This window comes from Heterocephalus glaber, unplaced genomic scaffold (assembly GCF_053883595.1).
Source record: "Heterocephalus glaber isolate CG9 unplaced genomic scaffold, H.glaber_assembly_v1.0 deba00001594, whole genome shotgun sequence".
NCBI lineage: Eukaryota > Metazoa > Chordata > Mammalia > Rodentia > Bathyergidae > Heterocephalus > Heterocephalus glaber.
Window position 1 is genome coordinate 5,694,195 of NW_028258369.1, and position 126,589 is coordinate 5,820,783.

The following is a 126,589-nucleotide window of genomic DNA, read 5'->3' on the forward strand; positions in this document are numbered from 1 at the left end:
AATCTTGATCCGCTGTGTCCGTGACAATTGAGAGTCCCTGCTTAAGCTTGAATAAATGACCCTCGTGTGCTTACATCGGAAACGGCCTCCTGGTGGTCTTTTGGACTTCGTAATCTGGGCACAACATTTGGGGGCTCGTCCGGGATCCCAAGACCCTCAGGATCCCCATACCGGAGGGTCAACGCCGGCTGGTGAGTGTGTTTTTTGTGTTTGTAAAGTCTGGGCCCATTTTCTGGGAAGGTCGGCAGACGGTCTAGGCGGACGCGCTGCGAAGGCTGCTGACCCGGGATCCTGGAAGACGTTCCAGATTCCGCTGGTGGGGACGGAGTGCCCCATGAGTACGAGTCTGTGAGACTCCTGGGGGGACGGTGCGGGTCGCTCTTGTGGTACGGCGTGAGGCCGTCGTCCCATTTTCATTGCCTCCGATCGGGCGGAGGACGGTTTTGTGTTGCCTTGTGCTTTTCTGTTGTGTTTGTTTGTCTGTTTATTGTGTTGACTTGGACTGAAACATGGGACAGACTGTGACTACCCCTCTTTCCCTCATGAAGGACCATTTCAAAGAAGTCAGGGAACGCGCTCATAACCTAAGTTTAGAAATTAAAAAGACTAAGTTCATCACCCTCTGTAGCTCAGAATGGCCCGCCCTTGGGGTAGGATGGCCCCCTGAGGGAACTTTTGATTTACAGGTTGTACGCAGAGTTCGTAAGGCCATCCTTCATCCTGACCAGGTTCCCTACATTGCCATTTGGGAATGTCTAATCTATAACCCATCCCCATGGGTTAAGCTCTTTTTGCCTCCACAGAAACAGCAGCCAAAGGTAATCCTGACAGCCTGTGAAAAGACCCCCAAAGGGTGTGACAACAAAAAGCAAACTGAGACCAAGCCGACCACTCTGCTTTACCCAGTTCTTCAAGGAGGAACAGATGAAGATCTCCTCTTTCCCCCTCCCTACCACCCACACCCCACTCCTCCACTCCCGCTGGCGGGGATGGAGGAAAGAGGGCCGGTGGTGGCCAAGGCAGAGGCGCCTGCCCTAGCGGGCGCCACTGGAGGAGACAGCCCCGCCCAAAACACCTGTAACACCCATAATCGCTGCCCGGCCTCACTGGCAGGGCGGACAGATTCCACTGTCCTCCCATTAAGGGTGGCTGGACCCCCTGATGAGCAGGCCCACTTGGGACTTCAACACAGCAGAAGGTAAGGAGAGGCTCCGGGTCTATTGCCAGGCTCTGCTGGGAGGTCTCAAAGTGGCGACACAGAAGCCCACCAATTTGGCTAAGGTAGGGGATGTACAACAAAAACTAGATGAAAGCCCTGCTGCTTTCTTAGAGAGAATTCAGGAAGCCTTCTGTAGGTATACTCCTATGGACCCAGAAGCAATTGAGACAAAGGCAGCTGTAATAATACATTTTGTCAACCAGGCGGCGCCAGACATTAAGAGAAAGTTACAGAAAGTAGATAGGTTAGGAGAGAAAAGTATTCAGGACTTAGTGACAGTGACAGAGAAAGTGTATAACAATAGAGAAACCGCAGAGGAGAAACGGAAAAAAGCTGATGACCGCCAGACCCGAAACTTAGCTCGGATCCTTCTGGCTGCCACTTCGGGTGAACAAAAGGAATGTGAACGTAGACTAAGAAAGATTGCGATGGAAGGAAAAAGCAAGGGGAGACACAGAGAGCGTCCCCAGTTAGGAAAAAATCAATGTGCTCATTGCAAAGAGAAAGGCCACTGGGCCAAGGATTGTCCCAAAAAGAAACAGCAGGAAGGTCGCCCCAAGGCTCCTATCCTGGTGGTGGATGAACTGAGTGATTAGGGGGGACAGGGTTCAGCACCCCTCCCCGAGCCCAGGGTAACCCTAAAAGTGGAGGGGAAACCTGTCGAGTTCCTAGTGGATACGGGAGCTCAACATTCAGTCCTACTTGAACCATATGGCCATGTTTCTGAAAAAACCTCCTGGATTCAAGGAGCCACAGGCATGAAAAAGTATTCATGGACTACCTGAAGAACAGTGGACTTGAGAGTGGGCTGGGTAACCCACTCATTCATGATTATACCAGACTGCCCCTATCCCTTATTTGGAAGAGACTTGCTCACTAAATTAAGAGCCCAAATTCATTTTCAGCCCAGAGGCACAGAGGTCCTTAATCAGGAGGGAAAGCCCATCCAGGTGTTAACCATAAGCTTAAAAGATAAATATCTGCTACATCAGAAAGGGGCCCCTCCTGATCCTGACATGGAACAATGGCTCCCCATGTTCCCCCAAGCATGGGCAGAAACCGGGGGAATGCGACTGGCTGCTCACAGAGCACCAGTGTTTGTAGAGATGAAACCGGAAGCAGACCCTGTGTGGGTCCGCCAATACCCTATGCCCCTAGAGGCCCATAAGGAAATAACTCCACACATCAGAAGGTTGCTTGCTCAGGGGATTCTAAGGCCTTGTCAATCAGCCTAGAACACCCCCTTGTTGCCGGTGTGGAAACCCCACTTGGATGACTATCAACCAGTACAGGACCTCCGTGAGCCTTCTGCTGGCACCCAAAAGCCAACACATCTTCACATTTGAATGAAGCGATCCTGAACAGGACATCAACAGACAGCTGACCTGGACCCGACTTCCTCAAGGATTTAAAAACTCGCCCACCATTTTTGACGAAGCCCTGCATGAGGACTTGGGCTGGACAGAGGCTTTCCCCACCAAGCACGAAACGGCACAGACTGTGGCCAAAAAGCTTTTAGAAGACATCCTACCAAGGTATGGTTTCCCAGTAATGCTAGGGACAGACAATGGACCCGCCTTTGTTTTCAAGGTGAGTCAAAGCTTAGCGCAGGTACTGGGGCAGATTGGGAATTACATTATACATACAGACCCCAGAGTTCAGGACAGATAGAGAGAATGAACAGGACCCCAAAAGAGACCTTAACTAAATTAACCTTAGAGACTGGCGGTGACTGGGTGACTCTCCTTCCCTTTGCCCTCTATAGGGTACGCAATTCACCCTATAAGATGGGACTAACTCCCTTTGAGATTATGTTTAGAATTCCCCCTCCCATTGTTCCCAACCTTCAATCGAATGTGCTTGTTGAATTTGATGACCAAAAATTGCTACTTTCTTTAAAAGCCTCCAATGTGTACATGAGGACATCTGGCCTAAATTAAAAGCCCTGTACGAGACTGGGTCTTCGTCTGGAGACATCGACAAAAAGACCTTGAGCCTCATTAGAAAGGACCCTATGTCACAGTCCTGACCACGCCCACTGCTCTCAAGGTCGACGAGATTGCCTCGTGGGTGCACTACACCCACGTCCGCCCCGCTGATCCACACGCCATCCTAGAAGACTTCATCCCATCATGACAGGTGTCCAAAGAACACGACAACCCTCTCAAACTCAAGCTGCGTCTTCGACGGTCATGATTGTGGTAACTGTACTTTTAACACCAATATTAGGAGGACTCTGCGTCGCCTTAGGTAAAGAGTGTTGTTTCTATGTAGATCAATCAGAGGTGGTCAAAAAATCTACGGCCAAAGTTAAAAAAGACATCACCAAACAAAAACGAGAGAGAGAACAAGCTCAAAATTGGTTCGAATCCTGGTTTAATTCCTAGGCTCCTTGCTTATTCTGTTACTACTGTTAACCTTTGGACCTTGTATACTCAATAGACTAGTTTCATTCATCAGAGAACGAATTAATGCTGTACAGTTGATGGTACTCAGGTCTCAATACCAGCCAATTCCCACTGACCTGATAAAATTAACCCCCAGAGGCCCATGATTGGCCCTCCATAGCATCATGAGAAGGGGGGAATGTGAGACCAAAAGTGATTCCATTTTGCTAATGTGAGACCAGAATGACTCCATTTTGTCCAAAATGGAGCAGTCTTCTTTGTTCTTTCAAATTAATGATTAAATGTGCTTAATCTGGGACAAAAGACATGATCTGTAACTCAAGATTCCTAAGCTCATTACTCAGCCATCTGTTTGCCCTAGAAACAAGTGTCCCGGGCCCACTATCTATAGGACAATCTGTTAACATGCTGACTATCCACACAGGGTGGTCGTGACCATTAGTCAGGATGTCTGCTGACCATCAGTACGTGACAGTAGACCACTAACCTTTGTCCCCATTTTTCTTGTAAAAACCTATATGTAATCCCCTTCAACCCCCAATGAGCCTAGCCAATCAAAATTCTACACTTCATACTTGCTAAATGTTAACCAATCATATGGCTGCTAATGACTGAAGCTTGCTGTAATCTCAATAAAAACCCTGCTAATTTGGAACTCGGGGCTCTCAATCTTGATCTGCTGTGTCGGTGACAATTGAGAGTCCCTGCTTAAGCTTGAATAAATGACCCTCGTGTGCTTACATCGGAAACGGCCTCCTGGTGGTCTTTTGGACTTCGTAATCTGGGCACAACAAAATAGGCTAAACAAATGATTTTACCCTAAAATTTATGTAGCATTGCTCCTGACACAAAATGTTTTGCGGTCTCATTTATTCATTTAATAATCTTTTTTGTGTATGTGTGGTACTGGGGATTGAACTCAGGGCCTTCACATTGAGCCTACCTCTCTGGGCATTTTTATGTTTTATTCTGAGACAGTGTTTTACCGAGTTGCCCAGGATGCCCTCAAACCTTGACCCTTTTGTCTCAGTCTCCCAAGCAGCTGGGATTACACACGTGTACTACCACACTCAGAATAACAATCATTTTAAAGCCACTTCAATGTACCAGGAGCTATGCTAGGGATGGAGGAAATTATTTCACCTCAGTCCAGAATCCAGCTTTCAGTCACTTAGATTCAGAAAATCATATTGTTCCTATATTCAGAGGTGATCAGGCTTTTGATGACAGATTACCACTCATTAACTGCAACTAAAATTACAAAAAGATACCAATTTATTCATTTCTACAGTGATTTAGAATACCTCTAGCCAGCCCTGCCTCTAACATTTGTGGCAGCACAGCAAGAGTATATATATTCTGTCTTCATAACTCAGCAAATAAACCTTATAGATGAACTAAGAGGCCATGTGGCTTGGAGTGCCTTGCTGGAAAGATAGGGAAGGAGGAGTCAGAATCCCTTCCCTGTCCCATACCACAGGGTGGAGCCAACCTAGATATACAGGTTTTGTGGCTAGGGATGTGTAACTGCTACAAGGAGCTTACCCTGTGTAGGATGGCCTTGGGGAAGAGGCCAAGTAGGGCCTGGAAGTAAAACTCAGAACATTTGGGCAGAGAACTCCAGAGTGTTCTAGATGGGATCTCCAGACGTCTGCCCCAACCCCTTGGCCCCATGGACTCCTCACAGGACAAGAGCCAACCAAGTCCCTCCAATGTGGTGCTCATGGCCATGATCCAGGAAACTCCTTGCCTACTAGTAAGGAACTGGGAAGGCAAACAATATACTACTGGGAAATTAGTGAAAAAAAGAGAGTGGTTCGTCAACTGGGGAAGTGAGACCTAGTTCATCATCCCTTCTGGCATAGAATATCCCCTGGCCTGAGAAAGGATACTTGTCCTTTGAATTCAGGTGTGTATCTGCTTTGACAGGGCTCACACAATTTGTGTCCCCAACAAGTGCCTTACCTCTGAGGGCCAGGGGCTGCAAAGGCTCCCTGCAGACTGGGAGAATACATGAGGCTCACCACGTGGGACTATTCGGCCCAGAGTGGGGAAACTTCCTAAAAGTCACACAAGGTGCCACACAGGGTGGCTGGGATCTGTTGCCCATCTGTTCCCAACTAGTCTGTGTACCTGGGCAATTAATTACCACTTCTGGGACAACTCTCAGAGCTCTGGCGCACCCCTTGTGAGGGACCACTAGTGTGTGTGTGTTCGTGTGTGTGTGTGTGTGTGTGTGTGTGTGCTACTGGTGATTGAACCCAGGGCCCTAGCACTGAGCTACATCTCCAGCTTCTTTTTTTGCTCTGTTTTGTTTTTCTTTCTTTGTTTTCTTTTGTTTTCAGACAGTCTGGCTATGTAGTTGAGGCTGGCCTTGAACTCACTATGTAGCCCAGACTGGCCTTGACCTCTAGGTGATCCTCCAGCCTCAGCTTACCAGGTGCTGGGATTATAGGTATGTGCCACCACACCTGGCTTTCAACCCTTTAAAAAAATACTTATTTATTTGTTTTTATTTTGAGACAGGGTCTTGCTAAGTCATTGAGATGTCCAGGCTGGACTCAAACCTGCAATCCTCCTGCTTCAGTCGCCCAGAGCCCTGGGATTACAGGTGTGCACCACCAACACCTGGCATTCCATTTGGAATTTTCAATATGAATCCCTGAGACCATTTTAGTTCATGAGACACTCAAAAATAGAGAAGACCCCAGAAGCCCACCAATAACTGTTCAGATAATAGACACTTTCATTAATTCAAGGGTAAACTGCTTAATTTACTGACCCAACTAGTTTTATGGTAAAAATAGTGTGTAGTTTTATTGGGAGCCCTGCTCCTGTTCTATTTGCTTTATAGTCATAATGAATCAAAACCTTTCTCTCACCTTTCTCATGTTCATGAGAAATAATCATCTACTCTAAACAGGAATTAGCAGAGGGAATAGATTGGCAGTGATTCTTTTGGATACAAGACAAGAGAGTTGGAAATATAATCAAATGCACTATTATGCTAAGAGATGACAAGAGGCAATTTCAAAGCAGGCCTCTCTTTTGAACGTTTGGGGCTCAATGACACAAGAGTGATATTTCCATTACTGAGAAGAGCAAACCAATGCAAATACCATTAGCCCTCTATATCCACTGGTTCTGCATCCGGGGATTCAACCAGCCATGGAGGGAAAATGTGTCTAGGCCTACAATGGTTGCATCCGTACTTAATATGTACACGCTTTTTTCTTGTCATTATTCCCTAAACAATACAGTATAACAGCTATTTACACAGCAACTACCTTGTGTTAGGCATTATAATTCACCTAGACATGATTAAGTAGGAGGATGCATATAGGTTATGTGCAAATACTACACCATTTTACATAAGGGACTTGGGCCAGTTGTGCATTTTGGTATTTGAGGGAGGTCCTGAAGCCAATCCCATACAGATGCTGAGGAACTACCTAGAAGTGAATGGTTCTTCCTGACAGCTGAAGCAGGCTTCAGTTAGTTTCAGAGAAACTTTTCCAGTTGATTTGTCTGTACACAGAGTTGGGGTATCATTTCAATGGAGCCAGTGAGTCATTATGGGAGAAATAATGTGCTTAAGACTTGGAGGTTTTTTTGTGTTTGTGTTTTTGTTTGTGACAGGATCTTGCTAAGTTGCCCAGACTGGGCTTGAACGTGCAATCCTCCTGCCTTAGCCTCCCAGAGTACTGAGATTACTGGTGAACATCACCATGTTTGGCTACTTTTTTTCCTTTTTTTAGCTCACGATTTAGAACCGATACTTAAGTGTGGACCTCTGGGGGCCAATCCCATCTTCTTTCAGGGGATGATCTGTTGGGGGTAAGAACGGGGATGAGAAGGGACAGGAGGGGAGAAGGAAGAAATGCTGGCTTGAATGTGAAAAGTGGGTGAGAGCTATAGTGAACTGTGAGGAGAAATCCCATATAAATATTTCCTTGGACTTCTTAGATGATTTTAGATTCAAGTTTCATGATATTTTCTCTTTTTTACCCTCTAAACTATTCCCCTGTGGGAATTCTCTCCAAACGATCCTTGTATTACTTGGAAAAATAAGCACATCAGTCCAAGTTCAGCCAGAAAAGTGCTATGAGCTGAGGAGGAAGGGATTTATCATAGGAATTAATCCTTGAACCATTGGGAGAGGGGTCGCGAGTGCAGGCCCAGGAGGGACTTGGAGGATGGGAGAAGCCACCCACCTGTAGTCCGACAAGCACATCAAGCTGCCCAAATGGAATAGGAAGCCAGTGGGGAAACCTAAGAGGAGCTGCTCTGACCTCTGAGGGCCTCCAGCCAAGTGCGTAGGATGGGCCTGGGACTGCTGCTGGTCAAGAGGTTCAGCAGCTGGAAAGAAGATCTGGACACTGAGTGAAAGAGTGAGGGGAATCTGGGCCCCATCACCTCGACCTGTTTATCACCTCACCTTATTCCAACAGTCTTCAGGAAGTAATGATGCCTGCTTCATTCTCTCCTTCCAGATCTTGCATAAATTCCTCTTTTGGCCAACTCTAACAGAACATTATGGGAAAGGGATCCTGCAAAATGTGACTGCAGCTTCCCAAATTGGCACACTACTCACCACCACACTAGGAAACTCATGGCAAATGCATTGACAGACCTCCTCTAGCAATTGGCTTGGCACCTGGACTGGGTAGATGCCAGATGAATGGATGGACAGGAAGGCCAAAGAGTAGCACCCTTCAACCCTTCAACCGATGAGAGCACATTTTACAGTCCTGGAGATTATAATATAGGAGGAAGCCACTAAGAGTTTTTCTGCTGGGATGGAACTGAAGAAATATTTACTTGGCTAAGGTTAAATTTAGGTGGGCAGCTGTCTTCATTCTGAACTGAAGTAACAGCAACCAAAATTCCCATAGCATTTTGGTGCAGTCACATTTTAAAAGAATCTTTTTCTCAGAAAGAGCACATGCATATTTAAAGAGTTCTTTTCACACATAGTTATCTGAGGGGATATTACCTTAGTACAAATTACGAAGACATCACATTGTTAAAAATCCAGAAATTCATTATCAGTGGTGCTTAGAAGAGCTTCTTGGAAGGGATAAAATGCTTATTAAACTCAAAGTACCTTTGAGTGATTTATTTTCTCTATATTTATTTTCTTATTTAAATAAAGTGCTGAGTTGTGTATTAACACTTCAAGGTTTTGACTACTTTTTATCTTGGAAAAAAAGAGACAGAAAATGTTTGTCATTCCAGAAGCATAATCAATTGAGCCAGCACACAATGACACAGTTAATTCACCAATGGAATTTGTTGCCATAGCTCCAGCGTGGGACAGGGTAGATTAAACAATGGCCTTTTTCAAAACTGCAGCTTTCACCACAACCTTCCTGTGCCCACACAACAGGCCACCATAGTGCCAGTCGGGAGCACAGCAATTGTCAGTGAACAACAGCCCAGAGGGGACAAGAGAAGCCTTGTGGTAAATAAAACAAGAGCACTGAGCAACTTGAATCTCTGCTTATTCAGTAACTGGACACTCCTAGTTCCTCTTGGCTTGTCTTCAAGAGCTGGGCATGGAGAGCTGACTTGACCTTTAGGTAAGTGCCCCTGGTAAGTTCAGAGCAGCAAAAATTTAATTTTGTGACTAAAAAGAACTTGAAAGGGAAGAGGATCCTAGAGCAGAGGGAAAAAAGGTCAGGAGCAGACATGGTGGGCCATCAGGAATGCACCACGAAAGAGGATACCAGGGACGATTGCTCTCCTAAATTCTGGCACAAGGTAATATACATCCTTCCTTATTGATTTTTGCCATTTTGAATATCAAATTTGGTTCAAAAAGTAAAGACCTATGTATCTGTGAGTGTGATGGAGCTGTGTTAACTAATAGAGTCAACACAAAAAATGGGAATATTATTCTCTCCATCTTAAGGTGATAAAAAAGAAAAACAAAATGTGCTAATATTACTTTATCCCCTAATGGAATATGTAAGCTCCCTGAACAGAGTTAGTCAACAGGAGTAAACTCACATTTAAAAAAAAGAAAAAGAAAAGATAAAGTCTGGGGCTCGGGGTGTAGCTCAGTAGTAGAGCATATGTTTAGCATACATAAGGCCCTGGGTTCAGTAGCTAGCACCAAACAACAACAAAAACTAAAACAGCAATAAAAAGCATAGTCAAATCAATATGAGGAAATTAGGTAGTTCAAGGCAAAAACTGGTATCACGGGAAGATGAGGGCATTGGTGAAATGTTTTAACAAGATGTTCATTATCCTGTAAAATGACAAATGTCACAGAATCCTGATTGTAACATCCACTTCTAAATTCCACGCTATGCAACTTTTGGATAAATTAGACCATTTTATGTGGCACCCAGAGGAACGTGCATTTGAGGGGAAGCCTTGCCAAACAAAATGCATTCTAGATGGAGAAAGTTTAGGCAATGGAACGAAGTGCTAAGAAAGACTCCAGATGATGTGAAGAAGAGATCCAGAGGCAGCTTTCCCAGCAATGATGTGATTTCTCTGCTTAACAGTGAAACAACTTTCATTTCCCTAACCAGAAAGGGGTTTCTCAGGCCTCAGGACACTCACTAGTCCTGCTCTTCCTGTCTCAGCCCTCATGCATGACCTTCGCATGTCCCTTGGGATCAACGTGGATGGCTGACTTATGCACCATGTGCTTCTAAAAGTAGTCTGAGTCCACATCCAGTGGACAATTAATCTACATGAGAGATAGGTCATTTCCCTCAATCAGTCCTTTTCCTGGTTACATCTACATTATCTCAAATGTGGAGAGAGTTTTGCATATTGAAACCTCACGAGTTTTACCCCTAATTAGAATTATAGGAGGCTTTCACTTCTCATTCCAAAAGTAGATTTGCAATGGTATCCAAACAACTAAATTTGGTTCGTGACTGGTGCAGATATGGAAAGTTGAGATGATCTTTCCAGATTTAAGTCATATAGAATTAAATCTGTGCAAATATCACTCCATACTCCCATATCTTTTGTGAATTGAAAAACAAAGACCTCCAAATTCATGGTCACCCAATAGCATCACTTATCATCATAATAAGGGCTGGCATAATAAGGGTGGCAGGCCCTGTGCTAAGTACTTTTTATGCCTTATTTCATGTGATTATGCTCACCAAAAGGGCTAAGTTCCTAACCACTCACATATTTTGCTAATTTGTGCCTCAGTTCCTCTCAGTTAAGTGGAATGGGTTTATTTAAACTCCTTGGACAATTAAAATGAGTTACATTATTAATTGTAACAATAATAAAGTGATTGCATTACCATTTTAATCACAGTTTTCAGTTCTCAATGTACAGTACTTTTCTCACACAGGCTACCCCAACCTCTGTAAATTTAATTTTATGACTGCCAGCCTTTTTGTGAACCATACATTAGTATCCTAAGCTGACACATGACCTATGGCATTGTTAATGGTGCTGCTTATCAGCCAATAGTTACAAGTATAAATAAGTATTGTATCTGAATGCTGGGAGTTTAATAACATTTTAGAGATATCTGAGAATGGAAAATTTCTTTTAAGTTGGGGTTGGTTATATTTTACATATTTAATTTTGCTTTTTGGTTGGCATGTATTTGAAAATAGGAGACTGCCCAAATATTAATTATCCTAACTCCTCTTACCCCAAATATTGTGAGGTATATTACTTATACTTTCATTTTCAAGTGAGAAAATTGGAGTTCCCAGAACTTAGGTAAATTGTCCAAGGTAGTAAGAGTAGAGCTGGAATTTAGGTTCCTAGAAGCCAATTTCACTTTTTCTTTAAACCCACACTGTGAAGCCTGGTGTGGTGGTGTATGCTGAGAATCCCAGCACTCTGGGAGGCTGAGGTAGGGGGATTCCAAGTTTGACCCCAACCTGGGCAACTTAGTGAGACCCTCTCTCAAAATTTAAAAATAAATAAATAAAATAAGGGCTGGGTATGTAGCTCAGTGCAAAGGCCCTGGATTCAATCCCAGTACCGCAAAAATCAAATGAACAAATGTACAAACAAAAAACACCTTATGTGATCAAATAAGGTAGCACTAGCCATATATGTCTATATAATACAATTTAAAATTTAATTCCTCAGTCACACCACATTTCATGTGCTCAGCAGCTACCTGTGGCTAGTGACTACTTTATTTGGGACAGTGCAACTATGGAATATTTCATAATCACAAAAGTTCTATTAAATAATACTGCTTTAAACCATAATGTCTCTTTTAGATATGTTGACGCATGTCCTCAAAATATACTGTAGTTCTTTGCAAGTAATATGGATTTAAGTTTTTACATTAAAATCTCATTCATTTGAAATCTCCTCATTTGCATAGTACCAAGTTAACTTTGATCTGTAGATTAATAACATAGATAAGAGTCAAGGAGACTGTTAAATGCACTTCAGAGACCAAAGATTTTTAAGCACCATCAAATAACTCCAGAAGCACTCACTTAAATGCAAGCAATTGATATGATAATTACACATCGTTTTTATTTATTCATTAAAACAGGGATCCCATGAGGTGCTGTTGTAGGAAATAATGTAGTTAGCCTAGTTATTTCTAGTAACCCTTTAGCTATTTCTAAATTCTATGTAAAATCATTTTATACCAGTGATTCACCTTCTCCTCTTCCTTTGGATCACATGGTAAATTGGTAGTTTAAAGTACTTTTTCCCAATGAAATTTTGAGTAGCCAAAGATCTGTTTCCATGGTGAGCTTCTTCCACTATATCTTCTTCTGCCACATGATTCCCTGGAAGGGGTGCTCCTGTGGACCCAGCATACAGCCTGGCACATAGTAGAACTTGGATAAATATGTGTCGATTGATTGGAGGAGACAATCATTTTAAGATATCACTCACTGAAGCAGACTCTGATTTTCTGCAGAGAATACATGGATCAAATGGAAAACTGTCTCCTGGTTTATTTCTTCCTGGTTTACCAGTCTTGCTGCCAAGTCTTCAGGGTGAGGTAGTGCTTCCTGTTTTGAGAAAGAGTTGACTTCTGAGGATTCGGATTGGCTGGAAGGGAAAGTGCAATTTGGTTTGCGGATTTGGAAACGAAATCTTCCAACTCCTTTGAAAGGGAGAGTTGGGTAGCAAACATGTTGCCTTCCCAAAGCTCCAGTCATTAGTAAGTCCATCAGTCCTAAAATATTATGTTTTCGCGCTTTTTTTTTTTTTTTGGTACCTGGATCGAATTCAGGACCTTGTGCTTGCCAGGCAGGCTAAGGAATCACTGAGCTAAATCCCTGGCCCAAATCCTAAAATATTATGTTGAGCACATCTGCTAGTGCTGTCCTGATTCTATGTAATAAATAGAATGGAAGAGAATTTCAAGTTGCTTATGAAGAAGAATGGTACTTGCTTTTTTTTCCCCTCCAGTACTGGGGATCAAACCCAGGTAGGGCCTCACACATGCTGGCCAAGCACTCTTATCACTGAGCTACATCTCCAGATGAATACTCATATTTCTAAGTCCTTAGCTGAGGTGGTTTCTTACAGCCTGCTAAGACCGGCAGTACCAAGCATTAATGCCCTTCTAGCAAAAATAAAACCCAATTCCTCAATTTAGCAATAAATTTCAAAGATCATGATTTGTTGCTTCCTTGTCTTCCTCAAGGAAAATTTCTTGCTTACAGGCCATAAGCAAAGAAAAAAAAATTAATAGAAACCATGTAAATGTGCATTAATATTTAGTGTTTATTTGGAAAGGATTAAACAATTTAGAACCCTCCAGATATATGGAGATTAGATAACTGAGCATTTTTAGAGCCACCTAAAGAAAAAGTAGATATTTACATCTTTACTTTTTGTTCCAAAACATCAATTAGACTTTCTTTCCTCTCGTCTCTAATTCCTGCAGATGAACCCTAATATTGTAGGAACAGGTTTGCATTTGCATGGACTTCAGCTAACTCAGCATAGTCTCTGGGACCTTTGGATCCAAGGGCCACACATCCTCTTAACTCAATTAGCAGATATAAAATCACTGCCATAGGTTGCGTAGCTGATACTTCTCCCTCTGAATTTTTTTTTTTTGACCAGGGATCGAACTCAGGACCTTGCGCTTGTGGGGCAGGGTGCCACTGAGCTAAATCCCCAGCCCCTCCTTCTGAATATTGACAGGAAAGCAAAAGCTGATGCAGAATCTGATTTGCTACAGTACACTAATCTCCCTAGGCACTGTAAATTTCCAACCACTGTGGTGTTCTAAGAAAAGCTCTGGCTGGGCTTGGGATTTAGCTAAGTGGTTTCGCCGCCTGCTGCGCAAGCACAAGGACCTGAGTTTGATCCCCCGTACCAAAAAAAAAAAAAAAGAAAAAAGAAAGAAAAGCTCTGGTAATCCCTCATTCCCTAACTCCTCCCTGGCTCTAGGTCATGGCCCAATTAGCATGGAAAGGCTATGGAGTGGGAGGCTCACCTAGTCTGGGTGAAGCCTGGCACTTCCTGAGTTTTCCGACTCCTGGGAGTTAGGGAGTCAAAAGAAGTTTTGCTGGTTTCTCTCATTTTTGCCCTTTATTCCCAAGAACATGGAGTCAGCTTTCAAATACCGTTGGGTGAAAAAAATGGTGGAACTAGCATAAAATTAATTTTGCCTAATTCTCACAGTGAGGCCTCAAAGTGGGAAAATACACTTTTTTTTATGTCCATCCTGTCCTAGGTATCAGAACATTTAAAAAATTCTCTTTGTTCTTTCATAAACGACAAATTTCATTCTCTTACTTTCTCTCTGACACACACACACACACTCACACATACACACACACACACACACACACACACACACACAGAGGACGTAAGGAATTTTAAAAAGTGGAAAGTATTACCCAGAACAAAAAGATTGTCTGTTTCAAATTTGTCTTCCCTAGTTACATTGATTTAGGTCATCAATAAAAGCATGGAGGAATTTAAACAATAATTTCTTTTGAAAATAAAGATGAACAATGTTAGAAATTTTAACAGTACCATCGTATTTACCAAGAAATAAACTAATCTTTTGTTTTGTTTTGGCATTGGGGTTGAAGCCAAGGCTTCACGCATGTTAAGCATGTGATCTACCACTAAGCTATATCCCCAGTCTTCAAAATCAATCTTTGAGAGTTTCCTGTACATATATATTCTTGGTCTATACATTCTTTTTTTTTTTTTTGGTACTGGGGATCGAACTTGAGACCTTGCCCTTGTGAGGCAGGCAGGTCTATACATTCTTAAGAGTGGAAATTATCTCATTCATCTTGTAGGAGGCATGATTGAAAATACAGTAAGTACTTAAATTTAAAAAATGTAGTACAGTAAAAAAATGTATTACACTGAAAGATGCATTGCCATGCTTCAGACACACTCATCCCATCATTCTTGCCACATTCTGGAAGTCCTTTTTCATGTCTTTAGTTACATGTCATGTCTGCCTCAATGTCCTGAATTGATTCAAAACATTTACTTTTCTTGGTCATTTTGACTTTGGGGGAAAATCATGGACAAGGACACATGGTAATGTTCTTATGAGCCTGCCTTTCCATTGGATGGCACACAGCAGCATCATTTACCATGTTTTTGATCACACTTTATAAAGACACTCATGAAAGAGGACTTCCAGAACTGTTTCAGAAAGTGCCAAGAATGGCAGGATAAGTGTGTTTGGAGTGAGGAAGAATATTTTGAGGGAGATTAATGCCCATGTGTCTTTTATTGTAATAAATTTTTTAAAATTTAAACATTTACTATATATTTCCATTATACCTTGTATGCATGGCTCCCGGTGGTGCTTAGTATTTGTTGAATGAGTAAAAGGAATTTAAATTATCGTGTATTCTATATCTTTCTTGGCCACGAAAAGTTTGCCCATCCAGAGTCCTCTCCAGATCATCCAGGACAATGAATGGGTTTCAACCTCCTTGGAGGCGTGATTCAATGTTAGGTGAACCAACTTTAACTTGACCTCAGACTGCATCTTGATTGACCTTACCGTTAACACCAGTAACAAAGATATTGTAATCACTATTTACGAGCTCTTCCCCTACTACCCCCTCAGACTCCTAGGGCTGCTAGTTGTCTGAAGACCATGTATGATTGGCTTAGAGATGCCACAGGTGGCAGGGTCACCCTTTTAAAACTCTTCCTCAGGGCCGGGGATTTAGCTCAGTGGTTTCGCTGCCTGCTGCGCAAGCGCAAGGACCCGAGTTCGATCCCCGGTACCCCCAAAAATTAAATAAATAAATTAATTAAACTCTTCCTCAGCTTCCCCAGAGGGGCAAGAGCTGGACCCTTCTCCAAGAGAGACTCGTACATATAACTGTCTCATAAATTAGTCTCATGTGGCTGCTACAACTTTCTGTAGGATGGCAATTGAGGAACTTACTTAAATATCACAAAAGAATTGAAGATTTTAACAATGGAGAATTAATACAAGTTTTGTAAGATTTTCTCCATTCTACAAGGTAGGTGGAGAGAGTTATAAACACCAGGAAGTGTAGTAGAATTCTTCCTCTACACACTCTATACAATGGAGCCTAATAGTTCTGTTCATTGAAAAATAAAATGGTCATAATGGAGACTCATTTAAAAATGATAAATACATACCTTAAATGTCTTATTTAAATATAAAGTATATTATTAATTTGCCAATCTTTTAATTGGGCCATTGATATTATTGTCTTTTTTCATTGGGCAGAAACATGCACATTGCCTATTATTTGTGTTACATTTATTCTAATTGGAATGAAAACTTAATATACTTTCAAAATACTCTGAGTACAGAATCCAAGATTTTTTGTGTGATTTTTATCCCCTAGCTTTTATAGTCATCTTGTCCTCAACAAGCAATTAATTCACATAGCCCTAAAAGTCACATAACCATATCTTGTCTTTCCAAAACAACTTAGTTTGTTAAAAACAACTCTTTTTGCATCATTTTATCAGTTTACACAATATTCAATTAAACTACATAATTACAATCACAAGAACAATGGGCAGAAACAAGTTTGAGGAAAACTCAGTTAATACTTGGAAAATATACAACTTAAATCGTGGGAGCAAAAGTACCCAGGAATTCTCTAGAGTAGCTTACCCACTAGCTGGAAGCTTTCGGAGTCTTAAGACTCTTCAAGGAAATGATTAATTCTGCAGGTTAGTTATCTTGGAGGTTGATTAAAGGGATCACTGCTGTTCTTCTTTGGACATAAAATGTTAATTTAAAAGCAACCAGGAGAAGGAAATCTTTTGTGTTTGTTTTTGATGCCTCAGGTCTACCCTGTAACCCTTAGCAGTCACTCCTCTCACCCCTCCCATGCCCCCAGCACCGGGTAAGCCACTAATCTCCTTTCTGTTATATGGATTTGCCTATTCTGGATATGTAGAAATCGAGGGGAAACCTTACAAATTAAACTTTCTAGACTTAACCCACTTTTTCAGCTCTTAATTAACCTTCATTCACTTTTCCCCATGTCTCAGTCCACAAATATCCCCAATTCCTATCCTCAGGGAGGCAGATTTGAGACTTGGATCTCCCATCTTTTCACATTTGACACTTTGTGAATAAAGTTTCTCTTTTGCAAAAGTTGTCATTTCAATGATTGGCATACCTCATGGTGGGCAAAATCACCTGGTTTGGTACAGTTTCCTAAAGTGGGAGTATATGGTATGTAGTCTGGTGTGGCTTCTTTCACTTAGTATATGTTTTCAAGATTCAGCCATGCTGTAACACATATCAGTACTTCATTCCTTTTTGTGGCAGAATAATATTCGATTGTATGAATGTATCACAATTTGTTTCTCCCTTCATTGACAGACATGTGGGTTGTTTCTACTTTTTGGTTATTGCAAATAATGCTATTATGACTTTCATGTACAAGTTTTTTAATGGATCTATGTCTTCAATGCTCTTAGTATATACCTAGGAATGGAATTTTTAGGCCAAATGGTAACTATTTTTAACTTTTTGAGGAAGGGCCTGTTTTCCAAAGAGGTTGTGCTGTTTTATATTTCCACAAGCAATGTATGAGGGTCCAAGTTTCTTCATATCCTCATCAATACTTATTTTACAGGTTTTAAAAAATTACCATTTTGACCATCCTAGTGGGTATGGAATGGTTTCTCACTGTGGTTTTGATTTGCATTTCTCTAATGACTAACGATGAATATTTTTCATGTGCTTATTGCCCATTTATACATCTTCTTTGGAGAAATATCTACTCAAATTCTTTGACCATTTTAAATGGTTTTATCTCAAAGATACATCTTTAGCTGGGTATGGTGGAACATGTCTGTAGCCCTAGCACTCGGGAGGCTGAGATAGGAGGATCACCACAAATTCAAGGGCAGCCTGAGCTACATAGTAAGTTTAAGGCCATAATAAACTATAGAGCAAGACCCTATCTAAAAAACAATGAACAAACAAAAAATCCATCTTTGCTCAGAAACAGGGTTTCTCTACCCTGTTGATAGGGGTTTTCCTATCTTATTGACATTTTGAAGTGGATAATTCCTTGATCTGGGGAGCTATCCTAAGCATTGGAAGATGTTCAGCAGCATCTCTGGATTCTACTTACCAGATGCCAGTAGCATCCCCCATGTGGCAATCAAAAGTATGTCTATGGTCCTGGGGATTTAGCTCAGTGGCACTGCGCCTGCCTTGCAAGTGCAAGAAAGGCAAAGTTAATCACCCTGGAAAAGCTTCCTCTTAGCCCAGGGTTTCTCAATCTTGCTATAACCAATATTTTGGACTAAGATAATTCATTATTGTTACATCCATTGCTGATATTTAGAAGTATCCCTAGTCTCTAACCATTAGAAACCAGTAGTACCCTTCCTCTGCCAAGTTGTAACAACCAAAAATGTCTCCAGACATTGTTAAATGTCCCCTGTGGAGCAAAATCGCCCCTTGTTGAGAACTCCCGAATTAACTACTATTTCCTTCTTACTCCCTACCCCCTGGAGCCTTCCAGAGTTTGCTGTTTTAAACCCTCAGAACAAAAATATTTCATATCACGGCCTTCTACACTTTCCAGGCAATTATTTGAAAAGAAATTAATAGGATCAAAATTATTTGACCCTGAGGCTGGAGATTTAGCTCAGTGGTGCCGCTCCTGCCTCGCAAGTGCAAGGAAGGTCCTGAGTTCAATCTCTGGTACGGAAAACACAAAAATTACTTGTCCTAATAACAAGAAGAGCTCTTTGAATTTTGTATTTAAAAGTAGGAGACAAACAGAGCAAAGGAAGATCTAATAAAGGCATTTATTTAAGACACCCTGCTAAATACTTCACTTATATTTAATCCTCACAAAACCTTCAGGGGCACTAATAACCTTATTTTATTGTTGAGGAAACTGGGGCTTAAAGAAATCAAGAGATTTGTTCAAGAACACAGAGTTTATAATTTAGTAGTGCAATCAGAAGTCTGACAGAAACATTTGTGCACTTACATATATTGCCTGAGTGTATGCACTTGAGTGTCAGATACCTAAAAAGGCGAGGTGACTGGTTTTTATCTTTTTAAAAATATAACTTTTCTTGTGGGGAGTTTAAAACTTGCTTCACCTAGAGCTTCTCAGTCTCCACATTATTGGCATTTGGGGCAGGATAATGGTTTGTTGTGCACGACAAGCACATACACTAGACCAGGCTAGGCCAAGGTCTAACCGTTCAACAGATAAAAATGTCCCTTTTAGACTCAGTTTATTACTTACGTAGACAGCCAAAGTAACAGTAGCTAGTGTTGCCAGCTCCTCACGGCCACATGCCACACACTGACAAAGGTACCGCTGAAAGAAAATGGGCCAGATGACCTTGATTTCCATTGTTGAGGAAGCCACTGCACACCGCAACTAAGTGTTTTTCTATCTACAGCTCTATTCAGAGAGGGACAGGGCAGGAAGCCCCATATCACAGAACGGAACAGGTGATTAGAAAGCACCTGGAGAGCATCTCGGGGGAGATAAGGAAGCGAATGGGAAACAGGCTTAAAGCAACTCCTCACAGGCCTCCCCTCCTCTCCTGTGCAGGAGGACAAGGTCTTCTCCAATGCTTCATGAGCTGAGATATGCTATCCAAGGTCATCAGCGTGCTGGGCAGGGCCATTTTCCCCTGGAGGCGGACAGTGCGTGGCAGGATGTTTATTAGTCTCCGTGGCTTTCCCTCACTAGATTCCTGTAGCACCACCTCCAAGTTGTAACAAACAAAATTTATCTTGGAGCAAAATTGTGCTAGTAGCACACTAGCACGATGATCTAGAGCTCTATCCATTCCTCACATCCAAGCAACATATTTTATATGTAAATATTTTAATATATATATTTATAAAATAAAGTTTTGAAAACACAAATGCAATACCATTACTATACCCGAAAATTGACAATTTCTTCATAGCATTCAGAAATTGTTCAACTTTCTAATTGTCTAATGTTAGCATTTTTTACAGTGTTTTGAATTGGGGTCCTAATAATAGTCTACACAGCGTGAGTGATTGATGTCTTTTAGACTTCACTTAATCCATAGGTCTCTTGTAATTTTTTGCTTGAAGAAATAAAGTTTGTCATACAGAGTTTCCCACGATCTAGATTTTGCTGGTTGTATCCCTGTGGTGTTAACATATTCATTTATCTCTTCTGTATTTCCTATAAATTGGTCTTAGATCAAGAGGTGTGATCGAAGTCAGGTTCTCTTTACTTGAAAGACTGTTTCATAGGTGGTGCAGGAGTACAGAATTATCTGGGGTTATCTGTCTTTCTGTCATGTTATCAGTAGTTAATGCTCAGCATTCATTAGGGGCTAGGAAGCAGTGATAATTCATTACCTCCATCGCTTTCTTTGTTATTCATTCTAAGATGACACACTCCCCCTCACTATTTGGGCCCCCAGAAAGATAGTTTTGCACCCAAAAAGAAAGCACAGAAAAGGCAAGGTGAATACATGGATGTTTCTCTGTAGTTCCAAGTTTTCAAAATAATACATTTGCTCTCTACTACCCTCCATTGCAAACAATGGAAGGTTTAGGTGTTTTCCCCTAATAGTACTATGAACTCATGGATTTAAAAATGTTTTATTTATGAAATTCCAGCATTAAGAAATGAACAAAAGATTAGAACTGAATACCTTCAGTGCTTGCTTTGTGCCCATTGACCATATAACTAGAACTGTCTGCGTTATCTATGCAGCATGGGTTTTTATTATTTTTACTGAAAGATTCTCTTTTTGGTAATGACAAATTGTTTTTAAAGACCTGGTTTCTTCAATATACCCTTAAAGGTGCTTTTTTTTTTTTTTTTTTTTTTTTGGTACCGGGGATTGAACTTGGGACCTTGTGCTTGCAAAGCAAGCGGCAGAACCACTGAGCTAAATCCCCAGCCCAGGTTTTTATTTTTTGTTTTTTTGGTACTAAGGATCGAACTCGGGTCCTTGCGCTTGTGAGGAGGTGGTGGAACCACTGAGCTAAATCCCCGGCCCTACCCTTAAAGGTTTTTAAATTGTTTCATATCTGGTCAAGTTGAGATTTTTAAGAACTTAATTTCTAATTTGTAATAAAAGTTTACAACTTGATTAAAAAAAGTCAAGAAACTGCAAGCCCCTGTTAATAAAGGTCTTAAATAATTGTCAAAAAATTAAACATATTTGATTGGTTTCAATCCATTGTAGTTCTTACCCTTATTGATGCTTAAGCTTTCCATCTTTGGCTGGCAGGAGTCTTTTCAAGTAGGCTCTTAAATTCTTTTGACAATTGCTAACATTTAAAAAGATTTATAGAATTTGCATATATTCATATGAATATTGTTTTTTGTTTCCCCCCCCCATTAACTTTATTGGTACATTTTAGGTATACAATACAGTTACATTCATCATTGGGATCTTGTACCATTACTTGAGTCTCTTGGTTCTTATTTTTTTTCCCCTTCCCTTGCCCTCCCTTCACCCCCTCCACCCTTCCCTATTTGCAAAGACCTTGTTTCCATTTTTTTCCTCGTCTCATATTTTTTCCTTTCCCTTTTTTCCCTTCCCCTACCCCTCCCAATTCCTCTGCTCTTTTAGACCTTTTCTTCCTGTTACACAATATCAGTTATACATTTTTTAAAATTACAATATTAAGATCTAGGAGACATTACCACAGATTTTACAGAATTTAAAAGGATATAGAAAGCATATTACAAAAATCTGTTTTGAAATAAATTTGACAACTTCTAAGAAGTACCTTGGAAGACAAATTAATGAAACTAACTCTGGAGGAAAGATAAAATTTGAATAGCACCTATTAAAGAAAGTATATTCCTAGCTTGAAAACCTACCTATATGACAACAGCAGGCTCATAAACATTTTAACTGATAAATTATATCAAACAATTAAAGCAGAAAAAAGGAACACTTCTCCCCTCATTTTAGGAACTCAACATTGTGCTAATCCTAAAACTGGATAAAGATAATAGAAGAAAAAAGTATGAACATAGATAGAAATTTATTTAACAAAACAAACTGTTAGAAGTCAGATCTGGCAGGATGTAGAAAGTGGTTTTGTTATAGGGATGGCAGTGTTGGTTCAGCATTGGAAGATCCACCCCCAAAAGTCATCATTTTAACAGAGGAAAGGAGAAAGCCATATGATCCTGTCACTAGTTGGGAGAAAGAGTAATGGACTAAATTCTACAGCTGTTCATGGTAAAAGCTATCAGGAGACTAGAAGTAGAACAGAACCTTCTTAACAGATCAAAGACATGTACTCCATACTTCCAACAAAAACTCCTTCTGTGAATGGAGACTATACAATGCTTTCTCCCTAAAGTGGGGAACAAGGGCATATATGTCTACTCTTCATCTGTCCATTAGACTTTGAAACATAGGTCTAAACCAAAATAGTCTGGAAATAAAATGACACAACTAGGATAGGATTGGCACGGCAGAAGCAAAATCTTTATATGTAGATGGAATGATCATCTACAGAGAAAATACTAAGAAATCTCTAGGAGCCCCTAGAACTTGTACTTGAATTTAGCAGGATTAGAAAACACAAGGTATGTATAAAAATTCAGGTCTGTGTATACTTGCTATAAATGAAGAACTGGATATTGAAATTTAAAAGTTATGTAGGAGTACAAAGGACCCAGAAAAGCCAAAAACAAAAACAAAAACAGTGTTGGAAGACATTTAGCACCCAATTTCAAGACTTCTTCTAAAGCTACAGTAATCGAGGCAGTGTTGGTGTAAGGAAAGACATATAGATCATTTGAATGAAACAGAGAATCTAGAAATAGAACCACTCATATATGGTCCACTGAGTTTTGAAAGATTATTTAACATTAGCATTTTATAGAATATAAACTCCATTCAAGAGCCGAGGAAGAGATAGTGTCTTCAGCAAATGGCACTAGAACACCTGGTATCCGTATATAAAAAATTAACCTCAACCCTTTTTTTCCATGCATGAAAATAACTTGAAGTGATCTATGAACCTAAATAAGAAAGCCTAAAAGTGTAAAACTTTAAGAAGAAATTATAAGGGAAAATATTTATGAATTCAGGGTAGGCAAGAACTACCTAGGATACAAAAACCATGATGTATAAAAGAAAAAAAATTGATGAGATTCCATCAAAATTTAGAACTTTAAATGACATCATTAAAATGAAAAGTAGTCCTTAAACAGACCATATTTACAATGCATGTAACCTATGACCAGAATATATAAAGAATTCTTAGAGCTCATTAATAGACAACCCAATTAAAATGTAGACATAAGAAGATGATAAATAGCCAGTATAGCACAAGGAATGGTGTGCAATTCTAGAATCAGAAAAATACTAATCAGCACAATAATAAGATTGAATTATACACTCATTAGGGAGATGAAGTCAAAAGTTTTAAAAGCCTTGTCATGACTTTTTCTTTTTGTTGGATTCCCTCACTTTGCGTTTAATTTGTCACTCCCAATGGATTCATTCTGCTGGGTTTCCTGGGGTTGTGATCCTCATTGTCTTTTCCTAGGGTATTGTCTAAAATTTTTTGGAGTGCCAGTTTGGTATTCATGAAGTTCCTGAGGTGCTCTTTATCATGAAAGTATCTTATTTCTCCATCAATTTTGAAAGATAGTTTTGCAGGGTACATCAATCTGGGTAGGAGGCTGTTTTTCTTTAGGGCTTGAAATACATCACTCCAAGCTCTTCTTGCCTTGAGGGTTTGTGTTGAGAAGTCTGCTGTGATTCTGATGGGCTTTCCTTTGTATGTGAGTTGTTTCTTTTCTCTCACTGCTTGTAGAATTTTATTCTTCTGTTGGATTTCTGGAATCCTAACTATTATATGCCTATGTGTAGATTTTTTTTTGATTAAGGTTAGCTGGAGTCCTACATGCCTCACTTATCTGTATGTCAAGTTCTTTTCCCCTCCTTGGGAAGTTTTCTGGCATCACTTCTGTGAGGAGTTTTTTTATGTCATCTGCACTCTCTCCTGTTTCTTCATTGACTCCAATCAGTCTTATGTTATTCTTCTTTGCATCATCTAGCAGCTGCTGGATTGATTTCTCATGTTCCCTTACAATTTTAAAGCAATTTTTCTTTTCCTCCTCATTAATTGCAATCTTATCTTCTATATGTGAAATTGTATCCTCACATTGGTTCATTCTGCTGTGCAGACTTTTGATGGAGTTTTTAATCTCCTGGAAATCTGTTTGTATCTGTTTTATGGATTCCATTTGTTTCCTATGTTGGGATTCCATCATGTTCCTCAGATCCTCTATTTTTTTTTATCTGTGTTCTCTCTAGATTTATTAATCATGTCTTGCACCATGAGCAAAATCTTTGCTGTTATCTGAGTAATTATTTCTGATTTCTATTTTCCCAGATCCTCTTTTGTTTCCAGTTCAGAGAGTCCAGGTGGTTGAGTATCAGAGTGTTCCATCTCGTTTCCCTTTGGGGTTGCTATAGGTGATCTGGAAGTCTGTTTTTGAGGCTTGTTTATGTGTCTTCTAATTTCTGCCGGGGAGGGGGGGTGCTTCTGGCGCCCACGCGGCTCACTTTCTGTGCCCTAGGAGCTTGGGATGGCAGCGGGGGAGCTTCCTTCCGGGTGCTTGGACCGGCTGAGCTTCACTGCCCTAGGAGCCTGGGATGGAGGTGGGGGAGCTTCCTTCTGGGTGCTGGAACCAGCTCACCTTGATTCCTTGGTTGTTCACCACAGGGGTTGGTGGTCCAGGTCCAGGCACTCACTTGGATTCCGATACTCAATAAATGTCTCCTCCTTCTGCAAATGCTTGGACACCTTCTCCTCCATCATCCATAGTGGTGGCCTTCTCTGCAGCGCGGCCCTTCGCGCCCTCTTTGCACTTCCACCCCAAGCACCACAGGTGCCATATGAATATTGTTATCTTCACAGTTTCACCTAGTAAGCCCCTGTACTTAACAATATTTTTATAATTGCTCTACAACAATGTTACTCAAAGTGTAAATTCCAGGTAACACCTGTGAACCTGATCAAAATTCAAGTTATTGGGTCTTTCTTGGCCTAATGAATTAGGTTCTCTGGGGCCTAGAAAAGTGTAGTTTGACAAATTCTACAAATGATTCTTACTCAGAATCTCTGCTCTATGAGAATTGACTTCAGAGCATAGTTTTGGGTACAGTATTTGCCTTCTCATATCTAGAGTTAAGGTCACAGGGATTATCTCCGATCCTTCAGGAGTCTCCCGATAGTGTATGCTACCCTCTGTTCTTGTTGGATATAACTAAAGGTAAAATCATCCTGGGGAGGATGTGTTTCTGATATTTTTGAAACAACCAAAAGTCAATGAATGTTTGACAGGTGCATGATAAATCTATTTAATACCTCTTTGGGTCCAACAATTCAGATTTGATTATATACCAGTAATAACTGATTCTCATGAGTGGCCTTGAGGAGTTTCCATGATGGAAATGTTAAAAAAGACTTATTCCAAATGTGTTTTGAGTAATGGTGGCATTACATGTGCTAGGGACTGCCAAAGTTCACTATTCATGGTTTTGCCTATGGTTGAATGAGTTCATTCAAACTCTGTTTCATAAAGAGCTCATTTCCTTTGAAGTTGTGGGTATCCCATGTTTAGTTACTTGCTTACTCTAGAGAATATTTTCTTGTAGCAAGAGTGGGCTTCTGAGACCACTGGCTGCATACAGTTACTCTCAAGCACCACTCATAATCCATTTGACATAGTCTCTCATGGGCACTTTAGTAGACTAGGTGTTGAATGATTGATTTTGGGATTATGGAAGGTTTTTACATAGCCAGGTTCTTGGGACACTTACAGAATAGAGGTTCTTTCTTTCAACACAAACCAAATGGAGATGCTTGAGGGAAAAAATATTATTATTAGCTAAAAGATTATTATTATTAGCTGCAAGGGGGGGTGGTGGTGTCAAAATCCATGTCTTAAAAGAATCCTTCATCTCTGCTTCATCATAGTGGTCCTACACTTTAAAAATTTCTGTGCTACACTGTAAGACCAGAATCTCTAGGGTGTGGAAACCAGACCTCGGTGTTAATGAAAGCTTCCCAGGTAATTATAAGGTACAAGTAGGGTAGAGAAACTTATGGAATGAAGTAGAGATGAGACTTATCATGACATAATCTTGGATCCCTAAAATGTTAGGCTCTCTTTTTTCAAAATAGGGTATGCAATACCCCCCCCACTCCTCTGGACAGCCACCTCCACCTGGTTCCACACTACAAAGATGCAGAGGACACCAGACCACCAGACCATGGTACTGAGTCCCGCCGCTCCCGGCCCAGAGGTAGGGGCTTCTGAGCTGCCGTCCCATTGCTCCTGGTCCAGAGAAAGGGGCTTCCTGGCCACCATCCCTTCCACTGCTCCCAGCCCACAGGAAAGGGCTTTTGGGCCACCATCCCTACCACTGGTCCTGGCCCCTGTCCCACCTCTCCCAGCTCAGAGGAGGTAATCTGTGCAGGTGCCAACAGCACCTCCCCAGTCAAAATGAGAAAACACATAAATAAGTCTCAAAACCAGACTTCCAGATCACCTACAGCAACCCCAAAGAGAAATGAGATGGAACACTCTGATACTCAACCACCTGCACCCACTGAACTGGAAACAAAAGGGGATCTGGAAAAAATGAAATCAGAAATAATTTCTCAGATAACAGGAGAAATTGTGCCCCTAGTGCAAGACATGATTAATGAATCTAGAGAGGAGCTCAGGAACATGATGGAATCCCAACATAGGAAACAAATGGAATCCATAAAACAGATGCAAATAGATTTCCAGGAGATGAAAAACTCCATTGAAAGTCTACACAGCAGAATGAGCCAATGTGAAGACAGAATTTCAGATATAGAAGATAAGATTGCAATTAATGACCAGGAAAAAAAATTGCTTCAAAATTATAAGGGAACATGAGAAATCAATCCAGCAGCTGCTAGATGATGCAAAGAAGAATAACATAAGACTGACTGGAGTCAATGAAGAAACAGGAGAGAGTGCAGATGACATAAAAAAACTCTTCACAGAAATAATGGCAGAAAACTTCCCAAGCAGGGGAAACGAGCTTGACATACAGATAAGTGAGGCATATAGGACTCCAACTAGCCTTGATCAAAAAAAAATCTACACATAGACGTATAATTGTTAAGATTCCAGAAACTCAACAGAAAAACAAAGTTCTACAAGCAGTTAGAGGAAAGAAACAAATCACATACAAAGAAAAGCCCATCAGAATCACAGCAGACTTCTCAACACAAACCATCAAGGCAAGAAGAGCTTGGAGTGACATATTCCAAGCCCTAAAAGAAAACAGCCTCCTACCCAGATTGATGTACCCTGGAAAACTATCTTTCAAAATTGATGGACAAAATAGGGTATTCAATATACTTGTGGGCTTTTGGAAAGATCATTTCTCACCAGCATCGCCCATTATTATTCAGGGATGTACATGTCATCCACAGAGAAGAGGACTTAGTGAATCTACTTGGGTTTGTATTGCAGAGGAAGAATCCATTGATGCTATTTTTTTTGGAGGGGGGAGATTTATTTGAGGATGTGAAGGCATCATCTTTTTTTTTTCTTTGTGGTGCTGGGGATTAGAATCAGGGCCTCATGCATGCTAGGCAAGCACTTTACCACTAAGCTACACCCCAGTCCTGACATCAATCTGAATGTGTGTTTTGTGATGACATCCTGCACTGACATTTACTGAATGAGTCAAATATGAGGTTTATTGGGAGTTAATAAAAGCTTTTATCTAGCCAGGTTGTATTATTAAATGTCAAAGAAACGAAATGAAAAGTTTTCAACATGAAGGCTACCCAAAGAGACCAAAATGATCAGAGCATTGGAAGTGGAGAGATACCAAGGCACCAGATAATGAACCAGGGCTTTGACATCCTACAGCCTTGAATTTGAAACTCACCTCTGCCACTGACCGGCTCTGTGACCTTGGCCAAATTATTTAACATCTCTAAGTATCAGTTGTTATCTGCAAACCGGGCATAGTGCTTGTGACACAGAGGAGGATTTCACAAATTACCAAGTATTGAAATCACAGACAATGTATTGTTCAGAATATCTGGAGATGAGATTCCAGGTCTAGATCATGTTAAGAAAGGTGCAGCAGGCAGACTAATAGCCTCCCAAAGATGTCGGTCCTAATCCTTAAAACTTGTGAATGTGTTACCTTACATGGCAAAAGGAACTTTACAGATATCATTAAAATAAGGCTCTTGAGGTGGGAGAGTATCGGGTTATCCAGGTGGGCTCAATGTAACCACAAGGGTTCTTTTAAGTGAAAGAGGGAGACAGAAGATGTAGAATAGAAGATGACACTACCGAACAGAGGCTGGAGTGATGCAGTTACCGGCTTTGAAGATGGAAGAAAGTGGGACATGAGCCAAGTAATGCAAGTGGCCTCTAGAAGCTGGAAAAAGCAAGGACACAGGTTCTCCTTCAGCACTTCCTGAAGAAATGCAATCATGTCAATACATTGATTTTTAGCCCATTGAGACCCTGTTATAAACTTCTGGCCCTGGTCCAGAACCTTAAGATAATAAAACTGTGTTGCTTTCAGCCATTAACTTTGTGACAAATTGTTACAGTTACTGAAGAAACGAATACAGAAAATTTAGCCAAAGGTCCTTGAGCATTCCTTGAGTGCAGTTTTTGCAAAACAATCACTTTGGAGACTAGGTCATTCAAAATCTATTAGTATAAAATCCAAGGACTGTAATAATAATTCGCTTATTAAGGAATATATCCCTCCTGGTCTCTTACTTACTTGCCAGTCAAGATCATTTGTATCACATTCTGAAGGCTCCAGGAAAAAAGTCCTCAGGACCCTTCAGTATTTGCTGCAGTGCCCAGGGAGGCTGGGCCTGGTGGGACTGCAAGAAGGAATAAAACTGGTTATGGCAGACTGATAATGAAGAAAGACAATTCTTTAACCATATATGAGGAAATATAAATGTGCTCAACCACTCTGGAGGACCATTTGAAAATAATATCAAAAAGCATGTATCAAAAGTCTTAATTCTACTTGCAAGAAAATCCATCCTGGGGGGAAAACTGGACTAATATGCTATCACTCACGTACTTGAATGTTTCTACAATTGCTTATAGAATAACACTTGGGGTTACAGAAGGAAAATAGTAGTATATTCATTTGTGTTGGATAATTAAGACTGGCAGGTGTTCACACTGATTGTAGCTTAGTCTAGATTTGAACCTGCTTAGATTGAAGTTCCCTAAACCACCTTTGGTACATTGGCTCTTTTTCATGAATATCATTGAAATAGTCATTGTGGTTAATAGTTTCAATGTTAAATTGGTGCCTGGCCTTGTACATTTATTTTATTTTATTTATTTATTTTTTGGAGCTTCACTGTTGTTTATTGACACACAGGTGGGCTCTATAGCAACAGGCCTGGAGGAGGCGGGTGGAGTGTGTGCATGGAGTGCGGGTGCAGAGAACTGGTGCACAGGTTGAGCAGGGAGGCTTGAGTCGATCCGGGAGCAATTGGGGCCAGGGCCAGAGTCTGGTACACCAGATTCACTGTCTCATGTCCTCAGCCCCCATGCTGTCCGCCTCAGCTGGATTCTCTGGGCATCCTCTTTCTACAGGAACTGAACAGGTCCTGCAACAAGCTCTGGGCCTCCCTCCTCATCCCTTGCTGGGATGGGGACACACTGGGGGCTGCCAGCTCTGGGCCACCAGCCCAAAAAGGTGCCAATCAGAGATGCAATCTTCCCAGGTGTCCCAGCCCACCAGTGCCGCACTACATCCCGGAGTGAGCGCTACAAGCATTGCTGGCCTAATGGATGGGGTGGGGGCAGGGGATGGGGAAGGGGGCCGGAGAAGGGCTCCAGGGCCATCATGGCACAGGCACAACACACATGGTGTTGGTGAAACCGGACCCAGGGTGCCACCCGGTCAGCACAATGACCACATCTCCTGTCTTGAAGAAGCCTCGAGTCTTGCCAACGTTCACGGCCAAGTTCACGCACAGGTCCACGTCCTCAGCCCAGGCCTGCTGCACGGGGAAGATGCCATGGTACAGGTGGGCCTGGTGCGCCATCTGGGGATTGCAGGTCACAGCAATGACGGGGCACGGGGACGGTACCGTGCCACTTGGTGGGCAGACCTGCCGGACTTGGTGAGCACGATAATGGCCCCGCTGCAGCACTTGAACAAGGCCTCCACGGCACCCACGGCGGCGGCTTCTGTGGGGTCCCTGGTAATAGGGGCCAGGCTGCGCAGCTCCTCAAATAATTGCAAGTGGTAGATGGCAGCCTCTGCCTCTCGGGCAATCAGGTGCTGCATGAGCATGGCCTCCAGCGGGTAGTTGCCCTTGGCTGTCTCTCCGGACAGCATGATGCAGTCCGCCCCATCCAGAACAGCATTAGCCACGTCGCTGCCCTCAGCCCGTGTGGGCCGCAGCTTCTTGATCATGCTCTCCAGCACCTGTGTGGCGCAGATGACAGGCTTCCCGGCGCCGTTGCAGCGCCCAGTCATCATCTTCTGAGCCAGAAAGACCTTCTCTGCGGGAATCTCAATGCCGAGGTCACCAAGTGGCCTTGTACATTTATTGTAGACTATCATCCAATTTTATCGACTATAAATTAAGTTTTTATATTTCAGGCTGGGGATTTAGCTCAGTGGTTCCGCCGCCTGCCTCACAAGTGCAAGGTACTGAGTTCGATCCTTGGTACCTCCCCCCCCCCAAAGTTTTTATATCTCAGTGAAATTGAGCTATCAAGTGTTGGAAATTACCTATCATCTTTCTTATCCACTGATGTTCATGTAGTGAAAAAAGTTGTGAATTCCAAGTATGCTCAAATCCAGGTGAGGAATCTTTTATCCATTTTTTTCTGTTGTATTATGTGTTTTAGTTGTATGTCTAGACCCAAACTCCATGAGGGAGGGACCAAAATTTACACAGCATCCTTGAGTGTGATGGTGGCTGTGTTTGGAGTTTTGAATAAACTGCACTACATGTGTGATTATTACTTGTAAACAGATGATTAGATATTAATTAGACAATAAGTGATTGTAAAGCACTTAGAAAATAAAAGTGTTTATAAATACCTCCAACTAATAGCAACAATAATTCTTTACTGACTACACAGCTGCTAATGTCATAAGAATGATTTATTCCTGCTAAAGGCAACTTTATTTTGTGCCAAAAAACAAAACAAAACAAAAACCCCTGCCATCATATGTTTTGTTACAGCAAAACAAAATATATCATATTTACAACTAATTTTCATCAACATTTAAATATATCTTATTTTAATAAAAAAAAACCTTTAACGACCTCGAACACAGGTGCAGCCTTTGTGGTACAGTGACCTTGAGTGCTAAGAACTTTGGGACATCTTAATGTGAATCTCTGTGACTTATGTCAAATATTAATTTCTTTGAAATATAAAATGTAAGAGGATATTTTGTTAGCTATATTGTCATTTATGCCATAGGTTTGTCGTGTTGGGTCTCTGTATTTGCTCCCAGTGGCTTGAAACTGTGTTTACAGCTAGGTGTGGTGGAGTCTCTGCACTCTGGGAGGCTGAGGCAGGAGGATCACAAGCTCAAGCCCAGCATGGGCAACTTGCTGACTTAGTGAGACTCTGTGTAAAAAATATTTTTGTTTTAAGTTTAAAAATGGGTGGGGATGCAGTTCAGTGTAAAGGCCTGAAACAGTACTGCAAACAGGCAAACAAACAAAACTGCTTAGAAACAATTAATTTTGATCAAATGGATGAGTGAAGCCAATTCTCTTTTGGTTACTGGTTACAAAAATAAAATCCAATTTATGAATAAAACAAATCACTTTCATCATATCTTTTTATCTTTTTTAAAAAAACAAGTTTTGAAGCTCTATTCTTTTTCATATTTTTCCCCTAATGGTCTTTAGGAGTCATGGCCCTGTATCAGCCTGTTCTTGGCCCACTGGTGAATCGGGCAAAGCATCTGTGTTAATTTTTCTGTCATAAGTAAATACAGGCACCTCAGTGAGTTCAGATCCATGGATGCACAGATTTGAAGTAAACTAAATGAATCAAAGTGAAGAGTGCTTCATGTTGCATGAATTCAATAGAAATTGGGTGAAGGGGTAATATTGGATGATGAGATATATGCAAGTTATGAAATAACTTGGTTAATAAAGCAGATCCAACTACTCTATATCACAAAAGTGAGGCAGTGGAGTTTGGTGGAAAAGAGTTCAACTTTAATCCCTGAGACCTGGATTCCAGTGAAAGTATCACTTTCATTATCAATACTATTAGTTACCATGTTATGTTGTTCCAGGCACTTAATCTGTCTGAATCTGTTTATTCATTAGAAAATTTTCAATATTAAAGCTTTTCAGTCTTGGCTGGGGATGTAGGTCAGTGGTAGAGCACTTGCCTAGCACGCACAAGCCCCTGGGTTTAATCCCCAGCACACGGCACACACACACACACACACACACTCACACACACACACACACACAATCTCAGCGTGCTGGGATGATATAATTTAACATGATAAAAAAAAGCACAAGGGTGTAATGCTTTCCACTGCAAAATACCTTTATTGCTATGTTTTCCTGGGATAAATGAGAAGGATCTATGTATGGGTTTCATTACTTAGTATCATGGAGATTTTTCCAGAGTCAGGTGTGGCCCTTAAGCTTAAGTCACATCTGGAAAACTGAAGATGCGGCTCAAAATGCAGATGTAAAAGTAATGAAGTTCCATAAGAAGCAACAATGGTGTCCAGGAAATCTTAAATTATTCTGTCAACTTTATCCTAAATGAATCCTGTATTTTTTCTTGCCCTTCTTTGTAATAAATTCCTTTTTTGGTAAGTTTAAAATAGTGAGAAAAAAATGAATAAAACTGGAAATGTAAACTAGCACAACCACTATGGAAGTCAGTATGGAGATTCCTCAAAAGACTTAAAATAGAATTTCTATTTGACCCAGCTATACCTCTCTTAGGCATAGTCTCAAAAGAATGAAAGACATCATGCTATAGTGATATAGGCATACCCATGTTTATAGCAGCACAACCCACAATAGCTAAACTCTGGAGTCAGCCTAGGTGCCCGTTAACAGATAAATGGGTAAAGAAAATGTAGTATAAATACACAATGGAGTACTATTCAGTCTTAAAGAAGAACAAAATCATGTCATTGACAGGAAAATGGATGGAACTTGAGACCATCGTGCTAAATGAAATAAGCCAGACTCAGAAAGTTAAATATTACATGCTTTCTCTTATTGAGAAATGCAAAGTATAAATAAATAAATACAAACAAGATAAAGGAGCAATGATAGGAAATTAGAAGATATTCTTGGAGATAGAAAAAAGGATCGGGAGGCCGGGGATTTAGCTCAATGGTTCTGGTGCCTGCCGCACAAGCGCAAGGTCGAGTTCGATCCCTGGTACCAAAAAAAAAAAAGGATCGAGGGAATGAAGAGAGGGGATAAGGAGATTGACCAAAATGTCATATGCATGTGTCAATTTCCAAAATGAACATCACTATTCTGTAATAAAATAAAATGAACTAATAAAAAAGAAAAAAAGGAAATATGGAAGAAATAGTGGAATCAGAAGAGATGGCATTGGGGAAATCTGGAATTGAAGGTTTTACATATGGCCTGTGATGACATACAAATTATAGCTAAATAATTTTAATTTTCAGTATGACTGTCCACATTTTTATACAATGGATAGAAAATTTCCAGCAGCATGACTAGGTTAAAGACTGGAAAATAGAAGGGAAAGAGATTTTAAGGAAGAGAAAGCTTAAAAGTAATGCCTACTTTAAAAAAGATATTTCTATATTGTATTTGATTCATTTCAGCCAAGTGTGCTGAGAATATGAAAAGTTTTGCCATTGAAATATCATATTAGGACTCTATGATGGGAGGGCTTGCCTAGCATATGGGAGGTCCTGGGTTCAGCCATTAGTGCTCAAAAAAATTACAGAATTTGGATTTTTTAAAATGCTGCTGCACGCCCATAATTGCAGCTACTCAGGAAGCTGAGGCATGAGGATGACAAATTCAAGGCCAGGCAGGCCAACTTTGTGGCTGGGGATGTAGCTCAGTGGTAAGCTCTGGGGCCAATCCTGCAGTACCGAAAAAGAAAACCCTAAAACTTTACCATGGGGCACTGGAATGGTGTTTTAGTTTGAGATACTCCAAAACCCAACCCTAAAGGAAGAATTCAAGTTTGAGTAGCTTATTTGGGAGGCAACCCAGGAGACACCCACAGGTGCATGAGCAGGTGCAGCCGGCAGTCACTACAGGATGCGCTGTCCAGCAGGCTAGCACTATGGCAATGGGAACTTAATCCACTGGGCAATTTGGGAATAGAATATGCAATTTGGAATTATCCCACCTGAGGGCTGGGGGGAGGGGGGGAGGGCTGGGAAAATTATACACTGAGGCATTGGTTGAGAACTCTTGGGATGTGAGTTGTTATTCTCTGGGTCCTTCACCTTTTCCTCTGCTGTGGCTTAGGAAGGCAGGGCTTTCCGATGGCCAGAGAAGCCCTTAGGCAGGGAGATGCAGGTGCTGGCAGCCGTCAGAAGGCCAGGTGTTGACTCCACTGGTAAGGCAGGGTTCAAACAGCATCTACTCCAAAGAGATTATTTTAGTTCTTTGCTGATCTTTGGGAATGGTCTTTTCGACAGTGTGTGTGTGTGTGTGTGTTGGAGGGGGGATTGGGGATTGAACTCAGCTAGGGCTTTTGCACTCAGCTATATCCCATCTCTTGCTAAATTGCTTAAGTTGGACTAGAATTTATGATCTTCCTGCATCAGCCTCCCAGAATGCTAGAATTACAGCCATGTGCCATCATGTCTGGCTTATTTTCAACAATTTGGTGCTGTTAATATGAAGACAGCTGGTAGGAAGAAGGATAGCATTTGTGTGTCTGTCAAGCTGAAGGGAAGGTCTTTATGGCTCAGTTTTCTCCTCTGGAAAGTGCAGTAACTGATACCTATCTGAGCAGATGTCTTGGGGGTTTCAGGTAGTAGTGCTAAGTATCTAGCATAGTGCTAAGAAACTAAAAGGTACTGAAGAAATGGTAGAAAGGATAATGATGGTCTTGTTCAGGCAGCGCTGATCTAACAAGATCTCACACTGGCCCAGAAGGCATCTCCTCCTATCTGGAGAGGTGCCAGGACTCAGGAGTGCTGTCCCCAAACACTCCCTGGGGATTTTCTGAATAGCCAGCCCCCAAAGCATTTTTTCCTGCTAACTGGACATAGCTGTCTGTCATAGCTGTGTTCCTTAGTTTCCCGTTTCTCCTCAGATCCACACCTTTCTACTTGCTCCTCTGCTAACCAATCCTGCCTCACCCGCACCCCAATACCCAGCCTTGGATGCCTCTCAGCAGGAGAGTAATTTTCGTTTATTGCTGAGTATAAAAGTAATATTTGCTCATTTTTGAATATTTGTTACAGACAGGAAAGTATAAGAAAGTAAACTAGAATCCCCCATTTTAAAGATTTTGCAGTTAACATCTTGGTATATTTCCCTCCAGTGCTTTTTTCCTATGCATGTACAAATCACACAATTGGGACCATTTTTTAGAATCATATTTATTAGCCTGTTTTTCTCACCTGACATCACAATGTTACCATACATGTTCCCATAACATCAGAATTTCTTCAAAAACATGACTTTTTTTTTTGGTACCCGGGATCGGACTTGGGTCCTTGTACTTATAAGGCAGGTGGTGGAAACACTGAGCTAAATCCCCAGCCCAAAAACATGACTCTTAAAGCATGTATGATACTATATGTGGATTTTAAAATTTTAAATCATTCCTGTTATTGCTGTAAATTGTATCTTTTTGCCTTTTGTAAATAATTCTACATTAAGCATCTTTGTACATAATTATTTGTGGGCTTCTCTGAGTACTTCTTTTAGGAAAATCTCAATTGGAATCCCTGGAACAAAGGGTATAGACAGTCTAAGGGTTGTTAGCATATACTGATAAATGTCCTCCATGGAGTTTTTCTTTTGTTTTTGTTTTTTGTATTGGGGATTGAACCCAAGGCTTTTCTAGAGAGCTGTAGCTCACCATTTGTTTATGTTACTGGAGATTGAACCCAGGCTCTTTGCACTGAGCTACACCCCAGCCCTTTTAATTTTTTTTTTTTTTTGGTACCAGGGCTCGAACTCGGGACTTTTCGCTTGCAAGGCAGGTGGCAGAACCACTGAGCTAAAGCCCCAGACCTTAAATTTTAAAAAATATGTTTTGAGACAGTCTTGCTATGTCTCTAAGCTGTGCTTAAATTTGTGACCCTCCTATCTCAGCCTCCCAGAGTGCTGTAGTTACAGGCATGCACTACCATGCCTGGCTCATGGAGCTTTTAATGATGTTAATCCATGCATAGATTTTGTGTAACCGTTACCATAATCAGGATACAGAACAATTCTGTCACCCCAATAAACTCCTTTCTGCTACTCTTTTACTTTCACCCCCTCACATTCTCTAGAGGGTTATGGAATAGTTAATTCTATAGTGCGGAATTAACTGGTAGTTCTCAGCTAATTGTCCAAATTAAAATAACTCATTCAAGTATTTTTAAGATGTTCCTGGATCAGGTTGCAGTAGCAGCCAAGACTGAACTCCGACGTGGATGGATCTAGGATGGGTCCCTCTTACAGTGGTACCCAAGTCTACTCCCATCAGGCCTTCGAGACATGCTGGGATTCAACCACTGGGCTGCCGGGAACTGAAGACTAGGCTGGGGTAGGATTAGTGAACATGGAATTATTTTGCAGAGCTGACCCTCAGACAGAAATCTAAATTGCAAGGTTCAAGTTCTTGGGATGGATAAGGGTCTGACATGGGTGCCACAATGAAGATACTCATCCTAGGCAGAGGCAGACTTTTGGTTTGATGGGACAGAAGATGAGGAGAGGAGGAAAAGGGGATCTACCCACTTTGAGCCAGAAAAGGCCAGGGCTATAAGCAGGTACTCCGGGCTCTGGGACAGGAGGGGTTCACAAGGACCCAGCTAGACACTGAATTCTGCTAAATAAACAGGTGACCTGGAGAGCCTCCTGGTCTAAAGAGGGAATTTAAAGGACTGATTAGAAACCAAGCTGGCTGTTCAGTGACCCAGCAATCATTTGAAAGTTAGGCGCTTCCTGATGTGACTCTAAGGCAGTGGTTCTCAAACTGTAGCAAATGGCAGAGTGCCTCCAAACCCAGGAGTTTTTGTTAAAACCCAGATGGCTGGGCTCTACCGCCTCCGTTTCTGACTCAGAAGGTTCAGGCTGGGGAGTGCGAATTCCCCACAAATTGTCAGGGCTGCTGCAGCTCCTTGAGGGGCCACACTTTGGGAAGCACTGCTCTAAGGCAAAGAAAATATTGAGATTAGAATAAAAATCTCACTTTCATATCACTCAGCATGGGCAGAAAAGGGGCTTTTAAATGTAAGGCAGGACTTTGCTCTTCCGTGTTGATTGGCTCCAAAGAGCTAACCCTGCAGTTTGAGGCATTTTGTGCTTCCAGGAAAGCAGGTAGGATAGGAAGGAAATGATCTCGAGTCTTCAGAGGACCAAAACATCAATAAATTCTTGCCTCAAGTAGAGTTTTCTTGAGCATAGGTAATACTTATCAATGTTTCAGAATCTATAGCTGTCAAACTATGCAATTCTCTGCTGCAGGATTTTTTTTTTCTTATTTTGGGGTCAGCCAGCCCTTTCTGCTTAGTTGAGGAAGGACTTTTCCCCCCCAGTGCTGGGGAGTGAACTTAGGGCCTTTGCAAAATGTGACCTCCAAACCTATAGCATCAGCATTGCCTAGGCACTCATTTAAAAACACAAGTACCGGGCCGGGGATTTAGCTCAGTGGTTTCGCTGCCTGCTGTGCAGGCACAAGGAACCAAGTTCGATCTCCGGTACGAAAAAAAATAATAAATAAATAAATAAACACCAAGTACCAGGCCCATCCTGGACCTGCCAAACCTGGTCTGGGGTCTGGCATGGGGCCAATAATTTGCATTTTTACCAAGTTTCCTGGTCATGCTGATGTTGGAGCTGCTGGTCCCAGGCCACACTTCAATGAAAACAAAAATTGAAAGATTTAAAAGCCCAGGAACTATAAACAAAAATTGAAAGATTTAAAAGCCCAGGAACTTGTCTTAAGAGGATTCCTGCCTAGGTTCTTTTGCTGCTATACCTTCTGCATCCCTGCCCCACCCCAACCCTTCAAATGCCAGCTCTGTTACTGATGAGCTTTGAGACCCTGTGTAATCTGCAATTTCCTCATCTGTAAAATGGGGATAATAATAGGATCTACTTCTTTGGGTTCTTATGAAGATTAAGCAAGATCTAGCTAAAGTACTTAGTACCATGTCTGTGCTTAATAAATGCTAGTGATAATTTTATTACTATTAAACATATGCCATTTGACTAGAACAAATACCTTTTTAAGTTCTTTTCTTTGAGTGTATATCTTCAGAATGGTCCTCTTCAAAAGTGGATGTTCTCTGACAATTTAAACATCAAGGCACATCATCTTTAACATCTAGGATGTTTCTCTGGTTGCCCCAAGCACTTGGCTGAGAGCAGCGTGCTTATGAAATGGGACCCAGGACTGATCAAATGGGAGCAGGGAAACAGATCAGGGAAAATGGAACCATGCATTGAGAAGCAGGGGGAAGAGTAGCTGAAGGAGGAAGCAGTTGGGGAGGGCAGTCAGAGGTGGGAGGCAGGCTGTCAAAGACAATCTACCTCCTTCTAAGTTCCTCCTAGGGGAGCCCCAGGGACAGACTCCAGGGCTACATTAGGCCCCAGGGGATCTGTCAGCGTTCCTGTGGCAACATTCAGGTGCCCACAGTGAATTCCCTGAGAGGTCCCTGGAGGCCAGCTGGCAATTGGCACAGTGGGTTTGGGTTCAAAAGTGGCTTTGTTTTCAGGACGACCCCTATTTGGCAAATATTCCGACTACAGTACATCAGACAGTCATGTCAGGGACATGGTCCTTTTTAGTGGAGGTCTGCCGTGTGCTTTCTCGAGAGGTCCTAGGCCCCTCAGGAAGCGCTTTTATCTTATCTGGATAGTGCAGCCCTGGTCCCTTGCCCAGAAGAGACCGAGACCTTTGCAACTGTATTAAATAGGAGAAACAAAAGCAGCAAGTTAGGGACCCGTGGGTACGGCTGGCCAGCCAATGGGGTCCGGCCGCTCCCCAGCGGAGTGGTACTATGATGACAGTAGCCAACCAGCGCGCTCCATGCAAATGAGGATACTGTATCCCGCACCAGCCGCTCCAGTGCCGCCTGGTTGTTATAGTGATAAACTGAGGCCTTGCCTCTTGGCTTCTCGAGAAAGAACGGGGCGGGGGGGGGGGTTGTGGGGGTTAACCTCTTTGCTTCCCCCGGGGAAGACGGAAAGAAGGGGAAAAGAAGGGGGATGGGTAGGGAAGAGAAAAATACATGACAAAGAAAACATTCTGTGCCTGGGAGGAGACTCCCAGAGGGTGTAGAGCTGGAGGGAGCAGTCACTGGCCATGCCAGTACTTACCACTGATGCTGAGTCAGAAACAGGTATCCCAAAATCCCTTTCCAATGAGCCTCCCTCAGAAACCATGGAGGAAATAGAGCACACATGCCCACAGCCTCGACTGGTAAGTAAAGACAAAGGATGCAAATGTATGCGTGGCTATGGCACAAAAGAGTTCCTTATGTGCCTGCAGCCAGCGAGGAAAGGATGCTTAGAGGATTTTCATGTAAATGAGACTGGAGCTACAGCCTAATCCTTCTCAGCTGTTCATACTTAGCTTCTATACCGGGCGCTGCTCTCAGCTTACAAAGCGTTATTGTATTGGCTGGATAGGAAACGGACTGCTTGGGATATGCTGTGTGTTTGTCATTTGGGAGGAGGGGATGGCCTGTTTCCTCTTAGGTGTATTCTTGTCTGGAGGTAAAAATCCTACAGTGCAATTAAAATATGGTTTTCTCTTCGCAAAGCTTGCAGTGAGTCCCTCGTTAAGTTAGAAATTCTAGCTCAGGAATGATTCGGTCCTCAACTGATTCCGTGCGTGTGTGTGTGTGTGTGTGTGTGTGTGTGTGCGCGCCTAATGCCAATTTTGGAGAAAACGAAAACGACACAGAAGCAAAACTTCCCCATTAGATCGCAAATTTCAAAATATGTAAATAGATAAATCCTTCAATGAAGTATTTAGAAATAATGTGCATTCAAAATGAATTGTAAAAATCTCCGGCGTGTGCCGTGAGGGTTTCTATTCAGGTAGTGGAAACCTGGGGACTCTACCTTTATTTGGAATGGGGATCATGCTCTTAATAATGAAAATGTGGGAACGGGGCACTCAGTGCTTCCTTCCATCACAGTAACTGGTATCCCAAATCTGATTAGTTTCTGTATCACTTCCTCATGATCCCTTAGGTAGATGTGGAAGTTTGTTCTCCACTTCAGTGTGTGTCCTCAAGGAATCAAAAGCATCAAATGGGTGATGGGTTTTTCTATGGCTCAAAGTTCGATGGAACATGGGGAGACCTCTCTTTGACCCCCAAATCCAAGAGTTGTCCTTTCTTAGTAATTTCTTGCAAGCTGAAAGGTGCAATATTTCGATTGGCTGAGAAGTTCTACCCTGGGAAGAGGTTTTTTAAAAAAAGATTTTGTGATGTAGCATTTTCTGTGAACTCCCAAAATGAAGGTTTACAGTTTTCAAAGCCAACTCATCATTTGACTGTTATTTCTTAATAAGGGCCCCTAAGGGTTTAAAGGCAGGCTTAGGACAATTTCCTAAAAAGCAGAAAAACAAGGGAAGTTATATTAGAGCCCTGTGGGCTTTTTTGAACTAGGTTTCTATTTTTTAAACATGTTTTTTAAAGGGCAGTTTAATCTTAACTGCTTCCTAGACCTTTAGCCAGTTACTGAATGAAATATGCAACATAGCAACTATATTTTTATAGACTATAAACTATCCCAAAATGTGTGTTACTCACTAAACAAATCATGGTTTAGCAATGGAAAAAATTGGCCACTAAAAGTATGTTACAAGATCAGTGAGAATATATGTTTAAAGAAAACTCAATTGTTCAAATTTGCATCACAAACTTTTGTGGCAAATGTAAAGGGCAGGAGAAAGGCAGCATCCAGCTCTAATTGATGTGTCATTTCAGTCTCTGTGTCTACTCCTTGTCCCTTCCCTTGTCACCTTTTAGTTATTCTGCTCCTTGGTTGCTTCTGCCTGAGAGAGGTGGGCAGAGAAAGTCAGGGGAAGGAAGAAAGTTCAAGTTGCTTTCCTCTTTCACTTCGGACAGCTCATCCCAGGTGGCAACTCACAAGAATCCTGTGAAGCAGGCAGTGTTTATACCCTCACCTCCTGCCCATTGTATAAATGAGAGTGAGTGACTTCCCTAAGGGTCACATTGGTTGGAAGGGGCAGAGGCAGGAATTGAACCCAAAGCAATACAGCTCAAAAGTGAAAGATCTTTCCCCTTACAATATACTCTCAGCAAGATACATTCTTTTCTGCTCTTTTTGGCCTTTCTGGTTTAAAGTATATTATGCACCAGCACAGGTATGATAGGGATGTACACAAGTTGAGGTACTGAAGAAATTGCTTTGATCTACTTTGATTAACATTTTTCCATGTTGTCCATCATTATACTGGGCTACTGCAATTGGCTCTGCTTAAATAGGAGCTTGCAGCCTATTTATAAACCACTATTCATTTTTTGAAGCACTTTTTTTCTTATTAGCAAACTTTGATTGCTGTGGGGTTAGTTATATTCTAAATTTAGATTTACACATCATAGACCACCTTTCCTTTGCTAATGATTTTACTTTATTAAGGCACATGTTAACTGCTTCACAAAGTTTGTGGATTAAAGAGAGTGAGTGGCACAGAAAATGTGAAATTAGCCTTTCTTTTTGTGGTTTTTAGTAGTTTCTGTTGACTTTTGTTGTAGACTTATCATATCTTCATCTTTCAAATTATATAAATTCTGTGTGTCTCCCACCACTCAAGCATATCATTCTTCATCACATGTCACTCACTTCCACTATAGCCATCAACAGGGTGTGGCTACTGAGTTGCTTAACTAACTTCAGAAAGTGCGTGAAGGATTTGAAATGGACCTGCTCAGGAATAAAACTCTACCTTTAGATTCCCCTTCCTAGGATGTCAGATTCCTTCTCCGAGTTGTTGAAACAAAGGAGGCAGCTGGCATCCTTGAAGAAATAAAACAGGATTCTAAAGAAATCTATATTTTAGATCCCTGTGAGGACCAAATTGAAATTGATACTGATATAACTGAATCATATTTCAAGGCTAAGTTTTTCTGAGAGGAATATATGTAGTTTCCTCAACTGCTCTATTCTTCATTGGAGGAGTAAAGAAGGAGAGGGATAGACAGAATGCAACAACACTGCTGAACACTGCTTTTCTGATTAGAAAAGCAATACCAGAAAATTATTTAGGTTTTGGGATAGAGCCTACATGGTAAGAATGTAATCTTATTACCCTTACCACTTTACCATAGTGTTCTGGTTTGAGTGGTTTTTGAGAACTCTTTTTTCCATTGTTACAATATGTATTCTTTTTTGTTGTTGATGTTGTTGTTTTTGGGGTTTTTTTTGGGGGGGTACCGGGATCGAACTCCAGAACTTGCGCTTTCGAGGCAGGTGGCAGAACCACTGAGCTAAATCCCGGGCACAATGTGTATTCTTAATCCTTGACTGGTTTTCTGTTCTTTAATATTTTCCTGCTTAAATGTGATGTGAGGTGGGTGACTCATGAGCTTGACTGTCAAGAAGAGAGGCTGAGTGGCCTTGGGTGATATGATGCAACAGATCTCCTTAGAAACCTACCTCCTGAGGGATGAGGACCCCCTGTGGGCAAGAACTGTCCTCATGTCCACCCAGCCCTCTGATTATGCAGAGATAAATCCTATGGCCCCAGCAGGTGCTCTGTACGCCCTTTCTACCAAGGCCCAGCCATTGGTGAAAGCTGTGTGCTTCAGGAGTTGGTTAATGACCTTGGTCAAGTTCTTCCAGGGGTGCATTCTGCTGTCAGAAGGAAGTTGTAATTCTAGCCTGCAATAGTTACTTCCATGAAGATGGATGTGCCACGGATCAACTGAGAAGGCCTTGGGGAAAAAAAAGGTTGGTTCAATATGCCATGTTAGCAGGAGTTCATTTTGGGCTTTCCTTCAAAGTGGAGCAGTGCCAGGAAACTGCTGTCTTGCCGAAGGGGCATTATGTCAGTTGTGATGTAGGATGCTCACCCACTGGTGCTCAGAAAGATGACTGGATCTCCAGATATTTCTTTCCTAGTATCACCGTCCATTTAACCACTCAGAGCAGCATGCATTTTGAAAGTGAGACACGCTTAATGTTCTGTGCTGTACTGGTGAAAACAAACAAACACAAGCTTCCTTTGGCCTTTACTGTGGTGAACTGGAACTCTGCCCAAGATTATTATTAGACATATTTCTGCTGATCTCTCTCCAAATCCAACATCTATTTCTAGCAGATTGATAACAGTCAGGTATATTGAGCATGGAATCAATGAATTCACTTCTTCCATTCTTTTAAGTTTGCTTTCTCACTATCCCTCCAAGCCCCCAATTGCCTCATACTAAATATCCATGTAGATGAAATAAACCTAAATCAAATATAAGATAGGCAGTTTCTTTGTTTTATTTTGATGCTTGAACATACAGAAATTAAAAGGGTACATATATCATCATTCAGACAGTGAGAAGAGATTTAAAGTATTCAGTGATGCAGGGCTTCAGAAGGTACTTGAGAGAGGGCCAGTGATTTAGCTCAGTGGTTTCACTGCCTGCTGCACAAACTCAAGAGCCTGAGTTCGATCCCCAGTACCCCCCCCCCCCAAAAAAGAAGGTACCTGAGAGAAAGCTCAGTCCCCTGAAAACCCTACCAACAGAATCTGCCGGATCCAGATGGTTAGCACTGACCAAACACAGCAATGCACTGGGTGCTGCGGAGAGAAATAAAAGAAGTGAACCCTTACATTCCCTGCCCTTAAAGATTATTTCCATTTACTAGAAGGCAGGGATTTGGTGTGTGGAAGCATGCAAGGATGCTGAAATCCCTTAAGAGCCTTTCTGTAAGTTTGACTTTAATATATTGGACTTTCTTAAAAGGCTGTATTTTATCCACTGAGCAGCAGTACTTGCCAGCAAGAACTCTGTTAACCTGATCCCCAAGTTAAGACAAGTTCCTGCATTTGAAGAAAAGATTCCACTTTCTGGCTCCAAAACATATTTGGGGACATAGAAAGGATGAATCTGTTTTTGAGGGGCCCTCAAGCCCGCCTTGTAGGTGGTATACTCCAGCCTCTAGACCAGTGCTGTACTATAGAAACACAACTTGAGCCACATACATAATTTTAAATTTTCTAATAGCCACAGTTTAAAAGGTAAAAAAAAAAACTCCAAGCAAAACTAATTTTAATAATGTATCTTATTTAATGCAATATATCCCAAATATCATGTCAATGGGCAATTAATACAAAAATTACTAATGAGATATTTGACCTTCTTTTCTCCATATTAAGTCTGAAATCCAGTGTGTAATTACATTTCTAATATGTCTTAATTCAGACTAGCCAATATCAAATAAATAATTGATAATTTGAAATAGGAAGGAAAGGTCCAAAGAGGTAGGGGAAGTGGGAGGGGAAGGGGAAAGGAAAGAAGGGAAAGGAAAAATTATGAGAAAAGGAAAAAATGGAAACAAAGTCTTTGTAAATAGGGAAGGGTGCACAGGGAATGGGGGAAAAATAAGAACCAAGATACATCATGTACAGGTACAAGTTCCCAATGATAAATGTAAACGTATTGTATTCCTAAAATGTACCAATAAAAGAATTTAAGCAAAAAAAAAAAAAAAATAACAGACTAGCCAATATCAAGTGCTCAGTGGCAACATGTGGCTTTAGAGGGATCTTAGACACTTGCCTGCCCAGCCCTGTGCAGGATGAGCTCTGGGAGGCCCACAATAATAAATGCTTTTCATGTTATATGGTACACACATACTACATAATATGTAGTCATTATTAAAACCAAATATTGCTTTACTTCATATGTCGCACCTTTATATTTTATGCTACCCTCTTCTGTTTCAGTGAGGAGGTTTTTGTGGGAATCTAGATGAGTTAAGAAGTTTGAAGCTCTAGCCGGAAGTAGGAAGGAGAGTTCTGGATGGACATGGAGAAGTTAAGGGGGTAAATGACCTATTTTTGATCATTGCTTCTGAGAGCAGGGCAGGGTAAGGGAAGGCTCAGTTTTCTGGCTCCAGTGATGGGAGTCATCACTGAAATGGGAACACCTGTAGAGAAAGGTTTGTGAGAGTGATGTTGGCGACACCATGGAGACTTGCGCTTGAAGGTGTCTCGTTAATGTTTGGTTCTGGAACTCCAGAGAGACTTTGAAACTGGAAGTGTAGATCTGGGAGAGAGCAGGATGGAGGAGATGGATATGACATTGATGACAGTGAAATTGAGTCACCTTCTGGACTGAGAAGAAAGTGGACTGAAATGATTAGCAGGAAGACTGCCTCAGGATAATCCCACCACAGGGCTAATTCTAGAAAGAAATGACCCCAAGCTGTCCTGTCAGACTCCTAGGAGAACAATAGAAGAGTTGTCATTTAAAGCTATTGGAACCCCCCTTATATCTGCCTGTCTCTACATGAAATCTGGTTAAATTAATCCACTGTATTCCAGAATCTTTCCAGGATGGAACCCTGAGGAGGATCATTTAAAGTGTCAAAAGAGGAGGGAACATGAAAAGAAGAGAGAGAGGTTATTTTTCAAATGGTGTGGAGGTCAGGGGACGAAGACGAGGGTAAGTTCTATGGAGAGAATGTTCAATAGAAGGAAATGCAGCAGAAAGATCAACTGAGATATAAGGAAAGAAGGGCCCTGGCACAGTGGTGCCATGTTGGGTAATCTCAGCACCTACAAGGCTGAGGAAGGAGGATCGCCATGAATTCGAGGCCAGCCTGGACTACATAATGAATTCAAGGATAGCCTGAACTACGTAGCGAGACTTTGTCTCAAAAAAAAGAAGAATTTTGGATTGGATTTAGGATTCTCCCTAAATCAGTGGTGATGTTCCCATGAACTAGTGGAAGTAGAGGCTAGATAACCGTAGGGTGAGAAGGTGGGGAAGTGGAAGCTTAACTGAGAGGGTAAACAAAAAGAATGGATAGTGTCCAGCGATAGGTAAACCAGAGTTCAGGGTCAAGAGGCTAGCTTTCTCCCTTTTTTCTTTTCTCCATCTTTCTCTCCATTCACCCAAGAGGCCAACACTTTTAACATGATAGTGACTTGCACTTAAATATAAATGCAATGGGAGAAGGAGAGGGTAAAAGAGACTGGGACAACTGGTGAGGGGCTGGGCTCTAGTGCACCTGTGGAAGGACTGATTGGCTTCAGGCAGGAAAAGAGACACCTCTCCCACTGTGGTGGTGAGGATGCTGGCATAGATGGTTTGGGTAAGAATAAGTCATAGGAAGAAGGGTACTAAAAGCCGAAGACCCCTCTTACCTGATAGCTTGTGTTTTATCTATAAAGGTAGCAAAGTCATGGTGGCTTAGCTTCGGCACTTGCAGAAGTGTACTTCTGTGATAGCCTGGGAAGTTGAGTTCTTTCCTGAGGCTGCCAGGCTGGGTTGGTTCCTGATGAGGTGGAGTTGTGAGACCAAGTGGATCTGTTTCCTTGTGATTTCTGCGACTCCCATCAAGGCAAATCCAAAACTGCCCAGGGGAACTGGACTGGCCCATAGGAAAAGGGTCAAGGGACAGGTGAGGGAAATAGGTTGATACTTGGTCTCTCTAGAGCCTTCAGACTCATTCCAGACTGTTTTTGTTGTTGTTGTTTTGGTACCGGGGATCGAACTCAGGTCCTTGTGCTTGCAAGGCAAGCGACGGAACCACTGAGCTAAATCCCCGGCCCAATTCCAGACTGTTTTGTCATTGAATTGTTGTATGGACTTAAGCAAATCACTTTTCTTTTGTGGACCCTAATTCCATCACCTACAATGGGTGATGTCTAGTTCTAGACTGTGATTCTTGCTTCTATCACCATGGAACGTGGTCTACCCTAGTATTCTCTGCTTGACCTGATTCTTCTAGCAAAAGTCAGGACTACCCTACTACTCATCTTCATTTTGGTTTTTATTCGTTTGGTATAAAAATAGGTTGGACAATCTTACAGTAAGATTCATTGGCTAAATATGAATAACAAATGTTCATAAAGCACATTGGAATTTCACAATAGTGCTGTATAAACCTCTTCATTGTCTTCCACTTTATTCTTTAGATGCTTTCTCAAAAATATTGAATGTATCCTGAATTGTATTTGGAATATTCTATTCATTGTTTAAAGAAACCTATGTTGAATCTTTTCTTAATGTGAACAATGGTCTCTTCATTTATCTATTTTATAATACTGAAGTCTGAAACATGGGGTTTTCTTTGAGGTATGGTAGGATGATGTTGAACAAAAGGGGACTGTCTTAACAGTTGCTGTCCATCTAAGCTCAATACTTGGGGTTAAAGCCCAGCAGTGGGGCAGGCCTTAGTCCTAGGGACTCTTGTCTTCCGCTGGTGCTCACAAGAAGCTTCTCCATGACCCTTAGGGAAATAAAGGCAGGAAAGGAGTTATTCTGTTTGATCAATGGGGGAAGGATGAAAAAGAGAAACAAGGAAGGTAGGAACAAACCAAGTCATTGCAAGCTAGACCTATTTTCTTCCAATAATCTCCCAGGTAACAGCCTCTACCTTGCTAGGGTCTGATTACCCGTTGCTGGCCTCAGACCATAGTATTATTGTTTTAACATTCCTACCTTCCTCTTTATCACAGCATGAACCAGGTTGTATGGGAGGCTGGGGAAGCTGACCTTGCTTGGGGATAAAAAGACAGTTTAGCACTCAACGATCTTGAAGGCAGACTTGAAAACACAGTGATTAGAAAATAAAGCGGCGAGCCCTGGTAGTGTGTGCCTGTGTAATAATGTGCAGGGCTGCACAGGGCTGGCCTATTGAGCGGGATTCATTTTCATATAATCTCCTCCCTCCCGCCAAAGTCTTTGACTTGGTGTTTTTGTTTTCCACTCAGTAATTCATGCATGCTGAACCTGACATCAGCGTAAAAGGACGCTGAGGGTTATTTAAACTGGCATTTAAGAAAAATAACAACAGCAATAATAGGTTAATAGAAACATCATGAATGATTTGTACAGCTTATTGCCAACCAAATAATGTTGAAAGCCCATTCCTGTTACACACAGGCTTCTGTGCTTCATTTCTAAGTGTGCCTAATATTGACTGTGGGCACAGTCACCTAATAATAAATTTTATTGTACCTTCAAATTGTTTAGTTATAAGGTAATTGTTCTATACAAGGTTCAAGGCTAGAGGTCTCACTCACTTTTCTCTGTGGGCAAGTTGGGGAAATGGAATAACAATTCATAGTGCAAACTGTGTTGGGCAATGTGTTGAATTTTCTCTATGTGTTATCACATTTCAATAGGCTGCAGACCTATGAAAAAAGAATTACCACACCCCATGTTATAAGTACAGTAAGAAAGCCAAGAATAATTTCCCAAGATCAGATACTAGCCAATTAAGCTGAGATTCAAAATGAGCTCTGTCTGACTTCTAAACTCCCCAGTTTCTACTACACATAGTTTTTAAACGTCAGTGATCACAGTCACCTGCTCGAGCCCCCAGGTGATTCAGAAGCAAGATGTGAGCTATGCTGGATTTAGCCTTCCCATATCACATCTTCTGCATCCAGGACCAGGAGTAGAAGCAGATCAGATGGCCAAGCTCTTCTCAGTAAAATTAGAAATGTAAATATTTTTAGCCCAGCAATTACACTCCTAGGAAATATGTACATGTGGCCACCAAAAAACTAATAAAAGGATGTTTGTAGCAGCATTATTCATAATTACTCCAAACTGGAAACTACCTGAATGCCTAGCAGAAAAGGAATGGATAAAGTATGTTGTATAGCAATGAGAATGAAGAATGTACAACCACCCGAAAGAATGTTGACATGTTTCACAAACATAATATTGGATGAAAGAATCCAGACATAAAATAATAATTACCACATAATTCTGTTTCTGTAAAATAGAGCAGGCAGACTCCCCTATAGTGTTAGAAGTCAGCAGAGTGGAGGGAGCATAGGATGGATGTTGGCAGTGGCTGGTTTATTAGATGTGGGTGTTACATGTACTGTTTGTGAGAGTTCATTGAGCCACATGCTTAGGATATGTTTACTTTTCTATATTATTCTTTAATAAAAAGTTTGGAGCAGTTCTGACCATGGTAATAGAGAAAGAATGTGCTCTACCACATAGTTCCCATTTCCAGGTAGTTCTGCTGATCCAATAGATAACATTAAGAAGTGGTGTCTGAGCAGACTTAAAGTTATAGCTCCTGGCTGCCAACAGAACTTCAATGTGCTTGATCCCATGAGGGGCCAGTATATCCAGCCCCCAAAGTAGCCTAGTTGAGGCCTTGAACTGAATTTTCCTTATTTCTAGGACCGATCCAGTTCTAGCCAGGTAATCTGGGAATTAAAATCCATGGTCCCCAATTTATATTCTTCAGTTTCTATATTCAGAAGGAAATGAGTGGCAACAATTAGCAAGAGTGTCTCGGGAACTACAGGGCTAATTCTAGAAAGCAACTGACCCTGAGCCATCCTACCAGCTTCTCAGAGAGAGAAAAACAGAAGAGCTCGAATTAATTCTATTAGAATCTCCCCTACATCTGCCTATCTCCACATGAAATCTGGTCAAATTAATTTATTTTACCTCACAGTCTTTCAGGATGGAACCCGCGGAACAACATTTAGAGAGCCAGTAGAGAAAGGTTCAGGACAAGAAGACAGAAAGGTACTTCTCAAATAGGTGGGAGTTCAGAGGTCCCAGGGCAAATCAGTCACCTTACTGGTAATTATATTATTTTCCCATAAAATACTATTTTTGCTAAAGAAGTCAGCTATTTTGCAGAATGTATCTTTCTAGAAAGATTTTTTGCTTTAGTGGCTCAGAATAAAGGACTTTTATTATTGAAATAGAATTTAGCAAATACTTCAACTTGAGGCATGTTAGAAATATCTGTACTTCCATCTAACTATATAGCAAACCTCCTACACTGCATAATTTGTTCTAATGCTTGTTTCTTCCAGTGTTCAGCAATGTTTTCTATATGTCTTCTAAATATATTTGCTGACAAGGGAATGCACTTTAGTTTGACATCCATTTTTTCTTACACATTAGAGCAGCTAGTTTTACTGTGGCACGAAGAACAGATGTTTTCGCAGTGGTACAGGACTTTGGTTTTTTTCTCTGTTGAATCATGGGAAACTCAAAAAAGGCTTCTCAACATCATTAACAATATTTTGTGAAGTACTACATTGAATATCACATGACTTGAAAGATCAAAACATGGAAACGAAACAATCATAGAAGTTTGTATTCATGTTCTGGGTGCTTCATTTTAGAGTATCATGATAATTATAATAGCTTCATACCATCATTAGCTAATATCTCAAGGTGCAATGTATGCTCAAGGTGAAGTTTAATGTTAATGGTGGCTGATATTTCTAATAGTCTTCTACATGATAATTTTCTTTTTGGCACCGGGGATCGAACTCGGGTCCTTCCGGTTGCGAGGCAGTGCATGATAATTTTCGATTTGGCTGTCTTGTCAGATGAGATTAGGTCATTGCTGCTCATACCTGATAATGTAGCTGATATAGAATTCACACAAAGAGTAAAAGGGCCAGCTCTGCTATTTTCTTATCACTCACTTGTGTTCTTGTGTTTGTGTTATCTTTGCTTCCCTACTTCATTGCGGGAATGTTTTAAGCTACCTGTTGATCTTGTGAGCACTGGTTTACTTAAAACTAAATATAATCTACAAAGACATTTGTTATGGTTCAGGTGAACTGCAATGTATTGCAATAAGCTGAAGGCAAATGAAAATGTCAGGCCTGGCAGGCCACTCAATTTGTACTGTTCCTTTAGGACGCCTCATATGCTTGGTGGTGACAGAGATGGGTGCCAGTGTAAATCCATATAATAGAATTAGATGTTAGTAACGCTTCCTTTCTTGATTTTTGACATGGAATAAATACAAGTGTTTCTCTCCAGTGAACTGTCTTGCCCATCCCACATAAGAAATCACTGGACTAAGCCAGATGTGTTGGTGCATGCCTGTAGTCTCAGCACTTGGGAAGCTGAGGTAGGAAGACCACAAGTTTAAACCTAGCCTGGGCTACATAGTGAATTCAAGGCCAGCCTGAACAGTCTCAAAAACAATGAGACAGTCTCAAAAACCCAAAGTCAATCCATCAATCCATAGGTCTAGATATTCTTAATCTTGCCCTTGGATTCAGCTATCAGGGAGAAAGAATTGCAGTTTCAGACTGCAATGTTGGCCTCTTGTAGAAATGCGCTTTTTTTGGCGTGGAGGCTCTGCCTTGCAAGGAGGGCACTGTAAAAACAAACATGAAAAACAAGACTGGCCTTATCAGGGGATTATTGTTGAACATGTAGCTACTGCTACAGTGTCACCCAGCCGTGCCCTTTCCAGAATAGGCATCAGAAAGGACTGTGTTTTTCCTCAACAAGCTATTTTGTTTCTTGCTTAAGAACAGTATTGACTTTGTTCTCTTCTTTGCTATGACTGGTGGGAGTTAAAGCCATTTCTGTGGCCTACCTCTCTGAAATATTGAGGACCATGATATGCACTACTCTATGCTCATTTCAACCCTGGATTTTTAAAAACCCATATTTCCTCCTTTACCCCAGATCTCAGTTATTATTTTAAACTTTCAAATGTTACTCTTTCTAAGTGACCTCAAGTTTTTTGGGGGGGAGGGAGATGGTACATGAATATGATACATGATTGTTGTTGATGTTTGTTATAAACTCCTTAAGCTCAGTTACCTAAGAAAAATGATTTGGGGTATGAAACTTTGTATCTGGAAGTAAAAATTATTTTCTCTTAGTAATAGCATCCCTGTAGTTCATGAATCTAAGATACTATTAATTGTACTTTGCACTTTCATTTCAGAGGTGAAAAAATGACCACTGCTGATTTTTTTTTTTTTTTTTGGTACTGGGGATTGAACTCAGGACCTCGCACTTGCCAGGCAGGTTCTGTGCCACTGAGCTACATCACCGGCCCTGGCCACCACTGATTTTAAGACAATATTTATTGTATGACTTGCTTCTCTTAATCTCAGAGCTGTTGAAATATAAGGGAGAAAATACACTTCAGAATTAATGAAATGTGGTCTTATTTATAGTACTAGGAGTCTCCTAGCTATTTGAAATTTGCTGTCATGGGGTTTCAGCAGTAGCCACGTTGGAGGGAGTTATGGTTTATGGGTGCTCAGTATTTTAAAGAACCTGTATCCCAGGGCATATTAAAAATTCAGACCCCTCGGGGCCGGGGATTTAGCTCAGTGGTTCTGGTGCCTGCCTTGCAAGCGCAAGGTCCCGAGTTAGATCCCTGGTACCAAAAAAAAAAAAAAAAAAAAAAAAATTCAGACCCCTGATCTCCAGAACAGCAGTAATTACTGGCCTGACCTAGATGCAGGTATTTATACACTGGTTTTAAAAAATGGAGTTCTGATGAGGAAATTCTGAATAAAGTTGGAAAACATATTTTTAAAAAGATAGTTCAGATAACCTTTTAACTGTGCTATTGTTTTGCTTTGAACTAACTTCAAAATACTCCCAACAATAGAAAAATGGGGAAAGGACAGATTATTTTCAGAAGAAACTATAAATGACTAATAAACATTTGAAAAATGTTCCATCTTTCTTGTTATCAAATAATGCAAATTGAAACAGCGTGATGCCACTTTTTGGTCTATAAAATTGACAAAGATAATACACATTGCCGGTGAGATGGCAGCAAGATAGGGGCTTTCATACATTGTAATGTGAGTATAAATGATACAGCTTTTGTAGAAGGTAATTTACCAATACATGTGAAAATGTTCTTCAAATGTTTATTTTTAAAATGCTCATAACCCTGATCTAAGTAATTCAACTTCTAGGCATCTATCCTAGGAAATAATGAGAGGTTCAGAGCTATGTTTAAAATGTTATTTACTTTAGTAAAATAGAAATAATTTAATATTCAACAATAGAGAAGTATTCATATTATGAGTTTTCTATTCAGTGGAAGGTTTTGCAGTTCTCAAAATTAGTGAGGTTGAAAACTATTTAAATGATGTAATCAAATAATCATGATCTATTGAGTGAAAAAAAGTCTATGCAGTAAGATTCCAAAGTTGATATATATGTATGCCATATTAAAAAGACTGAAATCAAATATAGAAAGTGTTAACAAAAATTGTCTCCAGGAAGTATTATTGATTACTTTTGTTTTCCTCTCTCAGTTTTTCCAAGTTTTCTATAATATATACTATGATGATGAGAAAATCTAAAACACTGGTAAATGTATTTTCTTTTTTTTTTTTTGGTACCGGAGATTGAACTCAGGACCTTGCGCTTGCAAGGCAAACGCTGGAACCACGGAGCTAAATCCCCAAATGTATTTTCTTATTGTGTTTAAAGGCTACTTTTATCTTTATCAATAACCATTCTTTCTCTAGCTCCATTCAACAAATGTTTATTGAGGACCTTTTATATGCCAGGCGCTGCTCTAGGGAGTAGAGATAGAGCCATAAATATGCTAGATCAAGTCCTTGCTTTCCTGGAGATGCCATGGTAGTGGGGGAGAGAAGGAGCATAAATACATGAATTCTCATCTGACCACCTGGGCCTCTCCTGTTCGTGCGCTCACACCCATAGCTGAATGAGTGAATTTAGTCCAAATACTTTAAGTACCACTTATTTTTGTCAGCTTCTAAACCCATATCTCTAGCTTAGTCTTCTCTTCCAAACTCCAGACTTGTACATCTAACTGTTTTCCTGACATCTTTACTTTTCTGACATCGTATAGGCACGTCAAACCCAATGAATGAGAACAGTTGTTTCTTTGTGTTGGTACTGGGGATTGAACCCAAGGCCTTTGCATTGAGCTATATACCTATCCCTTTTTAGTTTTTAATTTGAGGCAAAGTCTCGCCAAGTTGTTGTTACCCAAAGTGGGCTTGAACTTGCGATCTTGCTGCCTCAGCCTCACGGAGTGCTGAGAGAAAAGGTATGTGCCACCATATCTGGCTAGAAGAGAATTCTTGTGCTCTCCATTCTGCTCCTCCCACCCTAGACCTACCCTTCCCGTGTCTTCTCCATCCTACAGAATGGTAACACAGTCTTTCAAGTTCTTCAGACTGGTTGCTTTGGAATTATCTTGACTCCTCTTATTCTTTCATACTCTACATCCAGTATAATTCAAATTTTACTTACCCCAAATCTGTCCAGAATCTGAATACTACTTCCTTGAGCTCATATATAGTCCAGGCTGACCTCAAACTCATGGTGATCCTCCTGCCTCAGCCTCCCAGAGTGCTGGGATTATGGTGTGCACCATTACCCAGCTAGTACTGTTTTTTAAAGTGGGGCTGGGTTTCAAACCCAGGACTCCATGTGTGCAAGGCAAGTACTCTACTGCTAAGCTACACCTGCAGCTTCTCGCCACCTCCACTGCTCTCACTCCAGCCTCTACATTCTTTTGCCCGAGGGTTATACCAGATATCTCAGTGGTGTGCTTGTTTCCACCTTTGACCTCTTATAGTTGATTCTTACCACATCAGCCAGATAGTGCTGTTAAAGTTAAGTCAGATCAGAACATGGGTTCTTCAAAACTCTTTCAGGCTTCCATCTCCCTGGCATGAAAAACAGTCCTTACAAGCACCCTAAAAGCCCCATGCCTTGGCCTCCTCTATTTCTTCCTGCCTCATGTCTACACCCCCTACTAGTTTTCCTTTTTGTCTGTTTCTTCCAAGCACACTGGCCTTCTAGTTATTCCTGGAAGAACCAGGCACACTTCTGCCTCACACCCTTTGCACTAGCTGTTTTCTCTGCCCATAATGCCCTTTCTCCAGAGCTTTCTCCATATGGCTCAGTAGATCCTTTATACGTTTACACACATATCAGCTTCCTCAACTACTGTATTTACAGTTTTATCCCCTGCTCTTTCTCCTCTTCTTTGCTTTATTTTTTCCTATAGTACTTAATCGCCTCTTAACATACTACATATTTCACATTCTTTTTTCTTGTTTTATCATCCTTCAGTGTTATGAGGGCAGGATAGTTTGTCCTCTTTGTCCCCTGATATATCCTCAGAAGCTAGAAAAGTACCTGACACACAAGTACTCAGGTACTGTTTGTTAGATGCTGACAAAATGAATAATAGGTAGGTACTATGAGAGCAATTTAAAAATTTTAAAAAGCTCAAATGAGTTCTAAACATTTCATATGTTGCTGTTTTTCAAAATACTCTTTTACAATTATACCCCCTACACACACACACACACACACACACACACACACACACACACAATACCTGAGCCTGGATTAAATTTCCTGGAACTCTGAATTCATAGGAGAGGAATATTTCTTTAAATTTATTTTTACATGGTGTATATTACATGAATGCGTTCTCATTGTGAAATAAGGCAAAATAACAGACATATGGAGAAAACAAGCTTTTATCTCAGCCCTCCAAATATAATTTCCTTCCCCAGAGGTAACTTACCCCAATTAAGAGTTTGGTGTTCAGCCTTCTGGGCTGGTGCTGTCCAGAACTTCCTGTGATGATATAAATGTCCTTTTTCAGCACTGTCCAATATAGTATCCACTAGCCAAACACTGTTATTGAGCAGCTGAAACCTGACTAGTGTAACTGAGAAACTGTTTTATATTTCAATTTTAATTAATTATAATTTGAATTTAAATAGCCATATGTTGACCATGGCTGCCATATGAGCACAGTTATAAGCCATTTCTACATAATTACCCCCCTTCCATGGATTTAGGGTTGCACTGAGCTACGTCCCTAGCCCTTTTTTATTTTTAGTTTGAGATAAGATCTCACTAAGTCACTCAGTTGCCCAGTCTGGGCTTGAAATTGACATCCTCCTACCTCAGCCTCCCAGAGTCCTGGATTTATAGACATGTGCTTCCACACCTGGTTTCTCCCCCTCTTTTTATCATAAGTGGCCTCATGTTGTATAGCATGTATACATATTGTTTTGTGACTTGCTTTTTGCATTCAATGAAATATCTTAGAAATCATTCCCTGTCAGTACAGATATACAAGGAGTGATCAAAAAATACAGAGACAGTTTAGGTTTTAAAACTTTATTACAATAAAAGACACATTGTAATTAATCCCCCTCAAAATATTCCCCCTTGCTTTGAACATACTGTCTGATGTCTTCCTGAAATTCTCAATTTATGGTTTTGATTGGCCTAATTGTCATCAGTCAGTGATGCATGTTGCTTAAGTACAGGTTCTACCAGCCATTCTTTGTGCTCAAGTAATATTTACATTGTATGTTTTATATGGTACCTAATAGCTTTTGCTTTGAGTAAATATTTGACAAGATCTAACTGAAGAGATTCTGCAAATGAAATGCCCAACATATAATGTCTTTCCCTTTACAAAGCATGTTAGAGTGTCGGGGATTTAGCTCAGTGGTTTCGCTGCCTGCTGCGCAAGCGCAAGGACCAGAGTTCGATCCCTGGTACCAAAAAAAAGAAAGCATGGTAGAGCCAGATGTGGTGGCACAGGCCTATAATCCCAGCATTCTGGGAGGCTGAGGCAGGAGGATTGCAAGTTCGAGCTCAGCTTGGGCAGTTTAGCAACTTAGTGATAATTTGTCAAAAAAAAGGAGGAGGCTGGGGATTTAGCTCAGTGTGAAGGTCCTGGGTTCAACCCCCTAGAACAAAATAAAGCCTGTTGGGGAATATGGCTTGGTATGGTATTATAATACACTTTATATAACCAAAACTTGCTTGACAAACAGGCAGCAAATTCACATTCAATGACTGTGTTCCTGAACTCCCATATTAGGTAGAAGTTTTATCATGACCTGGCTCCAAGTCTGTGTCTTGCACATGTGAGGTCCAGGGCACTGGGTCAGGGCTTCTGTAACCTTTAGCATCCTCACTGTCCTGCTAAGCACAAATTTTACGTACTTTGTCAACCTTGAGTTTGAGATGTGACTCTGCGGGGGGGGGGGGGGGGATAATCTATCCTCTGATGACCCTCACCAGTCCAGAGGCTTGGTTTCTATAATTTGCATGTTGAAAAGAATAAGGCTTTCATTCTAAACATGAAATTATTGAAAACTGAGCATACCTTTTGAAACTAATACCTTCTCCCATTCTAAAAGGGCTGCCTTCACTGTGGAAGATTGCTGCCCCACAGCCACTTCTGTTTATTCCTTTATTATTTCCCTCCTTTATTTATACACCCTCCGAGCATCTAGCATCAATTAAAATTGTAGCATGTGCTAATAAGGACTAGAAAATGTGATCTGGGTGACTGAGAGGCTGAAGGTTGTCATTAACTACATGTGCTTCATCTGACCCATTTCACTAAGTCTGAGTAAAATCATGGTAACATGGTTTTATTTCCTCAATTAATTGTTTGGGTTCCCCCTTCTCTAATTACCAGGAATTTCAGCATCTCTTCTCTGAGGTCTCTCCATCCTAATTGTGTGAGAATCCTGAGTGTTTCCTTAGTTCAGAGGGAGCCAAAAAGGCAACTGAACCTGAGGACTGTGCCAGTGCTGTGGCTCTTGGTAGCAATCGGTGTCACTGTGGGAGACAGGTCCTGTGCAATTCAGCAGAAATATCGCCTACCTCGTGGAGCTGTGATAAAAGTTAAGTAAGCAATTACATTTAGAGAAAGATAGATAGATAACACAAGTACTAAGTAGGGGCTTCAGATTTAGCTATTGTATTAACTGGGCCCCAGCTTTATACCTTATGCAGTGCCTAGAGCAGAATATCCCCGGAAACTTCCAGCTTTGGCAAATGGTGCGGAATAGGTGGTGGCCTTGGTCTGCCCGCTGCCTACCAGGTCCTTGGCCCTCTTACTTTCAGTTGTTCTGAGCTTAGTCTGCCTGTTTATGTGGAAGAGGCAGAACTTGAAGAGCATAGAATTTCTTATAAATGAAATGACTTGATGGGCCGGGGATTTAGCTCAGTGGTTCCGCCACCTGCCTCACAAGTACAAGGTCCCGAGTTCGATCCCTGGTACCAAAAACCAAACCAAAACAAAACAAAAAAACAGGAAAAAAATGACTTGATCTGGCCCCAAAAAGGAGGAGTTTAAAAATATAGTAATCTGGGGTGTTTGGACTGAAAAAAAAAATCGCCTCAGGTCCCAGGGCCAATTGGCCCTGACTAGGTCTTGCTGAATATAGAGCTACACTCTCAACTCAAAGGCTATTCTGCCTTCCTTGCTTTGGGAGACAATGTTCTGGAAAGTAAGGCTGTGGCTTATTTATTTTTTCATTCTCCCCATTCCAAGCACACTTCCTTGTATATAACAGGGAATATTCCCTTTCCACATCAGTTGCTGTCAAAGACACTTACTGTGCACACACAAGCACATGCATGTGCTCAGGAATTCTCTCTGCCCTCCACCTCTTCCATTCTCCCCCTTTCTTGCTTCTGAGCTACAACAATTAAGACCAAAATACGCAGCATACATAAATCTTCTCTTCACTTTGAGTAACCACTGTTGTTTTACAAATTCCTCTATCTTTTCTTTAATTACCACCCTCTCGAATACACCTTTCTTGGAAAATGGCAACAAACTTATCTCTTTAATAAACTTTGTGACTGGCACATAAAAGATCTCCAAATAGTAATTTATTTTAGAGCATGTGAAAAAGATTCACTGTCTATTTATAAAAAAGGTTAATGAATCATTAATATAAGCTAGTCTCATTTGCCAGCCAGTTTACCCATTTGGGTTGTGTCCTAAAGTCCATTCATCACAGTTTGCTTGTTTCTATAGGGAACTACATTTTATATTGTTCTATCAAAACATGCAGTATTGTATATGTTATATAACAATTAGTAATGACAGCAAATAATAATAGATACAATTTATTGAGTACCAAGTATGTTATACATGTGATCTCTGTTTTTCACAACTCTGCAAGATAATTATTCATTTTACAGATGAAGTTGAGGTTCAAATAAGTTAAGGAACTTGCTTTTAAGAGCACCCAAAATCAAACACATTTCTCAACCCATCTCTAGCTCCTGCTAAAGTCATGATAGACCATTCATAATGTTTCTTGCCACATCTCCTGGTTGATAAGTCTGGCCAGTCAGATTCTGCAGTAAGAAATTGTTTTGCAGTGCTGGGGTCAAACCCAGGGCCTCCTGCATTCTACCACTAAGCTACACCCTAGTCCTACCTTAGAAATGTGAATCTGGAAACATGGAAAGAAGCAGTAAGTTCGTAGGAACAGGAATGTGAAGGAGGCTGAGAAGGCTATGGTTCAAGCTGAAGTTCTAGGGAACGGAAGCCAGCAGAGTCTTTAATGTGGAAGGATGTTAGGTAAATGGGAGTGGGCAGAAAGAATCATAGGGTCAGTGTGGAGCACTTGACACTCTGGACTGCCTTCCTGCCCCTTTCCTCCTTTTTTGCAAACTCATTGCCAGAGTAGCCCTAAAATAAACCCTTCATCCCTTAAGCTAACTTAGTGTCAATTCCTTTAACTAGAAGAACCAAGTTAAAATACAAAGTCAGTAAGTGCTGTAAAGGGGATTTGAACCCTGGTTTTGTGGGCAGTTTCTACTCTTGTCACTGTATTCCTTCGCCACATTATAAATGCTACTCTGGTCCCCCAGAGCCTACAAGGTCGCCTTAATTTATCCAAAAAAGAACTAAATAATGGACTTCAGTTCCCCAAATCCTTGTCCCAAGCCTTGGTTTGCTTCCAGAGTCCTGAAGAAGAGGGTGGGGGTTAAGAAAGTCTCAGGCAACTGGGAGGTCTCCAAACAAAACTGGGCAGGACTCCCACTTCCAGTGGGGAAGGTGCTACAATGGGGAGAGAGGACGGGTTAGGGACACAGATCAGTGGAGACCAGGGGCTCTTCAGGGACAGGGACCAGTCTTAACCCCACTTCTAGTCTCAGCTTCTAAGGAAGCACCTGACATATATTTGGATGAATGAATGACTGAATAAATGAATGGAAGATGTGGGTCACAGTCCCTGCTCAAATGGATGGCTCCCTCCTCGGTCCAATCTTCTCATGTTAAGGAACACCTGTCTCCATCTCTAAGAAACGATTCATGCCGCGCTATGAGTAACCTTCACAGTGACTAGTCAACTTTAGCTTTAAAATGCTATAGTGGTGACTGTGGTAATGACAGGGCTCAAAGACTTACAAATGGACAATTCTGGATTGCATTTACCCTGTTTACAAAAACACCACTCGCTTTGTCTTCCTCTGTCTGCAGAGTGAGGTTTTCATTTTAAGAGGCTGACTAAAAAATGCAGGGCCACTTCCTGGGCAGGCTTCCAAGTGACTACATCTTTCTCACAGCGTTCCCCAGAGTCCCAGCCCAAGCTGCCTGGGGCGGGGCCTGCAGCCATTGGTGGTTGGTGAAGCTACCACAGTAACAGTTATCTGCAGCCCACCAGAATTGCTGTGCTTTTAGGCCCTCCCAGGGTCCAGATAACGGCCTTGCCCTCTGCACTGAAGAGACGTCAGAGTTTGTGATTGGCCAGGCTGGTGTGTGTGAAATACAGGAGATGTCGTGCCACGCTTCCGAGTATGACGTTCCTTTCAGCCCAGTACCCCAGGTGTGGGTGAGTCTAAATGTTTGAAGACTACCCTCGTTGGTAGGGAAATTTTCAAAGCTGGGCATTTTGACTTCCCAAGGGCATGATTTAGCATATTTTTAAAAAAAATCCTGCTGAGCCTCAGTTGCCTTCTCTGTGAAACAGGGATAGGATTATCCCGTACTTTAGAAAGATAGAAGCATGTATCCATCAGAGAGTGTTCTGAGACTTAAAAGCGATAACAGATCCACAGCATCTCTCTGGTACCTGATATATGTTAGACACTGAAAAGCTCTTATTATTTCTGTAGCACCAATACAAATGGGGGAGGGGGGAGGTTTAGTGACTGCCCAGTCTTGATTTCTAGCAGTACGATATTTCTCTGAGAGACTCAGCAGACATTTTACTTCTTAATCCTATCTGTATAGCCAAAAGAAATCAAACTTCAGGGGAAGATAGTGCTGGAAAATGGGGACGTGCATCAGACTACATTCCCTTTCTCTTTTTCCCTTCTAGACCCTGACTGCACCTGCCCCATTTGCAGATGAAACCAGCTGCCAGTGCCAAGCACCCCATGAAAAACTGACCATTGCTCAGGCTCGCTTAGGAACGCCAGGTGAGGCTGCACTTCCTGCTCAACAAGTGGGTCCTGTCTCAGTATTGCAAGTTTCAGAAAGGTGTCATTATTTGAGCAGCACTTGCTTTCAATCAGATAGTTGACTGTAGAGGCATCAAACATTAATGGTGATAAACTAGACTGCTCAAAGCAGCCATATAAAAGATGCAACAGAGTACCCAAGTTTGGGCCTTAGCTCCACCCTTTATTACTTCTACAGCTTTGAGCAAGTCATCAAAGAGAGCTGAGTATGTTTCTTCATGTGCAAAGCAGGGATTGTGTGTGTGTGTGTGTGTGTGTGTGTGTGTGTGTGTGTGTGTGTGTACTTGGCATTGAATCCAGGGGCTTGCATAATCCAGGCAAGTGCTCTACTACTGAGCTACATCCCCAGCACCATCCCCTCATTTTTTGGAGACAGGATCTTGCTAAGCCACTAAGTTGCTGAGGCTGTCCTTAAACTTGAGATCCTCCTGCCTCAGCCTTCTGAGTAGCTGAGACTACAGACTTGCACCACTGCTCCTGGCTCCACAAGGCTTTTGTGACAGCTAGATTCAGTTGAAAGTACCAAAGCATTTTTTAAACTATGAAGAGCTTTATGAACCTAAGCTACTATAATTATTCTTCTTTAAAGTCCGTCTCTTTAAAAGTTTCAAGTACATCTTAAAAAGAGTGGGCTTTCCCACAGAAGTTTGTTTATGCATTCATGGATAGTGAAGAGTTTTAAAAAGAATCATGATGTACCATTTCTGTCTCCCAAGGGCTTTCATGATAACTAAAGAGACGAGACAATTAGATAGGAAATAAAAATCACAAGTAGCATGTATGCATATGCTTACGGGCTAAATCCTTCGACACAGATAGACGATAGCTGACAATTTCGAGAAGGGTAGATTCATTTGGCCTGAGGTGGTCAGGGAAGATTTCAGAAAGGGAACAGAACAGAACTGATACTTTGGGGAGAAGTAAGATTTAGACTATGTGGGCAGAAAAATGGAAAAGTATTTCAGGAGGGTGCAACAGAAACAGTGCAGGTGCAGAGACAGAGAGAGTGGGAGTAAAAGAGTGTCATTCCGGTTGAGTCATTTTTGATAATATAACTACATGGTTTCCACTTGCCATTGTAAAAAACAACCCAAATGGAGAAGGATCCATGGGGGAAAGGACAGTTTGCTTAATAATAATGGACAGGTATTAAGTGCTTACTATGCACTAAGGTCTTTATATGTATTGTGTCACTTCACTGTCACATCTCTATACAGTTAGTACTTTTAGGGTTACATAGAAAAGGAAATGAAGGCTCAGAGAACTTTGAACCTGCACAAGGTCATCCAGCTAGTAGGTGGTGGTGGTTCTCACACTACAGTGTGCATGTTGGAGGACTGTTAAGACACAGACAGCTGATTCCATTCAAGTGGGGTGGAGCCCAAGAAGGTGTACCACTAACAAGTTTCCAGGCAAAGGAAGGGCATGGTGGTATAGACCTGTAATCCCAGCTTCTTGGGTGGCAGGAGGATTGCATGTTCAGGGCCAGCCTGAGCAATTTAGTGAGGCTCAAAATAAAAAACGAAAAAGATCAGTGATGTGGTATAGTATTTGGTTGGCATGGGTTCAATCCTCAGTACAACAACAAACAAACAACCCCCACAAATTCCTCAGGTGCTGCTCTACGGACCGCACCTAGAGAACTACTGTTGAGTGGTAAAGTTTGGATTTGATCTCAAACCTGTTTGTGCAGAGCTTGACCTCTTCTTGTCTTTGACACTCCACTTCTCTTTGAGAATAGATTTCAAGCTTGGCATGGCAGTGCACACCTGTAATTCTAGCACTCTGGGAGGCTGAGGCAGGACAATTATGAATAAGGTCAAGCCCAGCCGGGGTAACTGGATGACCCTGTCTCAAAAGCAAAAGAAAACAAAAACAAACAAAAATCAAGGCCAAGGGACATAGCTCAGTGCAAAGGCCCAAAGGTCTTAGGCTCAATCCCAAGTACTGGGGGAAGGGAGAAAGCAAGCAAGCAAGCTATCAGGAGAGTGAAGTGAGGAGCAGGGTAGGAAAGCTGTAAACTTTTTCATGAGCTTCTTTTAAGACAGGCAACAAGAAACTTGAAGAGATAGCTCAGAGCAGTTGTCTCCAGACTTTAGTGTGTAAAGAATCACCTGGTAAGCTTGTTAAAGAAGTAGATTCCCAGCTCTGCTCTCCACATCCGCAGGGCAGGGATGAGGGCTGGGCACCTGTACTTTTAAAAAACAGCCTGGATGTTTCTGAAGTTGGTGGCCATACACTGAGAAATACTGACCCAGCAATAAATCCAGGGATGCCAAATGAAAGTCCAGGTATGTGTTAGCTTTCTGTCACTGTCACAAAATACAGTGGAACCTTGGTTCATGAATGCTTTTGTTTGCAAACAATTTGGTTCACAAACAAAAGCATTTGGCAAAATTTTGTTTTTGTTTGTGAACTCTGCATTGGATGACAAACATGACTGCAGCCATCTTTCCCACACAAACACAAACATGGTCATCTTTTCCAAAATTGTGGTACAAATTAAGTTTGTGAATCGAAGTACCACTGTACCTGAGATAAACAACTTAAAAGGAGGAAAAAGTTATTTTGGCTCACAATTTCAGAGGTTTCAGTCCATGGTCTCTTGCCCCCCCTGGATTTGGACCTGTGTTGAGGCTGAACATTATGGCAGCAAGTATGTCGTGGAGCAAAGCTGCTCACATCATGGCAGCTGGAAGTGAGAAAAAACAAGAGGAAAGGGCAGGGGTCCCAATATCCCTTTCAGGGGTACTCCCCCAAGGACTGGACTTCCTCCAATGAGGCTCTACCTCTTAAAGTTTTCACCTCCTCCCAATAGTGCCTTTAGCTGAGGACCAAGCCTTTGACATTTAAGATCCAAACCATACCAAGGTGGTTACAAAGAAAACAGATTTGACCTAAAGTTAAAGATGAGCTTCAGGTTCAGGCAGAAAAGGATTTTTTTCTGGGGAAAAGGAAAGAAAATTAAACTTACTTATATCCACTTGGTGTGATGCTTTGTACTCTGTGTCTCATTTAATCTTTGCAAAAACCACGTGAGAGGGGTATTATTGTGTCATTTCTACAGAGGAAGCAAATGAGACTGAGAGAACTGAAAAGTAACTTGTCAAAGGAGGTTGTAGCTGGCTGGGTAGAGCTGGAATTCAACCTCAAACCCTTTCTTTGTCCATCACAAAGGGCTGCCCTGGTCCTCAGCTAAGTGAAAGCATGCTAAGGCTTTGAGCTGAAGGGTGAAAGGAGCGTGAACAAGACAGATGAATAATGTCCACATGTAACAATAAGTTGGTATATCTGTGTTTCTTTCATTCCATGGTGCCTCTCTCTCTCTCTCTCTCTCTCTCTCTCTCTCTCTCTCTCTCTCTCCTTTTATTCTTGAAATGAATTTGGTAAAGAGAAGAAGGGACCAGGTTCCTCTTTTTTGTTTTTGATCCTGTCGAGTTTTGCAAGTCTGGAAATTGCTGACACACTACAATTTAAAAAAGCGAACTCACTGCAAAATCAACTCTGCAAATACTCTTCAAATTTACTAAATGGCCTTTTTCTCAGTAATTATGTCATCTGCCTTTACTTTTCTTTCCTCTTGCTTTCTGAATTCATTTATCGCTATCACCTCTGAATCATTAACAAAAAGTTCTACAAAACTACCATCTGCTTTCCCATGGGGTTTATATCTTAAAACAAATTTTCCTCAATTGAATTCAAATTGAATAAAAGCATTGAAACCAAGGATCCCTCGTTAGACAGTTTGTTATTTCAAAGCATTTTCTGTTTACTATGCCTTATTCAGGATATAGTATAATCCCGTGAAGGCAAGTCTGTTTGTTCAAAAGAGTATATAATTGAAAATAGCTGCAGTTCCTAATCTGACTTAAAGTCTCTCGATTTTTTTATTAGAGAAATTTAATTTATTAGAATCATTGTACCATCTGAATCTATTAATGTAATATTTCTTTACGTTGTAAATTAATGGAGTTGAATTGCATTACACATAAGAAATCATCATAATTTAAAATATAAGTCCTAAAGGTCATTCAATAGAAGTTTGCTTTAATTTCTTTTTCTTAAGACCCTTAGAAGAGTAAAAACAGAAGGGACAGAGAGAGGTTGGTCAATAAGTACAAGGTTAACCAGGTGTGGTGGTGCATGCTTGTAATTCCAGCACTCCGGGAGGCTGAGAAAAGATAATTGCAAGTTCAAGCCCAGCCTGGGCAATGTAGCAAGACCTTGTCTCAAAATGAAAAATCCCAAAAGGCCCGGGATGTACTTCAGTGTGAGGGCTCTAGGTTCAATCCACAGTACTGCAAACAAAACAAAAACAGGGGCAAGGTTAAAGTGAAATAGGAGCAGCTGGGGGGATATCCATATATTCTCTCTCTTTTTCTCTTTCTTTCTCTTTTTCTCTTTCTTTCTTTCTCTTTCTTTCTTTCTTTCTTTCTTTCTTTCTTTCTTTCTTTCTTTCTTTTCTTTCTTTCCTTCTTTCTCTCTTCCAATGGGGTCTCGCTATGTTGCCCAGGCTGGTCTCAAACTCCTGGGCTCAAGTGATTCTCCTACCTTAGCCTCTTGAGTAGCTGGGATACAGGCATGTGTGTCTGTCTTCTTATATTTCTTTTTTAAAGGACACTTTTGTGACCACAGAGGTCTCCTTCCTTCTTCTTGATGGGGGAATAAAATATCTCTGTTGGTTGCAATCATGGAGAAAGATGAACAGATGTGCTTAGGACAAGAGCTGTTTGATATGAAAAACTACTTTTTTTCTCCCATCATTCATTTCTGGATCCTCTTCTCGGATTTTCACTTTTCAGTTCCTTTGTTGAGAGTGGAGAAAGGTGCAAAAGTTTACAAAAAATAGAATCTTCCAACAAATGAAACAGACATCTTCCAGACTATCAGGATGAGGGGTACAATAGAGTGACAACCTCCTTCCTCTCATTTTGTGAGTTGCTTTATCCACCAAATTGATGGAGCCCTATTCCACAAACTTTCCCTTCTGACTTGAAGGAGATGGATCTTTGGCCTGGCTTAGCAATAGTGTCCCACAAGACTATGAAGAACTATAATGTTGATTATTCACCTCTAACCTGGAGCACCACTCCTATATGCAGCATGTATATCCGGATTCTCCTCCCTTTAGGGCATGTCCTCCAACTCTTATAACACCAGAGAGGTTGCAGAGTGACTTTATGCAATGATATGCTGGTAAATATTTAACAACTGGGTCTCCAAGGAGAACAGGCCCTGATTTGTAGCATTTGCCAATTTCTGTGGTGTAAACACTCCTACTGTGGCTCACTTCAGGCTACCAACAAAAGTTGGAGTGGGAAGAAAGGTGTGCTACTATCTGAGAGTATGAGCAAATCCAGCACATTATTGCCTTTGAGAACAGGACTTGGGGTCTTCATTCAGTACTACAAGACTCAGGGACATAGTCATGTGTCCTTTCCATTGGGCTCCTCAGTTATTCCGGCCTTGATCTTCCTGCCAGGCTGACTCTGCTGTCTCACACATTTATATTCTACTCTGGGTCAAGAGAACTCCCCAGTGCTCTTTGTTTGTCTTTCTTCTTGGCTATAATATGTGTTCTGACTTGATCTTAATTTCATTTTTGCTCTGCTCTGATGTCTTTAGAAGAACCTGTTTTTAAAGTCAATTTCATGCACTAGTGTGAAACTGATGGTCCATAGAGTCTGTGTCTTATCCAGAGGATCTCTCTTGTGCCACTATACTAGTGGCAGACAACAAGGATTCCTTATTCTGCAGTGTTGCTAACAGTGTTTCTTTTTTTCACAGTTGACAGGCCTGTCAGAGTGTATGCAGATGGAATATTTGACCTCTTTCATTCAGGTCATGCAAGGGCACTTATGCAAGCAAAAACACTGTTTCCCAACAGCTACTTGTTGGTAGGAGGTAAGAAGCTCATTTTCTCTTTGTCCAGAAAATTCTTTTATAATATACTTCTTGCAAAGGGCCTCTTTCAGAGTTCCCTACGTAAAATTCTACATTGTTAATGCTTCCAACCCAGCCCATACTGACTTACTTGTTCATTGCATGACATTTAAAATGCCATTTAAAAAATTATAGTAGAAATGACATCATGAGATTGTGTACCACTGATGCTCAGGGAGAGACAGACTAATACCACCACCAAAGGTACTGCTTCATGCTTCCCATTAATACCTTTCTCCAGGTATTTGTGGCATGACACAATTTATGTTTCTAAAATTTTCCAGAGAGTCAAGAGAAAAGCTATATTGTTCTAATTCTAAGCCTTGGAGAACTGAAGATGTTTAGGATAATTAAGGACAAACAAGGCCATTGTCTGTTATGGTTTGGATCTGAAATGTCTCCCCAAAGTCTCATGTGTTTAGAAGGCGAATGGATCATGGGGCTCTATACACATTGGTGAATTGGTTCACTGATGGGTTTATAGCTAACATACTGTTAGGTAGGACCTGGTTGGAGGAGGCAGACCACTGGGAGCATGACCAGGAAGGATGTTTCTCTTTCCCTGGCTCCTCCCTTCTCTTGTTTCCTGGCCACCATGTCATGTGCAGCTTTTTGTCTACCACGCCCCTCTGTCATGCCATTTCTGCCCCAAAGCCAGCTGACCACACTGCGAACTGAAACCATGAGCTAAAATAAATCTCTCCTCCTTTAAGTTGCAAGTATTGGATATTTTGTTCCAGGGAAGTGAAAGTGACTGACATTGTTTATTTCCTTTGTGTGACCCATAGCACTTAAAACAGTATTGTGTTAAAAGTAGTGGCTTAAGACAACCTTAATTCATTGAATTTATGTGCAGTGAGTTAAAGAAATGGAGATTTATATAGCCAGGTAGTCTTTTTTTAAAAAAATCATATATATTTATTGTGTATAATCCAATATATTGAAATATGTATACAGTGCGGAAAGGTAAATTAACCTCACATACTTATTTTTTGTACAGGAACATTTGAAATCTATTCTCAGTGATTCTCGAGAATCTAATACACTGTTATTAATTATAGTCACCATATTCTACTCTAGAACTTGTTCCTACCCAACTGAAATTTTGTATCCTTTTTCTAACATCTTCTTAGCCCTCTCACCTTCTAGCATTTGGTAGCCACCATTCTACTTCCTGCATCTATGAGTTCAACATTTAAAATTCCACATATGACTGAGATCATGCAGTATTTGTCTTTCTAGGCCTGGCTTATGCTCAACATAGTGCCTTCCAGGTCTGTCAGTGCCATCACCAATGTCAGGATTTACTTCTTTTTAAAACTGAATCATGTTCTATGGTGTACATATACAATATTTTTTATCCATTTATCTGTTGAAGAACACTTAGGTTGCTTCTATAGCTTAACTTTTGTAAATTATGTTGCCGTGAACATGAAAGTACAGATGTCTCTTCAATACACTGCTTTCATTTCCTTTGAGTATGTACTCAGTAGTGGTATTATTGGATCAGATCATAGTCATGTTTTTAATTTTTAGAGGACCTGCTATAATTTTTTTAAATTTTAATGTAATACAAGTAGATATTAATAAAGAAAATATAAAAGCCATTCTTTGAAAAAATAATTTTTCATAACAAAATAATTAGAGAATAACAATGGTAAATACACTGTGTATCATGATCTTAAAAGAATATATTTTCATTTGCTAATCTATCTCTAAACTCATTTTCTAATAATACTGTACCTTTTTTGCATAAAACATTTTAATTGTTAACAAAGTATCTCATACTCAGTACAATTTTAAACATTTTCTTCCTATTTCACAATATCTATTATGCTTTTTGGTCCTTATTTACACTTTCAGTTTCTCATACCAGAGAGACAATGTGACATTTACACATGTGTGTTCAATTTATTTCACTTAAGAGTATGGCCTTAATGTGCATCCATTTACCTAGAAATGTCTCGGGTTTATCTTTCTTTATAGCTGAATAGTACTCCATTATATATATTTTAAAAACTCCACATCTTTTTTATCCATTCATGAGTTGATGGGCAGTTGGGCTGTTTCCAAGATTTAGCTATTACAAACTGTCCCACTATAAACATGGGTACACATATATCGCTGTGGTATGATGCTTTTAATTCTTTTGGGAAGATAGCCAGCAGGGGAATAGCTGAGTCCAATGGGACCTCTAATCCTAGTTTTTTGAGGAATCTCCACACTGATTTTCACAGTGGATGCACCAGTCTATACTCCCACCAACAGTGGAGAAGGGTTCCTTTTTCCCCACAGCCCTGCCAGCATTTGTTGTTGGTTGATTTCTTGATAATAGCCATTCTTTCTGGAGTGAGGTGGAATCTCAGGATTGTTTTTATTTCCATCTCTCAAATGACTAGTGATGTTGAACATTTTTGTGTGTGTATATTTGCCATTTCTACTTCTTCATCTGAGAAGTATGTATTCATCTCAGATGCCCATTATTGGATTGGGTCTTTAAATTGGGGGAGGGCTGAATTTCTTCAATTCTTTATATGTTCTAGATATTAGTCTTTTGTCTGAGGACACTAGCTAAAATTTTTTCCCACTCTGTAGGTTGTCTTCTCACTCTATTGGTGATTTCTTTTGCTGTGCAAAAGCTTTTTAATAAGGTGAGGTTCCAGTTGTTGATTCTTTGTAGTATTTCCTGTGCAGTCTGGGCTTTGTTCCTCAAGTCCTTACCTACTCCTACGTCCTTAAGTGTTCTACCTATTCTCTCTTCCAGCTGGTTTAGTGTTTCTGTTTTAATGTTTAGATATTTGATCCATTTTAATTTTAGTTTAGTGCATGGTGGGAGACATGGGTCTAGTTTTAGTCTTTGGCATGTAGAAAGCCAGTTTTTCCAGCACCACTTATTAAAGAGGCTATCTTTCTTCCAGTGAATGTGTTTGGCCCCTTTGTCAAAAATAGGGTAGCTGAGTGTGTTTGGGGTTCTTTCTGCATCTTTTAATCTATTCCACTGATCCTCAGGTCTGTTTTATTGCCAGTACCATGCTGTTTTTGTCATAGTAGCTCTGTAGTATAATTTCAAGTCAGGGATTGTGATGCCCCCTGCCTTGCCTTTGTTTCTCAGAATTGATTTTGCTATTCTAGGTCTCTTCTGATTCCAAATGAATTTTAGGAATGACTTCTCTAGTTCTATAAAGTATACTAATGGTATTTTGATTGGGATTGCATTAAATTTGTATAACAATTTTGGGAGAATGGCCATTTTCACTATGTTGGTTCTTTCTACCCACGAGCAAGGGATACCTTTCCATTTTCTGATATTCTCTTCAATCTCCTTTTTCAGAGTACTGTAATTTTCAATGTAAAGATCTTTTACTTCCTTTGTGAGATTGATTCCTAAGTATTTCATTTTTGCGATGCTATTGTGAAAGGTATTGTTTCACTAATTTCTGTCTCAGTGAGTTTGTTATTTGTGTACAAGAATGCTATTGAGTGTTGACTTTGTATCCAACTACACTACTAAATTTGGTTATTAAATCTAGAAGTTTTTTGGTGGAGTTTTTGGGGTCTTCTATGTAAAATATCATGTCATCCGCAAATAATGATAATTTAACTCCTTCCTTTCCTATCATTATCCTTTTTATTTCTTTCTTTTGTCTAATTGCTCTGGTTAATGTTTCCGGAACTATACCGAATAGGAGTGGTGATAGTGGGCGTCTTTGTCTTGTTCCTGATTTTAGAGTGAAAGCGTTTAGTTTTTGACCAGTTAGTATGATGCTAGCTCTTGGTATAGCCAAGTAATCTTGTTTCACAATGAAGGGACCAACTTACTTCCTAAACTTACTGGAAAGGGAAGGATGTGGATTGAAATTTTCTTCCCACAGAAGGTCTACCTATGTCAATATGGGTAAAAGGTAAGGTACCTGACTAGGAGACCTGCATCTTATTTCTGTAGCAGTATATCTATTCACTGTGATCAGTTTTGTTTTTTTTTAGATGAGGTCTCACTATGTAGTGCAGGCTGGCTTTGAACTCACTACATAGCCCAGGTTGCCCTTGAACTCAGCTGCCTCAGCTTCCCGAGTACTGGGATTACAAGCATGCACCACCACACATGGCATTCGCCGTGATCAGTTTTTATGGCACTGTGAGAACTAGATCCCATCAACCCTTAGACTTCTATTGTAAGGGAAAAAAAATGCTGGTAAGAGATGGTGTAACTTTTTTCTTTTCAAGTATTTTATTATCTTCTGCAAATTTAAAGGTGCTTTGTGGATATTGACGAGAAACCCTTCTGCAGATTTTGCTAAGGGTAATGCACAGGGATTTATTGAATGGAATTCTTTCTTTGAGTGGTGAAAGGCATTGGTTTACTAGGCAAGTCCTGCCAAAGGAACCCAAAGCAGGCAGAGAAACCAACCTTTGCTTATTTCTCTTTGCCTCAGTGGAAAACCATTTGTCAAGTGAGCCCACCACCTGCAGTCTGGTCCTAGGCTCCTGGACCATGGGGAGATCTCTGCAGCATTTGGGTTTGGGGCATTTTGGCAACTCAAGGTGGTTTGGTGTGGGTCACAGTTAAAATTTTCTATACCTGTGAAGTTTTCAATTCCCACAGTTGTCCACACTGAGCCACAGTTTGTCAATTTAAGTTTTTATGCCTGGCACTGGTTCCTTCAGAGTTTTAGTGACAGGAAACTGTGATTCTCTTTGCCTCTCTACCTGTGTCTCTAATTTGGGTGGCATCAGTTTGCCCTGTGACCTCATTTCTCTGTTTCTGAAGAGTTGTTGATTTTTCAGTTTCTTCTCCTTTTTACTTCTCGTTGGAATGGAATGGTGATGTCTAAGCTCATTACATGTCCGACCAGAAACCAGAAGTCCAATATTGGCATTTTAAAACAAAATAGTTACCTAATTACTTAAATATACCTGGTGGCGTCTGAAAACTATAACATTTTGAAATGTACCATCATACATTTATGATATATATAACAAATTCTTTCTTTTTTTTGTAGTCCTGGGAATTTATAGTGAGCTACACCCCAAATTTTTATTTCTTTGTTTCTTTGCTTGTTTGTATTTTGGGACAGAGTCTTGCTAAGTCACTTAGTTACCCAGGCTGGGCTTGATTTTCCAATCCCCCTGCCTCATCCTCCCAGAGCACTGAGATTACAGACATGTGCCACCATGCCAGGCTAACTCTTTAAACTTTCAAATATTTTATAAATTTCCTTTTATCACCTGCTACTTGTATTTTCATTCTCTTTCTCACCTATAATTTTTTCTAATGTGATGCATTAGTGTTTGCAAATCTTTTAGTTATCAGCATATAATACTCCTCTGAAATAAAAAAACATATAAATTAGTACAAACTAACCAAAGAACCATGTTATACATTTTAATAAATAACTATTAAAAATAAGCATAAATTTGATCAACAATGTCTCTCTTAATGATATGCATGGGATCTCCTTATTTGATATATCTGTGGATGAATATAATTTGGTTGTTAGAATGTAGAGCTACACATTAATTCTATTCCCATTTTTCCCTGTTATAGATGTAAATGCTGAAATATTTTGTTCACGCAAATGAATAGATGGAAATACAAGTTTGTCACAATGGTGCCACTCAATTTTTTTACTTCTTTCTGAGTTATTTGCCCAAAATCACAAAAATAATTTATTATTACTACTGCCATCAAAGTTTAATTGTAATGGCTTATCAAGTAACAATTTATTAAGATCCTCATTCAAATTTGCTGCAATGGATAGAAAATGACCTGGCCTACAAAAGGATGTGTTGACAAGCTACTAGAATTATTTTCTTTCTTCCTTTCTGGGAATTATAACAAAAGGCTATATCAAGACTTATCAAATGACTCTTAATTATAACCCTTACTCATTTACTTGAAAGCAATTTATTCAACCAGATAATACACAGAAAAGATTGGGGGAGTGGAAATATTGGTAATTTCGTTACATCATTGACAGTCTAATAGTTTTTGAAAATATGATTTTATCATTTGCCTAAAACCTTGAAAAACACTGGTATGCAATTTTAGCTTACAGAGCATACGCTGTAGTCTAATTTGTAAAACTATTCCTCAACGTCAAACCTACTAAAAACCTAGAAACCAGAAAACTCTTTTAATTTAATTTTAATTTTAATGTATTAATGTATTTGAAGCAGCTTTATAAAAAAGCTTTATATAAATAAATTATAGAATGGATTATATAAAATAGAATCAATCAAGATTAAAATAATGTAGATCTAATATAATAAGTTATAAAGAAGACAATAAATCATTGTACTTAATTTATAGTAATGCAGTGTAATTTATAGGTAAAATTATATGGTATTTATGAGGAGATAAATATGACTTTTAAAGGCATGCCATTTTCTGTCTAAATATTGGTGGGTGTGTAGCACAGTCTAGTGTTTGGCTTTGGGGAATAATTATATAATATTAAGTATAAAAATCAGAAATAACTTAATTGTCTTTATTAGACATCATGATTAAACTTTTCCTATGTATTTAAAGATAGAAAAGGGCATATACTACTAGAGAGTAATTGCTCTGAAGTAGGTAATTTTATTTTTGTTATGTGGGGGTAGAACATGAACATTTTAGAAGATCAAATGGGATGAGGATTATTTGTGACTATAAATGGAATATTTTATAATGTGAGTTTATCAAATAGGGTGTTTAAACTTCCTTTTTAAATGATGCATACGAAATCTGAAAAAAAGTCATCTAAATGTTTTACCCATGCATTTATTCCAGTGTATCTTAAAAAATTTGATAAGTCCAGAAAATATTCCACTTACATTTCTGAGAAGCCGCAGTACCAGCCTATACAGCTTTGGCTTATTAAAGTGATTTTGAAGTGAATAGCTGGAAAAAATGCTTACTCTTAACTACAAGAGAAAAGCCATTTTTAGGATTCAATATGAGTGTTGAGAATAGCTGAAAAAATGCTTACCCTTAACTACATGAAAAAGCCATTTTTAGCATTCAATATTTCTTTCCAATGCTCCTTTCACTTTGAGTTCCTGGGCCATATCCCTCAAGATCCTTGTGTTTTCTGATAATAGTTGGGAGAAGAGGAGGCAAAGTTGTTAAGCTAGAATTTGTATTATTCTTCATTCTACCATGTTTAGTTTCTATCACCAGACTTCACCTGTAACAGAAATGTGTGTATACCGGGGAAGCACAGGAAGCTTTGTAGACTCACAGTGCTTTCAGTAGTCATTACACGAGGTTTCCATTTGGTTTGACCTGAAGGCTTAACCCCTCACCCCTGGAAATGCAACATACCCAAGGTTTGGATGGCACCTTTCTTTTGTAAAGTATAATAAGGGTGGCTTTGGCTACAGAGGCTTTCTCAAGCTCATTTATTTTAGGAAAGGGTACCACTGGAAATTGAGGTTCTGAACTTTGATTCCTTTAAAACTTTCTGTGCTTGGATATCTCCTGAAAAGCCTTTGGATGGCCCTGGTGGGGGTGTGTGTACCCTAGTTTGAGAAGACCTTTGTCTTGGATTATCTTTTCAGAGTATCCCAGACCAACTTAATGGCAGACAACTCAATACTAAGGAAAGTTAGGGAGCCTTTAAAGAATAGGTATTCTGTGTTGTTGGTTGAAAGACTGGCTCTTGACATTGAGTGTGCAGTTAACAAATAGAATGCTTATGCTAAGTGCAAAGAGCCTACCCTATTAATTGTAGTTCCCCTTACATCTACCGGTAGGTTTGTTGCAGGAATTCCTATGGGGGAAGGGACACATGTTTCACTCATGATGCAAGTACATGGACAGGTATTTGGTGGAAATACTTGATATTTAGCAGAAATAATTTATTAAAGTGCTGTAAACTGTTGGATGCTGTGGAACATGCCTTATGGAACATACCAGCTATGGTGGAGGTGGAGGCAGGAAGATTCCAAGTTCAAGGCCAGCCTGGACAATTTAACAAGATGTTGTCTCAAAATAAAAATTATAAAAGGCCGAAGATGTAGCTCAGTGGTAGAGCACTTGTCCTAACATGTAAGAGGCTCTGGGTTCCATCCTCAGAAACACACACATACACACACACACACACACACACACACCACAAAGACCAGAAAGTGGGTTACTGGAGGTACTCTGGAGATACTATATTGTCTACTTTTTTAGGCAGTATCAGACCACACTATGATTATAATACTTGCATTTATAATGTCTTAAGCATGTAGCCAGTAATGATTTGAAATATTTTCTAAGCAAGATTACCTTGTTGCTACTATTTTAGTGAATTGAGACTACTTGCAAAGTACTTTTTCTTTCATTTTAATTTAAAAGTTCATGTCATTTAAAAATAAGTCAAGAAGCTGGGCAGGGTGATACATGTATGCCTGTAATCCCAGCATTCTGGAAGGCTGAGACAGGAGGATCAAAATTTCAGTTCAGCCTGGTCAACTTAGTGAGACCTTGTTTCAAAATTTCAAAATGCAATAAAGGGCTAGGGATGTAGCTCCGTGCAAAGGCCTGGCTTTAGTCCCCACTGCCACAAATAAGTAAATAAGCAAATAAATAAATAAAGTCAAGAAATTTAAATTTATAGCAGAGTGTTTTTCCCTAAAAATTATTTTAAAAGAGGATGTTACAAAATACCCTCTGCCTCATAGGAAGGGAATAAAATAAGAATAATGAGCATACTATTACTACTACTATAGTAAACGTAAACATTACTCCACCAACTCGGGTTTATGACTTATTGTGTTTGAATTGAGATTAAATATTCATCTATGGTTGAGGGTGTAGAGCACTTGCCTAGCATGCAGGAAGCCCTGGCTTCCATCCTCACACTACAAACAAACAAGCAAAAACCAGCAAAACAATCCTCTAAGATTTTATTTTGCATGGCTGGTTGGAAATGCACTCTCAGTCTTTATCAGGGACCTCCCGAGAGTCAAACAAGTGTCCAAAATGTCTGCAAAAGCAGGAGAAGGTCTTCATGTCTCTGACCCAGTGACATTTTTGCACCGCCCACATCATCCAAGCCCATATAATTACGAGCAGAGCGCAATCTGCTGCACCTGTTTCAGGTGAGACTCCTGTGATCTGTCCCCAGGTGGGAACCTCAGAGCCTAGGGCCTCATGTCCTTGTCCCTCCTGAGGCTCCTCCCTGGCCACTGCAGCTTGTGAGATGCACTGGCATTTGGACTTTCCCTTGAAATTTGGAGGAATCTTCTTTCTCATCCTCTTCTTCCTTATAGAAGTCCCCCCAAGAAGCTCTGGCTTTGGGAAGACAGCAGCCAGGAAAGCAGGCTGTCTACCCGCAACTTGAACTTCACAGCGTGGCAAGGGATTTTGTAGCAAGAGCCCTGAACATCTGATTAGAGTTGGGGCAAGGAAAAAACAGAACACAAATCCCAAAGGAATATGTCCATAAATGATCCTACATTGCCGCCACTCTTAATAAATGGCTAATATTATTGATTATTGAGTATTACTCAGATGGCTCAACTTTTTTTGTTTGTTTTGCAGTACTGGAATACCACTGTCCCAAGTTCTCCATCTGGTTGTCAGAATGCATTTGCCAAGACTCAAAAACAACAGTGCTGCTTTGGGCGTAATTAATGTTTAGACAATAACTGGTCAGCACGTTCAGCTGCTTCTTGAGGTCACTCCTGCCATATGAAAATAGAGCCCTGTATTGGTATAAACAGGACGTTTGTTTTCTTTTTGATCTATCAGGAGGCTATTTATTATCTCAGTCATGTAGAAGTTAGAGCAGATTGCCCAGGTACAGATTCAAAAAGGGAGAAGACACAGACTGGCCTAGTTTTGTGCTGTTTGAAATAGAAAATTGATGGATCTGAAATCCATTTCTGCTCAATGTGACTCTTGATGTAGTATTTTAATAAAGTCCCCAAAGAACATCTACGAAGTCCTAGGTCAGTTTTTAAATTGTATAGTGTGGACCATAAATAATTCCTGTTTATAGAGTCAAAAGCAGATACAGTGAATCAATACATCGTCATTATGGCTGTACCACCTGCCCTCCCCAGCCCTGCTTCTGGGCATGACGGATGACTCAAACAGGCAGGTCTCTTTGCTCAAGGTGTTCATAATGTGAGGTTTGCAAATGTCATAGCCATTGGAATCACCCCTGAAGCTTGTCAAATAAAAGTGTTGCCTGGGCCCCACTGCAGACACACTGATCAAAACCTCAAGGAGCAGAGCCCAGTTATCTTCATAATTCATAAGCTCCATTGGTGATTCCGGTACTCATCCAAGTTTTTGGGCCAGCTACATGGTTGATGTTGTTTTGATAATGTAAACTGCTGCAATAGGAAATGTCTCAGCAAGTATTTGCAAGAGATAGGCAGGCATACCTATCTATCTATCTATCTATCTCTTATTTGCATGTATGTTATTAAAACATACCTCCAGATAAATATAATCTATTATTTTAAATAATAATCAACACTTATTGAGCATCTACATGCACCAGGCACTATTGATTCACTCAGCAAACATTTGTTAAGAGCCTACGAGGGACTGGTCATCAGAAAATGAAACAGCTAAAAGTCCCTGCCAACAATAACATTAAAGAAGACAGCAATGACTGTGGGTGCCCTGGCGGGAAGCAGTTTGATTGGAATTCAGAATTGGCTGGGAGAGGAAGAGTTGAGGGAGGAGGGGAGGGAATCCTGCCACCAGTTTGGGGAAGAGGAGATACATGCAAAGCCCTGCCCAGAGGAGACTTCTGGTGGCTTCAGGAAACAGCAAGGAGCCTGGGGGCTGGAACATAATAGGAGACAAGTCAGAGAGGGTAGAGTGCTTGAGAGGTGTGGGGATTATAGGGACCTGCAGGCCGTGGGAGGGCTTTGGCTTTTACTCTGAGGGAGATGGAAGGACACTAGGTGACATGTTTTAACAGGCTCACTCTGGTCAATGAGAATAAGCTGTTGGGGTAAGCAGGGCTGGGCCGAGCTAGGAGAGGAATCCACTTCGTAAGCCATGGGAAGGAGGGGCGGTGAGAGGGTTGGAGGGAGCAGTGGAGCTGGTAAGAAGAATGCTGCTTCCAGGTGTGCTGCACTTAAAAAACATATTCATTTTTATACTCCTGTGCCACATGGTGACGTTTTAGTCATCACTGACGCCCAATGGTGATCCCGTGAGGTTGTAGTGGAGAGGATGTTCCACCTGGCATAACACGATAGCACAGAGCATCACTCCCTTGTTGGTGGTGTGTACCTGGTGTCCCGGCAGCTGTGTAAAAGTGTAGCATGTACAAATATGCACAACACATGATACTGGAGGGCGGTAAGAAACAACTATGTTATTGATTTATTATTTGTGATGCTATACTTTTCATTGTTAATTTAGGGCGTACTCCTACTTATTAAAAAACATTTACTGGGCTGGGGATTTAGCTCAGTGGTGCTGGCGCCTGCCTGGCAAGCCCAAGGCCCTGAGTTTGGTGCCCCTGGTACCAAAAATAAAATAAAATAAACATTTACTGCAAACAGTGTGCTGGGTTATGCCAACAGCAGCCTCATTCATCTCCTGTTTATTGTGTCTCTTGATTGCATCAAGAGGCCACCTCAGGTTACTGACCTGTACTAGATAGGTTTGTGTATGCACACACTTGTGATGCTCATTTGATGAGGAAATCAACTAACAATGCATTTTTCAAAATTTGTCCCCGTCCTTAGTTGATACATGACTATCATGGTCAAAAAATTATATATACTTATGGGGTACAATGTGATGTTTTGATCTATACATATGTTACAGAAAAATTCAGTCAAGCGAACATATCTATCTCTTCACCAATATACCATTTTTTGTAATAAGAATGTTAAAAATCTTTTTTAACAACTTAAAAATTTACACTACATCTCAAATGCCCATTTTTGGGTTGGGTCTTTAAATCTAGGGAGTTCGATTTTTTTTTTTTGAGTTCCTTATTATTCTAGATATCAGTCTTTTGTCTAAGGAAGAGCTGGCAAAATCTTTTTCCACTCTGTTGGTTGTCTCTTTTACTCTGTTGGTTATTTGTTTTGCTGTACAAAAGCTTTTTAATAAAGTGAGATCCCAGTTGCTTATTCTTTGTGTTAGTTCATGTGTGACTGAGGTTTTGTTCATGAAATCTTTCCCTACACCAATGTCTTCAAGAGTTCCACCTATTCTCTCTTCCAGCAGATACAGTGTTTCTGTTTTAATATTTATTTTTTGGTTTTGGTTTTTTGAGACAAGTTCTCTCAAGAGACCTTGAACTGGACTTGAACTCACTGTGTAGCCCAGGCTGGCCTCGAACTTGCAGTGATCCTCCTGCCTCAGCCTCCTGAGTGCTGGAATTACAAGCATGAGCCACTAAGTCCAGCTCTGGTTTTTTGGGGGGGGTTTTTTGGTACTGAGGATCGAACTTGGGTCCTTCCACTTGCGGGGCAGGTGGAGGAACCACTGAGCTAAATCCCTGGCCCCCAGCTCTGCTTTAATATTTAGATCTTTGATCCATTTTGATTTTAGTGTAGTACATGGTGAGAGATATGGGTTTAGTTTTAGTCTTCAGCATGTGGAAAGGCAAGACTTTTCAACACCATTTATTTTTATTTTTGTTTTTAGTGCCAGGGATCGAATTTGGGACCTTGCGATTGTGAGGCAGGTGGCAGCACCACTCAGCTAAATCCCTGGCTCTCCAGCACCATTTATTAAAGAGGTTATCTTTCTTTCAGTGAATGTGCTTAGCCCCTTTGTCAAAGATAAGGTGGTTGAGTGTGTTTGGAGTTGTTTCTGCATCTTCCATTCTATTCCATTGATCCTCAGGTCTTTTTTTTGTTTTTGTTTTTGTTTTTTGCCAGTACCATGCTGTTTTTATCACAGTAGCTCTGTAGTATAATTTCAAGTCAGGGATTGTGATGCCCTCTGCCTTGCCTTTGTTTCCCAGAAATGTTTTTGCTATTCTAAGTCTTTTCTGGTTCCAAATGAATTTTAGGAATGTTTTCTTTAGTTCTGTGAGGTATGGTATTGGCATTTTGATTGGGATTGCATTAAATCTGTATAACAATTTTGGGAGTATGGATGAAGAAGTACAAATGGCAAGTAAGTATATGAAAAAATGTTCAACATCACTGGTCATTCAAGAGACACAAATTAAAACAACACTGAGATTCCATCTCATTCCAGAAAGAATGGCTTTTTATTGAGAAAGCAACCAATAACAAATGCTGGTGGGGCTATGGGGAAAAAAAGGAACCCTTCTCCACTGTTGGTGGAAGTATAGACTGGTGCAAGCACTGTGGAGATCAGTATGGAGATTCTTCAAAAAACTAGGACTTAGAGGTTCCATTCAACCCAGCTATTCCCCTTCTCAGTATCTTCTTGAAAGAATATAAAGCATCATACCACAGTGATACATGCACACCCATGTTCATAGCAGCACAGTTTGTAATAGCTAAATCTTGGAAAGAACCTAAATGCCCATCAAGTGATGAATGGATAAAGATGTGGGTTTTTTATACAATGGAGTACTACTCACCCATAAAGAAGGATAAACTTGAGACATTTATAGCTAAATGGATGCACCTAGAGGCACCTCTTAAGTGAAATAAATCAGACACACATGTGCAAATATCACATTGTTTCTCTAGTGTGAGAAACTGAAAGTGGAAATAAGGATCAAAAAGTATAATAGGTATTGTGAAATAGGAAGAAAATGTTCAAATGAGAAAGGGCACAAGGGAAGGGGGAGAGGGAAAGGAAGAAAGAAAAGAAAAACAACAAGAAAAGAAAGATAAAATAAAAACATAACTCTTGTAAATAAGAAGGGAAGAGGGGTAGAAGGGAAGGGAGAGGAATGGGGAAAAATAAGAATCAAGATATATCATGTACAGGTACAAATTCCATACAATGAATGTGATCACTATGTATATCTAAAATGTAGCAGTAAACTTAATGACAAAAAATTTACAATATATTATTAACAACTGAGGTCACCATCCAGTACACTAGAGCACTAAAATTTATTTCTCTAGGCTAACTAAAACTCTGTACCCTTTGATCAGTGTCTTCTATTTCCCCTTGGAAGGCAGAGCTAGCAGTTTTCCTGATGATTTGGATGTGGAGCGTGGGAAGGGGCTACAAAAGAGGGTTTTCTAAGGACGCTGAGTGTGGCTGTTGGGCTGCACTCACTCCGTGGCTGGATTTGGTTCTGAGTGTGGAACAAGTTCGGCTCCAGGAAAATGATCAGTTTCATTTGTAAACCACAGCTTATACACTCGAAATTAGAGAATTGTGTGTACACAATACCATAAAGAAAAGTATCGTCATTCCAAGGAGCAGTCAGGGCGGTTTTAACCAGCTGCAGCAAGACCATCACCAGGATCTCAGTAAATGGGGACGGTACCCACAATGACATTTCTTCCTGGCATATAGCAAACATTAGGGTGGCTACATTGGCCAATCAAAAGATAAGATAGTGGATAATATTTACTGTTCAGTTTATTTCAAAGCACTTTTATGTAAATTCTCAAAAAAGTCTTTCCTAAGGCCAATAGTGAAGGATGTAACAGTCTGAATTTGAGGGCTCAGGAGCCTGAGATCTGAGAAAGGTAAGCAACATGGGAGGGGTGAACTCTGCTGGATCAGACCTTCTAATTTTTAAACTTTCTCCTCTTAATTGTGTGGCCTTATGTTTAGTGATTGGACCTCAATCCAGGGAAGAGGAGTATGTGTGTCTGTGTGTGACACTAGGGTTAAGTATAAATCATCTAGCAGATGAAATGGGACTAATTGATCAAACCGTCTTCTTCTCTCTCTCTCCTTTCTCTGTTCATCTGGTCATTTTATTTCTGAATAGTAAATTTCACTAAAGGAAGGGGTAGGGAGATAAAAAAAGATATGAAAGTCAGATCAGGTAGCGTGGAGAATAATTTTAATAAAAGTCTCAGTAGAGAATGCAGTTGTAATTAGCACTAAAATGAAATTCTGAAATCTTGGTGGATTTAAGTTTGCTTTGGTCTCTTGATCCTTTGTTCCTATAAAAATCTGAGTTCAATTATGCCAAGTATCTAGCGAGGCTGTGCTCCCTTTGTCTTGCTGAAGAAGGCATGTGCGCACCAGGATGGCTAGCAGCAGCATCTAATAGACTTTGCTATTTCAGTTTGCAGTGATGATCTTACCCACAAATTCAAAGGTTTTACCGTGATGAATGAAGCAGAGAGATATGAAGCTCTCAGACACTGTCGCTACGTGGATGAAGTCATCAGAGATGCTCCGTGGACTCTCACGCCAGAGTTTCTGGAAAAACACAAGGTACCTCTTGTTGTCATTCCATGTTCTCTAAGTAGCAGGATTAGGAATCTGGTTCTGCAACTGAAATTGCGGAAAGCCCTAACCCTTCCAATTTCAGGAACTGTCATATGCCGTCACTTGATGTAGGAACTGTCATATGCCGTCACTCTTCCGTCCAAGCCTGAAGACCTCTATATTCTCATTTCCTCGACTACAGATGCTAGAGGTAGACCACCCAGGTCCAAATTCTTCTAACTGTGGGACCTTGAGCAAGATATTTAACTATATTATACTCACTTAACTTCATCTGTGAAATGGAATGATATTGGTATCTTCATCTTAGGGCCATTTTGAGAATCTCATGAGAGAATCTAAATAAAGCACTTGGAAAACTGGCCGGCCCATACACAGCAAAAGCTCTAAGAATGTCGTCACTACCACCATTATTATTGGTGCTTACAGATTCACAGGCCTCCTTTTTCATGGAGCAAATATATACACATCTTACCCAGAAGGTCAAGGGCCAGCCTTTAAGGAAAATCTTCATATCTCTGATTTTGTGACCCTGAGATACCTACTGACATAAAATATTTATTAGTTGAAAACATGAGAAACTCTTTTGATCTGCATCAAATTATGTGCTTTGCATCTTCCTGCCAGCCTCACATTAGGAGCTATTCTTTCCTTTTATAAGCAGTACAAAAAAATAAGATTAAGCTGTTCTAAGAATTTTCTTTTCTATTTTTAAATTCGCATTGCAGAAGAGAATAGAGAACACTGATAAATGTGCATGGGTAATAGCAGAGGAGACAATTTCCTAGTGAGAATAAAAAGAAAAAGGAAAAACTACAATATGATTTACTTTTAGTAATCACTAATACATTTTTACTAAGCATCTATCATATGTTCAACATGTGATAGGCATTATAGGGGATGCTAATAATGATAATGATGGCTGCCATCTATTGAGTATTTACAATGTGCCCAGCACTGTGCTAAGGGTTTTTCTATTATTATGAGTTAAATTCGATCTCATGGCTACCCTAAGATGTTGTTGTTATTGTACATTGGAGAGGGAGAAGAGGAACTAAGTTTGAGTCCAGAGCATAGAATTAGTAATAGCAATAATAACCATTTATTGAGTACTTACTATATACCAGTTATTACTTTTGAGTACTGTCAGGTAATTATACCTCTTAATCCAATGCTTCTCCAGTGAGTTTGCCCCCGAAGGGATATTTGTTAACGTCTGGAGATGTTTTTGGTTGTCATGGCTAGAGGGTGCTACTGGCATCTAGTGGATAAAGGCTTTGGATGCTGCTAAGCATCCTCCAATACACAGGACAGCCACACATAACCAAAAAATTATCCAGACCCCAAAGTCACTAGTACCAAGGTAGAGAAATCTTGATTGAATCTTTCCCACCAACTTAATAGTTACAGCTAATAACTGATAGGGCATGAATCATACCCTGGAAAATTAAACTCCTACTCTAAACCACCTCTCAAGGTAAAGTAAAGTTTCATTATAAAAGGCTTTAAAAGCTGTGCAAGGAGCATTTACCTGATGCAGTAGGAGACAGGAATGAAGATTAGTAGGTTTGAGGAAAACCAGAAGAAAACTGTTTAAGGAGGACAACCCATGTGACAGCAGGACAGCTTGGAAAGGAGGAAGCCTACAGAGAGGAAGTCCAGATACAAGTTGGTGTCAATAATCCAGGTGGCAAGTCCCTGGATTTAGTATAGCAGCGAGGGAGAGGAAGTGAAGGGCCTGTACACACACACACATGCACACATGCACACACACTCCAATGGAACCTGTGCCCTATGGGATGTGGAGAGAGAAGGACACAGGGAACAAAAGTCAACTCCAAGATTTTGGCCTAGGTCAGCTGAGAAAATAGAGGTGCCACTGCAAAGAGGCACTAATTTTCAGGAAGATGAATTAAATATAGGACAAGTTGATTTTTAAAGTGACAGCAAAAGTATTAAAGAGGGGTATAGTGGGTGTTAAAAAAAACACCCTGGCCTGGTTCCCTGGCTGCCCACTCCTTTTCCAAACCACTAACAAGCTGTGTGACATTGGGCAAGTTGAACGAGTTATCTAGTGTCAGTACCTTGTGTCCTAACTGAAGTACTGGTTATGAGGATCATACCCATCTCACAAGGTTATGAGGATCAAATGAGAAAAGAGACAAATTCCTTTTCTCAATATAAAATATGACCAAAGTGTAAAGGCCTATTGCCATCAATGGGGTAGGAAATGGAAATTTTGGTTCTTTATCATAGCAGGCATGATTAAAACCTGAGAAATGAGTCTTCTGAAGTAGAACATTTATAGGCAGAAGTACAGAAGGCCAAGAAAACCTACTATCGGAGGCAGAAGAAGAGAGAGACCACCAAAGGAGAGGAACCAAACATTTGTTTTTCTCAGTTACCATCATCTCATGGAAATAGAGATAGTTGGAAATACCTTTCTTTCAAGGATTCAGATACACAAAGGCATTTGGGGGTCACCATTCCCCTCTAAATCCACAGATAAGTACATCTGTCCCAGTGGTGACATCACTCTTCTCTCCAACAGATTGACTTTGTGGCTCATGATGACATCCCATACTCTTCTGCCGGCTCGGATGACGTTTACAAGCATATAAAGGAAGCAGGTGAGTTATCCCCTGTGTTCACTTGTCCACCACAGCAAATAATGAGGCAGAAGAAGGGATCATCAAAAAATGTGTACACTCTTCAGCAGTTCGCTGGATTAATAAATGTCTGGTTTTTTTGGTTTTTGGTTTTTGTTTTTTTTGGTACTGGGGATCAAATTCGGGTCCTTGCCCTTGCGCAGCAGGTGGTGAAATCATTGAGCTAAATCCCCGGCCCAAGATTAATAAATGTCTGGAAGCTAATGGTCAACACTTTGAGCAATTACAAGAGTAATTGTAGAGGCCAAAGGTAACTTCTATTCATCTCATGGTATCGTGATAAATTTAGTATTAAAATATTTATATGGATTTTTCTTTTCCTGATGTATACATTTTTTGCCCCCCTCTCCATATATATATATATATATATATATATATATATATATATATATATATATATATATATATATGGTGTTGGAATTTCAGGTGTCTCCCAAGCAGCTTCTAAAAAGCCTCTCTAACATATGCTAAGGCTCATTCATGGCACAGATGCCACTTAGGTATTTATACAGGCATTAACCTGAGCAACAAAGTACTTGAACTCTGTAAGGACCTGGTGTAGAACACTGCTTTTTAAATGTAAATGTGCCAGCCAACACATCATCTGCAGGCTCTTGTGAGAATTCAGATTGGGATTCAGTAGGTCTGGTGTGGCCATTCCCATTTCTAATGAGCGCCCAGATTGCAGGTCCATAGACCTTATTTGGAGCAGCAGGGATGTAGACCAGGGCTTGGGGTGCAGCTGTCACCCCTAGAGTTAACTGAATCACTCTTCCTGGGTGAGCATTCCTCAGCTACCTTGTACTGTAGGAACAACAATATGGTACTGCTTTTCTTTCTGGGTGAGTGCCTCCAGTGAGCTAAGAATAGGTTGCTTTCCTGATTTAATGGGGTAAAATGTCAAATTCCAGTTGTCTCAGTGTAGGAACAAGTCCAACATTTTTCTAACTCTGGCAATCCAGCATCCCTATTGCATAACACAATGACTCCCAAAGTTGAGTGACTTTATTTTGCTCCTGATTTGGAGGGGCAGGATTTTAACAGGGGTGTGGCTGGATGCTTCTTGCTTGGGTGTCTCAAAGTAGTTGTCAGGTTGGCAGGGGCTGCAGTCGTCTGAAGGCTCAGCTGGGCTGGGGCTCCCAGATTGCGCACTTACATGGCTGGCCCTGGGTGCTAGCTTTCAGCATGGAGCTCAGTTGTGGTTGTCACTGGGTCACCTGCATGTGGCCTCTCCATGTTGCTTGGGCTTCTCACAGCAAGGCTGCTGAGAGGAACTGTCTAGAGAGGAAGCAGTCTTGAGAGAAGCCACACAACCTCTTCTGATGTAGCCTTGGGAGTCATACAGTGTCATGCCACATTCTATTAAGTACAAGCACTGAACCAGCCCAAATTCAAGGGGAGGGGAGCTGTGGCCATAATCTACCACAATTCCCTTTCCAAATTGAATAGTCAGGTGGGTATTTTGCTTGCCCTGGGAGCACAGGCCTAAGACTATGTATGACTTTTCATATGTACAAGGACTTTTCCTTCTGCCCCATGAATTTGCTCTGCTGAGTCCTCACCAGGAGAGAGAGAGTAACAGGAAAGTTCTACTTGAGGCCTAGGTAGAGAAGGCCAGAGTTCATTGTGGGAAAAAGATGCCCAAAAATGGCCTAAGCACCCATATTTGGCTTTTATACTCTAATCTTGGTTTATTTTAAAAGTCAAAAATCACTTTAAATGAAGCCAAAGGTATGAAGGGTGTGAATTAAGCTTTCCAACACTGCTCTGCTTGTCAGAGCTACATGTTAAAATCCTGTAGCAAAGCTAGATGAAATGATGGAGCCAAGATTAAATAGACTGTAAGGTCCACATTACTCATCATCATTCTAATATTGCCTACTACTATTGAAAGTTTCCTTCATTAACATGTGCTTTGCTGCTTCTTAAAATAGCAAATAACCAAATGCCGCAATTCTGAAAAGCATGATAAAAAAGGTTCTCTGATCATGCTCATTACTGAATATTTTTAGCAGAGCAATAATTAGGATTTGGAGGAAGCCTGGTGCCTCATCATGTCAGCAGAGGGCTTGGCTTCTTTCAGAGACCTACCTCCCCACCAGCCAAAGCAAAGCTCTTCCCAACCCCAAATCTACTTTCAGCTACTCAACCACAGAACCTCACCCCCTGGCTTCAAAGGAAGGGTGAGCTCATGTCACCAACGTTGAAATGCCTTGCTAATATCTGTTAGTAGCTAGAAAATTGTCTTCACATTCCAGCAGCAGGAGTGTGGGTGAAATATCCGCCTGCTAAAAGATGGGTTGTATTTCTCACCAGAAAACTCCGTGCTACTCCCACCAAGGTAGGGATGTCACCCAAGGCCCCCTAGTTTAGAACCATAATGCTATTTATATCCATGTGTTTAGATGTTTGCACGCTCTGTCTTCTATTTAGTTTTATGTGTTTGGTTTCACCCTCCAAGAAGGTGATTTTTAAAAGTCTGATTTAGTGGCAAGCCCCAACTCTGTCCTTTCAGCCTATTGCTCTGTCCCTAATATCAGCAGCATACCCCTGCTGCCGATGCTGTCAATGTACAGGTGATATCAATGAAAGCTGCAAAGGGACACCCTAGTTGGGCTGCGAGACGGAAAAATTCAGAGAGAACTGGATTTGAAAGGGCACTGAGAGGTCAATATTCATTCATTTAACAAATACTGCTATAGTGCCTGCTTGTCCCTGGGGGCCAAGAAGAGAAGCAAGAGGGTGCAGCTCCAAGACAGCCACTGAGCGAATTGTTCTATGAAGGCCTTGCAGTATCTGAAGGGAAAGGGCAGTGGAACACGGGAGGGACTAATAACCAGAAAGACTCGGTCTGGGGGCTGAGAGATTTTCTTGAGGAAGTGACATTAAAGCTGAAACCCAATAGATGACCAAAAATTCACCAGATAGAGATTGCCTTTGTGGCAGGGTGGAGGGAGGAGGGCCAACACTTTCAGGACACTAAAGAAGTACAATGTGACTGGGCTGAAGCAGGGTCAGCGTTTTGTTCAACTCCACAGACTCCAGCGAGAGCAAAGCTTAAAGTTGTAAGGTACAGAGGCCTGGGGTTAGAGAGTGAAGGGAAGAGGGTCTGAGAAAGTAGTACTATGGGGACGTGATCATGCAAGCCGCTACAGTACCAAGTCAAGGATTTGACTCTAAATCCAGAGGACAAGAGGTAGTTAGTAAAGGAGTGTTGAGCAGGCGTCAGACTTGCATTTAGAAAGATCACTCTGTGGATCTTGCTACGTGGGTTGAAGTGGACAAAAATGACCTTGCTGGGGCTGGGAATGTAGATGATGGTAGAGACACTGCCTAGGGTGTACAAGGCCCTGGGTTCCATTCCCAACACTCCACCACACACACACACACACACACACACACACACACACACACACACGACACATACAACATACAGCTGGAGAGACTGGTTTTGAGGCCCTCGCTGTAATCTTTGAACAAGATGGTGTTAGACTGGCTGAGGATAGAAGGTGGAGAAAAGGGGAATCATCTGAGAAGTAAGTTAGTGATTAGAAATTGATTGGTGTGGAAGTGGGGGAGAAGGAAATGTCATAGATCCTGTCCAGCTACCTCATTCCTCAGCTGCGGAAACTAAGGGTAAGCAGTTTGCCTTCAGAGAGTTTGAGTTGCTTGCCCAAATCTATAAACCGAGAACCTGGTGCTCTTGTCCCCAAATGCTCTGTCATGGTGTCCAACATGTGATGTCTTTTCTCCTTCTCCTTCTTCTCCTTCTCCTCCTCTTCCTCCTCGTTACTGAACCCAGGGCCTTTGCACTTAGCTACATCCCCAGTCCTTTTATAATTTTAATTTTTTAATTTTGAGATAAGGTCTCACTAATTTACTAAATTGCTTAGATTGAGCTTGAATTTGTGATCCTCCTGCCTCAGTCTCAGTGCTGGGATTACAGGTGTGCACCACCACACCCCGCTAAATGTCTCTAAGTGGTTGTAATGATACAGGGTATGAAAGATCTCATTTGCCAACATGTCATTTGATTGACAACAGAATTTTGAACATAAATCCAATTTTTGCTTTGTTAATGTTTGTGATGTCTTTATAGTCTGTATTGGTTGGTAACCCAAATATATCTTTGAAGAGTTTAAGGAAATCTAATTGAATTGTTAGAACTTGATGTCCTGAGCTTGTTTATTTTTATTCAGTCCCATATGTTCCAGATGAAAGGGCCTTTGAGTGGTGAAGTTACCATGCAGAGTAGACAGCTCTCAGGAGATAAAATCATTTAGCACCCCACAAACATGCCCTTAGATCAGAGATAACAAAAATAGTATAATTTTTCTTCTTTTTCTTCAGCACAATGTGACACAGACTTCCTTGGGGAAGAAGGGGGAGTGCTGTGATCTGACTAATTCATTGACTCAATTAGTCTTTGTTCGCTTACTCATTTGATTTGCATTTATTGTGCACCTTCCATATGCCATACACAGGGGCACCGAGTTGGGGGCTGGAGATGCAAGGATGTTTAAGACATAATCTGTGCATTTGAAATGTTCATTTCTAAATGCAGGCAGATATGAAGAATACTTTCATTAACAGAAAACATATCTATGTCGAAAATGCAATGGAGTCTGCCTGGTGCTGTCAGGAAAGACTTCTCCAGGGCATAAGCATGAAGCCAGACCATAAGGATGAGGAAGAACTCTGTAGTTGATATAGGAGGGAAGGGGCATTCAAAGCAGCGAGGGAGAGGTCAGAATGAAGGTAACCAGGAGCCAGGCAAGTGCTTGGTGCATCCTGGGACTAAGCCCAGGATGATGAACACACTGTGTTTATGGTAGGGAGAATGTGTATGGAACTGAGGCAGGAAGAGCCAGTAGGAACCAGATCCGAAGGCCTCACTGGCCCACCTGGGAGCTCCAACTTTGACCTGGGAAGGAGGGCCATGACAGGAAATGAGTTGATTGAGGTGATCTTAGTTTTGTCTCTTCTTTCCTGCTTGAACAGGAATGTTTGTTCCAACGCAGAGAACAGAAGGCATCTCCACATCAGATATCATCACTAGAATCGTCCGTGACTATGATGTTTATGCCCGACGCAACCTCCAGAGAGGGTACACAGCCAAGGAACTGAATGTCAGCTTTATAAATGTGAGTGTGCCACCCCATACCCACTGAGGACCACCACACCATGCCACCACTACAGCCATGTGGTCATTTCCTGAGTGCTTACTGTATGCTACGCAATGTCCTTAATGCTTTGCACTTACTGTAACCCACATAACGATTCAATGCTGTATTTTATCCCCATTTTATAGATGAGAAAACTAAAGTCCAAAGAGATAATGTAAGTTAGCCAAGGAATGTAGGTAGCAAGCTTCATGGGTTTTTTGTTTTGTTTTGTTTTGTTTGTACTGGGGATCGAACTCTGGTCCTTGTGCTTGCGAGGTAGGTGGTGGAACCACTGAGCTAAATCCCTGGCCCAAGCTTCATGTTTCATAAAAGAGCTTCCTCACCCCCCCACCCCAGTTTTCAGATTTGAGTGCAGGCTTTCCAGAAGATCTGCTCCTTGTGAAAGGCAAGAGTTGACAGGGCCAATGAAATGCTAAGCCCAGAGAAAATGCTTTCTTGTTTTAACATTTAAAATTTTTCATTTTATTAAGGCCTTACAGATGCTTATTAGAAAGCTTAACAACCTTTTTTTTTTGTCTAGAGAAATTATAGCTACTTAAATAAAAGCCTAAAATCTTTGACTTCTTTTGTATTTCTACCATATTATTCCCATGGAGCTGGTGTAAGTTTAATAATAAGGCAAATGTTAAGATAATCTTTAAAAGAAGAAAACAAGCTGTTACAAAGCAAGAGGGCAGCTCAGTGGCTGGAGGTGATGTGAGTGAGTCCAGACAACTGGATTTCCTTGTCTCTGAGAAGCTGATATCTTTAATTAAAACCAGAGCTCTCCATACATAAAGAATTCTAACCCCCCAAATAGATACTATATTTTCAAAGAGTGATCTGGCTTCAAAACTAGGTACTTATAAATGATAGGTCACCATAATTATCCCGCCATAATTATCCACCATAATTATCTTACATAGTTGATCGTTGGTACCTACCTTCAAAATAAGAGGCAATTATTAATCATAAATCAATGATTATTAATCATCCTCATGAGGCAGAGAGTGTTGGGAGTCTAGTACAAGTTGGGCAACAAAATGGAAAATGTTGGGTTCCAGTGGCACTAGAACAAGTGGCTGAAAAGAATTCAGTCAAAGTGATTATTTAGCATCTTACAGAGAATAAAGCTCTGGTTATTTCAATAAATTTTAAACTGTCTGTTCTTTTAAATTGAATTCAGTCAACCATCCAAGCATGGTGAGCCATTTCCAAAAGTTATTACTCACTCTCCTTAAATGGTCTTTAGATAAGCCACTTAGCTCAGGGAACCATGCACAGTGTGGATATGCTCGCTGCCTTTTGGTGACAACAAACCTGGCTGCAGCTCTGAGATGAAATTGAATGTGTTGGATGGGCATACAGATGCATCACAGAACCTGAGAAGTGGCAGGGACCTGACGGGGGCCAGTCATCCAGCCCCAGTCCCCTGATCCAGAGATGAGGAAAGCTGAGTCCAGGCAGGGCACTTGACCACGAACTCCCTTAAGTAGCCTCCCAGTCTCATGACTCCTAGCCCAGTGCTCATTCTACTATTCCGGGCTGGTCCTGTGAGCTATACACATAACCATTTCCAGTGCAGAATGAACTATGGGAGAGGAAGACATAAAGACAACAGCTAACACTTACTGAGAGCTTATCATGTGCCCATCAAAGTGTTTTTCCTGGATTATCTCATTTAATCCTCATGATAAGCCTAAGAGGGTGGATATAATTACTCTATCCAACACAGAGGCAAGGAAACAGAGGCCCAGAGAGGTTGAACAATTTACCTAATGTCACATAGTGAATTGTAAAAGACAGGGTGACTTTCTATAGTGTGTGTGTGTGTGTGTGTGTGTGTGTGAGTGTGTGTGTGTGTAGCCAAGTGGCAATACACATAGGTCATACCACACTCTGAGGCTGTAGTAAGATTTGGAAGATCAAGTCAGGGATCCTGACCCAGTTTTACAATATTCAAGGTGTTTCAGAAAATTCTGAAAAGCAAAATGGGCTTAAGTTCCACATAGTAAAGAAGAACAATGTGTCTTACTGTCCCTTTAGGAGAAACATACCATGATTTCATGGGGGGGAGACCTTTTGTCTCATGTTAATTTCGTTCTTTTTTTTTTTTTTTGAGACAGGGTCTCACTATGCAGTTCAGGCTGACCTTGAACTCACTAGGTAGCCGAGGCTGGCCTCAAACTTGCAGTGATCCTCCTGCCTCAGCCTCCCGAGTGCTGGGATTCCAGGCGTGTGCCACCTTGCCCAGCCTCGGTTATTTTTATTCTTTTGATGGCACACTCATCACAAAACTCAGATAAATGCCTAGGTCACTTAATACCAATGAAACACCCATTATACATTGAGCACTTACTAAATGGCAGGCTCTGTAGCAAGGACATCCGTGCATTTTCTTACCTGATTATCACGGCACTCCTATGGGGTAGGGATGATTATCATCCCAATTTTACAGTTCAGGAAACTGAGATTTAAAGGTGATACATGATTTGCTTAACACACAATGGCTTCTGGGTACATGGGTAGACAACATTGCTTTGTAAAGGCTATAAGGAAAAACTCCAAGTTCAGAGAAGTTATCAGAACAATAGCTTTCTTCATCACTAAAGAAAGTGATGCAGTTCATCAAGCTTAGCAGAAAATGTCATTACAATTAAAATTTTAATATAACCCATGAATTTTAAAGCCCAATCAGTAGCCCGTTTTTGTAAGCAATATTGGCTTTAACAGTGTCCCAGCAGGGGCCGGGGATTTAGCTCAGTAGTTCCGCCACCTGCCTGGCAAGGTCCCGAGTTCAATCCCCAGTACCAAAAAACAAACAAACAAACAAACAAACACATAAACACAATGTCCCAGTAACACAGAAGACTCAGGCAGCCTCTGACCAGCCACTCTGTAGACAACTCAGTTTTGTCTGAGTCCCAGCAGAATTGAGTGGAGATATTTGCCCAGTAGAGTACAAAAGGGCCGCTGCTTTCTCACTGCTGAGGATTGAATGGTTTCTCCTTTTATATAAGTAAATCCAACTCATAGACACCTATTAAAATATTAAAACCACTTGTACTTCCCTTTACATATGCAAATAGATTAATGACAAATGACTTTTCTTACAAGAGGTGCGCCTTCCCGTCAATCGAGCCCTCGGGAAATGACAACATCCTGACCGTTTACATTAGAAACTGATTCAGGTTGACACAAAATGTGACCATCAAGGTAGATGATTGATCTCTCATTCCTGCCTTCTTAGATAAATCCATTTCTCCCGTAAATTTTGACCAGGAAAAGAAGTACCGTTTCCAGAACCAAGTGGACAAGATGAAAGAAAAAGTCAAGAACGTGGAGGAAAGGTCAAAGGAATTTGTTAACCGAGTGGAAGAAAAGAGCCATGATCTAATTCAAAAGTGGGAAGAGAAGTCGAGGGAATTCATTGGCAACTTCCTAGAACTGTTTGGCCCTGATGGAGCATGGGTATGTAATTATCTCACTTACCCCCCTTTTCATGGTGAAGAGCATCCCTACTTCATGTGGTCTCCACTTGGGCTAGACCTAGATGACTTCAAGCCATGTCACTTCCCTCTTTAGTTACTACTTTACTCCTCAATGTGGCACCAAATAGCACATGAAGCCAGGACTGGTCTCTGTTCCTATACTTTGTCCAGAGCTTGGAAGCCATTAATTATTCACTGTATACTTATTAGTGCAAAGTTTCTTTCTGTAGCTCATCTCAGTTTCCCAACTGGGGAGGATGCAAAGCTTGGGGGCAAGGTTGACCAGTGGCAGCACTGAGTGTGTGTTGCAAAATAAGGCTGATGGGCTCTTAGCTCAACTACAGTCATTTATGTTGGGGTGAGGAGAATGCAAAAGAAATGTACCTGCCCCAATTATCTTTTGTTGTCAGGAACACTCCTTTTTCATTGGTTGCATGAGATAGAAGTTTGTTGTACATCTGTATCCATCATGGCCTGATTTTCCCATGGCATGAAAGTATTAGGATAAAAAACAAAAGTCTTAGAGGACTGTGATAATGAACTGAGAGAGAAAATATAGATCACCTCCTTGTCTACATTCTATGGACAATTGTGAATGATAACTATATGAAGGGAAAAGGAAATTCTGGTATTTCTACTGCACGTGCCCTGTTGGAATAAATAACCAATATTGTCAGCAGAGTTAATGAATGCTGTATGAAACAAATACTTTCAAAGCTGACTTTCCTTTTAAAACAAAAAGAAATGATTCCATTTGATTTCCCTGGTTTTAAGTAGCCTAGGTTTCCCATTATGAAATGAGAAGTTTCTAACAAAATCCACTTTGACTTAATTATTTTATTGATGAGTTGTCACTGCTGCCTCTGCTCATTTGAGCTCATTCATTATAGGATTATCTAAAAGTAAAACACTCAATTAGTAATAGAAAAAGAGCAATGTTCAGGAAGCTGGAAGAGTTGGGTTGCTTAGAGCCCAGTGGTCTCTAAGTAATTAGAGAGGTGGGTGTTATAGGCCAACCCCATCCTACGCATCAGCTGGATCTGAGAGAGCTAGGAAGTATGCGAGGGCTGCTTGAGCCTTAATAATTTCCAGAAAGAGCTGGCAAGAGTGGAAGAGCCAGGCACTGGGCTCCTTTTTGTTTTCCCCAGGCCTGTTGAAATTTTCAGTTCAGATGATTTAATTCACGGGACATTTATTAATGTTCTTGTCCATGCATGACACTGTGGAACAAAGATAGATAAAATGAAGACCCTGTTCTCTGATCTCTAAAACATAAAGTCTGAAATTTCCCATTTGATTTAGTAGTTCCCATTTTTATAACTGATGTTCAGCCTCTGAGGAAACAGTTAGCAGTAGGTAGTAGTTTTTAATATAACCACATAGGTATTCATTTGCTTATAGGGATTCAGAAATGTGTCTCTGCTGAGAAGCCCTCACATTGTAACTCAAGGGGTGGATGTTTTCTCTCCCCGGGGTGAGCAAAGGCAGGGAAAGGGTATAATTTCACAGAAACTTTATAGATCTTCATTGTTTCAGGCTCCCAGTGAAGGTGAAATAGTAGCTAGAATTGTTCTTGGGGAGTCTGGTGACAACGAGCTGAGGTGATTTTTAAGAAATGAAACCCAGCTTAAAAACTGGAGGTTTTCCTTTTTAAAACTTGCTATTGGTGTCAAAACTGTTATTAACATTAATTTACTGTATCAGCCAGACTTAGACATTACTTTTTTCTGTTGACATTAAAAGTACAGGAATAGTTACAAGGATGTTAAACGCCAAGATAAGTAATTTGCTTTTCATGAATATGCTGTTATTATAATAATTCTTTATTTGTGGATTTGGGACTGGAACTCATTTCTAAAATTGAGGATCTGCATTACCTGCAAATACAGTACTGATACAAGTAACCCAAACTTGGAAAGGTACAAAATAGAAGGATTTAAAGTACAAAAGTTGGTACAAGAGGATTGGTACATAGCATAGTATGTAGGTATAGTAGGTTCTCCATAAACACTTCTGAATTGAATGAATGGATATGTGAGGAATTCCCATTCACAAAAATGTCCAGCATCTGCAAAGCATATGGCAAGGCCTAAGTACCCCACATATATCTAGGCATCATGAGCCTTTTATTGCTTATGTTGGTGGATAGAGGGATTGATTACAACTTCATGTTTGGTGGATTGAATTTAACAGGCAGACTTGGTTTGCTTAACACTCAACCATATTTTAAATTTTTTTTTTAATTTTTATTTTTTAGGGAGGGCATGAGCTCTCTACTTTTCCATGGCCACATCATTCCTAAAGGCTCACACCCCTGCCCCAACCTGACTCACACATTTACGCTGCCTGCCTGGTCCCAGAGAATATTTTAACTTGCTCCTTTCCACTATGAGAGAACCTTACACAAGGATGTGAATAGCAGGAGGTAGAGCCATTGAGGGCCATATCAGAGGCTGCCTGCCACAGTGGCTTTTAAGAATTTGAAGCAAGAAGTCTGTACTTCATTGCTATAATAGATTATCTATTCCTCTTCATCCAGTCTGGTTGGTATATTATCAGGCACAAGCTCTTATTTTTCAATCTCATCAGTCTACTTATTTAACTACTTTTGTTTGATTCTTCTGAAGAGTCTTGACTCATGCTCAGAAGGTAGCATATAACACAACCAATGTGGCAAAGGAAACCCTTCTGTATTAGTTGGCTTCATATTGCTGTAATGGAATTCATGAGACAATCAACTTGATAAGAGGAAACATTTATTTTGGCTCACAGTTTTGGAAATCCCAGACCATGGTTGGTTTACCCTGTTGCTTTTGAGCTTGTGGGGAAACACAATATTCAGTTCCCTTAGAGGCACGCTCTTGGTTTGGGGAAGGCTTCCCCGTAGGAATCACCTTAGAAGTTTCCACCATGTCCTAATAGTGCTCTGGGCAGGAGACCAAGCCTTTACAGCACACGACACTATGGAGAAGATTCCAGATCTAAACTATAGCACCTTCCCAGCAGAAGTCTGTATTACCATTCTTTGATGGTGTCTCTGAAAGACGACTGTCACAAGAAGGGTTTTTAAGGAGCTTCATTTCAAAGCTTTGTTGATTTGTTGGAGATTATGCCGTTGTTTCCAAAATGGCACTTAGTATTCAGGGTTGTGGAGCCTGGGTCAGGGAACGTTGGGTCAGAGTTCAGGGTTTGGTTTGGGAGTAGGGTTTTCCCAGTGAAACTTGCTTCTTGTTTGAAGTTATCTGAATTTGCACAGCGGACACAGCCTATTTAAATATTAGCTCCTCAGCCACATATGCCGTTAAAAAAAACCATTATGCATCATTCGGAATGATCTGCCACTGTATTCCTTCACTGAATCTGAAAACAGAATTCTTTCGTTGTGAAAACAAAATAACTGTTTTGTTTTACCATGCAAACACATACCCTTTCCTTGAGCTCCAAGAAAGAATGATCTTTAGTCAGGTGCAAATTCATCATACACTAGCAGAGTCTTTTGTCCCATATGATCAGTCTGACAGATCCTATCTATGCCAACCAAACAGGCATTAGCCATCTTCTACATGAGATTATTTTTTAAAATATAGATTGTGTCTGTTCGTCACTGCTAATTTTTAAATTGTGATAAATAGATATATAGCATAAAATTTGCTATTTAAACTACTTCTAAGTGTACAGTGGCATTAAGTACATGCATTCACAGTGTTGAGCGGCTGTCCATTTCCAGAGCTTTTTTAATCATCCCAAATAGAAACTTTGTACCTTTTATTTTAAATTTTTTTTCTTTTTTGAGACAAAGGTCTTGCTATGTAGTTCAAGCTTGCCTTGAACTCATGGCAATCCTCCTGCCTCAGCCTCTCAAGTGCTAGTATTATAGGCATGCATTGGGGGTTGAACCTATGGCCTTTGGTACCATAGGCTGGGGCTGTACCACTGAGCTACACCCCCAGCCCTTATGCCCTTTACACAACTCTCTCTAGCTCCTGAGAAATGTCATTCTCCTTTCTGTCTCTGTGAATTTAACTACTCTATGTCCCTCATATAAGTAGAATCATACAGTATTCACCATTTTGTGTCTGGCTTATTTTACATAGCATAGTACCTTCATGGTCCATCCATGCTGTAGCATAGATAAATGTTGTAGCAGCCTTTAAAGCCAAATAATATTCCATTGCGTGTGTGTACATACAATATCTTGTTTTTCCATTCTCCTGTTGATGGACAGTTGGGTTGTTGCCCCCTGTTGGCAGTTGTCAATAATGCTGCTGTGAACTTTGGTGCTCTGTACAGACCTGAGTCCCTGCTTTCAGTTCTCTTGGGTAAATACAAAGAAGTCAAATTGCTGGATCATCTGAGAATTCTATGTTTACTTTTTAGTTAGTTTTTTTTTTTTGGTACCAGGGATCGAACTTGGGTCCTTGTGCTTGCGAGGCAGGTGGCGGAACCACTGAGCTAAATCTCTGGCCTATGTTTACTTTTTTGAGGAACTCCCATCTGCATTCTGTAGTGGCCATACCATTTTACATTCCCACCAATTATACACATAGTTCTAATTGCTCCACATCCTCACCAACATTTACTGGTTGTTTTTTTGTTGTTGTTGTTAGTTTGTTTTAATAGTAGCCATTCTCATCTTAGGCACTACTAATTTTTAAGACGTTTGATTTCAAGAAAAGAGATATAAAATGCAGTTTGTGGCTCTGAATTAGATTTCCTACTTGGGAATTTTTGACAGTTGATTTAAAAAAATTTATCCTTAAACATATGCACGAGAAAAATGTGAGTGAACATGAAAATCTTACTATGAAAGTAGCTAATTACAAGAGAGGTGGTCATGTGCAGGGACTCACTTCCTGGCTGGGTATCCTGGGGCAAGTTCCTTTGCTTATCTGGGCCTCAGGCACAGCATCTGTAAATGGGAAGAGTAAGTTTAGCTGCCTTCTAGCATTGTTGAGATGATTAAATTGGTTCACACTTTAAAGCCCTTATAGCAGTGCCTGGCACCCAGACAAATGGCAGATATACCCTGGCTCCTGTGTAAGGGTTAGTTGGTGCTGTTGTTGATGATACCTTTTATCAATTTGTCCAGAACTAAAACACGAGCACTCTTCTCTCCTCAAGTTTGATCTTGTTTACCAGAGATCCAAACCAGCTCACACTAGAGTTTTTTCTTTTCTTTTTAGCAGATATGCCTAAACATACCTGAAAACACTGAAACCTTTAAAGACATTTACTGCCTCACTAGATGTTAAGTACTTCTTAAAAGGGAAAACTTTGTAGGAGGGAAATAGAAAATTACTTTCATATGGACAGGGTTGTAAATGGGATTATTTTCTTGGGGGAAAATTTTGTAAATGGAAACCCCTAATATGATAAAAGCCTGAATTTAAATACGTTTTCTCTTTGAAAATGCCTTGCCATGGTCTTCATTATTTGTTATATTTCTAAAGTGCTTTTCTTCCCAGGAAGCTCATTACAAACTGTCTCCTAACTAGATTTAATTCAGCTCCTTTGCAGAGGAACCACCCTTGAAAATGCACCAGAAACAGATCACAGAGCCTGCAAATTGAGGCTCAGGGTTGTCTTGCATGGATAGCACATTTTATGTAGTACGACACCACTGTTTATCATTAAGGACTCAAGTTCTTTCATCCTCTTAGGCAGAATATTCTGTTATGAGCTTGATTCAAACTAGAGTAGACAAGATGTAGATTTCTTAGAAAGTGGGCTTCTAATGGAAATACTGACAATCCATTAACAGCAGGAGGGCTAATGGCTGCCACTAAAAATATACTTAAAGATTACAGTAATAAAAACACATACTTTAAAGTGCCTCCTAGAAGTTTGAGAATTTTTTAAAAATGTTGCTATTAATAATAGGCCACCCAGTCCTTTTGGCATTTGATTTTGTCTCATAAATGGGCCTAATCTAAGTTAATGCTGTTGTACTGAGCTATTTTTTTTTCTGCTTGATTTCAAGGGGGTTGAATGTCTTTTGGTAGAATTATCAGTGCCCTTAATGGAAGGTAAATAATTGGTGTATTCGTAGATGTGTAGAATTTTAAATCTGGAAAGGATCGTAGTGATCAGCAAGTCATCTCTATTAAATGTGCTAGAGGAAACTTGAGACTCTGAAAGGTAATGGGGTAGGGCCTTGGAAGGGAAAATGAGTACTTAGGGGAACTGATAATATGCCTGAGGTCTTAGTGTTTTCTCACCTATATCATTATTGCAATACCTGCCCTTCGACCTGATCTCCTTGCCCAGATTACCTGAATTATCATTCTTTCTTCCTGCCATAATACTATTTTATGATGATTAAAGTAATACACAGTCATACCTCAGTATCTGTGAAGGATTGGTTCCAGGACTTTCCTCAGATGCCAAAATCTGCAGATACTCAAACCTCTTATATTGAATGGTGAGGTATTTGCACATAACCTACCCAATCCTCCCATATACTTTAAGTCATCTCAAGATGATTTATAATACCTAATAAAATATAAGTGTACATAGTTGTTATATTGTTTAGGTGAACAACGATGCGCGAAAAATCTTCACATGTTCTTCATAGACACAAATTTTGGGGGGGAGGGTACTGGGGATCGAACTCGGAACCTTCGCTTGCGAGGCAGGCAGCAGAACCACTGAGCTAAATCCCTGACCCATAGACACAATTTTTGATCTGCAGTTGGTTGAATCCAGGGATATGGGACTCACAGATACAAAGGGCTGGCTGTATTCATTACAGAATTATTAGAAAGTAAAGACTAAAAGGAAACAAAAAATCACCCGCAATCCCATCACCCAGATCTTTCTTCTATCTACATTATAAACATTCTTTCTACATCATTGAACTCATACAGCACATACTATTCTGAAATCATTTTGACTTTGCAATTACTCATGAGCATTTTTGGTATTATTTTTGCTATTCTAGGTTTCTTCTTGTTCCAAATGAATTTTAGGAATGTTTTCTCTAATTCTGTGAGGCATGCTAATGGTAATTCGATTGGGATTGCATTAAATCTGTATAACAATTTGGGAGAATAGCCATTTTCACTATGTTGGTTCTTCCTATCCAAGAGCAGAGAATACCTTTCCATCTTCTGATATCCTCTTCAATCTTCTTTTACAGAGTACTGTAATTTTCTATGGTCCTTTATTTCCTTTGCTAGATTGATTCCTAAGTATTTCATTTTTTTCAACGCTATTGTGAAAGGTGTTGTTTCCCTAATTTCTTTTTCAATGAGTTTGTTATTTGTGTACAGGAATGCTATTGATTTTTGAGTGTTGACTTTGTATCCAGCTACACTACTGAATTTGGTTATTAAATCTAGAAGTTTTTTGGTGAAGTTTTTGGGGTCTTCTATGTAGAGAATCACATCATCTGCAAATAATGATAATTTACTTCCTTCCTTTCCTATCTTTGTTCCTTTTATTTCTTTTTCTTCTCTAATTGCTCTGGGTAATATTTTATTAAATATTATTGAAGAAATTGATCTTTATCAACTGCTTAGTATATTGATTAGAGTTATATAAGATTTTTCTACCCTATTTAGGGTTTTGCAGTTTTGTCTGCCATGACACTGTGAGAAATACTCATACATACAATAAAGATTCACTCACATCTCTCAGGCAAAAATAGCTTTTGCACCTATTACCAAATTACCTCTCAGAATAGTTGCTTCTATGTTAGCCTCCTACCAGCAGTAACATGAATGCGTCCTTTTCCTGCACCCACATCCACATTAGCCATCACAAATTCTAAAAAGCTTTAGTAATCTGATGTATAACAACTACCTCATTTCAATCATTTGCATTTGTTTGATTACTAGTGATTGTTGAACACTTTCATAGTTCATTTATAAATTTCTTTTGTGAATTGCCTACACATACCATATCCCTTTTTTCATTAAGGTTTTTACTTTTTTATTTATAAGTTCTATTTATGTACCAGGATCTAAAATTTGTATGTATGTATTTATTTATTTTTATGTTGCTCAGGATGGAACCCAGGGCCTTGCACATGGCTAGACAGGTTCTCTATCACTGAGCTACACCCCCATCCCCTGTAGTTAAATGTTGGAAAACTTCTCCCCTATTGTTTTTCATTTGCCTCATTTTATTTCATGGTATTTTTTTCAAATGTAAAAGTTTTAAATTTTTATGTAGTAGAACATCAATCTTTTCTTTCATGGTTTCTTTCTTTGCTTTTATGCTCACACCCAAAGATATTTCTAAGGCCCAAATCTGATTGTACCTTTCCCTTGAAAAATCCTGGGGTTCTTGGGGAGGCAGTGCACCTCCTTATGGTGCTTCGGGCCTAGGCTGTTGCCACCCCATAGGTGCTTGGGATTCTAGTCATGCCAAGCAACTTGTACTTACTATTCTCTACTGGGCATCCTCTGCGTGGAAAGCCAGTTCTCCCTCCACCAGGCCTATGCCCCATCTCTAACCCCTCTAATTGTGTGTTATTAAAGGCTAGCTCAGACCTAGCAACTTCCTTTATCTTCAGTGTCCCCTTTCCCTTTGTAAACACCTGGTCCCCAGAGGGTCTCCATAATGATTTGTACAATGAATAACCCAGATGCCAAGCAAAGACTAAAATGGCTAGTACAGGCTGAACATTCTTAATTCAAAAATTTGAAACATGAAATGCTCCCAAATATGAAACTTCTTGAGCATCAACATGGTGCCACACATGGAAAATTCCACACCTGACCTCATGCGACAGGCCATGGGCAAAAAACAGGTACACAAGAAATACTGCATAAAATCGTCTTTGGGCCACATATAGAAGGTATATATGAAACATAAATGAATTTTGTATTTAGACTAGGGTCCCATCCCCAAGCTATCTCATTATGTATATGCAAATATTCCAAAATTGAAAACAATCCAAAATCTGAAACACTTCTGTTTCTGGATGAAGGCTACTCAACCTGTAGGAAAATTGCCTCTCAGGGTTAGTTTAGGATCAAAAGATTGGCCTGATGGCAGGGGGCTGAAACTCAGCTCTGAGCAATCAAAAGATGCCAGGCAGCACAGGCAGAACACTCAGAAGCCTGGGGACCGGAGCACTTGGGGAGCTGAGCAGCAGCCAAAGAGCAGGAGGCCAGGGGGCTGGTGGCACCTGGAAGCCTGGCAGGCAGGAGCTCAGTGCTGGGACTGGGTTTCCCCGAAGACTGAAAGGGACAGCATCAGGGAAGGACTCAGTTCTGAAAGCACCAGGCGACAGTCACCTGAAGCCCTCAACTGTAAAACAAAGACCTCCTTCCACCCCACAGCCTTCCCCACCCCAGCAAATAGCATGGCCACTTTCCACTTTCACAGGCTGGAAACTAGAGTCGCTTGGTTCCTTTCCCTCCTCCATGACACATCCCACCTGTCCATGAGTCCTGTTGGCTCTACCCTTGAAATATAGCCAGATCACGTATTGTAGGATTCCGTTTTAATGATGTTCTTGAAAAGGCAAAACTGTAGGGACAGAAAACATACCTATTGCTAGAAGCTGGGGCAGGGTGGCTGTGAAGAGTCTTGAGGGAATTTGGGGGCTGACGAAACTCTCCTGATGTCTTGAGTGTGCTGGTGATCATACAATGGTATGCATTTTCCAAAACTCACAGAACTGTGCGTGAGGGTGAGTTTACTATACCTTAACACACATATAGGGGAAAATATACTGGAGTCCAGCCTTTTCTCACCATCGTCATAGCCATCATAATTGGCTGTGATGCCAAGGGGCCATCATAATCTTGGATTCTTATTGTGATGGGATCTTCGTTGGTCTTCCTGCTTCTGGCCTCGCTTCGCCGTAGCCTATTCCCAGCACAGCACCCACAGTGGTTCTCAGAAAACAAAAAGCAGGGCCAGGGTGTAGCTCAGTGGCACAGTGCCTGCCTGGCAAGCTCGAGGTCCTGAGTTCATTCGCCAGTACAAACAAACAAACAAGCAAAAAAACCAAAAAGCAAATTTTGTTACTCTTGTACTCAGGACTCTCCAGAGGTTTCTCTTCTCCTCAGAGAAAGCCCTGCGTGAAACAATTCCCTGTTATTTCTCTGGCCTAATCTCCCTCAGTTTCTCCCACTCTTTCTTCCTCACTAATTCTCTCCATCACTGCCACGATGGCCTTCTTCCTCCCCTTGACTGTACCTGCGTGGCTCTCCTCAGAGTCAAAGACCAAGTTTCCGTAATGGCTGCCATGACCCTCAGTGGCACAGCCCTCTGCTGCTTCCCTGGTAATCTCCTAACTCCCTTCCTCATCCTACTCTCCACCCAACAGACACCACACCAACATCACGCCCTGCTTGCTCCTCCTGGCACTTTATGTGCTCACCTCTTGGGGTCCTCTGCCTGGAAGGTGCTTCTCAGTAATTTCCACTCACGGGGTCTGTATTCGTTAGATTTTCTGTGGCTAGGACAAACTACCTGACACCCATACTTAAAAAAAGGAGAGGTTTCTTTGGTTTCAGAAGTTTCAATTCATGGTTGGCTGATTGGAAGGCAGGAATATCATGGCAGAAGGGCATAGTGGAGCAAAGCTGCTCAATTGATGGTGGCTGGGAAGCAGCACAGGGGAAGAGAGCCAGTGAGAGATGTACCCCCAAAGGAACGTGCTCGGTGACCACCTCCAATGGAGCCCCACCTCCTAACAGCAATTCAGCTGCGAATCTCAGTGTATTAACCCACTGATGAGTATGGCAGCCTCATGATCCAGTCACCTCTCCAGGAGTCTCTTAATCCAGTCAAGTTAACAGTTAAGCTTAACCATTACAGGGTCCCTCTCTCATCTCTTTCAGGCCTTTGGTCACATAACATTTTTTCAGTGAGACCTTCCATTAGCACCCCCTTTGTAATTGCAGCTCCCCTGACCCAACCTCATCTTGCTATCTTCTGTCATCTTAACAGACCACAGCTCCATCTGACATACCGCATATTTTGTTTATTGTATGATTCCTCCTCATATTCATGAAGATAGGGGTTTTTGTTTTATCTTATCCCTCCAGCACCTAGGACATTACCATTTGCCTGGCAAATAATAGTTAGTAAAATTGTGTATATGGAAGAAAAGAAGGGAAGAAGGAAAGAATCCAAAGAACCAATCTTATGTGTTGACATCTCAGTGCCCCAGAATTTCACACTCAGTTCCTTGGCACTCATAGTCTTTGTGTTGGTCAGCTTTCCATCACTGTGACAAAATACCTGATATGAACAACTTAAAAGGAGCAAAGATATTTTGGCTCACACTTTCAGTCCATGGTCACTTGGCCCTGTTGCTTTGGGCCTGTGGTGAGGCCCAGCATCATGGTGGGGAGCACATGATGGAGCAAAGCTGCTTACATCATGGTATCTAGGAAGTGAAAAGAGAAAGAGAGAGGAAGGGGCAGGGACCCAATACCCCCTTCAAGGGTGTGCCCCCACAACCCAGTTTCCTTCCTCTAGGCCCACCTCCTAATGTTTCCATCACCTTCCATAGTGCCATCAGCCGGGGACCAAGCTTTTAACACATTATCTTTTGGGGGAGCATTTAAGATCCAAACCATACCAGTCTTTGTAAGCATGGAATGCAGTACAAGTCTATGTGTGTGGGTTCAGGTGTTTCAAGGTAGTGGCTTTCCTCCCTGCCTTTCCTTTTGTTTCTTTGCCACCTGAGATTGCTATGTTAACACAGGTCTTCTCTCAAATTTCTCTCTAGAAACAGATGTTCCAGGAGAGGAGTAGCCGGATGCTACAGGCCTTATCCCCGAAGCAGAGTCCTGTGAGCAGCCCAACCAGGAGCCGGTCCCCTTCCCGCTCCCCATCACCCACCTTCTCCTGGCTCCCGAGCAAAACCTCACCCCCGTCCTCGCCCAAAGCTGCCTCAGCCTCCATCAGCAGCATGAGTGAGGGGGATGAGGATGAGAAGTAAAGGTGGCTGTCAGGCAAGAGCCACACCACGCAGGATGGGGAGGGGGTCCTGGGGGATGCCTGGGTGGTGTCTGAAGGGGAAGAGTCACAGGAGCTGCTGCTCAGCAGGAAGACCCTGAGCTCTGCTAAGGGAAGGTCTTAGGATTAGTTCTTCCTCGTTCTCCACACAGCCCAGCATGGGCTCAGCATGGAGGTTTCCAGCTGGACAACCTATACAATCTTCTTAGCATCATCTAGAACCACTCTACTTTAACCTTGCTAAGGAAAGGTGCAGAGCACCTCAGAGAGTCTTGCACTGAGTGAGGTGACTTCTGCTTTGGTCTGTACACCCACTCCCTTCAAGTAAACCACTTGTGGACGTGGCTGTTCCCTCAACCTGCTACTTCTGGCTCTGTAAGGGCCCCGCACATTGCCTCCTAACACCCAACCTCTGCCAGAATAAATTTGTTTCCAATAGAGGCAGCAAAGTGCTTCTGAAATAGTAGAGTTAAAAGACAAATTCCAGCCTTCTCAGTTCATCCACTAAGACTTGATGTTGCAATGAATCAACTCATTCCAATTGCAGGACCATGGCCCAGTGATAAAGCCTCATTTTGGGCCAGATGTAAACGATGATCTAGTGTGAACCTTAACTTCTCATTAAAAGGTCAGTTTTGTTAAGGAGAACTCTATCTAAGGCCTAATGTGTTCCTGGCTGTACTTTCTCATCATTGGTTTGACTTCATTGTTTTCCAGAAATTACCTTAACCAATGGGAACTGCAACAAGGAAAAACATCCTGTATGAAAAAAAAAAGAGGATCTGCTTTTGCATTGACTCTAAATTTGGCAGATAAGAAATGTCTCCTGAAGCTTCTCTTTATAAAGGGTACTATTATGGAATGGCTTTCCCATTTCTGACCAGTTAACAATTCATAGACCTCAAGTAACAGTTTGATGTACCTACCAAACACATAGTATACCGATAGGGGGTGCTACTTGCACATATCTGTTCTATGTATGCTCCAAATATGCTACCCCAGGGTGTGTATCATATGCAATATGAATATGTGGTGGTAGCATTTTCCAATATACCCCTCTCCTGCTCTCTGCCCTAATACCCTGCTGAAATCCTCTATCTAAAGAACCATTTGGTTCCTTTGTGACTTGGGCACTTTGTCAAAAGCTCATGCCAGCTTCCCATAGAAATGTTTTGTCCCAACCAGGAAATTACTGTTGTTCTTATGGCCTCCCATAATATTTTTGGGTGAAGAAAGGCTCTGAAGAGTTTTGCTGAGTGCTGTGGGCTTAGTGCTTTGAACAGTCTAGGTAATGTTGTAGTTATCCCTGGAACTTAGGTTTGCCAAATGGGATGAAAACTTTTAGAATCCTGCAGAACTGTCTGAAGTTACTGCTCCCTAATCACATGTTGGAAATGAGCAGGTAAAGTCAAGGTTTAGAACCCAACTCTTGGGCAGATGCAAATATTGCCTGGTTATCCTGGTAAAGTCAGACAGAGCTGGGACCTGATTGAGCAGAAGCCCCAACCAGCAACTTGTGGGCAGATCCTATCACCTCTTGTGACAGAAAAACCTCTTTTCAGAGGCTTTGGGAAACAGCTTTCTGGGGGGAACCAATGAAGGAAGGTGGCATGTCTTTCCCTTTTGTATTGGGGTCTAACTACCTCCCTACCCACCTGGAGACACATGATGTTTATTAGAAAGTAAAACTATGAGGCTAAGCTGGCTTGGGACCTCCTTGTTCGTGTCTCCAGAATTCTGAAAAGCACTTGTACAGGACAGAGGGCTAGTAGGAAGATGGCCTGTGAGAAAGAAAATTCCTCTTTCAGTCAGGGTCCTCCCTTTTCACATCATTCTACAGAGAGAGAGAGGCAAGGGGTGCATTCTTCCAGCATGCTCCATTCTTCCATACTGCCTTCCACTGAGCACCCAGGACAAACAGGGCATGCATCCCTGCCACATCTGTTGATTGACGCTTGTAGCAGTGAAAGAACACAATAACAACCCTGGAAAGGGAAGAGAAAAGGGGAGAAGAGGCTCCTGGAGAGAGGGAAGAAGGATAAAGAAAATCTGCTCTATTAAGCCATTTCAAGACCTCATTTTGTAGGTGAAACTTTCTTGGGGAAGCCATTTAATGCTCTGGTTCTATGGCCCAGGGAAGATAGATCCACTTTGACCAGAGTCCTGCTCTAAAGTAAACTCTGGGATTGATGTATCAGGCTGACTATAAATTTGCAGGCCTTACACACGATACTGACAAGTGCCATGTATGTGACTCATCAGATAGTGCCACCATAACTGCCAATTATGGGAAATGACCAATGCCTGGGTTGTTCCAGGGATGGGCCAAAATAACCCTTTAGTGGGTCCTAAATCTCTTCTCCATAACCTTCAAAACTTTCCCACCTTCTTGAGGACCCAAGTCTCTTGAGAAGGAACAGGGAGGATTCTGTAACCCAGCCTTTGATACTTCTTGGACATCTTTCAATCTCTCCCAGCCCCTGTTGCCTACCTTCCCTGCACCCAGGAGGAGCTGGGATTGAGCTTTGGGCTATCCAGTCAACTGTCATGGCCAAGAGCAAGTTAAGCCTGAAATAGGAAATAGGGAATGTGTGCTGTAATCTTGGAGAGGTAAGCAGAAGCGACAGAAAGCAAGAGAAGAGATGCCTTTTGCTCTAGAAATAGAAGGAGAAATAGAAGGAGAGAGTGAGGAGGGCTAGTGGGCAGCACCTTAGGATTGTGGAGTGGGCAGGAAGTGAAGATGGGAGAAATAGGGCAGAATGGGCGGGGAGTGGGAGGGTACATTTGTTTTCTAGTACCTATCAAGGGTTAACTTAGCCTCTACCAGGTGAAGGAGAAGTTTCATTACAGTACATACTTCCAAGGTTAGTGGATACCCACACAGCAGGTGGAGTCCTTGCCTCTCCCTTCAGCACTTCCACATCCTCCTGACGGGGACCCTGAAATTAAGTGCTGAGTTCCTCCTCCAAGATAAGCAACTGAGGGTGGGATTGTAATACACAGTCACACTGAATGGCCTGTTTCTGGCAAGCAAGCTCCTGGGTGCCAGGTCCTTACAAAGACAAAGGCAAGGCAGCCTCACAAGGAGCAAGACACAGACATTGTGGAAGAGCCACTGCTGTGGGATTTGTCTTGCTCCATGTCTTAGGCTACTAGATGCTGATTCTGTCCTTTGAGGAAGGAACAGGAAGAGCACAGATTTATTTTCTCTCTATCTTCAGAACTTATTTTAGCACCCAGCCATACCCCAGGGAGAGACGTGACATGACGTCACTGGCTCGGCTGAATCAGATGAGCCACTATCTAGCAGAGATGCACTGGTGTCACAGGCATCCATTCAGCACTAGTCCAGGCCATCTGAGTTTAAAAAAAGAAATAGCTCATGAGACATACACAACTTCTCTTCCTCTTGTGACTCCTTTCTAGTTTCTGTATGTGTGTGTGTGTGTGTGTTTGTGTGTGTGTGTGTGTGTGTGTGTGTCACTGCAATGTGTCCGGGGACAAAGCCATAAGAAAAGCATACATACTTAAGACTCTGCTGTACATAGAAGACAAGAAGATGACTTGTCTGGGTTGAAGCACGACCTTATGCCCAAGCATTTGATTTGCTCTGGTGCTGAATAATGTGAATTACTGGAATCAGCTCCTCTTCTGGTACCCCCCTCTCCTTCCCCCTGCTCTCAAATGGAACACAGCAATCCTGACTCATTTATAAATAAAGGGATGCAGAATTGCCCTTTTGCTTGCTGTGTTTCTTAAGTGTGCTGTTGTGTGTTCCTGTTTAAGAGCTCTAGCTCGGAGATTTAGCTCAGTGGTTCTGCCATCTGCCTTGCAAGCACAAGGACCCGAGTTCAATCCCTGGTACCAAAAACAAACCAAACAAAGAGCTCTAGCTCAATGTGAAAAATGCAGGCACTGGAGCAGTTGTCCTGGAACATGGCTGGCTCTGGCCAACTGTGGCCCCAGTGCTCCCAAGGATTTGCCTAGGCACTGTGTGGAATGGGGCCAAGTCCTGAAGTTGCCAAATGACCACATCTTGATTTAAAAGATAGGAGGGTTGTGTGGGCATAGTTCAGTGGTAGAGCACTTGCCAAGCATGAGAGACAGGGAGAGTGAGACAGAGACAGAGAGACGAGAGAGAGAGAGAGAGAGAGAGAGAGAGAGAGAGAGAGAGAGAGAGACCCTGGGTTTGATCTCCAGCATCATCCAAACAAGAGAGAAACAGATCCACCTGGATGGACCATCACATACTGACCCAAGTCAGGACTCTGAATTTTAGGTCCCACCACTTGCTTTGTGACCTTGGCTAAGCCATTTTCTTTCTCTGGCCTCAATGCCTGCTTTTGTAAAATGAGTGGGTTGGAGGAAATGGTTTCTGAGATCTGGTTCTCCCAGCTACCATGCTGCCACTGAGTGACCAGGGGAATGTGCTTCCTTCTTACTGAGTGGGAAGCTGGTGGGGGGTGTCCTCCAGTCCTCTGGGGCCTCCACACCCAGCAGCATTGGTGACCTCACTTTCATACTTGGAGCAGGAAGATAAAAGGTGCTCCGGTTTCATCCACCTTCCTCATCTTGCCACTTGACAGAATGCTTTTCAAGTGTGCCTGGACTTTGGTAAGTGGCCATTTCAACCACTTTTTCCTCTTTGGGATAAAGCTCCCTTTGATCAGCTGGAGGTGGAGGTTCTAAATCAGGATGGAAAATGGCAATAGGGAAGGCAGACATTATGTTCTGATTTTCGTGTCCACACCCTCCCCTCACCAAATTTAGGAGCTTCCATCCATGTGGAGAGGTTTAGCTCTTTGAAATGACTACAGTTCTAACATTAGCCTGGGCTCTAGAATAAATGAAGCCATGGCTATAGTCAGTAATGGAATAAATTTTAAAACAGAATACCTATTATTCACATTATTTGGCTTTGCCATGTAAATCAAACACATTCTCAACAAGTTGTACTCAATGTAACAGTTATTGGCTTATTCTTGACTTCTATGATACCTCAGACACATTCCCAAGGGAAAAACAGTAAGTTCTAAGGTGTAGTAATCTCATATTTAAGGACCTTGATATTTGACCCAAAGAGAATTAGCCTTTGTTAGTAAACCCAACTCCTAGGGGAAATGGGATCCTATAAAAAATGTTCCCCCCACCCCACACAGTCCTCTTGTGTTGGAATCCTCATTGGCTATCGGAGTTGAATGTTTAAGAGACTTCTCCAAGTATTCAGCAGGAACTATTAGATAAGAAGACTCCTGTTGGCCAGGCATGATGGCACACACGCCGGTAATCCTTGCTACTTAGGAGGATGAGATAAAAGGATCGAAAGTTGGAGGCCAACCGGTGCAACTTAGTGAGACCCTGTCTCAAAGAAAACGATAAAAAGGGGTGGGGATGTAGCTTAGTGCTTCCTGGGTTCAATCCCCAGTACTGCAAAACAAAAACAAACAAAAATCACACAAGACTCCCACAGAGATTCTTTTAAGACAGTGTGATAATTTATACATATCCAAATATATCCAGTGATCAAATCCTTTAAGAAACCACCAAACAAAAACAATAAATAACCAGTAAAATCTGAAAATATCATTAAAAGTACAAATATCTGTTGATGCCAATTAAGACATGTTAGGTCTTTCTGAACTGCCATAACTTGCATTCTAGAAAGACACTATGTTAGCAAATTTCAGCTGCAGTTGACCAAATGTGGGAAACATGAGGAATGTTCCATTATATTGACTTGTAATGTACCACAAAGTTACTAAATGCAGTGTTGATGAAGAGATTAGATACAACTAAAATATTTGATATATAACCTTTCATTTAAAAAAATGAATGAATCTATAAAGAATATGGAGTACTTTGCCCTTTCCACGGGAAGATCTCCAAATTACTATACTTGCAAATAACCCTGTTACCCTAAAATTTCCAAGTCTAAAGAAAGCCTGTTATCATCTGCCACGTATGTGGCAGGTCATGACTCATGACATAGTTTGAGAAGGTAACTAGACTTTCTTGTTTGGTAATGTTGCACTGGACAGATGTTGGCAAGATGCCATTATTAGCCTAATCACAAATCTACATTAGCACCACTGAGTCACTGATTACTTTTCCATTTGTTTCCATATTTGGCACCCACAGATGAATGGATGAATGGATAGAAGAAGTTGAAGAGGTATATATAAGTTTCCTATTGCTGTAACAAATTGTGAAAACTTTAGTGACTTATGACAACACAACTTTATTATTTTACAGTCCTGGAGGTCAGAAGTCCACAATGGGACTTAATGGGCTAAAATTAAGCAGATAACAGCAATTCCTGTCTGGTGGCTCTGGCGGCAGGGGCCGGGGGGAGATCTGTGATCTTGCTTTACTTTGGTCATAGGCCCCTAACATCTTCAAATCCAGCAATGGTCAGGCCAGTCTTTTTCATATGACACCCTTCTAACAGTCTTTCTTCTCCCCTTTTATGAGGTGTGATCAAAATATATGCTGAATGTTTAAATTTTTTAAAGATTTATTACGGTAAAAGACACAATGCCATTAATCTCCCTGAAGATACTCCCTCTTGCTTCAGACACACTTATCTCATGGTTCTTGCCACTTTCTGAAGCAGTTCTGGAAATCTTCCTTGTCTTTATGAGGTGTGATCAAAATACAGTGAATGCTGTTTCCCAGTGTCATTTATCAACAAGGCAGGCTCATAAAAACATCACCATGCATCCTCATCCACCTTATTCACGGATCCGGCATTGTGTGACTTCTGGCTCTTTCCCAATGTCAAAATGAGCATGAAAGATAAACTTCTTGAATTGATTCAGGACATGGAGGTGGCCACAACAGTGCAACTAAAGACACTCATAAAAGAACTTCAAGAACTGCTTTAGAATGTGGCAAGTATGATGATGGATAATTGTGTTCAAAGTGAAGGGGAGTATTTTGAGGAGAATGAATGGCAATGTGTCTTTTACTGTAATACATTTTTAAAAATTTAAATATTTACCATATTTTAAAATCATATCTTGCTATATGAGGGCCTCGTGATCACATTGGGCCCACCTGGATGATCCCCATTTTAAAGGATCAGCGATTTTATCAGAAACCTTAACTACTTCTTGTAATACAACATATTCCCAGGTTCTGAGGATTGGAGAGTCATTATTCTGTCAAAGATGACCTAGAACAGTGGTCATAAACCTTCAAATCTTTTCCAGGTAAAGTAATAATAATAATCTTCAGGTAGACAGATTTTCTTCCTAATATTCCTATTTAGTATTTAAATTTTTATTTATCAGCTACTAGGGATTACCTTAACCATGTCTTGAGTCTTGACATCCACAAGAGAAGCATGGAATAAATAATGGGAGATGTCATACCCAAATGAATGACTAATTGGTCCATAAGGTAAGGGCACTGAGTCCTTAACTCACGAACACAGAGCATGGCTGGTAGAAAAGGGAGATTAACAGGCCCCTTCCCGTTCCCTGTACATATCCCCCAATCCACATGTGGCTATACCAAGAAAATAAGAAGTGAACAGGGTGGGTAGCTGATATCTTTGGTCACTGGACATGTTCCTGCTGAAACAAGCCCAAGGACAGTTTCCGTCTATCAGGCTGAATCTATTTTCCTGTGTATCCTTTTGTGTGTTTTTTTCCCTGGTTCTTTGGATGCTGACCATAGCTGTTTAAGCTGGGATTCATTTTCAGCCACCCAATATCAAGCTACTCCATCCTCCTTTCCAGAGTAACTTATTTTCCTGTCATGGCCCTGATCTGCATTCTAAATTGAGGTCTGCCATACATTCCCATCTGAAGTAGTCAGTACACATTTGAGTAAGCCGATAGGCACTGAAAAGATGAAAAAGGACAGAAACCCCTGCTGCTAGCCCTCAGTTTCAGTTGAACAGCCCAACTCTCAGCTCTGGTCTCTCCTGTATGTCTCTACCTTGGTTCCTGCTGAGCTTGTGATGAAAAGTCCACATTTCTGGCCATCAAAACTTCTGATTCTACCAAAGAGAATTTTGTCATTATTTTACTAACTTCCTAATTTTGCATTATTTTGATACCATCTTTGGGAAGGAGTGCTCGGTCTCAGAATGTAAAGGTTGTCAACTCTTACTCAAAGTAGGGGAAAATAAGGCCTTGACAAATAGGCCTGCAGTCTTTCAGGGAATTGTATAAACTCTCCTCATTGGACAGAGCCAGTTTATGAATGAGATGGTCATTCTAGGCCTGATCCTAGAGTCTTTGGTCCCAGAGGGACTAATGGGTCTCTTTCACCTGAATAGTGGGGCATTTATTTGCCCTCATAAACGGTTACTTCATTACCAGTTGAAGCCCTAGGAGAACAGCTTTCATATAGAAAGCTCCATTCCAATTATTGTGCTAAGGTGACAATAATTATCTTTAACTGTCATAAAATTACACTATTAAACTGTTACTAAGAAACTGTCAAAAGCATCCGCATCCATCACTGTTGTTGAAATTGCCAACATGTTTATTTTGTTTGAGGACTGGCAAATTCTGTTTGGACGAGAATGCCAGGGAACACTAAGAGCAGCATTAGCCCAGCTTAGAGTTTTATGCACAGAAGGAAATATCATGGCTGTGTATTTGGACCCAAATCAAAACTGACAATGTCTTTTTAAAAAAAAAATTCCAATGACCCATTAAGCAGAACATCAGTAAAACTGCACGGATCCTAGGCTTGCTCTGTGCCAAGGAGATGGATTTGCTGCTGCCAGCATTCTAGCTATTCTCAAAGGCTGTTCTACAACTTGGACCTTACAAGTGCTTTTCAACCATATCACATGTTAGTGTCTCTGAGGAAACTAACAAAACAAAAACAAAAACAAGAAACCTTCCCAGAGTCCCTCTGATGGATCTAAAGTGGGGTCTAGGTCTCCGAGATTAATGTGGAGCCAGGTTGAGATCCTCCTGGCTATAGTAATACTTCAGCTCAGGGAACAAAGCGAGCCTGAGAGTAGCTGGATTCAAAGATGTGGATGACCGATGGCTTGTGTAAGAAAAATGAGAGCTGATTTGCTAAGTGGCCACAAGAAAAGGTCTAAATATTATCTTGTTATTTTCTTATCCAGAGAGATTATGTTGATGAAAATGTCATCAATGAGCACAAAGCAAAGGATTCATTTTAAGGCAAACATTGAGATGATGGTTGCTATCAAGCACCTATCCCAGTAACTGGTGAAAATGGGTGCTTGACGTTAATTTTTTAAAAAATTCAACAGTTGAAATGGCAGATAACTGCCAGGTCCAACAATGGTTGCCACTAGTGATGTGGCTGTTTAAAGAATTCAATTTAAAATTTAGTTTCACATTTTAACCATTCAGGTGGCTAGTGGGGAGTGGAATGGACAGCACAGAGAGCGCTTCTGTCATCACAGAGTTCCAGTGGCGGACAGTGGTCTGCAGAAATCCTTCTCAGAGGCAACCCCTTCTACATGATGCCTTATGATTTATTCATGTGATCAAAGTGTAAATCTATGTGCTATTATGAAGCAAACATCTGAAAGTATTATCAGCAGATAATCACTTGTAAGCATGCATTATTAAGTCATTAGGAAAGGATTTTGAGATGAAGGACAAGAAGGTAAAAACATAAAGTGCAATGCTCAGGAATAACTTCATGAACTACATGATCCCGGGAGTCTCTTTGAGTGTAAGCCATACTTAGTGAATTTCAAACCATGGCAGGAGCAGCTGCTATGAGAATACCATTCCCAAGTCATGAATGATGTCTTAGCAGAGCATTTTCAGTAAAATACAGATGTATAATTTTAAAGTTCAGACTCAACTCACAATCACTTTCAAGAATCACTGGTTTGTATTCTTTGGGAAAAGTAGTTAACAAACAACCTGAACGTAGTTATTTATTGTTTCCCATCTTCGGTTTTTAAGGAGCATCATAAAACATCAAACTTGCTAACAGCCTTGGACTCCACATGGTTCAACTCCCTAATTTTAGAGATCAGGAAACTAAAGCAAGTAATAGGTAGAACATGACTTCTCAACATTAACTCTCCCAAATAATCATTCAAATGCAAGGTTTCTGCCTCAAATCTTGAGGAAGTTTGTCTTTTAGTGAAAAATACACAATATATCAGTTGTGTGCTTTTCATATTGTAAAAAAAGAAAATATACCCCTTCACTACTGAATATTTAGTAAAAGAATGTCACATTGCTAAATAACACCAAGATTATTTCTCTTTATTTGGGAAGCATATAATTGCACCTAAATGTCTTTGGTGGCACGGCGTTCTGGTGTTGCCTGCTTTCCTCCCAAGAGACCATAAAACCAATAGACGTTTTATTGAAAAATTCAAGTTGTCATCAGGACATTCCATATGGCAGGTCTCACACTTTTAAAAGAATTCCTCTGGGGGGATTTGTTAAAATAGATTCCTAGGCCTTAGCCCCAGGAAATATGAATTAGTAAAGCTGAGGAGCCCAGGACATTGCATTTAGACAGCCTTTCAGATAATTCTAGCATAGCTGCTCTATGACTAGGCCACCCCAGTTTGGCCAGGACAGTTCCAATTTGCACCTGTTTACACAGGTTGTGGCCTAATTAGTAATCCTCTTTCACTCTAAAAAATGTCCTCAAATGTACAATATATTGTATTTTCTTTTTCCCCAATCCATGCACTGTATTTTGAAAAATACCACCGTAACAGTTTACTCTTACCAATTCCTTTATTTTGCTTCAAGGGTGTTTCCCGCAAATGGGAGGGTTTCCAAATAACCTATTTTTCTATCACAAGAATTTAAGTAATCATCTTTGTGCACTACCAGCAACTTGCAAAGATCTTTGCAGCTATTGTATTGAATTTCAGAAACCGAGAGAAAAGATGAAGTCTTTAAGTGGGACAGTTGAGAATACAGTTCAGAAAACACCACACAGCCGAGGATTTAGCTCAGTGGCACCGTGTCTGCCTTGCAAGCGCAAAGTCCTGAGTTCGATCCCTGATACCCGGGTGGGGGGGGGGGAGACCACACAAGTGCGGTGTGAATCACAACTACCATTTTATTTTTCTGATTATTGGGATACAGAATTGTCCATGTGCTCCAGGACTAGTTTGCTATGATGGATACCAGATTGCTCTGTGACTTATGGGGAATGTTATCTGGGCCACACACTTCTCTGGTCATGTTTTCCCAACAATCACAAAACACTTTCTCCACGAACATGGAATGACAAAGCACCCCACCCAAAATAATTTTTAACTCATTATGGTGTGTACCAGCGAGGCCACAGAACAGCACAAAGCAGGGGGTGGGGGCTGGGCTTTACAAACCACAAGGTTGCTCCAGAAAACTAGACACACGTGTACATTTATCACTGTAACTAAGGTGAAAGAGGTACAGAGCAAACCAGGTCAATTTGGACTCATGGGTACAAATACTGTAAAGAACATTTATTTCATGTGTAAGTTAAAATTTTTCTCTTATCAAATCAGCAATCATTCCCAGTTCAGATACTACTTTGATAAGTGAGTTAGGAAGAAAAACTGGTAGAGCAAGAAACCTTGCACTTAACTGCAGCATCAGCTATGTTCACAAAGGTGTATTTCATTCCGAGATGGCTTCCTACTCAGTTCAAGCGTGTCTTAGGCATTCACAAGTTGTGTTATAGATCTGAGCAATGTTTAAAGTTTAAGCACTTGAATACTCTTGTGAGGTTGTAAACTTAAGAGCAGCAGATGATGTGTATATAACCCTTAAGAAGCAAGTACGACTTCAAGTGATTTGAACACCAAGGAACTCTGGAGAGACAGGGTTAGCCAGAATGCTAAAGCTAAAACTGTGGCATGTTGCCCAGATCTGACTCAAACACAATTGCACTTTCTAATCAGAGGGTAGCATTCAGGTCTAGCACTGTGCAGCATGAGAAAAGGAGGCTGTAACAATGAAAAGACTGGAAACGAAGGAAGCAAGAGAACTCGATTCCTCCAACATTGAATAAAGGCCACTGCAATTTTTAAATCCCTCGGTGCTCTATGTTTTCTAGGTAAACTTTGCCATGGGTGTCCACTCATCAGTCAAGATACTTTAGTTTAGTCTAAAAATATTAAGTATATGCACCATTTATTGGTGAAAATAACTTGTCAGCTCTTACATAGACTTTTCAAAGTGCAAAGCAGGCTACAAAAAGACATTATGTGACTTATTTCCCAAGAACAGTTACACAGGCATCCAGGGGAAAAGGTAGCGATATAGGACTATGTTGAGCTCTTTCTATTTAATTTTTGTGTTAGTTACAACAGCCAGAAAAATCCTGCCTCCTGAGAGGACTTGCTTGGCAAGAGGCAGGTGAAACCCAAAAGAATCAGCCTGGTCCTTCTTCAATGGCAGGCAGCCTCAAGTTTTTTCCGGTCTCTATAGTTATAGGCTTTAGCTTTAATTCTAATTAAAGTCAGATAAAGGCACAAGCCAGTTCTTACTGTGAATATATAGTGCCTTTCAAAACATACATTGAGGTTTCTGACAGTTGTAGCAGTTCAAATGATAAAAGGAAAATAGAATTTTTAAGAAAGGGATGCCATGATTTAAACAATATAACATTTTATACTCATTCTACCTGATTTCACACACTACTTTTGTGACAAGTCATTTAGCATGGCTTACAATCAGATTTAACTTTCTTAACTTCTTTGTTAATGTCTAGTGTATGTGAACAACCAAGAGTTAGCAGTGAATGCTAAGATTCTTTTTTCGCTCAAAAAGAATCTCAAGTAAGAATACTTTAAATTAGGTAGTTCTGTTGTTCATATACATCCCGTTCTAAGTGTGCCATTTTCAATCAATTTGGAAGGCAAAGATGAATCAGAGAGTAGTTACACCAGTCGTACATGCCACTTAGACATTTCCTCACTCTGGTAACCAGGGGGCAAATACTGTTTCATACATATATGATCTTTCACATTTCTGCAGCGTTGGCCCATTTTTAAAAGTTATCCAGAGTATTTAAGCTAACAAGTCAATTTTAGGTTAATGGAAGTTAGAATTACTTAATGCAATGTTCTTTTAAGTGAAAGTTTATTATCCCAAAAGGAGTCAGTTTCAGTAGAAAACAGAATCTTCACTGAAAAGCCAAGAAGTACGTACATTATCAGACAAAGTAAAACTGCAGGGGAGAAGTGTGATTCCTCCTCGACAAAGGACATTTGGGTGTGATTCCTCACGAAAAGGGCAAGTTCAGGTTTCCTGGGTAATCTCACCTTCCTAAAGTGACAATACTTTTGACATTCTAGCTTAAATTTAGACAAGAACTATTAAATCTGAACATACAGTGGTATAGTCCAAGATTCCTATGGGATTCTTATCGAAGGCTATTCCCTGAGACAGGAAAGGGTAGTGAATGTTTAATTCTCGGAGTACAAAAAGGTATACATATAAAATCACTTTCATCTCTTCACTCCTCCCTTTCAAGAAATTACTAAAATAAAAACATTTATCACCATGTTTTAGCTTTCTAAAAATGCTTCCCTTTAAATGAACATTATTGCAAAGCCACATACAGGCTGGGTAATTTCACATAAACTCTCTCCCCTGATACTTCTTTTAAAACCATCAGTGGTATGGAAACAAAGATACCTTTCTTACAATGTACACGTTTAGTGAAATCCTAAAATAGTTAGAATGCAACTGTAATTCTTCATTTTTGGAAACTATAATAAGAAAAAGTTAAGAAAACTTAACAGAATCTTAGTATGATTAGAACTTTTAAAGAATGCAAGTTTAATTCTGTACTTTTGGAAAATATAATGTGAAAAACAAATCCAAAATACCTCTCTATGTAAATTAAAGCTCAAGCCATGGTATTCAAAATTAAAATAATTTACATAATCTACTATACTTTGTGTTTTTTAGTAATTAACCTTCCTGAGACTGATTTTGTTCTCCTTAGAGTTTTCTTAACTAAAGTGCTTAATAAAATTTCTACAGAATATATTACCCTCTCCATAGATGAATATTATTTTGAACTACAATCTGACAAAAATCTAGCTACATTTAATTATGCTTGATTAATCCAAATGTCACTGAGAGATTTATAGAACAGAAAAGTATTTTTCAGGTTAAGTTCATACTCTTCATTGTGAGCTTCCCGGATCCAGTATTACAACAGGTTTACTGTCTCAATTCTCTAACATTAAGAAAAGCCCCACAAAAATGTTTCCACTAGTCCAAAATGGACCAAGAGACTCCTAACATGAAGCTCTTTTTCTTATCATTGTCAAGAGACTTGCAGACAGACCCGTTAAAGGCTTGGAATTGCGAGGTGCTGCAGCTTGGGTGGAACTTTTGGGTGAAGAGATGTACACACAGGGTGTCTTGTGGATTTAATTAAAACAGTGAAAGAATATTAGCGTGAGGTAAGAGGGGGCTTTCTTTTAACACAGGCACATAACTGTAATAGACAGTTGTTCAGAGACCGTCAGTAATGACGCCCCAAGGTACTTTTGTTCATATGCAAATAAGTCAGTTTAAAGGGTGACAAATTGCCCTACCTATGGGAATAATTAAACATATCCCATCTCCTTCTCCAGTCAGCTAAACCTCCCACTGCTGCAGCACTCTAACCCCAGAGGTGTCCAAACAGGCGAGTGTGGAGAACTCCAAGTCTCTGATATACCCTCTAAGGGAAAGTGGTACCACTAACACCCAGAGTGGCACAGAGCCGCATGTGGTACACATGAAGTGACAGCCTGCATCCAGGCCCATCGAAGTCCCACGGACATGGGGGGAATTCATGGCCCTATTTTAGAGACAGATGGAGAGCTGGAGAGGTTTCTCAAGAACTCTGTGACTAAAATACTTTATGTCCCTTTTGGTCTCCATTTCGGGGGCATACACAGCTGGTGCCAACCTGCAAACTGAGAGGAAAGTCTTCTCAGACAATCCTTTTCCTCCACCTCTAAAATGAGTTTGAAGTGTTAAATAGGGTCTCTTCTGAAAAGCAGCCATTTTAACTCCAGCAGCATCATCCAGATGCTTGAAATTTTTATTTAAATAATGATTTCCTAAAGCCCAAGAAGACATATCCAGAAGTTGCAGTAATTTGTGTTTTTGCTGTGAGGAAAGAACAGCCCATGTTATTCGATGAAATTTGATTGGAAAAGTTGGTCCCTCTTATTTGACCACTGCTCCTGCTGGTCAGCAAGACAACTGAAATGGGCTTGTCCCCCATTTCCCTGAAGCCCCAGTGCAGGGACCTCGACAAGGTCCCCTACTGAACTGATCACAGAGTCCAAATTCAGATAAATAGATACAGAGGAGAAAAGAAGTTGAAAATCACTGGCCCTTCCTCCTCTGAGGAACACACCTGCAATGAAAACAATACTTAGCAGCTCTGGTGCTGCCCCCATCTCATTTTTCTCCATTGCACTCGTCTCCCAAGCAAACTATAAAATTACCTGATTTTGTTTCTAGTCTGTCTTCCCTACTAGACTGTGAGCTCAGGAAGCAGGGATTTCGCTCTGCTTTGATCACTGCTGTGTGCCCAGCATGTAGCAAGTTTCTAGCATGCAGGAGACACTGGATATTATCTACATGGAAGACTGAACATCACTTTCCTTCCCATGACTCCTCTACCTGCCACCATCACTTCATGGTCTCCCATACACAAGGGTGCCTGTGTTCAATTCTCCACTTGACATCAGCACAGACTGGGGCCAAGTCTGACCATAGGGGAAGGTCTTGCTTCAAGTAGAGTTGGGTGCACACAGCAAGCCAGTCACTTGGCTCGTGATTGTTATGCAGGAGCACTAACGGTGACAAGAGTTTGCTGCTGGTTGTCTAGTGGAATGTACTGGCCACTGAGGCAGGAAGGGAGGCTTCAGTCCCACAGATAAGCCAAATAAAACCCCCATCTTGTGATCTACCTCAAAGGCACTTTAAAACATTAACCCACATGCTTCCATGGTAGGCCCCAGATCTACAGACCATGTGAGTGGGTATTCATATATAACAAAACGAATTCTGATGAAGACTTAACATCTTTCTATTTCTTAATAAACCAAGTTTAGCCGGGGATTTAGCTCAGGGGTGCCGTGCCTGCCTCACAAGTACAAGGTCCTGAGTTTGATCCCTGGTACCAAACAAACAAACAAACAAAACGTATTTTAAAATGGGTTGTTTGAAAAGGCAGGTAAGAAAACCTGTGGCCCAGTAAAACTCTCAGAGGGGGAAACCCACTTGAGTGAGACAGCTTGACTGCAATCTGCTCATCAAAAGAGCTTAAGCTTCTCTGATAACTCTGATTATTAGTTTGAAATATTTTTCCATATTTAACTAATTAACCATTGTCAATAGCCAATAACTTCTTGAGTTCATGAAAATGTCACATGTCCCCTGTTTTTAAACCAGAAGGTACTGATATCTCTAATGGGTAGAACAGGAACCTGAGTTAAAAGTTATCTTTCCACACAGAACAGTAAACAAAAATCCTGTATTGATTAAATTGTTAATGGTGCTTTCCTGCTGGCAATATTGGTTCCTTCTGTTTACTAACATATAGATTATGAAGGACATTATCTTCAAAGTCAATGTTTAAGCACCTGGACCACTGGGAAAGATGGCAGAGTAAGTGCCTGTTTATATAAGTCCTCCTGCCCTCCAACACACACATCCCAAAATTGAGCCAGAAGCTGTCTATAGTGAAACTAATAAAAGCCACAACCCATACCACGAGCTCCAGGGGAGTGTCTGACGATAAAGCAAAAGAGACACATTAATACACTCTAGAAAAAGAATGAATTCAGAAACTATGAAAAATATAGACAAAATGCTTTGGCCCTCAAAGAAATGAAATAAGGAATCAAAGAGGATGACAGGGGGCCGGGGATTTAGCTTAGTGGTTTCGCTGCCTGCTGTGCAAGCGCTAGGACCCGAGTTCGATCCCCAGTACCAAAAAAAAAGAGGATGACAGAATGACCTACGGGAAAAAACAGTTTAAAAAAACTAACAAGTGAAAGCCGTATTACAAGCAACAGGGCCTAGTCTCTCAACAGTATAGAAACCTAAGTCTGAAACGGAGGATAAGTCTTGACGAAAAATCACCCGGCATGAAGGAAGACAAGGAGATGAAAGCCACCCAAAGACAAACGTGAAGGGCAGATGACAGAGAGCCAATGGAATGACAAATTCTTTAAAAAGAGAACAGAACAGATACAAAATGCAATAAGGCCTAAAATATCAGCATCTAATTGCTCGTTGTATACCAGAAAAAGTCAACAGACAACTGTCAATCCTGAGATAAACTCAAATGACGTTACCGAATTTCAAGAATAAACAAAGAATCACAGGTATCCATGGCAAGCAAGCAGGTTATCTACAAAATGGGGAGAGAAGTCCATCTGGACTCAGACTTCTCATCACCACCAGATATGGACAACAATAAAGTAACATCCTGAGAGAACTGAAGGGAAAAGGAGGTGCTCCAAGAATCCAATAGCCAGCCAACACATACATCATAAGTAATGGCAATAGAGAGACATGTGTAAATATGAAAGGGAGTCTAACCGACCCTATAATCCAGTCCACCAAAACATAAAAGCATCAACTCTTGAATGTGGAGTCTTTGTATGAACGGGCTGGCAGTGAGCACTGATTTCATTCAAACATGGTATTAAGTCTAACCAACTCTAGTAATTACCTACAGCTATACACTTTAAGTTGCCTGCCTTTTTAGGTAAAAGCTGCCACATTCATTTGACTTTCTCCACTGATTAACTATACCGAAATGGAAACACACAAAAGAAAACCTCTCCTGAGTGGAATTACCTTGCATTACAGAAAATTTTTGGTTTAAAGCTTACCCCTGAGGATTAATATATCCAAGAAATTCCTCAAAAGGAATAACGCTAATTGCCTGGTATATTATTCAGAGCACTAACCTAGAGAACAGGAAGATCCAACTACTCGCTTTGGTTCTTCTATTCACTTAGCAGGCCACCTTGGCAAACCACTTAACTGCTCTGGGATTCATGTGAAAGTCGAGAAGTTCCTGTGTGGTCCACCTGCCTCATGGCATTGTAAAGGATCAGATGGTATGCTGAGCGTAAAAGTTCTTTGGAATCTATAAGCAAGGCTGTAAAACTATGTCACTGGATGGAAAGAAGCCCTGTATTATGGAGCCAAAATCAGATATTCAGAGATAAAAAAGGCATCAGATGGTTCCTGCGGATCTTTCTCTATACTTTAAAGCCATTTCGTAGCACTATTTTAAAAAAAGAAATTTAGTGCTTCCAAAGCCCCCGACCTGAATTATTACTGTTTTGGAGATAGCTTAAGAACTTAGATGTTGTCCCACTACCCAAGGTAAATGTCTGTCAGTTTCCAGTCTTTGATTCAGCATTTATTAAGTATCTATTATTTGTCAGGCACTATTTCAAGTAGTAGACATGGCCCCCAAATGATGTAAAGGAGAGGGCATTATAGAGGAATGGGGAAGAATTTGGCTGAAAAGGGGCCAATGTTTGTTTATACTACCATTTATATGTAGAAATCTGACCACTGGCTTACCGGCAAAGCCAGCAAACAATTAAGAGATGTGCTTAAGCTCAGAGGATCATATACAGCCAAGAGAAAGGGTACACGATAAAGGATAAAGGGGCTGACAAACTGAGAAGGCAGGATGATCCTCAAACTGTTTTTGAGAATGAAATGAAGGATAAAACTTGAGAAAAAATTCTTAATGAAGAAAAAAGACAGGAGACAGAAGCCAGGTTGTACTGGGGTCAGGTGCATATGAGTAAGCTCTAAAGCAGTGATGGCGAACCTATGGCACGCGTGCCACGGCCAGCTGTTTGTTATCACTGAAAGCTCCAAAATGTTTATCATCACTGCTCTGAAGTACATTGAGTCATTGAAACACTGAAATAAGATTTTGCTTTTGAAAAATACTTGTCAAGAATGCGACAGGATTTTTCTACACCATATTTTCCATATTCGACCCTTCTAAGGTGCTTGTTTGAGGGCTTGGCAGCACTGGGGCACAAGGCAGTAGTAACATGACCCAAATCTGCTGCCTCCTTTCCCCTAGAGCAGATCCCACTTAAAAGTATAAAAGAGGACAGTTGGGAGCTGGGGCCTAGTAAGGTAGGAATACTACCTAATGTTTATATGGAAGCTAGGGCCTTTAAATGTAAAGGACCATTCATTTTACATCTTTTATTTTCTGCAGTGCTGGGGATTGAACCCCGAGTTTTGTGCCTGCTAGGCAAGCTCTCTACCACTGAGCTACACCCCCAGTTCTTTTCTTAGATTTTTATTTTGAGACAGGATCTCACTAAATTTCGCAGCCTGGCCTTGAACCTGCAATACTCCTGAGGAGGCAGGATGACAGTCAGGCACCACCACATCCAGCTTACTTTTACATCTTTTACACCATAAGCGAATAATCACACAGAACAGCCCCATTGCCGAGACAATGACTTGGATCTCAACTGCACAAGCTGCCCCATGGCCCACCTCAACAATCTCTTGTAAGTACATTGATACATCTTTTACTTGACTGCTTATATATGAGTTCTCTGGTGAGATCCTTCTGAGGACAGAAGAGACAAAATCCTTCTAAAGATGAAAGAACCTACCATGAGCTCAGGTAACATAATGACATGGAAGAAACCCAGGTTCAGTGAAACAAGAGAAACAGAGTTGCAATTAAGCCAAGTACAGCTGGTCATAGCCTACCTCCTTCAAGGGAGAAAAAATCCCCACTATGGTGGCAGTGGGGCAACTGCATTGCCACCGTCATGTGACTAAAGGATGAAGATGACTTTACAACTTCTTTTTTTTCCGGTACTGGGGGTTGAACTCAGGACCTTGCGCTTGCGAGTTAGGTGCGATGCCACTGAGCCAAATCCCCAGCCCCTACAACTTCTAAATCAGTAGACCTAACAGTGAAAAATTTGACTGACATGAAAAATAACAGTCTTCGAAGAGAAACACAACCTATGGAGTTGTATAAGATGCTACTTTTAATGTGGACTCTCAGCGAGCTTCTATTACTAAGAGTAAATATAACATCATTCCTCTTTCCTTACCCAAGTCCCCTGTTAATTCTCACTTCCAATTCTAGCAAAAAATAAGGGAATGTGAAAATCAGATTGAGCTGATAAATCTAAAACTGGCTGAAATGAATGAAAATGAAAATGATGAAGGCCCACAGTATTTTTCAAGTAAACTAGAAAGGACTTTTCCCTTTGGTAGTCTATTTTACAACTAGTAAAGTGCATGACACAGGAACTTCCAATTCCTTAAGAGACCACAAAGGAAAATGACAAAGATATAGTGTTAGACTAGTGCAGTTTCTACAGGAGAAGAAAGTCTCTATTTCCCATTCTTCATAAGCCTAGTACTGATCACAAAGCAATTTTTCACTTACGATCTTTGAAATTAAGCCACTAAGTGAAAAATTCCAAGACAACTTTTGGAATGCTTTAATCAATGGAATGGAAGTATACAAATGAATTTTAAAATAATATCAATGCATCAGTGGGTAAGACCCAATATGAAAGTACCACACCTCATAATGAGAATGCAGAGCAGATGGAGGAAG

At 40.8% G+C, this 126,589-nt stretch overlaps 1 protein-coding gene and 1 pseudogene across 9 annotated transcripts; one reads left to right on the forward strand and one right to left on the reverse strand.

Moving 5' to 3' along the window:
- Nucleotides 1-9,039: 9,039 nt before the first annotated feature.
- On the forward strand, nt 9,040-109,745 carry Pcyt1b (phosphate cytidylyltransferase 1B, choline). 9 transcript variants are annotated; one of them, XM_013068315.3, is made up of 9 exons: nt 9,040-9,209; nt 60,728-60,878; nt 61,368-61,467; nt 67,297-67,413; nt 82,593-82,744; nt 85,308-85,386; nt 90,427-90,569; nt 93,873-94,061; nt 105,780-109,745. In XM_013068315.3, the coding sequence occupies exons 2-9, from the start codon at nt 60,822-60,824 to the stop codon at nt 105,990-105,992; spliced, it is 1,050 nt and encodes a 349-aa protein (XP_012923769.1). In that variant the 5' UTR covers nt 9,040-9,209; nt 60,728-60,821; the 3' UTR covers nt 105,993-109,745. The 9 variants fall into 9 exon arrangements, with proteins under 9 accessions (XP_012923769.1, XP_087049740.1, XP_004872286.1 ...); XM_004872230.3 differs by lacking the exon at nt 9,040-9,209 and adding an exon at nt 39,377-39,716; XM_021250183.2 differs by lacking the exon at nt 9,040-9,209 and adding an exon at nt 39,463-39,716 and having other exon boundaries at nt 60,613-60,878.
- On the reverse strand, nt 29,891-30,678 carry LOC101705791 (pyruvate kinase PKM pseudogene; annotated as a pseudogene).
- Nucleotides 109,746-126,589: the final 16,844 nt, after the last annotated feature.

Bases quoted from the DNA above. Each gene is read 5' to 3' on its own strand.
- Pcyt1b (XM_004872229.3), top strand. From the start codon at position 39,600: ATGCCAGTACTTACCACTGATGCTGAGTCAGAAACAGGTATCCCAAAA. The intron at 61,468-67,296 runs GTGAGGCTGCAC...TTTTTTTCACAG, and splicing joins GGCTCGCTTAGGAACGCCAG to TTGACAGGCCTGTCAGAGTG. The intron at 90,570-93,872 runs GTGAGTGTGCCA...AATTTTGACCAG, and splicing joins TGAATGTCAGCTTTATAAAT to GAAAAGAAGTACCGTTTCCA.